The 140,587-nt window shown below is 41.0% G+C and overlaps 2 protein-coding genes across 4 annotated transcripts; one reads left to right on the top strand and one right to left on the bottom strand.

Annotated features, from left to right (window-relative positions):
* Positions 1-21,081: 21,081 nt before the first annotated feature.
* On the top strand, positions 21,082-103,745 carry gli2a (GLI family zinc finger 2a). Of its 2 annotated transcripts, XM_026144175.1 has the most exons (14): positions 21,082-21,568; positions 38,465-38,604; positions 67,380-67,485; positions 74,884-75,089; positions 78,775-78,972; positions 89,026-89,227; positions 89,933-90,128; positions 92,375-92,485; positions 92,792-92,932; positions 95,310-95,459; positions 96,861-97,025; positions 97,121-97,402; positions 98,194-98,560; positions 99,168-103,745. In XM_026144175.1, exons 2-14 carry the CDS (start codon positions 38,490-38,492, stop codon positions 101,480-101,482), a joined length of 4,554 nt encoding a protein of 1,517 aa, XP_025999960.1. In that variant the 5' UTR covers positions 21,082-21,568; positions 38,465-38,489; the 3' UTR covers positions 101,483-103,745. The 2 variants fall into 2 exon arrangements, with proteins under 2 accessions (XP_025999960.1, XP_025999961.1); XM_026144176.1 differs by lacking the exon at positions 95,310-95,459.
* Positions 103,746-121,926: 18,181 nt separating this feature from the next.
* On the bottom strand, positions 121,927-130,228 carry LOC113008255 (sterile alpha motif domain-containing protein 9-like). 2 transcript variants are annotated; one of them, XM_026145554.1, is made up of 4 exons: positions 129,567-130,228; positions 127,771-127,828; positions 127,619-127,683; positions 121,927-127,439 (listed from the first exon to the last, which is right to left on the bottom strand). In XM_026145554.1, the coding sequence occupies exons 3-4, from the start codon at positions 127,640-127,642 to the stop codon at positions 122,967-122,969; spliced, it is 4,497 nt and encodes a 1,498-aa protein (XP_026001339.1). In that variant the 5' UTR covers positions 127,643-127,683; positions 127,771-127,828; positions 129,567-130,228; the 3' UTR covers positions 121,927-122,966. The 2 variants fall into 2 exon arrangements, with proteins under 2 accessions (XP_026001339.1, XP_026001338.1); XM_026145553.1 differs by having other exon boundaries at positions 129,581-130,228.
* Positions 130,229-140,587: the final 10,359 nt, after the last annotated feature.

Below are 140,587 nucleotides of genomic sequence, written 5' to 3'. Positions count from 1 at the left end.
TAAGCTGAGTTCCATTTCACAGCAAGGACCTCTCTGGCCTCTCACACGATTGGAACAAAGAGACAGAATGTATTAAATGAAAAGCACTGTACTCCAAAAAAGGCTGAAAAAATAAGGCCTACATTCATGTTGGATGACATACGTATTTTATTTTTATCAGAGGTGTCACTGACTGTGGAAAGATTAAGAAATTACTGTATAATCTGTAACTACAACAAGTGAGTTTTTCCATGACACCACTGATACCGGGAGGGCCCCCACTCTAATTTTCAACTAAACATCCCAAGGTCCAACACAGTGAAACCAGCCCCAGGCAAAAATGACTGTAGGAGAAACTATTTTCTGTTGCCCTGGTATCACCAGCACAGAGCTAATAGATAGCAGGTGAAGGATGAGAATGAGCAATGTCAACACTGCAATCGGAGCTCCCCTTTGGCATGCCTCCAGACCTGCTTAGCTCTTTAAATCAAGTGGTACTTTAGGGCTCAGCAATGCCAACATGTGCACGTGGGGAGGGACCACTGCAAGATATCCAACTCCATCATTTAGTTTTCATTTAAGCCTCCTCATGTGGAACAGATTGTCGTGTGTACGCGGAATATCTAGAGAAACTCCCTGCAAAGATACTGTACACCAAACTCAGCTCAGCAAAGATTGAAGAGTGCGGACCATACTGGATTAGCTGGATGCTGGGACGCTGCTGGAGGTTAAACAGCAGAAACAGAGCACAAGTGATTATGAGAGAATTTATGCATTAGTGAATGTTACACTGCAGGCATGCTTGAAAATGACCCATGTCTTTTCCTAATCACTTTTTCCCTATCTCAGTTGAAAACAAAGTGAAGAAAAAGTAGGAAGGAGAATCGGACTTCATTTCATTCAGCTATTTAATGACGCAGGAGCAGATGTATTTGACGTGAGTCTGTCGTGACTAAATTACAATGCTCCAAAGACTGACTACATTTGGGCTAATGCATGAAGAGTCTAGCTCCATGTTTGAAGAGTCTTTCAGATACATACAAAGGCAAGCCAGTGATAAAGTCACTGGGAGCATGGTGAATGGTAACATTAATTACCACACTGTATGTCCTAGAGTATTTAAAAATAGAATAGGAGGGAGAGCCTTCAGTTTTCAGGCCCCTCTTCTGTGGAACCAGCTTCCAGTTTGGATTCGGGAGACAGACACTATCTCTACTTTTAAGATTAGGCTTAAAACTTTCCTTTTTAGTTAGGGCTGGATCAGGTGACTCTGAATCCTCACTTAGTTATGCTGCAATAGACGTAGGCTGCCGGGGGATTCCCATGATGCATTGAGTTTTTCCTTTGCAGTCACCTTCCTCACTCACTATGTGTTAATAGACCTCTCTGCATTGAATCGTACCTGTTATTAACTTCTGTCTGTCTTCCACAGCATGTCTTTGTCCTGTTTTCCTTCTCTCACCCCAACCGGTTGCAGCAGATGGCCCCACCCCTCCCTGAGCCTGGTTCTGCCGGAGGTTTCTTACTGTCAAAAGGGAGTTTTTCCTTCCCACTGTCGCCAAAGTGCTTGCTCATAGAGGGTCATATGATTGTTGGGTTTTTCTCTGTATCTATTATTATAGGATATACGGTACAATATAAAGCGCCTTGAGGCGACTGTTGTTGTGATTTGGCGCTATATAAATAAAATTGAATTCAAGTCAATTCAATTGAAATTGAATATCTACATTTGGACAACTGGCCTTTATAAACAAAACACACCATGACATGAAATCTAATTATTTGCAGATATTAAATATTTCACAGTTAAGTAGCTAAGGTGCTGCTTCATGCTGCCTGAAGGCTATTTACATGTGGAAACATAGCCTGCTGCAGAGTCTGCACTTAGTAAAAAAAAAAAAACATTCCACTTCATTATCAGTGCTGGAATAAAAAAAACAATACAGCAGTTATGCTCCAACCTTCACTTAACTTTGGTGATTTTATTATAGGTTATTATCTTTTTTGTAGTATTTCTGAATCCAAGTTAAAAGCATATATAAGGTATAAAAGACAGTCATTTTTTCATGATCTGAGAAGTGAAGGCGACGTGGAAGTGCCCAAAGCTTGTATTCTTTTTAACAGCCACCAGGGGGTGACTCCAGGCGTACAGAAGTCCAGGGTTACTTGTACAGAAGTCTATTTTGTAAACTATCCTCAAGCTCACTTGCTCTGTGACCACACTCAATACTTTACTGATGAATTTACAGCCTCAGCTGCTAGTTTCAGTTCATAATGATTAAAAGATGAAGTTGATTTTCTAAATTATTATCCAGAAGATGCACATGAGCATGCACATTGTGGTGGTTTTTGTGGAGCCATTTCCCACTGTGCTGCGTTTTGCAGATTTGAATTTTGTGAAGGAGACACTCTCATGACTCATCAATTGACGCCAATGACTAGTCAACTGAAACATTTTCGGATCGACTCAGATCGCTTGAAACCCCGGTCAAGTAGGTCTTATAAAAGTACCTGGAATCAGGTCCTCCCACCTACTGGCAAACCCTAAAAACTGAGTCGAGCCAAGCCAAACCAAACCAAGTAGATACTAAAGGAAAAGGGCTAAAAGATGGTCTCCATGCTCACACTGAAGTTTCATAACAGGACTTCAATAATTCATTAGCCAATGGGTGATGTCACAGTGGCCACATCCACCCCCTACTCTGTCAGCAGCAAAAAAAAAAAAGTAGTTATGAGAAGAAAGTGTTACAAAGTAATGCTTGTGAACTTTACAAACTATTTAACATTCAGATCAGGATGTTCTAGTGCAGCGGTCCCCAACCTTTTTTGCACCACGGACCGGTTTATGCCCGACAATATTTTCATGGACCGGCCTTTAAGGTGTCGCGGATAAATACAACAAAATAAAACTAGTACCGGTACCGAAAAAAAGAAAATTTATTCATAACACATGTGAAAAGACCCAGGAAAACCGAGTAAACGATACAAACGATAACAAAATAACGCTGAAAAACAATAAAAACCCTGAAATCTATACATTTCACACCTGAGCCTCAACTCTCGCGGCCCGGTACCAAACGACTCACGGACCGGTACCGGTCCAAGGCCCGGGGGTTGGGGACCGCTGTTCTAGTGTATCCCAGATTTAAGGAGTTAATAAGGGCACCACTGAAGCACTTTCATGTAGTGTAACAGATTTCAACCAGCTCCAGCTATGGCTGCAGATACCTATGGGTCACTCCATTCAGTTTTCAGTCAACTGTAACCCTAGTGTTTGTTAAAGGACTTTCAAAAATACAAAGGATGCCAAGAAGTATCATCATGCGGCATTCAGGGAAACATTCAAAAGATCTTGGCATATGACACGAATCCAAATAGTTTAGACTTTAAAAAGCTCTCAAATTTCTTAGAGTTGAAGCTAGTGTAATCTGAAAACATGCCAAGGAGACTAGAATGAATAAGAATCACTAAGGAAAGATTTTATATAATAAAAGGCCCTCTAGCAGAGGCATAAATATTCATGCTGGCTCAAACAGATGATTTAGAGGAACAAAAAGCCTCTTCTGCAGAAGGCTCATGACTGACCTTTAACATCCAGCTTTAGCAAAAAGCAGCTTTGTAGAAAGACTGCAGTTATGACAAGGTGTTTGTTCTGAGTAATATATCACTGTAGCGTGTGATATAAGCTGGATCTTCTCCAATATGTCAAAACTGATAACTGATACTTCAGTTTGAATTTCATTTTAGGGAAAAAAGAAGGGAAGCACAGGCAGCCCAGTGTGGAGGGTTGAACAGGTGATGAACAACAAACGTGCTTGTGTGTTCTGTAAACTACTAATTAATAATTAATATTCATATAATATCCAGTATTCACTAATTAGAGGTATGTCTTGTGGATTTTTTTTTAAATAGTAGCAGCTACACAGATTGTCTTGCAAAGTTTTTGCAAAGATGCAAGTTTGGTCTTGTTTATTTGAATTAAGGTGCAGAGATGACAATGTTTCAGTTAAGCAGCAATTTGTTTTATCCAATAACTGAAGAAAGACAAAGCAACAGACACGAACTCCTGGAATTAGTCATAAGGTGATATAAGAAACAAAACAAAACATCCATTTAATTATACTTAATTGGTAGTGTGAGCTTGTTGTTAGTCCAGTGTTTCTGGTACAGCTGGCATGATGAACATGACAGGATCGCCAGTGGCGACAAGCAGACAAAGAGAGAGACACACACGTTAAGACTAAGCAAGCTTGCATGTAGAAAGAAACGTAGAAGTGAAACTGAGACGTGAGTTTATTTTGGATGATGAGTGATTGGGTTTTTTTCGTTTTTTTTAATATAACATCAGAAGTGATAGCAGTCAGGAGATCACCTGATCAAATTTCATGGAGCCGGGCCACACTGTGCAGGCAGGCTCATGTGTTTCCTACATCTTCCATTCATTTCTGTCCAAGACCTCCCTCATAATAAGCGGTCCATAATCACCGGGCATAAAGTCACACTGTGAGACAATAAGACTGTGCTATACGTGCTTGCTACACTACACTACACTGCTGCCTGTATTTAGCAAGGGATTATTAATTTTCTTTAAATTCCTCAAGCTTCAGACTGCTCTAAGTGCTGGGTTGGGGGGTTTTTTTTGTTTGTTTGTTTGTTTTACTCTGGCTTAACATGATGTCAAAGAGATGGGATGACCCAAGTTTGGTGATCTCAGGCACAGAAACTCCACCCACTGCTTTGACAATGAAGGGCAGCTAGCCAGGAGAAAGTTGCCTAAAAGTGGAAGGAGGTTCCTTCAAACAGGATGAACAGGATAATAGATGGCATCAAGATCTAAAATAAATTATCATTATTTTTGAGCTGTGAATCATACAAAGTTAGAGTTCTAGAATAAAAATATGGAAAGAATAGTGAGCAGTAAAAGTCTGTTTCAAATGTTGTGTTTAACAGTGTCCACTAAGCTTATCTTAGATTTGTTCCAGATGAACACCTGATGAATTTCACTCACCAAATTAAAATACAGATTTCAATAAAAAATTGTAATCTTCAAAAATAGAAACTGGCTGCTACATTTAGCTAGAATCACAAACCTTGGTGTTCTTTTCCATCCACTATCAGGGCTTCACATCTAAATTTTCATTTCCATCTTAAAATATGGCTGCTGCACTGCCATTCCTCTCTCTGAGCACAGTTAGACCCAAGTATGTGATACACTGAACATTCCAAGATGAAACAATTTGCTTTAGTGCGTTACATGATGCATATTAAGGACTGGAATAGTTAACACTTGTTTCTCATGGAGTTTCGAATGTGGGAGAGGTGGTTTAAAGACCTGAACTACCTGAAGCAAAACCCGGCAAACAAGACTGCTGACTCAGAGCCTTTCTGATCTGGACTGGTGCAGCATCTGCAGTGATGTGGGTGCTGTACTGATCTGTGGAAGCTGTGGATTATGGTCCATCTATTGCCCTGCTGTATGTCTTTTCCTATGACCACGAGCTAGTGGCTGAAAGAATACATTTGTGTATCTAAGTAGTTGAAATCAGCTTCTCCGGATCCAGACAAGAGGCAAAAAAATTGATGGATGTGTGGATAACTGGAATGGTTAAATCTGAATGGGAGTGTGACTAGGCCAAAGTGTTTGCCGGATGCATTTTTTGACCTTATGACATCACCTGAATTACTATGGATTAGGGATCAACACAGACATTCAATCTGCAGTATTACAGCAGCATTATAAAAGAGTAGCTGAGTCCTGAAATGGACTTAGTCAGATCACATATTTGAACTTCCTTCTGAGGACATTCAACACTCATCATCGTCAGGGTGGTGATGCCCTCAATATAAGAACAGCATCACCGTCATCATCATCATCATCATTAGTGAAAACAGAAGGCCGTGTTCATGAGGACAGTTAACTTCAGCTCGGCGGAGGAAATCCAAAACAACATTTCCATCTGCCTGTGCTCGGGTTACAATGTGTCCTTGTGCTCTCTAATCCACGTGTTTGTCTGGAACATGTCCCGCCTCATAAATCAGACTGTTCAGGCACAATCATTCTACTTTGCTGAAAAAAACAGAAAGCAAAGTGAGAGAAGATGGAAGGTGAAAAGCTGAAGAAAGAAAACAGAGTTGGCAAAATGAAGGCAAAGCATGATCACAGACAAAAGTATAATACAGCTTAGTGCGATGGATTCCCCTCATTCAGCTCAATATTTTTAGAAAGACTGTAAATCCTCTGTCCCTTCTGAATGATATCAGGCAGGGTTACTCTGCAGTTTGATTTAGGTGGATTACTGGACTGGGAGTTGGCGGTGGGTGTGCTGATGGAGGGCCGTCTGTTTGGAAGTGTGTGAGAGATGGTACAGTATTCACTGATGCCATTATGACTGCAGAGTTTAGGACACTGCAGAGATCATGCTGTCTAGACTGGTAGTGCTATAATGGGATTCAGGCAGATTACTGTGATTACACTTGTAGTTGTAAAGCAGGGCAGCTTTCTGGGTAGCCAGAAGGTTCCAGTTTCATTCACTGATGAGCCAGGTTGAATTCCTCAATGGCGAAGGCACATGCTACAAGGAGGACTTCCCTTAAACAATGAAAAAGGTGTTTCTTCAGATAATCAGACTTGTTAGAAAACATTTGATGCATCTTGGCATCTGGTGCCAATGTTTACAGCCTGCTACATAAAACTGTTGTAGCCCCTATAGCTAATCTGCCCCTTCATAATAATTGTACAGTGGGAGAGTATTTTTATTACTCACCTGTATAAACTGTGTTAACACTTAAAGTTTGCATTATTAGGGCTGTAACCTCTTTGAATGGTTCATGGCTGTAGCTGCTAGCTATCTGTTAGGCTTCACCTCAGATAATTAGGACCATGTTTATGCTGTTGGAGCCTTTTGGTGGTGGTTAATTGTTCTAACAGGCCATCAGAATTCTGAGTTCCAGTTTTGCTTAATGAAATTCAAAGATTTTATTTGTATGTTACTTACCAAGTATCTTTGTCTACATGATGCTCTCATACAGTGAATGGATGCACCTTGAAAAATTCATCCAGTTTGCAATTCTAAAATTGTCTATCTTTGATATCATTTATGGTTGCTCCACTTGTGAAAAAATATCAGAATGTCTTCGAAATTGAACTTCTTTAAGCTTCAAATTGTGCTTGTTAAACTTTAATCTTTTTCCTGCATCCTCTATTAGCTGCACATGAATTTTAAGTTCCATGATTGGATCCATAACCACGCCTCCAATATGTTTGAATGTAGATGTTCATTTTTAATACTGCGGTGACCCCTCCCACTCTGTCTACCTTTAATCTTACACCACTGTTTGTTTTCCAGGCACTAGAACTTGAGTTGGAGCTGTGAGGGTCCTCTGCTCACACATCTGAGCAGGGTTCCATAAAGGCATGAAGGACTAAATCTCTGTCTCTGTCTCTCTCAGCCAGGCCTCCTGGATTCCCCTCATTTTATTTTCCATGGTTTGGTTTCCTGCCACAGTCAACGAGCAGCTTGAGGTGGCTCGTGTTTAGATGAATATTCCTACGCAACTAATATTAAGTCAATGTGTTGACATTTTGACTTGCCTCTACGTGTTCTACTGTAACACAATATTCAGTTCCAGCCGGAAAACACAGTGGAAAATATGAGCTCTGGTGAAATATGCTAAGTGTCAATCCAGTCTTCTAAAGCTGTAGGGAAAAAAGTGTCATATAGTTACTTAGGAAACATTTAACAAAGCAATGCAAAAACTTCTTCAGATTATCCACAAAACTTGCTATCAATACCCATTTCATTTGAAATTGTTTCAAAGAGCACCACAGAGGTCCAGTTCCTCAGCGACCCTGAGTCGTTGAGAGGAAGCCTAGCAAACAGCTAGACGCTATAGCTGCCTCTGCCATCATCCAGCTGTTAGCTAAACTTTAAGCTTTAGCAATATCCACAAATAAACTGAGCTGTTATGTCCATAAGCACTAGGTCACTTCTGGACACTGGAGTAATGTCACTGAATTTTCCAGCCCTGGAGGTTGCTGCTTGGATACCATAAGAGGTAAGTGAAATACCCTCTGACCCTTTAAGGCTAAAGTAAACGCAACAGCTAAAGCTAGCGTGAAGCCACTTTCTCACAAACACACACAGACACATGACACTCAGGTGAGCGACTTACAGTGACTCTTGCCAAGCAACGGTCTTAAGATTCCTAAATGAGGTCGTCCAGCTTCCCGTGGCCCTCGTGCATGCTGATTGGACAGCCTGTCGGCAACTACGGCGATGAGGTAAATAGGGTTAGGACAGTGGAAACGGTTAAGTCAGAAATTACATGAAGTTCCAGACGATGCCCCAGACAATGCTCCTGGTCTTAAAGATGTCTGCGGCCCACATGTCAAGTTGTTTGAGGATTTCAAAACTGCCCCTTCACTCTGGCTTCTTGCTTTAAGGGGAATAACTTGCTTGCTTCAAAGCAACTAATTTCTCACTATAAAAGATCTTTTGTTAAAAGAAATACCTGGTAACACACAAAATGCCACATGTAGGTAATGTGATCAGGGGCTTGTGTTTGCTTTGTGTATTCGTATCAGACACCAATACCGCGTGCTTAAGTCACTGCAGGCTGATCTCTCTGCCATCACTCAAAATAATCCCTCAAGATATTTTTTCACCTACATACTTCAAATGGAAATGTTCCCCAAACATCATTAGTTGAATGGCTGTCTGCACAGGTGTACATAAGACTCAAAGCATGGTCATTTGGGCTTTGACTCAGGAGGTTTTAAGTGCGCTCTTGAAGCAAATCCCATTTGTTACTCCATCAGATGCTAAAGGGTGTTTTTACAGTAGACCTGCAACTGTTGACAATACAAGGCCTGTTGTCTGTCATCATCACTCGCCCGTCTGAGAATGATACCAGTCACCCAATACTCTGTCACTTTTAAGCTCATCTAATGGTACTTCAAAGCACCTTTACTTAATCACCAAACCTAAAGCGAGAGCCCACAACAAAAGCAGGAAACAGTGGGGAAACTCCCCAACCTCTGACCTTTTCCCTTATGAGACTCCATATGAGGAATTAAAGCTCTCAGATGTGGCACACATGAACCCCTTATTTCTGTCCCCATCCCCCAAACCCAAGCCTGTGAGCTTTGCTTGAATTTAACTGTAACCTCCCTATATGACAAGGGCTGCAGATGGAACCAAGGAGGGGGCAGTCATGGCAACTGGATCATATCTGAGAGAGAACAAGTGGACCTCTGGAGACCACAAGGCACAGATTTCAGAGAGAAGTCAAAGGCATTAAGTCCAAGTCCAATTTCCTTGTCTGTCTGGACACTCGAGGTTCCCAGACGGTTTGGTCATATGGAAAAAACACACGGGTCTTTGATTTGAGAGGAAGCACCAAGCTAGCTACTCATAGAGGTTTACTATGTAATATATCACAAGCTGGTTATAATAAAGGGGGAAAGACATGTCAAAAAGAATAGCCTTGATCATACGTCTGCAGAGTGTTTAGGTACCGCCATTCGGACAGGTGTCTGAGAGCTCTTGCATGAAGTTCAGATTGGAAAAGTAGAAAACTAACAGCACAACTACAGTTTAATGTCAAAGGCTAGCAGTCCCTGTAACAGGAAGATTTTTCTGTAATATGCACAACTCACAAAACAAATTGAAAATATTATCATGAATGTTGTGTAAAGATACTGTTTAACATTTTCTAATATAAATATAATTGATTACAGAGGCCTTTCCAGCAGTGTGTGATGCTTCTATTGCATCAGAAGTGGCTAGTGTCACAGAGATACAGACAAGGTGTGTGTAGGTATCAGTGCTTCGAAATACTGGGCACAATAATTTTCAGTGCCTAGGTCCTGCCTAGGTTCCACTAGAAGTTGCCTAATTCAACAGACATATGGACATGAATCACCACAGTACTCTCACTTATGGTGAACCTTTGTTATAACAGATTATAACAGATTCTTCACCATTTAAGGACGCCAAGAGCAATTTGAAGTGCTTGGCATCTCCTCAGCCAACAGAATGAATTGGATGACTAAAAAAACAATCTATTTTTAAGTAGTCAAAATATGAAATATCTGGGACAAATCATAAAGATGGGCAGAAGAAGAAAAGTCACGAGGCAACCAGAGAACTGAAAGAGTTACAAAAAGGAAGTCAAAAAGCGGCCGATATGGGAGAGCGATGTAGAGATGAGGGAGAGTTTATTCCTCTCCCCTCCTCTGCTGTCCTTTTATTCTCTGATGCTCAGACCACAGATGTGTATCTGGATCTGATCTGCATCTTTTTGGACTGATCCCTCGCCGGAGTTCCTCAAACCAACCCTCTGTGTTTGGGCAAGCTTGAAAGAGCGCTGATAGTATTCAAAGTGTCATGACAAGAGAGTGACGCACACAGCCACAGAGCGTTATCTCGTCATCGGCAGCTGCAAGTGGAGTCCCAACGCATGCCCGCCGTCTCACATTTCTTCAGCAGCGATCCCAAATGCAAGACAGACCATGAAAGGCCCTTCATAGGTCAATGGCTAGGTGATTTATGAGACAGTGAAGTACTGCACAATGACAACACAGTGTGCCATGTCAGCTGAACAGATGCCTTAGAGGTCCTGAAATATTATCAGTTGCATCTCAGTCATACCCCTGAGCCATGGATACATAGAGAGATAAAATCCCCAAGTCTTGCAGAAAGCCTTAAGAAGCAACCAGCTGATAAATTCATTATGCTAATGTGCCCGTGTGGTTGGTCTAATTTCAAGCAGACTGCTCTAGTCGGAGAACAACAGGATGCAAGTTTAGACCAACCAGGACGTTTTCCTGCTTTATTGTTAGCACAACTATCACCACACAGAATGGAAAAACTCAGCGGATATCTCTGAAAAAAAGGCCTCTGGTAAAGATGTGCCTCACTCATATCAGCACCACAGATCAGTAAGAACTGCGGGGAGGTCTTTCACATACAAGGCAGATGATTGTTCCTTTTACTGCAGTTTTTCTAAGCAGTGTTTGCGCTGGTTAGATACGCACAGAAGTGATTCAGCAATATTATCATTTATTTTGTAATGTTCTATATGTTACTTCTACTTGTTTCTACTTGTATTCTTGGTCATTGTGTATTTTTTAATTCGTTTTGATTCCCTTTTTAATCATTTTTAATTTATCACATTTTAATCACTTTGAATCACTTGGACACTGTTTGTTTTTGGCTTTTTTTGTTTGGTTGGGGTTTTTTTGTTATTTCATGTATTTTTAGTCACTCGATGTGATCATTTTCCATCTCTGCACTTGTTTATTGTCTCTTTGAGCTTATTTTCATCCCCTTTGGGCTGAAAGTGAAGCTGAGCGATCATGTAAGCATTTAGAAATCCATCCATATTAACTTGGGTGCACTCAAAACTAACTTGTTCATACATGTGTAGTCTGACCGTCCCTTAAGGGGGTCAGTGCTGATACCTGTTATGAACAGATGAACAGCCACACTTGACCTCTGTGAGATCAAAGCCATCATTGGTAATAGCTCTTACCCAAACCTAACACTGAAAAAAGACAAGGATCTTTTTGGAAAAACTGTAAAAAGTCATTCAGGGATGTCAGTTACAATTATCATTATGATTAATGCAATCTATCCATCTTTTTTGGCTTATCCAATTCCAGCTGTCCTAAGTCAAGAGGCAGGGTGCATCCTGGACAGGTCACCAGTCAGATGAAGAGAGACATGCTATCCTTCACTGTCATATTCACACCTATACCCACTTTAAACCTAACATGCATGTCTTTAGACTGTGGGAGGAAGTTCAAGTGCCTGCGGAGAACCTACACAGGCACAGGGAGAACATACAAACTCCACAAAGAAAGACCCCAGGGGACACTTGGACTCAAACCCAAGATCTTCTTGTTGTGAGGCACCAATATTATTATATTTTTTTGTCCCTGGGATAGCATGTCTTAGGGGAACAATTTCTAAAGATGAAAAAATACATATTTTTTTATTTAGACAATTTTTATTTTCATTTTTTATAGCTAATTTATTATTTTTGTAATTTTAATACATTTGTCTGACACAGATTTCTCTTGTAAACTAGACATTGAGTCTCAATGGGAGTAGCTGTATAAGTAAAAGTTAAATAAATAAAAAAATATTCTGTATAACACAGGGTTAGGGTTAGATCTCACAGAGGTAAAATCAACCAGGTTATTGATGCCCATCTGAGTTAGGGTTGGGTTTAGTTTTAGCTATCTAATGAATGGGCCAATTTTTCAAAACTAGGACATTTTAAATGAAATCTAATAAAGTTTGGCATTACAGTTATGCTGATAAAAGCTTTTTAATTTACAAAGTATGGAAAAATTCTATAAAAAGGGGGAAAAGTTCAAACTACAGAGGCATGCTGGTCTGGTTGTGGATCTTGGAGAGTTGCAGCAGTGCGTCTCAAACTTTCCATGTACGCCCCACTTCAGAACCTAAAAGATGTCAACCGCCCACACCTCATTAATAACAAAAAAGGAGCAAATACCTTCCAAAAATAAAAATTTTTACTTCATATTTCTCTCCCGATTGTCTACAGCCAAAATTTTGGCAATGACTGAGAATAAAAACACTTATGTGTGTGCATAGAGCAGCAACACAGTTCCAAGATTGGAAAAACAGAAAGTTTTCACACATTCAGAGATGGTGTATAAAAATACTTTTTTAGTAGTTTTATAATTATCTGTTAAAAACCAATAGCATGTTTTTTATGGCCTACAACCATCAAAACATAAAAATCAACTGGCAGATAATTTTCTGAATCAGTGACTGAAACAGCTATTGCAAAAACTGATCACCGATGCCTCCTTGTGTTGACCGCTCATAGTGCAGCTCACACTTGAACACAACCCTTAAGTGAGAACCTAAACCAAGCTACAGCAGTAAAATGACGTTTATTACTTCTATAAAAAACTCTGGCTCCAGCTGTAAACCCTCCTCTAATGTGTGATTTTCCTCTTTACCGTAACAGCAGTGGGACTTTTTACTGGATCATTTGGCGACATCACAGAACTCCCTCACCGATTCCTCCCATGAGAGTGACTGTTCATGTGTGATTAGTGGTCAGCGTGTATGTTGGTGCTCTTTCACAGGCTCTGCACTGCACGCTACCGTGACTCGGGTGGCCAGACCGGGTCGTGATTCACAGAATTAGCTCCACTTACAGTTACAGCTACTGTATCAGCGGCAATCTGTGGTTACCGGTCTGGACCTCAAGTGGCCAGAACTACTTTCTCATGGTGCTCAAAGGGGATGTGAAGGAAAGTCCCAGACAGAGTCATATCCGAAAGTGATTGTTCCTGTGGCAGCTCGCTTAGCATTTGAAGTCTTAAAACATAAAGATGACTTGTCTCCACCTGCTGAACTTGCATGGCCTCAAACAATGACATCTTCTTCACCACTTCTCCCAGTTGAGCCAACAAAATGCCTGGGCCGGATGTTAGAGACCGGGTCCTTTGAGGTTGACCGTGACTCACTGAAATGGGGCAACACCCTCCCTCCCCCGTCTCTCGCTCCCCTCCCACAGCTTTGAAGTGGTGGCAGATTGTGCACAAACAACATAAACCTCCCTGCGACAAACCCTGCGATTTACCACCCAAGGCAAGGAAATGGCCACTAAGACAGATCCATTCAGTTTATAGGGTTGTTTTGTAGCTTTCGTACCTCCGGACGGACTCTCCTTTGTCACAGCCACTTTGAGATCTGTGGTAATGAGGATTCCCAAAGAGGGACTGCGAGAAATGACCTCTCCAGGTGCCTCAATGTAGCTTTGGGACAGTTTTGTCACAGATAAATACACACACTCTCACTGCTGTGCTTGACACCTCCAAAATACTGCAGTTAACTGCTGCTTCTTCAGGTTCAAGGTTCACCCACATGTGAAATCCAGAGCTGATTTACTAACAGTCCCGATAAAGGCTGCAAAGAACTAGATATATTTTCACACCACAATTTTCACTTAAAATTGAGTCAGAAGTATAAACAATTGTGTACCTCTATCAGAAGTATAAGGTGTACTTTGTACTCCACAACAGTTAGTTAACTAACTAAACACTATGGAGTACACCCAAAATAACAAGGACAACATAAACGCTCTAAACTTTACTTCAGCGAAGGAACTGAGTACAGGTAGCGCGTTCCGTCGATCATGCTGTGGCACTGGAAGATTACCAGGTCCGATCCAGCTGTACCTGCGGGTGGGCAATCATTAAGCTCCTGTCTATGCATTCAGGTTTGTGCTTATTGGTTTTTTAAAACAAAAGGAAGAAACACTGACTCGCAAAACTGAAAACATCAGATTTACTTCAAATTTTACAGTGATGATGTATCTCCTGTGCTGGATGACGCACTTGTCTCTTCAGTGTGTTACAGTTCTTTGTTTCTTGTATCTTGCCATGATTCTCAGACCCACTTTTTAACTGCTCTGTTCATGTGCAGCAAGTCTTCAAGCTCAGGTTTTAGAAACCCTCAGTTTAACTACAGCCCATGGGCTCACAAAATATATCAACAATTAGGAAAAGACTATTTTCAGTCTGAATCAGTTGAGACATAGGTTTTGTTTCCAATCTGATGTCAGATTCTACTGATTTTTAACCGAAAACATTGCAACACTTTGGAGGACCACTAGAGGGAAGCACTTTCCTAATTATTCAAGGCACAGTTTCCCTACATATATTGTGACTCACTGAATGCATTACACATTGTGTGTGTGTGTGTGTGTGTGTGTGTGTGTGTGTGTGTGTGTGTGTGTGTGATACTGGCCAGCTCTTTTTGCTTCTAAAAACCCATCATCAAATGTTCCAGTAAAAGAAAGAAAACTAAACATCCACATTAAGGGCTGAATATTTAAACATAGGTCAAAAGGTCAAGGTCATGTGATACTGTGTTATATGGTTTTAAAACAGTATTATTTTAATTTAGTCCTACTAATCTAATCTAATTTCTTCTATCATAAGCAAAATGATCAGAGTAAGAAACTATTTTAAAATACATGTTAAATATGTGTTATTTTTAATTTCTTTTTCTCAGCTTATTTGCATCATTAGTGTGTTTATAATAACCTGAATCTTCCGACTGTGCACAGATGACGCTGGAGGAGGTCCAGTGACTGAAGGAGGAGCTCAGCGATGGCAGATAAGAGGACAAAGCAGCCCCTGTACTCCAGCAGAGGGCTGCCTCACTTAAAGCCAGTACCTCATGAAGTCCACCTTGTTTTATGGAGCTGGGAGGATTGAACATGTCACATGTTGCACAGATTTTAATGCCCTCTCTGTTAGTGAAGGCAATAAACTGATTTTAAATGCAACATTAAACTCTGTTCAAAGCAAACCTTTCTATTTGCTTTCATTTTCGTGAACTATGCTGAATATTCTGTACAGATGTGTCTGTTGAAAATGGGCTTCAGTGATAGCAGAAAAGAGAGGAGACCACACTTTAAATATCTGAACAATTACACTTTTTCTGTTCTTCAGATTGCATGTAACACACTTAGTTTGGATGAGACAAATAAGAGACACTTTTGTTATCCCGAAATTTGATAAATTCATTGTTAAAGGAGACAAAACCCCATGTGAAACAGGATAAAGTAGAAGAGTTAAATAAATTAAAACACAATATGACAAAACAAAAGAGCTCATTAACGTAAAATGACTCATTTTATTCTAAAATAAAAGGTGAACAACAAATAAATGCAATAAAATGATTCAGAATAATGTAATATAAAACAATATAGTCTAGCCCTATAGGGATTAGATTTTTTAGTGTTTTGCCCATGAACTAAAACCAGTTTAGCTCATTGGTTCAGCTACCAGTTTTATCAACTATCAATAAGAAGAGACAACACGTATGATGTTATGTAAAGGTAAGATTTGTGCATTTGGGCTGAATTCAGCCCACAAAACAAGAAACAGACATAAAAAGTGAGTCTATTTGTTCATGTTCAGTGACACAAATTGTCCGTGGACAGATACTTTCTAACTGATGCATTTCAACAACGTATAATGTGCTGTCCAGAGAAAGCACCATGGTTCACGTAACCACGGTAGCCAAGAAAACAGACCTTTAAAAGGAGTGGCAACTGTGATGAATCTCTAAACCTAACCACATTGTTACAGCGCGTAATCCGAACCAAGTAATTTTTAAAGGCTACACCAAGCAACATATGTTTACCATTAAAAAAGTTATTCATCTTTCAAAATTAATAACATATTAAAAAAAAATAATAATAAAGGATGAATGAAAATCGGTCAAATGTGTGACTCAACCCCCTACGAACTTTTGGCCATTAAAAAGTGAAAAATATTTTGGGCACATAAACACAAAATAGTTCATATGTGACTGAATAGATGAGAAGTCATGTTCAGGGAGATGAAAAAATGTATGTTCAGAGATACAAATCAATAGATTTAACTATAACTATTTGAAAACTGCTGTGAGACTGCGCTGGTTTGTTGTGTTGCAGAGATGTACTCCCTGTGTCATGCCACTTGGAACCACAGGGTGGTGCAGTGAGTCATGGCAGTGTTAGTCAAGCATCCTTTAACTCAGCACTGGGACAGAATTTATGCTGCTTTAATACTGAGCTGACGGGTAACCATTAGAAACCTTTTTTCAAATAATAATTTTAAAACAATTATTATTATTCTTTATTAATGAAATTTTAACTTTGATACGACATAGATTTCTAAATATTTGTATATTTATCAGACAATGTGTTTTAGCCACAACCTTTACTGTGTATTTAAAAAACATTAACTTGACTTGTTTCACAGATCTTAGGCTTATTACTTCATTATGTAAAACAATGCAGAAAAGTTGACGTAATGATGAATAATCTTAAATATATAATGCTGCAAAACATCTCGGAGTGATTTTTTTCTAACAGTGAAATCAAAATAGCAGCATGATTGAGCAATGGATCACCGACCTGCCAAGTTATCAGTAAGAAGTATGCTATAAAGACAAACGCTGAGTTTCTATTACGCAGACACTGACCGTCAGATCAAACTGAAATCCACCAGATTGGCCAACAATTTCATTTAAAGCAACATGTGACCTATAAACACGGGCAAATAATAAGCTGCACCATCACGGGCTGCAGGGGTCATCACTAAAGAATGCATGAGCTAATACGATCAAACTATGATCTTGTGGTCAGACTTTGAATCCTTTGCATGTCTTCACCTCACCTCCTTCCTTTTATACTTGTTCCCTCTTTGATTCTCTGTCCAAAAGCTTTGGTGTTCGATCTCTGCCGTTACATTCTTCTGCTGTAATCAGGGGAAAAAAACACTCATTAAAATTCCTGCCTGTGAGAGTGTAGTAGCACAGGAGAGAGGCCTGACACTGGCATTCACCCTCTTTTGAGGACACATACAGGCACAGAGGACGCTCATGTGCACAGGCTGGTTTTCACAGTGGCCACTCAGGCATGATGCAGGCGCAAAGAGAGAATGCCACAAAAGGTGGCACCTTGAGCCCCAAAACTAGCTAGGCCTGACAGCCCTCCTGTGACTCCGTCTCTCCTGGTTCTCTTTGCTCTGGAGCTGAACATGTGCGGCCAGGGTTACCTGGGATGTCCCACACATGAATGGCAGGGCAGGATCACGAAAACATGCTAAAAGGCCTCTTTTATGGACTGTGTGTGTGTGTGTGTGTGTGTGTGTGTGTGTGTGTGTGTGTGTGTGTGTGTGTGAGGGGGCTCTGTGATTGACAGGTCCTCAAAAAACAAGAAATCCTCGCAGGGATGAAAAGCCGATGAAGAATGAATGCATCTGTGAGTCGGTGTCTAACATCACCAGTCATTCAGCTTTGAGTCTCTGTTTACTCAACTGCTATATAGTTATAAAACTGAGTTTGTGGCTTATTGTTGGGCAGCACTGCAAGTTTCAGTCATTATGCAGCTGTACTGTTTATAAGGCTGCAGAAACCTGCAGTCAGCTCACAGTCAAGAAGTCACCACGATGAGTGATTGCATCCTGGTATTTAGTTGTTTTTTAATACACAGCAATGGCGGCTCAAAAATCTTGCAATGGCTCCCAGAAGTTAGCACCATATGCAACCCATGCCATAGAGATAGTGACACAGAAGTTTAAAATGCACTTTTAAAAAATGTTTAATGTTAATGTTTAATTAATGAAATCAAATTCACTTGTAGATTTTGGGCATGATAGTTGATGCCAGATTAGGTTAGCAAACATAATAATAACCAGGAGCATATAATTAATTGTGAATTAATTTATGTTAATATTATTTCATCTAACATTTTGGAATCAGTAAAAAAAAAGCTTCAAAATCTGACCTTGTTTTGTTGACCAAGTTAAATATTCGCTTGTAGACACACTTATCATCATGTTAGTTATCACGGGATTACTTAAACCACCATGAAAAAAACTGGCAGGTAGGTAATAAATCATTTTTAAATATTTATTCTGTTATATTAATGAAAGCAGCCGGATTTCTCACTGTAATGATCAGCTCAACTATGTCAAAACTGCAGTTAAAGGTTTGTTAACACTTGCAGTTAATGTTAGAGCTTTAATATTTTATTAATTTATATACAGAGATCTAACTACATGCACTTCATTTTGGCATTACCAACTATTGTATTGCAATGTTTTTATTCACGACTAATTCCTGAAAGAAGAGCTCTGCCTCCCTATATTCACATATTCCAAATCCCTGCACAGCACTTCCGGGAACTATCTGAAATCTATATGAACCACATGACAATCCCGCATTCTGGACCCCACTGAAGCAACTCTTCTCATTTGAGGGTCTCTGTGTGGAACCATTTTGACAGAAAACAGAATAAAAGATAGTCAACAGTGAGATAAAATCGCTTTAGATTTTCTTCGAGAAAACTAGACAACCATTCCTGAAGACCACTTACAGAAATTGCAAGAAAGCTACCTAAGAGAGTTCAGGCTGTGTTGTAAAGGCGGTCATACTAAATATTGACTTTCAGGCTCATTAGGATTGTACACACTCTGTTTTTGCCTCGTATGCTGTGTTTGCACACGTTTCAAAGTGGAAACATATACAAACATATAAGCATGCGATAAACTGCTGGACTTATTTTCCATTTTCTGAGTGAAATATGAAGAAATGAGTGACAGCTCAAGACATTTGTGCAGTGTTGTATGTGACTGTGTCATGAGTGGGGACAGCTCATTGGTAAACTGGTATTTATGTAACACTTTTCTACTCTTACTATCCACTCAGACTTCACACACGCGCTGCACTTCAAGTACTTTTTAACTGCCACTCACATTCTGACGCAAAGCATGCATCAGGAGCTTTGGGGTTCAGTATCTTGCTTGGGGACATTTCCAAATGCAGACTGGTGGAGACAGGGAACAACTCACTTGATGGTCTGCACAGACTGCAGAGAGGACATGAAAACTCAGTTATTATTATATTTTATTTGAAAGGGGAAACTGATGAGTTTATATATATAATTTCTGTTTTCTGTTTTCACACATTCACTGCAACACCCAGCTTTTTAAAAACAGGACTTTTAGTAATGTTGACAAGGCCGATGCTGATGGATCGAGTGTTCTTCAGACTTTAACCTGCAAGATACCTGGTATAAAGTCTGTGCACTGATGTGTGAATAAAGCAGCTAATAACCTGTTTCATTAAGCGCTCCATCAGGCAGGTTCACCTAAACCACACAGGCACTTACTGTAGTAAGACTATGTCCTGCCTGTGAAAAAGGACTACTGATTCTCCTGAAATTTTCCATGCTCCATGTGTGAAAGAGTCAGAATGCACAGAGCTCTGCAGCTTCTGGTAAGCCTGTGTTAAACGCAAATTCACTTAAGACCGGAAGGTGAGGAGGCGAGCTGGAGCACGGTTCTCATTTTCTTTTGCATTATGTTGATGGTCAGGTGCTGCATGGTGTGAACTTGGGGAAAGGATGCCAACGTGGCATCCTTTCCCCAAGTTCCCACTGGGAAGTTCCACTGGGAAGCACTAGGTCCTGCATTCATGTTTCTGTAAATCTAAAATTTTTAGAGACCTTGTGACACCTGCATGGGAGCCATGTTCCTCTTTTTTTAACAAATAAGATGCTGCCTTGGCATTTTGTGGCTGATAAAGTCAGTAAATCAGCTTCACCATGAGGCACTTCAGCATTAAAGTGGTGCTCACATGGAAAAACATCTGCTGGGGTATATATTCTAAGATTGAGGCCTTCAACTTTGGTTACTATGGGTATTTTTTATTTATTTATTTTATCATGAATCTGTACTTAAGCAGGATTTAGAGTTCAGTCTTTTTACTCTTCAGCTAAATTCAGATTTGATTAAAAGTAAACTTCGCGCACTTGTGCAGAGTGGACCTGGCTTCCCTCAGTTTCTGTCTCCTCTTTCCACATCGTCACTTTCCTTAAAAAAGAACATCTAATATTTTGAAAAAAGAACCACAAAATGAGCCTTTGAACGCTCTGCCACTGCCTGGGTTATGTGAGGTGAAATCTACTGTACATGCATCACATCATAAATGCCGTTTGTCCGCACCGTGCTGCCCCCGCTGCACCGCTCAATAAAAGGTTCCAACCAAGATGAAAAAGCCTACATGGAAGTAAACAAAGCATGAATTATGAAGATTGCCTGTTGTCTACTTTTTAAATCAACAAGCTGTGACTGGAACTACAGGCTGTGGATGTATCTGTTGCTGAATGCGCGTTTGGTTTGTTCATGATAAAAGAGCGCTTTGATAATGTGTCCACCCACTCAAAGAAATCACTGCTCCCAAAAGGGAAAATTACCAGGCGCTTATTTCTTTTCCAACATCAGCGCTTCAGCTGATGCAGATTTGCGCATTTTAAGCGTGAAGTCTAAACCCGGCTCAGATAGACACGCTTAAAGATGAAGCCTGTGAAAAACCGGGCAATAACTGAAACTTAAGCTAACTTTTTCCCCCTGCTTTCTGCAACTGCTGGATTGAGTTAGCCCGGCCCATCTGGTGCAGCAAATGGCCCAACTCACCAGGGAGCACGGGGAGTGAGAGGAGGGATGGTGAGGGGGGGAAGAGAGACAGAGAGAGAGAGAAGGAGGGGGGTCGGATTGAAAACAGATCAGCAGTCTGAAGATCTCAACAGCACCGCATGTCTCTGCAACAACTGCCGTGAGACGCACACAAACCGCGTTTGCTTCCAAACTTTTACGCGCATCAAGGAAGAAACTTAAGCATGAGGTTAGTTAGCTGAGAGCGCGCACAGCACAGCACGCACGCACAAGCGCACCTCTTCAGGAAGATGGATTGTAAGAAAAAGTTAGACACTGCGCTCTGAATCGGGAGACGAAAGAGAGAGAGCGATCGAGAGAGAGAGAGGAGTGTAATGTCGCGCAAACTTTGCGGCTTTCCAAACTTTTCTTAACTCGGTTCATGGAGTTTTGCGTCCAGCCTGGAGAGCGTCGCTCAGTGCTGGTGCCAGCTCGGTTCTAGTTTACGGGAATCTCGACTCCTGGCACAGTCCTCAACCCCCCACCCCCGGCAAAAACACGGAGCTGGAAGAGCTTCGAGGAGAAAAAGAGACGTCAGTGAAGGTAGGAGAAGTTCGTGCAGATGCTAACTGGAGTCGCTTTAATGTTGCTGGGTTTTTTTTTCCCTCTCTTGTGTTAGAAAGTGTTTCACTGCTGTTCCTCCTCCTCCTCCTCTTCTTCCTCTGTTTCGGCTGCCTTGCGTGTCAGCGGCAGATGAAGCTTTTAGGGCAGCTTCACATCTCATTTGCACTTTGAACTTATCTGACACAGGAATCCAAAAAATTTTTGCTCCTGCAACTTGATCCATATGGGAAGAGATGTGATCAGAATACCCGGCGCCAATCCTCCTGCTTCACTTTTCACAGTTTAGCACTAACGTACCCAAAGTCGACTGTATTTTTATCTTCTTTTCATTTGTTTCATTTCAAGCAAAAATAACCTTTGATATATATTTTTTTCCTGCTTCATTGTAGTTATTCTGATGTCAGCCACACGCTCCACTTTTTTAATCCTGTAATGGTACAAAGGAGCAAAAATCAAACAGTGAGCTGAGGAATGGTGGACACATCAGTGCCTTGGACTGTGGGAGATGTGTACTTATTGTTGAAAGATTCAAAGTTTACTGTTTGCTCTGCAGCCTGAGCAGTCAACAAACACTTCACGCCTTTGTGGGGCCCTTTAGCAGCTATATTTGCTGTTGGCTTTCCCTCCTATCTAACAGGCGCTGCTAATGATCTCCAAAGTCATGGGTGGACTTTTATGAGTCCCCCTTTTTTCTTACTTGCTTTGGCCTAAATGTTAGTGGGAAAGAAGCCCCGTCTTTGGTGGGAATTTTTCTAAGTCACATTTGAAAATCTGCTTTATTATTATTATTTATTTATTTGTATGTTAATGAGACACAGATTTAGGAAAATTGGGATTTTTTTTTGGACTTTAAGGCCAAAATGAAGCTTTTTCTAAAGAATTTTTTGATTTTTTTAAAGGTTCAGATGATGGCAGCATTTGTGATCCTTTTTTAAAAACTGAGAAGGTTCATGTGTGTTTTTTTGCTGCACATGATGACACTGGCGGTCAGGGCTGAGGTGATTTGCATGAGAAGAAAAAAGAAAAAGTTTTAGTGCGTTTGGCCATTGTGAGGAATGAAGAGTTCCAACAGTTCAGGCCTATGGAGAGTGAAAGGAGGGAAGAATGGATGAGCCTATTCAGCTCATTCAGCCTCAGTTTGGGGGCTCCGCTCTGTGCCGTTCATAGACCCTATAGTGGCCATGTCACTTTCATCTCTGCAGCCCCCGTGTGCTGCTGAAGCCCCCCATTTCACACAGGCCCTATTTTATTGATCTGCTTCTTGTTTTTTGTTTTGTTTTGTTTTGTTTGTGTGTGTGTGTGTGTGTGTGTGTGTGTGTGTGATATCTCCCCCACAGCACATCTATCTAAACACGTGTGTGTGTGTGTGTGTGTGTGTGTGTGTCTTTTTTGGAAGTCTGCAGAAAATTTAATGAACCACATACTGGTAAAGGAGTCAATGTGTGTGTGTGTGTGTGTGCGTAGGTGTGTGTGTTGGAAGCAGAAGAAGAGGAGGAGGGGGTACTTTTCTTTTTTCTTTTTTCTTTTTTTTAAAGCAAATACCGATGAAGTCTAGCGTACAGGGGCAGAAAGGAGGGTTTGGAGGGTGAAGTGACTCTGAGGAGGGGGAGGAGCACCCCTATACCACCACCACCCTCCTCCTCCTCCTTCTCCAACACCACAACCGCTCACTCCTGCTGAGTAAACTCAAAAGTTGAAAGACAGAGAGAGAATGCCTCTCACAGTCTGCACTGTACCAATGAAGCCATTCAGCGGCCTGTCACCTCGTGATGGCATAAAGTGCAGCCAGCGTCGGGATGCAGTAGCTGTGGGGGGGGTGTGTGTGTGTGTGGGGCTTCTGAGGCCTCTGTGGTTGAGCGGAAAAATGTTTGCACTGGAATTTAGCTGCTGTGGATGAAGGATAGCTGCTGCTTGCTCCCTTAAGTGCCGTGTAAACCCCTGAACTGCTGCAGGGAGCGTCAGACAACACTTTGCAGACATACTGATGAGCACTTGGCCATCAAATCTTTGAATATGTGCCTTCAATCACTTCAGTTAGTTGATTGTAATCCAGATTATAATCCAGAAAGTGTACAGAACCTCCAGAAGATGAATGCGTGGATGCTTGGCTGTTGGTGGTAGATCGGCAGAAGAAAAATAAATAATGAAAAAGCAATTTAGGCTGACAATCTGACTCCATTTAGGCTACAATTTTTAGAATAGCCATGGGAATTGGGACATGGAAAAAAAAATAGGTGTCCAATTCATCTTTATGTTTATTATGCCTTTTGTCCCCCCCGATCTGCACTGAAAAAAAACAAGTGCAGGGAGTTCCAGGGAAAGGCTGTATTGTGAGTGTTAATAAATCAATACTTCAATACATGTCACATTTTCTAAAATGACAATATTTCAAAAATGTTGTTTTTCGCTGTTACAGCATATGATATGTAATAACAGTATGCTGATCAAACAGGCACTAGACACCTCTTTTGGAAAGTTATGTGGATTAGAAAACTCAATTCCAAGGCTGTGGAGGCACCAATAAAAAGAGTCAAGAGGAATCTGGCGATATTAGCTAATCGACACAAAACAATTACTTGATTTTATTTTATTTTTAAAAGCAGATGAAAATACAAAAGTGAGCTAAATGATTATATTAAAGGATTATGAAAAATAGTTGAGAACGACACCCATATATTCAGAGTGTGTGTGTGTTTTTGCTCCTGTTTTCACTGAGCTGGCCTCAGACTGTCATTTCAGTCTGTAACTGCATCTTTGGGCCTTTTTCATCTTCTTCTTCTTCTTTCCTCTCTCTCCTCCTCCTCCCTTCATTTTCTTTTGAAAAACTTAAACATTACTGGCAGAGGAGCAGAAGCATGTGCACGCCTGAGCGTCGTGGACATGGTAGTGAGAGAGTCTGTGTGCGAGAGCGGGAGTCGATCTTGATGAGTCGGTCGTGAAAGGCCTGTTAACTCCTGCCTGCCTGTTGCTTTATTACCGTTCGAGTTTGTAGTGAGCCAAAATGCGCCTCGGGCTACCGGGAAATGTCCTCCAGGCTCCTGACAGGCAGTCCGTCACCAGCTGCAGCTCTTTTCCCTGACTGATGAACTAAATGTAAATAGAAAACCGTGAGTCATGTTGTCCCTGCTCAGCTTTGCAAAGTTGTTTTTCAGACATTAATTTTGGACCGAGTCAGGGTGAGATAGTTTCAGTTCAAGTTCAAATTTTTAAATTGAACTTTAGGCCCAAGAACCTAAAATTTAAGAGCTGAAGCTAAAACCTAATCTGCTGCAGACAACATCCTTCCTTCTAAAACTTTTATTTCTTGTTGATCTCATTGACCAAAGGGTGTTTTAAACCATCTTGGCTTGAGCTGAACTAAACAGTGATTAGATTTAAGCTTTTAGGGAGAGGTGAAAGCACACTACTGTAGGTGCGCTAAGGTGCACAAAAAAGATTGAATCTTTAAAGAGAAAATTGATTTGATTGATTGATTTTCATTATGATTGGAAGACAAATCTAAGTGAAATTTTAATATTTGAATAATCGACCAGTCTGAGCGTAAAGCAGGAAATACTCAGCTTCAGATGCATTCACACTCCATGTGCTTTAGGTGAGTGATCTGCCTGAACAGAGCGTGGAGGAGGCAGCACGCATGATGCTCTGTAAGGTTCTGGAGAAGCTCGGTTTGAAACCAGCTTTTAGTTATCCTGCTAAAATCTTCTCTGAGCACGCCTTAAAACCTGAAGCGACCGTCTCTGTGAGAGTCCCATAACTGACAACTTAAGATTACTTTCTGTTTTAATTTGTTTTCACTTCAGGCTGTGGTGTCTCAGGATTTTTGTCCATTCTGAGTCTTTAATGGGTTTTTTTTATGCCATTTCTACTTATATATTTTCTTTGAGTTCTTCTGCTTATCATATCGACGTGGCTGTTATGGTTTTATTTCTCCCTCTTTTTCACGCTGTGTGGTGTGCTTTTTAAAAAAAGGGTTTTGACTTGAAATTTGAGGGGTCAAAAAGATCAGGAAACTCACAATTCTGTCTTCACGTCTGTCACGGCCATTGTGCTTTTTTAAAAATATAGAAAACGTGATATCATCAGTTTCATTATCAGTTTCTCTTTCTCTTTTAAAAGACAAAAAAACATAATTGTTAAATATTCACATTATTGAGGGAATGATAAGTGCGATCACACACCCCTTACAGAGCAAGATGTGTGTTTGTGTGTTAGTATAGGTTTGTATGCAGGGATTAAATATATAACGACTGATTTTCACCATCACAAAAAAATGCTGTAAAATAATTAATTTGGTTTGTTTTATTTCAATTTGCTGAACCCGAAGTTAATGATTATGATTTAGAAAATAAAACATAATGAAATGTGTAGCTCAAAGCTGACATGTGGACCAAGTGAGAAATATCTGATATTGTATTAATGAAATCTGTTAGACACTCTGATTTGGTGATGATGAGACTCACTGTGAGACCCGCAGCACACAGACAGACGGGGTGGGGAGGTGTGCTGAGGACTAAAATGTGCAGGGATGAATTGATGAGACTTTAATGGGCGTTTAGAGCGGCAGTAAAAGGCGGCGTGCAACCGCCATCTTTCACAGTCAGCCTGCACTTCAGACGGAGGGGAAAGTGTGCGAGCGAAAGAGAGAGATGGCCGCTTACATTCATGTGTAGAGCCCTTCACTCAATCCCGTCTCCTTTGCTTCTGGCATGGCGGGCGGCGCAGGACAATCCCCGCTTGTTTTAACACTTGTTGTTTCTCTCCCCTCGAGGCGTCCCGTTCAATTCTGACTCAAGTGCGTGAGGTTAAAGAGGCTCACATCATATCCGGGCTGGGCTTCGTCCTCTTTACACTAGAGCGGGTACGAGTGGCCACTCGAATCCCGGCACAGAAACAGAGGTCACGCCACATTCAAAAGGAGCACACATGGCCTGTGAGAACACATGTGAAAATGCAGGATAATGTAGTTTTAACAAGCCGTTTTAAGGGCTGTGCAGTAAAATAACTGACAAGCTCATTACAGGCCGATTGACCTCGTCAATCACTGCAGCCTTTCTCCTTCATCTTCAACACGATTGCGGCGGAAATAAGTTGTTTCAGGGAAACTGAGCCAAACTGAGGGTCTAACGATCGCCTTCCTCTGTCATGTAATTCTACCTCAGCCAGCTCGAGACTCTCCAAAGAGGGAGGAAAACTTAAACACATCCACTCTTGTATACACTGTACTTGGTGTGATGCACGATGTGTCATCAGCAGCAGCGGTGGACAAACACACAGCCCGGTCAAACTCTTCACAGACGCTTCTCCACTGACTCATCTCAAGCCTGGTTTCCCAAAAGTGTTTCAGGTCTAACATCATCATTGTCTATCAGCTTACAAAGGAACAATGGTGGTCACAGAGCGGGGGTCTTGCGGGGAAACCCTACCCAGGTCACCACAGGTCAGTTCATTTGCAGGAAGGGAGGGAGGGGGGGTGGGGTGGTGAAACTTATTCTATTATCTCACCGCAAGATAAACTCTGTGGACAAAGGAAAGTGACAGGTTGGATGTTTTTTTTAAGCCGAACACTGAATATTTTTAATTTAGTCCTGTGACTAAGTGATGAAGTGTTTGTCTCTGGCTTGGACCGTTAGAAAAATGGTAGATTACCAGACATTATTAGCCTGTATCAGCTACAAGCAATAACCTCAAGAGCTGAAAAATAAAACCAACATGGAAACAGCAACAGGTGCAGTTCCTTTAACATCCACTTGAGGCTCCAGCAGTCTGTTAGTGCCCATAGACGTCCATGTGATGTCCAACTTCACATGAGAGCAACAAATTATTTTCCGTCTCTATAGCTAATTTTCCCCTTCGCAACAGCTTTAATTGTGTGATATTTTTAACTCACCTGTTTAAATTGTTTTGCATATTTTGCATCATTAGGGGGCGTGGTCTCTTTGACTGACAGATGGCTGTAGTTGATAGCTGTCTGCTAGGCTTCACCTCGTCCCTGACCTGGACCTCTGGATTGTGTTTATGCTGCCTGAGCCTTTTGACGCATTTTTAATGAAATTATCGGACCAATAATATGGCTGCTGTGCGGTTATTTGTACTAACTGATATCAAAGAAGTCCAAGCTCCAGTGAAATTCTAGAATTTTATTAAACTGTGTCTGTATGCTCCCATACAGTCTACAGAGGCAGACTGCAAAGCATTTCAGCGATGATCAGGTGAAAACTTACCACTTCATTCAGATATGGTCACTTCCTGTTGTAGCTAGCATTTATAGATGTAAACAGAAAGTTGGCACCTAAACTGCACTGCACTCTTCTGCACATGTAGCCCTTACAGAGAATCAGCTTCAGATATTGTCCACAGTTGCTTTTTATTAAATGTAGCACACAGCACAGAGAAATAGTCGACCTTTGACCTGTTCACACTTTAGGAAATAGTTTTTTTTACACGGGCACAATCAAATGTTGTCAAGGTGTTTAATATCCAGACTAAAATTGGACATTTGCATTCTCATATTGTGCGTATTGTAAATAAAAAAAGGTTAAAGATTGAACTTCACATCTTTAGACTAAGTCGAACTGTCTTCCCAAAATATTTGAGTCTGTAGAAAGTGATGATGGTGTCCTGTTTATTGTGAACAAATGGAAACCACATGGGAAGGCAGAGTAATGTTTCCAAGCTCATGCATGCTTTCTTCAGTCCATGTTGCCCCCCTGACTGGCTGTGGAATCAGCTGTTAGTGCCATTGATGAGGAGGATTTCTGATTTCCCTTCACTGTATCATTGTCACTTCCTCATTAAACACCCAGCAGGCTTTTTTCTGTGTGGTGGAGAGCTGTGAGATAGACTGACACAGGCTAACAGACAATGCAGTATTGTCTGTGTTGTTTGCCGTTGGCCCTAATCTGATGCAGAGGCAGAGATCGGGGTTTGCGCAGAGGCCACTCGCAGCAAAATGCAGCCATCGTGCTCAAAGAGAGAGAGGAGGGGGATCTGTTTGTGCTCCTAACTCTGGGGTTTGTGTTGGGAAGGGGAGAGGGCAGGGAGTTTGTAAGTTGTGATTTACACCAGGCCCTCCCATAGCTACAAAGTCAACGCAGCCTTAAGGGCAGGGCAGCTGGGCTCCTTTTCTTACATTTCCATATGATGGGAAATATTAGATTCCACATCACGCTGACTCAGTGCCAGGCCACAGTCTCCTCTCAGATAGAAGCCGGAGACAAGAGTCGGAGCTCAGAGTTGAGCTAGGATATAGAGACATGTGGTTGTCTTCAGCAAGTTCCTCCAAACCTTCCCCCTCCTCCCTCATGGCGTTTCTGTTGCTGCCATCCTCTCCTCTCTCTCTGTGGCTTGGGTCCAAAAAGAGGTCTGCTTGTGTTTTGTAATCAGCTCATTAGAGAGAAAGTAGGATGAAAACCTCGCCGTGTTATCTTCAGGGCCCATTTTTGTTCTAATTTGTTTCACATGCAAAACTTCTGTAATGTCAGGCTGCTCTGAGCGTGAACTCGGTAATGCCAAAACATGGTCGCAGGGCAGCAGTGGATTCCAGGGTGAAAAAATTCAGGTGAAGACGGCAGAAAAAGGTTGTTTAACAGCAAAGCGCATGTTACCTTTCATATGGGCCTGACATAAGAAGGTCACGCTCTAGGTTAAAGAATGCAGCTTCATTAAAGTGGTTTTTCTAACACTAAATCTAATCCTTGCATTTAGAGGACAGTGCCATTTGGCTCACCTTGAGCTACACATTTAGTACTTTTAGAGTTTGTAGCAGCCACATAAAAGCACACGGGAAAAGGGACGGTCTACCATTTCTACACATAAGGATCAATCGAGAACCACAGCTCAGCTTCTCAGCTTCTTGGAAAGTTTTGAGGCTCTTTCTGGAGCAGAAGAGATGTCTGAGTAACTAACTGAAAGTCTGCAATACAAACTGGGAGTGTGGAAATTAGCAGCTAATGGTGTAATTATTAGTTTTAGTGAAAAATTAAAAAAAAAAAATTAAAATGCACTTTAGGTCCTGATAACTGTTACTGGTCAACTAGGATCTCATCTGAAGATGCGCTTTGACAGCTGCTTTGGATGCCTGCATAAACACACATGCACAGCAAACTTCAATGGGAGTCCCTCTGCTGTGACTAAAGCTTTGACTGTGAATTGGCAGCAGCTGGCATGAGTGGCCGATGCAGACACATGCAGACTGTCAGCTATCAGACACTTCTACTAAACTCACCACAACGACGTGGAAGCTGCACCACAGTGAAACCTGAGTGTAGCAAATGCCAACATTGGCTCGTTGGAGCGTCCGAACACAGACGTGCAGAGTGGCAGTTTAGCTGATGTCGTGGTCGAGGTCAGTGACAGCTGGAGTGGTCGAGAGTGAGTGCTAACAGCACGTTTAGGATGAATGGCCCCCGGCCAAATGCTTCAGAGAGGGAGGCACGACTCAGCAGTGTGCATGGTGGCACCAGTGACAGCTGGGACTTAAAACACACATTACATGGATACAGACTCAGCTCAGCTTCATTCAGCTGAGATATGCAAGCAATGAGAACTTTCTAACTCGTCAGCTTATCAGTTAATGGTTTGATTAATGATTTGCATGCTTGTTGTAGACCAGCGTGGTGGGGCCACACTGGCTAAAATAACTTGAAAATGTTAAAAAAAAAAAAACTTGCTGTGAAGTTTGGCGCGGGCATAGTTGTTCCGTGAATTGTGATAAATTCGGCAGTCCTGTGACATTTCTTCTTGCAAAAAAGTGAATACTTGCAAAAATAAAAGCATTCCCACTTTGCAGCTAAGGTGTAAGGTTACACAGCAGAAGAATGCGTGGCAAATATTTTTTTGTCCCTTTTTCATGTAATCATTCAATAGAGATCAAAACAATTCAATTCAGTTTTTTAATATAGCGCCAAATCACAACAGCAGTCACCTCAAGGTGTTTTACATACTATATATTTTATAAAATAATATGGTGAAAACCCCAGCGATCAAAGGCTGACTTTGAGAATGCATTTGGTGACAGTGGGAAAGAAAAACTCTCTTTTAACAGGAAGAAAATGTAAGAATGTGAGTGACACCTAAATTTGCGCCAAACTCTTTTTTTTTTTTTTTTGTGCCTTTGACAGTGTTAGGACCATTACAAAAAAAAATAATAATAATAATCACATTCATATATCTTCCCCTCCAGCTGGTGACCGTGTACTATATAGGCCACGAGCTCCACATCTGTTTTCTGTTGGTTGAGAGAGACAAAGAGATCAACCACAGGATATTGCCTTTACTAGAAGGAAAGGTCAGGTTCAGGGGTGGAGCAAGAACTCATCCACAGGGCTTTTTTCTCTCTGCTGTTTTAGATGCCTTTTATATTACATCAGTTGTTAGCTTCTCATTACTCTGTATGATCTGCAATCCACTGGATACTTGGTCTTTGGTGAGGGATTTGGTTCCCCCAGTGTGTTGTGCACATTGTAAACATTTGGAATGGATAGTAGATTCATACAAACATGGAATGCAATGGAGAAAATAGTTCAGTAATCCCCGATTTACATGCCTGTGATTGAAAACAGGGCTCACACATATGAGCCATAGTGGTTTTAATTGATATAAGAAATTATTTGCAGGCTTCCTTTGATTCACTGCACGTTAAATTGCTCTTAAAGCAAAGATCTTAAAGTAGCTCAGCCAAGCTAAGTGCTTAACCCTTAAAACAACCTTCACCCTGGCAATGAGAAAGCATATTGTGGCAATCGTCTCCTTTCTGCTTGGCTGACCTGAAGCTATACATGTGAGGCAGCCTGTGGTAATTTCGACCTCTGAATCAAACTAATGGATAACGTGCTACTGTCAGGCCTCTCACGTCTCAACTGCTTTCATGATCCTTCAGACCTGAGCTTCAAATCCTCAAAGGGAGACATTTCTCCGCACAGAAGTGATTCACCCATGGAGAATGTGTCCTGTCCTAGTCTAAACTTGTCTTTTCCCAAAGGTCTTTGTAGTCGCCGTCCATTTTGGCATATCATCTGTCAACAAAAACATTCCTAGTCTGATACAGACTGTTTTGCACTGATGGGGTACAGATTTTGCCACAACAACATCAACCACATTAAGTAGTTTTATGGTGTTATGAAAGGAGTTGAGGGTTTGTTTAAAGGTGCCAAGGTCACATCTTCCGTTTTACAAGACATCTGCATTTTGCATGATGTCAAATATTTGTAATATTGTATCCTAAGAGGTTTTTTTTTTTCATTTGTAGCAGATTTGTAGCTACATAGGGGAAGAATAAAGAAAAAAAACAACTCTGACATGTTTTCATATTTTTAATTTTATATGGTGGACTACAGTTGAGCCACGTTACCATTCAGTGGTCATCCCAAAGTTCAGTCTTATCCTGTTTACCTTTGATCTTCGGTCTCCACCAACTTTTAAGGGAAATGTTGGATTTTTAGTTCTTAAATGATGAACTGTTGTTGGGTTTTTAGAGATTTATCACTGAAAACAGCATGCTGCCATGGCTGCAAACCCAGCCAAAACTATAAATTCAAGTGAAATAAACTCTTGGGAGAAAGAGGGCCAACGCAGTTGAGTGACCCGTTTTATTGGTATTGGTTATTATGACTATAAAGGTATAATACCTGGTCAAAAAACTCTAAGTTTTCCACATAATCTCAAGATTTAGTACCTAACAAGAGTATCTACGGTGGGTCATTACCCCATGACTTTACTTTCACATGACCATGACCTATGTTCTTTACTCTGGCACCGAAAACAACATGCAGAAATCAAAAAGTTAAAACAATTAAGTAATGGACATTTGCCTGAATACAGTCTCAAATGTGGTGAACCAAAGGTGAAAGTTTTAGAGTGTGGTTTAAAAAGTACTGCCATTTTACTGTTAGGTAGTGTTGCAGCCAAGACCAAAAATGAGCTGAATAGTCTCAGGAAGGAAGCATTTGGTAAGTGAAAAATGCTCTCATGGAGAGAACATCTGGGAAGTTAAATTAAAGGTTACTTATGAAACTGTCACAGAGTCAAGGAGAAAGTCCAGCCAAGGTGGTTAGAGCTGGCCATGAGAGGGGGAAACCATATGTTTTTATGTCCACATTTTGCCGTGAGCTCTCTGAATACGCAGGGGATGCAACAAAAGCACAGTAAAAAAAAAAGAAACTTGCGGTGAACCTGTCACCAGCACTTCCCCTCCGTGCACCGTACACCTGTCTACCTGTAAATTAGATCTGACAGCTGAAGAATTCCTACGTAACCTAAAAATAACATGAAACTTATTCTGTTCCTACGGAGAGTAAATAAGTAAAAATATAAATTATACAATTATCAAGGCATCAGTTAGATGGTTTAGTGGTCATTGTGTGTCACTGCATTTTAAAAGATTGTGAGTTCGATCCAAGCTAGCCAGCCTTATTGAAGCATGCTAGCATACGGTGTGTGTGGTGATCAGATTCCAACAAACCAAATGTGGGTGGGACAATGTGAAACACCCTAATATGGTAAGAGGTTATATGTAATGTAATTAACAAACTATGCAGAATATAGATTGGTCAAAAAGGTAATAACTAAAAAACAAATGGATTCTTTTTTTTCCCCCCAGATTGACTATTAAGTAAATACAGTAAGCATACGTGAAAGATTCTTATAAAATAGCCTTCCTTCACCCATGTTTTCCCATTTTGTGTCTCAGTAGTTGTTCAGCCGTTATTTGAGCTGCTGTTCTGTCTGGTAACCATCTTTAGGTTTCAATAGGAATGCATCTGTACATCTGCAGGTCTCTTTTTGAGCGGCATGTTTCTTGTTAGAGCCAAGTATTCTGACTTCTATAAAGTAGAGCAAATACAAATGTGGGACACCGTCCCTGTAACAAGAAATAAAAGTGTTATCCACCGCTGGTCACGCTATAGAGCTGACTTTTAGTTAAGCAAACTTAATGGTTTAGCAGTTTTTTCAGCTTATGTGAATTATCCCTGTCATAGGACAACTTTAATCTAATAGGCTTAGTCACCTAAATGTAACCAAATCTGAACCAAAAAGATGGCAGATCAGGAGGTACTCATAAGGGTTAAAGATGTTAAAGGTGACAAATAAGAAAATATGAAGAGTAGTATACAATCCAAAGTCTACAATACCTCAAAAAAAAGATCAAAAGTCTTTCATCTTAATCATGGCTCCAAAACAAAATGTGTGATGAAGATCCAAAAATATGTAAAACAAAACCATATTTTGGCTCATTTTAGTTGTTTTGTTAACCTGCATGAGTGTCACCGTCAGAAACCCGAGCAGAGAGGTCTGCAGGTGGCATAGGGGCTGGAGACCTCACTTATCCGTCTGTCCCTTGTTTGCCAAGTGAGCAGAGTGTGGGACAGCAGTTGGTGTGAGAAACTGACTGTGTGTGTGTGCGCGCTGCCAGGAAAGAGAGCCTACCAGCATACGGATCGCATTCACTGAAAGATAGGAAGGAAGAAAGTAAGAAGAGCAAAGCCTGGAAATCTTCAGAATGAGAGGGCCTCTTTTGATGTGTGTTTGCATTCCTTTCAGTGTTGGTGAAAGGGGAGCTGTTGAACGGTAGTGGAGGAGAGGAACACTTGAAACTGAACGAGGCGCTAAGAAAAACACACACCGGGTCTCATAACAAAAGTCCTGCACGTCTGAGACGAAGGGGGCAGAAGGTAAATTAACAGAGAGCGGAAGAGGAGTTCAGACAAAAGCAGGCGAGACCAGGGGAAAATCAATCCTGACGTGAAGAGCAAATTCATTAAGCAGGCGATTTTTCTCACTACTGCTTTCATCGTTGCTCCCACAACAAATGATTTTGCTCAGAAATAAATGGAATGATATGGCTCTCCTATGATCTTAGGTCACTGGCAGCTCATCTAGGGCTTGGTTTGGTTTTAGCCACATGCTGAATAGCCTTTTTTTTAAAAATATATAAAGTAGAAGATGATACATTTCAAATGAGGTGTTAGACATTTTGGGGTTAGTTTTTTTGTGTTAAAGTTTTCCATTTGATCTTACAAACTGGCAAAACGTCAATGAAAATGGGGGGACATCAACTGAACACTAATCCTAGGTGACCTGATGGATCTTAAGAGGTTAAGCCTCGAAGCAGAAAACATATCAGTGACAACTCCCCATTACCTCAGTCTTTTTCCGGTGCCTTGTGCGGTTACTGGCACGCCTGGACCGTCCATCGTAGCAAAGTCCTGGGGAAGGAAAATCAAGATGTGCAATCTCTCCTATAAACTACTCCTTTTCTATGAATCATCAAATACAATAATTTATTATAAATCTAGAATATGTTCAGCAGACTGCATGTGACAGGAAAGGAAGGATTTGGGTAATTAAATAAATATAAGATGTTTCTTTGTGTCTGTGCTCACTTCTAAATAGCAGTTTTGAATGTTTGCAAGATAATTCACTAAAGTGGGGAAAATCATCCAGTTTTTTGTGGCAGGAAGGAGCAAGAACAAAGATGAAAGTGAAGCTTAAGGTTTCGGATATGGTTAGTCTGGCCTTAACCACAGGCAAAGAAAAGCAGCTTTGCATTCAGATGAACAAAATAAATCATTTAGAACTGCAATCTGCGTAAGTCTTGTTTTGGGATTTTGTTGTTAGACTGACATTGCTGTGGTGTTTTTAGCTCTGCACTTCCAGGAAATCATTCGATCATCAGAATTTTGAGGCCGTCTGTAGAGCATCGCCTCCAGTGACCGTCCTGTAAGAGACCAGATAAATTTAAAAGCCTGGGTTCTGCTCAGGTGTAACATAAAAAAAGAAGACTCAATCAGATGCCTGCTCTGCCCTCTGAAGTCTCTGAGCCTGTGGTCACATGACACCAGAGGGTGGATGGGGGGGGGGGGACGCTGCTTGTCCTGCGACAGGCTGCCCAGCCAACCAGAAGATGAGTAAAGAAGTGCACCCTTGTTGTTTGTTCGCCTTTGGCCCCTGCCATCTGTCCGCTTAGTTCCTGACACCTGTACCAGCCCATCAGAACTGGGCTCCCCTGTCATTGGGGGCAACAGGGTCTTGCCTGTAGGGAGAGATTGGTTAAGGGGGGTGGAGGGTGTAATGTAACAGCTCCAAGGTATTAAGGAAGGATGAGTGAGGGTGAAGTTGGGGCCACTTTTTCAAAAATGTGCTCAAATTTTCCAGTTATTGACAGTTTTTGCACCTGTTTTTTTATTTATTCGTTTCTTGCTAAACGACCTTTAAAGGTGTTTGCACCCCCAAACCCCTCTTAATCTAAGTATTGGCTCGAGGTTCAGAGGCAACTGGAAACCAAATAGTTGGCTTGCTGTAAAAGCATGGAAACGGCCATTAATGCGATGCCAGATGTTCATCAGGCAGCAATGTTAAGGGGAGGATTCTCAGTCAGGCTGCTTGAAAGGCGAACACGGTTGCTCCGAGCTCTGGTCTGTTCATGGGCACATCTTATCCGAGCCAACAGGGATCACCACCAAAAACTAGTCGGCTTTTTGGCCAACTCTAAATACGATAAAGGCCCATGAAAGAGCAAATTAGATTCTATCACTAAGGTGATGTCAGAGTGACGGACTTCTCAGAGACGAGATGGCTCGCTGGCGAGCTCAGCGACATTTTTGGCAGCAGAAAAAAAGAAACAGATGTAGCCTAAACCTGTTAGTCGCCCACCTCTAATCGGCTTACATTGGCTCACTGACAGGCGACTGGCACCTCCGAAGGGTAACAGACATGGCTGCTAGTACGCACACCTCACAATAAAGCATGACATGTTGGAAATCCACATGAAACCGAAAACAACGCTTCACACGTTTGCCTGGTAGGAACCAGATCACTGAGCTATTAGGTTTCCATTTGAATGACAGTATCATTCTCCACATTCCTAATTGTGTATTTACCTGGTGTCACACCATCCCGTGTTTTAATATGTTACAACATAGGCTCCACTAATGTAATTTATTATCATCAGGCTGCTCTGAAAGCTCCCTGAAAAGCCTTCAGTCGATCCAAAATACACAATGAGACAACTAACTGGGACTAGAAAGAGAGATCTGTGTTCTTCTATATTAACGTCTCTTTTTTGGCGCAATTTAAAATCCAGAATTGAATTTTAAAATACTTCTCCTCTTGATTAGGCCCCATCTTATCTTGAAGACCTCACAGTATCATATAATCCCAACAGAGCACTGGCTTAGTTGTGGTTCCTTGAGATTCTAAAAGTAGAATGGGAGTTAGAGACTTCAGCTATCAGGCCTCTCTTCTGTTGAACCAGCTCCCAGTTTGGATTCAGGAGACAGACACCCTCTCTGCTTTTAAGATTAGACTTCAAACTTTAAGATATAAGCTTTCTAAAAAAGCTTATAGTTTGGGATGGATCAGGTGACCCTCCCTAACACAAAGTGAGCCGGGTGTTGTTGTGGATAGGTGCTGTATAACTGAATTATTTTGTGGTTTCTTTGCAGCCAAAAATCACATTTGTTTCTCGTATATAAGCAACAATTAATATCCTCTGGATGTTGTTTGTGTTCTTTGGGCACATATTAGGTCATAAACACATTTGGTTTATAAGATCTGAGGTTGTTTTAATCAGCTAGCTGCAAACAGGTGTGAGGAGAGGACAGAAACCTGCAGACCCAACACCCCCCTGTGATTACATGCAGTTGTTCATTCTCTTGTCTTTCCAGCATTGTGACAAACGTTTTCTCACCAGTGTCTGAAAGCATGTGGAAGAGCAACGACCACAAGCTAGCCAGAATGACTTTTCCCTTCTAGGCCAGCCCGGTGGTGGGGGGCTGGTGGGGGAGGTGGATGGAGAGACTGGGTCTTATTTGCTCTCAGCAGAGGATGATCTTGTAGGTCCCACCAAGTCAAACAAGTGGCAGGTTGCCAAGTCATCGAGCCTTTCACACAGACATGAGGAGGTATTGACACAGTGCGTGAGGCTAAAACCTCAGCGCTGAGGGCCACTCACATTTACAATTGGAACAGAAGGGGCTCCATGAACTCATTACATCAAACTGAGAAACCTGAGGGTGTGTGTGTGTGTTCAAGGCTTTTCGGTTACACTGGCCCAATAAACACATATGCACACCTATGGAGATTTGCTACAAACACACTATAGCAAGACAGTTTTTGTTAGTTCAGTATGAAAAAAAATTCACCTCTCTTGCTTCCTGTGCCGTCTGTTATGTCAGCAGTAATTGCTGAGAGTAATTTACTTATTTAATGTTTGGCTTCCTGAAAGCCCAACTGTGCAATTCTACAATCTCCAGATTTTAATGTTGGGTCTTTTTCCAACTTAAATTCTATTTTGTAGCTTAAAGATTGTTGAAATTTGTTTGGCTTGTGAATGGAAACATTTGTGCTCTGTTAAACTTAGCTCTGTTTTTGTTAGTCTAGTGGTTCTCAAACTGTGGGGTGGGACCCTCTGTTGGGGTATTTGACCCACTGTAAGGGGTCAGTTTTTTGTTCTTTGCTTTTATTTTTTTGTTACTATTCATGTTAATAATTGAAGATAAATGTGGACTGTAAAGTGGGAATTAGTCTGAGTTTCTGAAGAGGGGCATGCAAGAAAAAGTTTGAGAACTGGTGTGCTAGATGTGAGAATGATGAGTATCTTTTTCGCTCGTTAGAAGAAAAGGACAATGTTTAAATATTTTTCAATGCAAGAAAAAAAATGTTTTGAGTTGATTTCCCAGAATGACAGAACACTAATACATTACTACAATACATTAATACAACTGTCTGACTTTTCTGTATTATTATTATTATTATTATTATTACGCTGTTTTTGCTTCTGCAGGACTTTGAGTTCAGCACAGTACTTCCTTCACCACATGATGTTTTCCTTGATCAGTTTTTTGACCTTATGTTCTTATGTGTGTCTTGCCTCTGCAGCTTGTGACAGAAATTGAAGAGCAGCATGGAAACTTCAGCTCCAACAGCAACTGACAAGAAGGAGTGTAAGAGTTCTGGTCTGGATGGAAGCAGCTTCTCAGAACTCCCGAAGAAACCCTCGCCCACCACTCTGACCAGAGGTACATCCGTATCCGTTTGCTCTTTCCTCATTGTAAGGTGGAAGTACAGCAGAAGAGATGACAGATTAGAGCTTTGACATAATACTTGTCAAAGTAATTTGTTAAAAAAAAAAAAAAAATCAGCTTCTCTTTGGCGCCTTCAAACACCAGAATCTGGACCTTTGTCTTTAGGTTTCTGCACTCTGCACTGCAGTGAACTGCTGCTCACTAAGTAGTTGGGTGGCACATGAAAATGCTCAAAGATGGGGGCTGCGTGTTTCAGAGATGTCAGAGAATGAGTGATGAAAAAATGTTATAATGAGGTCGAAAGACCTTGTTCTCACCTCCCGAGTGTAAATTTCATGAATTACTAAAAAAGGCTGGCACAGCAGTGGACGACATGGTGTATCAGAGGCCGTGGATAAAGAGGAGGGAGGAGGGAAGCACCTTTGAAATGCTAACAAGATGTCGTATGACATTGTGGCGTTAGCGCTATTTCTGCTTAATGATGGGCTTGGTGGCCTGCCACGAGAGGAGCCATGAGCATTAATTGTTTAGGGATGCGTGGTGAGAAACTAGGGCGTTTCAGTGCGTCCTCTCTGGCACCTCCACAAAGGGTCCAAAAGTTTTTCAAACCAGCGATAAGAAAATATTGCACTTGCCATAACATGAATTATTCAGTCGTTTACACAGTTGTGACCACTGTGGGGGTTGAATTTTCATAACCTTGCCCCATTGAAAAGCAGCAGGCTGCAACCATCAGGGGTTATTTGTGCTTGTGAGGTAACAGTGAGGGTGCTGGGTGTCCAAGACTTCGTCTCATAATTAAAAGATGAGAGCTCATGTTTTCATTAGTGAGTGTGTGATGAAAACTCATCATAACGAGGTTGGAGGACCTTGTTGGGGCCTCTGAGGTACAAGTGTTATAAATTACTAACGCCGGCTGGTGGACACTGAACCCCCTCAGAAAGATGCTCTGGCATCAAGTGAGAGGCCACTGCAGCGAATTCAAGTTGTTTTACTGTTTAATGAAGTGCCTGATGCCCTGGCATCACAAAGCTCACTTTGTCACACAGGGGAACCTTTAAAGTAGGACATTAGTATGTCATTAGATAGTTTTAAGGCTTTTGCTTTCAATTTGGATTATGCCTCCTTTTCGTTTCTTATATTAGTATGCAGATTCAAACAAAAAATATAGGACGATTGTGAATACATCAAGTAGTTTTGTACTGGTAAACTTTTAGGGCCTTGTTTGTTCTGCTTAGTCGTATTTGAAATGGAATTTTTAAGTACTCAAACTACATTTAAAAGTACCCGCGTCCTACTCCTAACCCTAACCCCAGATGGATTTCCGTTGACCAAGTGGGTGTAAGGTTTAGGTTTAGGTTCAGATCCACTCTTCTTAAAGAATTTCTTCCTCTTAGGAAGACCAAAATGGAAATGCTTTTTAAAGAAAAATTACCGATGTGGTCTCATTACAGGACATAAAATGCTGCCAGTCTTCCACAATACCATGATAGCACATGGTGTGTTTTAGAGTGAGTAGCTTCACTCACTGCCTGTGACGCTATTGGATGCACAAGGATAATAGTTCAATTTTAAAAGAGCTATAGGTTTCTTGTTGTGATAAGTCGCAGGTTTATCAGCCTTCAGACTGTTTAGGAGCCTTGTTTCACTTTAAAACCAATTATCAGAATTGGTTACCTTGGGAGAGTTTAAGTCTGACTTAAAGGAACGAGAGAATAACTCTTTTACTCAGTGTGATTGTTTTAATGTACTTTTAATTTGATCTGTTATTGTATATTTTACACATGTTGGTATGGGATATTGTATTTGTTTTAAATGTTATATACTTATGTGGTATGCGTATTTTGACTTTTGTTGCCATGATGCCAGGTCTCTCTTGAAAATGAGATTTTTAATCTCAATGAGATATTTTACCTGGATAAAGGACTAATAAAAAAATAAAAAAAACAGTATCCCTGCAAGTTGAAAAAGGATGACTACTCTGAGCTTTAACGGTGACACCAAATGGTCCCCTGTATAGTCCATATGCAGTGAGGTTATTTTTGAAAATATAACTCCACAATGGAATAGTGTAACTCAAGGAGAAACAACCCGTGAACATCTTGTTCTCCATAATCCCTTCTGTCAGCTGGTCACGAATCTCATCACTTTGCTTGTGTTTCATGGAGACTTGCATTGCCTTGTTGAACTTGTCTGTGTCTCTGAGTGTGGAAACATAATGGAAGTTTGTGTCTGGTTTCTAATAGAGTGTGTTAGGATCCAAGGGGAAAGAAGAAGTAGGATGAGGATAAAGGGAAAGGGGAATGCTGGCACAAACGCCCAGATCAGATTGAGTCCATCTGATAAGAATCAGACTTGTTTCTCAGGGTCTTGTTAATGGTTTTAAATGGGCACCCACATTCTGTGTGACAGCCTGCATCTGTCTCGGTGCAGGGCGTGCTTCCACAGGCTCGCCTCCCGCAACCTGATTCCCAGGCCCAGGGATTTACGAGTGATTCAGCATGTCAGAATAACATGTGTTCAGATTAGGTGCCCACTTCCAGGACTGTAAAACATCTCACAATTTCAAAGGGAAACCTGTGATTGATACAACCCCCTCCCCACTTTGCACCAAAGTGTACATGCGCTCAGATGTGCTACTCTCCTCTGACCTCGACTGACGAAGAGTGACGGTTTCAAACACAGACCTGCCAGAGTTCTTTTACGACTCCCGTTATATTCAGAAAAAGTTTGCCAGAGAGAATTTTTCCATCATCGCTCATTTTTGTGTTGACTGTACGAGGCCAGTGGAGCAGACAAGCTGGGTAATGCTGATTATTTCTGCCTAACCACAGTGTTGTCTTCATCTTTCTTAGAATTTGCCAGAGGCTTGTTCAGCCTTTGCAAAGATCGATGATCCTCAGCATATAAAACGTAATGTCCACAGATAGTTATTCGTAGCACTGATGTATCTAAGGAGAGTGCCAATAGAAGAAAAATGACTCACTTTCGAGAGACTCACTTTCGAGAGCCCTTACTGCAAAAGCATTAAATCACTTCTTCCAGTCTTTCCTCATGAAAATAGATCAGAAATAAGTCTTACTACTCTAACTCGAAATATCTCTGAAACAGAAATCCAAAAAACGTCTGTTTCTGTTCCTACGGGTATTTGAATGTAACTCCTTGGAGCCTTTTATTAGGGTAACTATGAGTAACTTTCTGAAGGCTAAAAATGGATCATATATTACAATAAGCAGAAAACAAATTGCATCTGCAACTTTTCTTCTAGATTTAAAATGCTGGAATCATCTGATTACTAAGTTTGAGTCCATTTTATTGGACTAAGAAAATTTTATTCTGAATCAGGTACCTGTCAGCAGGTGAATCTCTTGCTTTTTAGCCCTATGCTGAACACAGTTTCAGAAACTAGAAGATACAAAGATCTTTAATGTCAAGATCTTAGATCTTGACATTAAAGTCCAAAATTGTCACCAAAGGTTCAAGACTGGTTTCTGGTCTCCACAAGGGTACAGCTGTAGTACCATAGAGGTTACCACCCATGAGATAAGCTGTTTTACACGTAAAGGTACCGAAAGCGTAGCATAGATGGATGAAGACATGGTGTGTAGTATAATTGGTCTTTCTGGGAGTGGAGGGTGGATTTGCGATAAGGAACTGGGTGTTAATTATGGTTATCATTGGGTAAGTCTCAGAACTTGAGTCTGAGGGTCTCTGCTGAGGTCTCTGCCTTATGCACGGGGCCTTTCTCTGGATGGTGCTCTGGAGTGGGTCACGGCCCTCCCTGGCAGAGAAAAATGTGCCAGAGAAAAATAGACCTCCCCCCATCCCTCCCCGTCCACAGGGCTACTCCAAAGGGACAGCCACTAATCTTCCTGAGAAAGAGATTTCTGCTTTTCTTTCTGTGCTCCTAAATGAGGCTCTTACACTGTTGTGGTTCCACCGAACAGTTCAGAGGTGGAGGAGGGGGTGGGGGCACTCACTGGCCAGAGTTATGCAGGGATGACTCCATTCATGTTATACCCCTGTGCCCCCCTTGGGGTTCAACTCCTTGGCCCTCCACCTTGGTTGAAAGAATCACAGAATTCATCTTGTGATGCCTGAAGAACTCAACTAAAAAAAGAAAAATGCAGTTCCTCACAATTCTTCCTGAATTATTCTTTGAAGGAGGCAAGTTAAGTTGGCAGTAAAAATTCAACCTTATGTTATGTGTCCTGTTTAAAGAGGTGCTGTAGATTGAATTACATGGCTACACACAAAAAAAAACCCCACCTCCCCTGGGTCTGAAAGCCACCAAACATGTCACGGGTTTCATTTTTAACAGTATATATCCCCACTGAGGAGAAGGAATCGACTCTTATCAGTTGTCATTTACAGTAACATTTTGTAACATATCAATAATGCCTTCCCTGATACTTGAGAAGACTTGCAAGCAACAAGCTTACAGGAAGGCCTATTGACCAAGTCCCAGTGTTTATTTTCCTGTCAGGGTCTATAGCAGCACACTATCAGGAACTCACTGCTGTCCTCCAAGGATGACTTCAAGAGATGCCGATATTGTTTCTGTCCCGGAAAAACTTTCAATTTACAGCTTTTATTTCCAGATTTATAGCTTTGTTGTCTGCAGGATCGGCTTATACCTGTTTAGATTTCATACCTGATAGCTCCAGTATGTGTTTCAACCAAGTGACTACAGGCAGAAACAAGTTAAATTCAAGACTTCTGATGCTACTTTACCAAAAGTGCAATGGAAATAGATGAAATTTTAAAAATGTACATTTTTCAAGTAAACAGACTGATGTCAGTTCAACATCAAAACAAGTGATCTGATTGTCTGGAGAGGTCAAAAACACTAGCACTGTGTGCTTTACGTGAAATGACATAAAGCATTTAAACTGAATTTAACATCACTTAGAATCTTTCAAGGCACATTAGAAAGTGTGTATTAAAGAAATATTAGGTTAAGAACCTGTCTTAAGTCTGCGCAAGCTCAAGCTGGAAACATTGAATTTGTCTTTTTACACATGGACATGAACAGCATCTTCAGAAAGAAGCAAGTCAAAATCTATTTTGCCAATTTCCAGTTCAAGTCATTGATAATATGATATGATCTCATGGTAAACACATTAGAGCGTTACCTAGGCAATGAAGATGTTGGAATGGCCAGAAGCTCCTAGGTGTAAGCTTCAAAGCAATGTGTGACAAGTGGATTGCAACATTTTGAGCCATGAATTCATCCCCTAAGTTGAGACTGTTAGCAGAGCTTTACACTATGTTGTTTCTAAAAAAAAAAATTTTGCAGAGGTCATAAAATGACTTCTGTGAAGTGATCTAAACATAGCAGCCACACTGAAAAGGGTCCAGAGGTCGGTGTGAAGATGATCTTGAGCTGGTGATCAGCCAAATTTAAATTTGGTTTATCTTTTGATTTTTAGCAACTTTTTTCAGTAGCTTCTTTGATCGCATCTCATATTCACATCTTCCCACCAGCTAGCATTCTTACAATACTTGAACGGTTGACTGGCTTTCTGGGCGCTTAAGTTAATTCATGTGGCTCTTATGAACAGTTAAGTAATCCTGATGTCTATGTCTGCCTCTCTGTCTTATCTAGTGTTTCACTTTAGGCCTCTGGCTGGCTAAGACAGAATTCAAAGATTAGATATGCTAAGTGAAAGCAGAAGGAGGACATCTTGTTTTGTTTTTTGGCCTTGCTGATTGCTGTGCTGTAGCCAAAAACACTCATTTCTGATCCCTGAGCTTTTGCTGAAGCCTTTATCATTAGTTATTGTAGGCAGTTCTCATCACAAAGTGGCTGGCCTACAAAATAAGTACAAGAGGAGGCAATAAGAAGCAATGGTGTGGCTGTCCTCCAGAGACTGGGATCAATTGGCTACAAGGGTTTCCAGTCTAATTTATGGTATATAATCAAACATTTGGGTATTTTATGTAAAACTGAATTATGAATACATTCCCAGTATTCTTTTTTATGTTTATAGCAAAGAAACCCCAACTTGAGTCCAACCAAGGAGTTCAGAGGAATTCCTAACGAGCTCCAAGCACCACAGAGACATTTCTTTCTACTTTTGAAAAAGAATATCACAAGACAAATGTTTATTTTACAGATTGCTTAGAAGACAGCCGGAGAGAAAAATATTAAACAGCCCAATGTTAACACTGTATTTTCTGAATCTATTGTATGCCAACTCAATGGAGGGCTAACAGCCTTTGGCAGCTCTCTAATGTGGTTAGGAAACATAAATCAGGCTCAAATGAGAGGACAATTCTGATACTGGTTGTTTCTTTGGAGCTCCGCCTCTGCTTCAAAGCCTCCAGAATTAAAAAAGCAATGTGGTATGCTTTGGGCAATGTCTGTGGATATAAATCTCTCTGTACCAGAGGTGTCTACACGCACAAGAACCAAAGACAACATGCTACATTCCTCGCAGTTTACAAGTAGAGAGAGAGGAGGTGGAGGCAATATATGGATGCTTTAGGGGATTAGCCAACACCCCGTCAACCAGCTTTCTCTCCCTATCCTTCAAGTCCCTTCCTTGCACTTCCCTTTTTCTTTTTGTGCTTCATCCTCTCTTAAGCAGAAAGCCCTTTCCCAGCATGCAGAGTGTAATCCATGCCCCCACCTCTCAGACACTTCCTGCCTGTTTTGTTTGTGGACTCATGGAAATCTGCCCAAGAAGGTGCCTATAACTCTTCTCTAAGGTGTCGGCTCAAGCAACTGCTTTTTTTTTTTTTTGCCATGGGAAGATGCGCCATGTTATCAAAGAACTTGTTGAAAGTCAGCGACTGCGCTTTTCGACCTCTCCGACCCAGCGTAATCCTCAGTATCCTTCAGACTAGAGTTCCCAGTCTGCCAGCCTCGGCTACTTTCATCCGCTAATGTAGCCCTAACACTCACAGTTCAAGTGAAGCCAAATAAACGTCCGAGGAGTTTAGACGTGGTAAAACAAAAATGTGTGCTAGCTGTAAACACAGGCGGGAGGTGCTTATATAAACAGGCCCAGTTCATATGGCTGAGTTGTTCTCGGGGCGGACAGTTTGTGGTCAGGCTCTTCCGGTTCTTATCCCCTAACCTCCCCCTTGACTGCAGGCACAGCTGTGGTCCGCCCTCGTAGAAACACTGCTGGAGGAAAAGGATTAAGGGGGAAGAAAGCCCACTGACCCATGATGAGACAAGCATGTCTGTGGTTAAGAGAATATAGGACCTCAGAACGTCTGCATCCACATAACAGCTCTCTGGGGATAATGTTCTCAAATGTTTCACACAAGACCCCCTCGACTCCGGCCGCCCAACAGATAAGGTATGTGCCAGCCACAGTAAGCCGCTGGACAAAAGGTGTCTTTAAAATTAATGCCTGGTGTAATTGTGTTGTAGCTGAAAGCAAGAGGAGGAAATTGATTTTTGCCATCAGTGAAATTCCTCCTGGGGGACACACTGGTTCTTTTAATTACAGCTATAAGGTTTCAACACCTCAGTCTCTTGCCTCTGGTAGCGTTTAGCAATTAGCCTAATCACCCACAGCTCTGGGGAACAGTCACACTTGTTCATACACATCACCTGCCAGCCTTTGGTTCAAACTTTTAAATAAAACGGTCATGGATGGAAACAATCTCAGACCATCCTGCCCTGTCAGCAGCAGCTGGGTTTGCAGCGGAGGCGGAGGAATTCCATAAACATTTATGAAAAAATAAACTTTTACAATATTTTTCGTAGTCACATCCCCAGGAGGGAGAAATCTTCCTCCAGACGGAGCGTCCAGCCATGAGTCCGGCCGCCCCCAGTGGCCTCGTTTGGGCAACCTTCAAAATAAGTAGATATCTGAGTCAAGAGTGGATACAATTTTCATAAAATATTTATTTTCACTGATGAATATTCACTGTGTGTGGGATTCAAAGTTCAGAATAAAGACAAGTTTCTAAAGCTATATACCATATAAACAATTTCTTACTTCTGGGCCTGGAAGTAGTAGTCCCATTTTATTTTCTTTTATTTTTACCATAGTGCTTTTAACTGTTAACGCTTTGTAAGCTTCTATTACTTTACCAGCAGGAAAAACTTGTGCACTAAACCTTAAACACTCAAGAGAATTATTGGCAGAATTAGTTTTTAATTGATGAAGTTTTCAACTCTAGTGAGAAGTGGATGGGGATTGTCTTTACACTGTATATTACTACCAAACAGACAGCTGTTGAGGTACACATGCACATTTTTGGGGAGGTGTCTGTGAGGCCACAGCATAGATTTAACACAGTGTTATAAATTTAATGACTTTCATATTTTTCTAATTACATAAAAAACAGAGTATCTTGTAATTACATTACATCCAAAGGATACAAGTAATGCCCAAGTCATGAAACCAGCCCATTAGCTTTCAAGTGGAAGTTGTGCCTTACAGCTGAAACCAACATGTCTCAAAAGGCACAACTTTTTCTCTCAAGCCAAAGGATCTCCATTTTTGGTTTGAGCCACTCTCCTCACAGCTTGTTGTTTGGCAAATAGTTGTTGAGAGTTTTCATCCAGTCGGCATCTTACGTACAAACTACAGGGGACTGGTGCAGTGCTCTATTCCTCTTTGCAAACAGTTTCATCTAGTAACAGCAAGAAATGTCCAGCATTCACCAACCAGTCGAGGAGTAAATCTTTTTCCATATTTTTCCATCCAAGCTAGGATACACTTAAAAATCTATCCCCAGTTCCTCACTACCTTCTGTTTTTAAGCTAAGCTAAGCTAAGTTAAGCAAAACAAGTCTCAACTTGAGCCATGAGCTACATCTTTTCATCCCACACAGGGGAAAAAAGCAAAAGTTTCCCAATTGCCCACCTACTTCTGTAAGATCACTCCACTGATATATCACCGTATATCAAATGGAATCATATATAGCCACCTGCTATCATAACATTTGAGTTGTCTTGTCATATGAAACAAAAAAGGCAATAAGCTGAATCTCATACAATTTTTTCATATATAGAATAGAAGATAAATTCCAGTTGGGGACTGGTTTTCCTGTACAGTTCTTTATGTCGCCTTCTTTACTCCAGGATTTAAAAAAAACACAACAACAACAACAACAAAAAAAACAAAAAACGCTATAATTTGGAAATATATTCTACCAGCTATAAGTATCCATTTGCTACATCCTCTTATTCTTTGTGAGAAAATTCTTCAGGACTTTGTTTCTATTAGTTGCACTGCTCTGTAATCACAGCTAAGCCTGTCATGAGGCCCCTGGATGGTTGTCATGGCCCTTCGAAAAGAAAAAAAGCAAACAAAATGCTGCCATATGGAAAACTAATTTGTAATGTCATTCATCATCCAGCTGCAAGAAAAATGCAGGAATAAAGTCAGTCGTTCTAACAGCTGGGTAGCAACACATGATTGAGTGGTATTCCTGGCTAAAAGCATCCACCCTGTTTCTAGAAACAGGATGTCTGAGATCTGAATCGTAAATTCTCCTCATTTTGACTCATCCTAACACGACACATGTCCCTGCTTTTGGTCTGTTAACCTATCACTTTACGCTTGAATTGCCTTAGTGTTCATATGTATAGCAAACAGATCTTAGCTAAGCTGCCATTGTATTGTTTATTGGGTTTCTGAATACACTACACACCAGCGAGGCAGCTGTGCAGATTAGGAATGCAACCTGAGACTCACAAGATATTAAATCTCATTTGGCAAACTCAGAGAACCTAAAGAAATGACCACTATTAAGTTGCACATGAACTTAAAATTGATGGAAAAAGTAGAAAAGTATCTTCCCAAGGCAACACAAGCAGCAAGGACTAAGCAGTACATAGATATTTTAAAATACACTCATATATTTTCAAAAGTGGTTAGAAATTATCCTTCATAATGTTTCTCCTTTCAGTGTTTTGTCAGTAAAGTCGTGCTGGTGGTTTCATTTAATGTTTTGCATTTTATGTGAAGAGCGTGGAGGGGGACACAGTGCTAATACATCACTGAATAACACGCGGCTCATAATACCTTAATGTTAAAATTTAGATTTGTCAATGAAATTTGCTCATTTGGGGGAAATAACGCCCTCTTTGTAAAGCCTTTAGACTTTGCTGACAAAAAAAAAAGTAGCTTTTCTACTTTGTGAGCATTGGTGTTTACTGGGTCCATTTGGGTCTGAACTGAAACACTTAAGACACAAAACTAACCATCATTCATGTTCTGTGAGGCAGAATTGCCACTTTTGTCAGTGGAGTCTGGTGGAGTGTAATGGCAGAGGTGCTAGTTGGAGAAAGTAAAGTGAACAGTTCCCCAGTATCTTCAAGCTAAGCTAAGCTAAACAAGTCTCGACTTGAGCCATGAGCTCAATCTGTGTATCCTGCACAGGGCAAGAAAGCAAATATGCTTCTCAGTGTGTCCACCGAGATATCTCCTCTCATATATAGCCAGCTGTTATCATAAAAGCTAACATGTCTTGTTACATAAAGTGCAATGAAGTGTAAATATAATGGCTTCACTTCCTGTCTGACATCAGGTAAAAACTGTGATATATGTCTAGAGTCTCTGTCCAAGCAGTCCATGGCTTTAGTTTGTGTTTCTGCTTTTTATTACACGTAACATACTGAAAGAAACTCGATCCTCAACCGAGTGAAATTAATCACTGCTGTGACTTCTCACTTGTTGCTTTAGTAGAAAGTACAGAGATAAATGCATCATGTAAATCATCCTAAAAATATTACGATAGAATTTCTTTCTATACCGTCCAGCCCTATAAGCTGCTTGGGATGCTTTGGTACATGTACAACACATGAATGGTGTTCAAATTCAGGTTTTACATTCTTAGAAAATACCAAGCATATTCCCAGACTTACCTCTGCCAAGTAAAGATAATGTTTTCTTATGCAAAGCTATAATTACACTTGTACAGTGAAGTTTCCCACTTTTTTCCCCCCTACATCTAATCAATAGTCTGCAAATGAGCGTTTATTTAGCTGAAGGCTGTGTGTGTTAGGCATTTGTGTTAGTATAGTATGTAAGCTTGTTGTGTTTTGCTTGCCAGGTGATTTCCCCTGATGGTGTCAGCTAAGCCTGAGAATTCCTGGTTTGGGCTTCAAAGGATACTGGGGTCATCCCCTGACAGCAACAAATACAGACATGTTCAGGGCAGACACAGATCTGAAAAATATCCCGTCTGTCTGTTTGACCGCTTTCATCGCACTTTGCACGGGCCTGAAGATTTGTATAAACTATTTCACAAAGAAACTGCAATGCTTCAACTGAAAACCAGTCACGAGTCCAGTGCTGCCTCACAAACACAGACTCAGATATTTGCCAAGACCATTTGTTTACACTGGATAATTTTATTCTTTCCTCCTGCTTTAACTTTAGAAATTCATTACTCTTTGAAATCAAACAAACAAGAGAGAGAGGGCTTTTTTTGAAGAGGTCATTCAGTAAATATAGCACATCCACTCTAAACCGGTCTAAACTTTAGCAACACTGCAGAATTACAAAGTAGCACTTTTTGTTTCCATGATCCAGACATCCAGACTTTTATTGTCAAAATCAGAAAATTCATACAGTCAAAGAATTGGGCTTGGTATGTGATGCTTAACTGTTAGCAAAAGAGAAAAACAAAGACATTTAAGAAAGTATAAAGAAGTGTAAACATGAATGGAAAACATTATGTAAAATGTAAAAATGGTATATAAGGTAGTGTTTGGAAGTGGTCATAGTGGTAAGTATTTAGTATATGTTCTGGGGTTTTTGCAGGAATTATAAGAAAGAATTTAATATTCCTGCAGAACAACAGCACATATACTGGCTGCTCAGCTCTGCAACATGTGCTGCACACAGTACTGACACGATTAAACAGAGGAGTTGGAACTGCACTGCTGGGCAAGCTGTGTAATTATAAAATTAAATTGCCTCAGTCATCTTTTCCTTTGTATTATGTTCTGTAAAAGACAAGTTTCCATAACTGGACAGTTATCAGTCGTTGATATCCCACATCATTTTTATGTTCTAGTATTAACTCATCTTTGGTAGCTTCTTTGTTCTTGGGTACAAGCTGTCTTGCTGAAAGGCAAGTGTGTGTGATATTGTTGTGCAGACTGAGGCACTTTCTTTCCAGGTGCACAGCAGAAAATACGCACTGCTTTTTGAATGCATACATGATTTAAACTGTTAATTTTGGAATCATGACTATCTTCCTGTCTTTATTAGAAGTGAAAAAGAAGTTTTGGAGAAGATCTAGTTAACCTCAGATAGTTTAAACTGTGTCTATGCTCTTTGCATGAGTGCTGTGCACATTCTTTAAGTGTTAGCTTTGGCGAAACAGGTTTGAGATGCTTAAGCGATAAAGGTACTGTAAATCCTCTTTATTCAACAGAGTTGTAGTCTTAGGGAGAATCTGGCCCATCTGAAATTCCCACGGAACAAAGAAGGAGGGAAGGGGGGAAGGGGTGAGGGGGGCGACTGAGGGGAAGAGAGAAAGAGAGAGGGAGAGGGTACTCAGCTGAAGAGGGGGTATTGTTTACATATCAAGACACTTCCTCTAACGCCGAGGAAAAGCTGTAATTTGCCTTGCAAGGTTTTACACTTTAATTTCTCCATTGTGCAGGGGGATAACCCCTTATTATAGAGAAGGAAGTAGCCGTAAGCCTCGGACAGAGGCTGAGGGCTCACAGAGAGCCTCAGTGAGTTTTTGACCCCCTCTTCTTCCCTTGCTCTCAATCTGGATTTTTTACTTTTTCATTTCTGTGGCCATTTTGGCTGTTCATTAGCACTCAACGTCGTCTGGGCACTTTCCAATTAACGCTCCGCTCCAGGTAATATTTCCTTCCTGTGAGGCCAGGCGAGCTACATTGGTGCAGACTCATAGGCGTCGTGGCCCAAAGAATGGAGGGGGGGATGGTTCAGGTTGCCAAAACCATGGGGTCCCTTACCATTTACAGACTGGAAATCACTTAATAAAATCATCCCAACTTTTGGAAAATTGAATGCAAAAGCCATTACATGACAAGCAAGCCAATTAACATCCAGACTGGGTGCTTGAACCTTAAGCTGTAATGACAGACGTGAGCAAATATTGACCTAACCTATAAATGTTCCAAGAAGGGTAAAATATATGGATACTGCAGAGCTATCCATCAACACGTCATTAAGTTGTGTATTTAGTCTAAAAAAATCTGCACATGGTTTATGTTTTCATATATTTTCAGTGCTGTTTAAGTTGAAGTGACAAGTGTCCAAACTTTTTATGGAAGCTGATTAATCTCAACACATTTTCACACAAGTTCCAAAGTCCCTGAAAGACAGCAGGGATCACAGTACCTCAACAGACTGGAGCTGAAATAATTAGAACATGACTTAATCAATTGTGTACATCAGTTGAAGTTGGAGTTTCAGGATGGGTTGATTTTAAACTATTAGTTGTGAAGGCTAGCTAGCTGAAAAGTGCACTTATAGGCTAGCTCATCCCCTGCTTTAGCGTTTTAATTTATGTTTATTTCAACACGACTTCAAAAGATATCATAAACTCGTCAGAAAAGAAATCACTGACATTATGAAGAAATCAGATTTCAGGCTTTTTCCATCCCTCTCATATAAACTGAGGTTTTGATCGCTGAAACCAAATGAAGCTCCCTCCATGACTAAAACCCGCAGCTGATGCAGACCCTAGTTTTTCCAGTACATCATTCATATTCATGTTTGGGAAAAGGGTTTCAATAATTAACACTGGCTTTCTTTTGATTAACATCAGCTAACATTTTCCTACTGTTAAGATATATACGACTTTCTAGATGTCAAACATAGCACCAAGCTGGCATACTTAGCTAGCCTCCTCACTAGCAAAATCAATTATGAATCCACATTGTTATTTTAGTCCTGACATGTAGTTTAGTCTAGTGTTTGTGATCTGGTTGTTACTGCTACTGATTAGTGGATGAGATTTTTAAGCTACTAGCTAGTGCTGCTAATCAGGCCATGTTAAACCCATTTGTAAAAGCTTTTCTTAGTATATTTCAAGGTAAATTATGACTTTGTTAGGATACGCTGACTAGCTCATTCACCAGCAGCGAAGCTGTTTGTGCAGGTGTGCATTAATGTACCAGGCTGTTGCTGATTCTGTTCAATGGGTCTTGTGGAAAATTGTGTGTGTGTGTGTGTGTGTGTGTGTGTGTGTGTGTGTGTGTGTGTGTGTGTGTGTGTGTGTGTGTGTGTGTTGTCCTGACTGGTTAAAGTTTAGCTTTGGCAGTTTGTCACAGTAATCGAGATGGTGTAATTGCCCCTGAACTTCTCCACGGGGCAGATGGAGAAAAAAACAATAATACACAGCTTTTATTTTGGGTGACTCTCACGCTCATATAAGGACAGGATATCAGAGCAGCTCACCATACTAACCTGAATATTTATGAATTCTTTTCTGTAATTTTAAAAAATTTGTGAGAGAGTATGGAGCACATTAGCTCAACTCTTCACACTAGAAATTTCATACCTATTACATACAGTGGTTTTTGTTGGCCTCGCTGGGTGTTTTTGTAGTCTCATGTTCACCAAAAATGCTCTGAAAAATATTTTCCTTCAAAAAGATACAGATAAAAGTAACAACTCAAACCACGCTGAACATCCTCAATGACATGTCAAACACTGACATTTAAGATATTCTTGATGTTCAAAATCTTATTAATATCAAAACTTCTAAACACATGCAGGCTTTATTTCTTTAAGCACCACTAAACTCTGTTTTTTATGAAGACCAACATCTGCATGCACATTAACCTTCATCCTTCTCGTCCACTGTCTAACTAACTTTCTCTCTTTCACTCGGCTGCCACATAGTGACTAGCACTATTAGCCTGTCATAACACGGCACATATAACCGGAGGTGATCCGAGGTCTCACTGAACCAAGTGTCCCTGGGGGCCTAGAGCTGTAGCAGTTGAACCCGATCACTACCTCGTGGTCTGGGGTGATGGGTACCACATGTAAGCAGAGGCAACCGCTAGCCCTAATAGTAGCTGACAAGTGGCGGTCTGATGGGGGGGGGGGGAGATCGCTATAGAAACATAACCCTGTTTCAATAAGACCTGCGGTGGCGGGCTTGCTTAAAATAAAGTCTTTGTATGGTAGAAAAACTGAGCTTATGGATTGCTTGGTCTCCCCAGGTTTGGCAGACAGTGTAAATAAAATGTGTTCCACGACCTGTTGGGTCAGTCAAAATCAAAGTTTATTTGTTCCACTAGTTATCAAAACTATGAGCCCAGTCTCACTGCCAAAGTAGCACATATAGGTGCTTGCTGAGGCTCTATCATATTTTAATTGGTACTCTTTAGCATCCTTAGACTAGATAGAATAAATATAGTGAACGTATATTCTAACCTCTTAAAGTCCACCAAGTCGTCAGGTGCATTCAGGTTATTAGCAGGGTTTGAGTTCAGATAACATACCCAGAGACTTGTGCTTTTTTTTGCAGGACATTACCTTGAAGCACAGTCTGGCTTTCTTACCAGGCTGTGTTGTGTACTGAAATGCTAACTCTAGTAAATGTTCCTCCTTGTCTGCTGTGTGACTCACAACACCGCACAAGAAGAAGAGCTATCACCAATTCATGGGGGAATATACAAAATTCACAGCTCTGCTGGAGTGTCAAATGGTACTAATGCTAGATGGACAGAAATAGGACAGTGGTGTTTTTCGTGACACGGTACGTCTCAGGAATGAATGCATGCCTCAGCGCCACTGGTGTGCGGGCTCAAACTGAAAAAAGCAGAATGGATTTTAGATATAATGAATACTGTATGCCCCGCAAAGCTGTGAGTGTTTGCTGTAAGACTAACCCTTTAGCTACCAGTCTGGGAGAAGATGACAGAGAAAAACCTAACTAGCTACCTGAGACATACATACAAGTCTAGAAACATTAATGGGTTTAGAGAGAACATGGACAGGAGACAGATTTTTGCTACTTATACCACTGAGAAGAGTTGTACGGTCAAGATATGCCCCCAAAATTCTCTGTTACACAAATCCAGCAACACAGCTGGCATTTGGCCCATATGAGGTGGATGTATGGCTGAGTTGAAACAGTGAGTCTCTGACTTAGCAGTAAAAACCAAATGTGGTCCAAAAAACTGCAAATATAGGCAACATTTGGGCCAAACACAATCCGGGGTGTGAACTAGTAGGCACTGGAAAGAAAAACACTGGATATTAGTGGAGCTGCCAAATTCACCATCGTCTTTATGGTTTTTTGCCGCAGTCATGATTCATTCCCCAGCACCCAAACCTCAGCATATGGCGTCACTTCTCACAGTGTTTGTTGTGAACTTTAATGTGGAGCCTATAAAAGTAGATTAAGAATAATACAGTGGCAGCATGTGGCACCCTTTTCTCAACAGAAAGAGCATGGGTTGGTTGTTGAACATCACAACTGTGCCACATGTGGATCATTACGAGAGCCAGGCAGGGATTGTTAAAACTTCAATGTGCTTTTAAATTAGTGCTTTGAAGCAGAGCAAAGGAAAAATACTTTCTAATCAAGGGCCCGGAAGAACAAATGCCACAGTGATCAAACTGTAGAAAGACCCATCTCCAGCTCAAGACGCCAGTCATGTTTACTGAAGGAAAACCCAAACTAAATAGTAAAAGATTGATAAAATAGGTCCATCTGTATTTACTATTTGTTTTGTTCAGTAACTCGTTCTGGAAAATTCTTTAAGAAGGCATCAAATAACACTTTCTCATTACGATAAATGGAATTCATATCTGGAAACAGACGGTAAATACAATTTAGCAGGCCCTCCCTTTTTGGATCGAGTCAAGATAAGCATACAAGAGTTTGCCCTGCATTATTTCTGGAGTTTGGCATGAGTCCACACTGTAATTGTTTCACTATGTTGCTAGTCAGTTGCACAATCACTAAGACATTAGGGCGTCTTATTTTAGCCCTCCAAAACATCAAGGTCTGATGAAATGCCACTGTTATCACCACGTTGTGCTCTCAGTAAAAACATTTGACTGCCAGACTCTTAAATTTGTTCTCCAAATGTTTCATTTTCTATGTTGATGGAAGCTCTCCAGCACTGATTCAGTCTACATGTGGGCTCAATGACAGAGTGCGCATACAGTCCAGTCAAGTATGGCTAACCCAATGTTTGTATGCAAAAACATTTGGTTTGCAATTTAACAATGCAGTAGAGATTTTAAATTACAGTATAAAAATGACAGAGTTTTACGATATGATGACACAACTTCAAACATCTGTGTCACAAATAATGATGTCAGGCTTCAACATGGTACACCCAGAATGAAGTATTCCTTCTCAAGAAAAAACACAACAAAAAGTGTCAAAAATTCATGAAGCGGAGGCCAAGTTGTCCTGACTTTGAATCACCAATAGTAATAGGGTGTCTACCATTAAAAGACTGACGATCTTAGTAAGTGTAAAAGTATCACCTAGGAAAACTATTAACTATTAATAAAGCAAAAAGATGGAGCATGGTTTGCAGCCTCCAAGTGAATACACAGTTGGAGATATGATCAGGTCTGCAGTAGCACTGATGATAAAACTAGCAATGTGCACCCAGCTTAGTGGCATAAGATAGCTTGTTAGCTTGAAAAAATACATGAATGGAGACTTCTGCATTTTGTTGTATGGCACTCAACATTCAGCGCAAAATGCCAGGTTTCCACGGCACGACATGCCCAAATCATACTGCTGAGAATCCCTGGAAATTTGTGTGTACAGCTGTTAACTTGGACACTCCACTTCATGGCATTATTAACTTTATAAGTTACCAGCTCGTTGATGAACAAGTAAAGTTTGGGTATTTTTCTGAGGAGCTTGTGGTGGAGACAGTCTTAGAGCTTAAACAAGATCTAAAAACGTTGTATTTTAAATATGTCAGTATTGTGAAGTGCTTGTTTATGAGGTTCATTCCACCAAATTAGCAACGTTAAAAAATGCACACACAGAAAATGAAAATTAGCCAAAAGACATCATATTCTTCCAAATGCCCATCCTCAAACTCTTATATGGGCAAGAGTCCTAAAAGAATACATAAAAGTGTACTTTATAGCCGTCCTGATCGCATGCTCTGTGCACAAATTCTGATGAGTATGACATCGGGGATTAATGTCATAATGAAGTCATTATGCTAACACTGGATGACGAGTTCTTACCACAACCATGAGCTGAAAGAAATGACAAATATGTTATAGACATGGGATCCTTTAAGAGAAAAAATAGTTCAAAACAGAATTTTAAATTAAATGCAGCTCTTTAATTTGGTCCTTTATCCTCAGAATGTAAGGTCTGTCACTCTGAGATGAATTTCCGATACGAGACAAATTTCTGCAATCACTGCTCTGCTGCCTGGATCTCTTGTAGTTTCAAGTTACACACATCAGGGCTTTAGAAAGTTCAGAACACACATGCTTTTTCTTCATTGTCAACTAGCTGATTGTATGGCTGTCGTCACCAGCTCTCCACCAAAGCAGCCTTGAAGTTTCCACTCACTGTGAAAATGCTTATTTTATTTTGACATTTGCATGTTTTGACATATTCACTGAAACACTGTAAGGCTACATATGTCGAGTGTAGAGTCAATGAAACCACAATGGAGTCCAGATGCTGGGTGAAGAATGCCAATAGGAATCTGGTGGATCAATTTAGAAGTCAATTCCTTTTTCCTAGATGGTGCAAACTAGATATCCTCCTTTAAATCCACTTTCCCTTTAAGCCATTTGTGTTCTGAAAGTAATCTGAAGGCTTGAACAGCAAATCAGTGGTATTCTTAGCCTGAGATGACCATATTAAGAAGTTCCTCTCTTGATGACATCATATAGAGTCAAAAATAGGACATTTTATGACATTTTATATATACAGATCTATATAGTATTTTATGATACAGTCTGTGTCATATTAAAGTTCTGTCAAGTTATAAGTTCAGGTGGTGCAAAAGTGTTTCAGACCCATGCGTGATGTTTGTCCAGCCTGCCTTGAATCAATATTTCTCTTTGCCACCATGGCGTTGTGTTTAAAGGAGGTGAGCTGAAGACACGTGTACAGCCCGCTTTGACCCCCTGACATGTTTACTATGCTGTTAAGATTGCTTTGAGGAGTGTGTGAGCAGAATTTAGCGATGGAGTCACAGTTGGCTGTGCTCCAAAAATAGCGCGCAAAGGCCTCGGTGTGCAGTCCTATTGGCAGTTGCAGCTGGGCTTCGGGTGTGGCCGTTGCTTTTCTTATGACGTATTTTTTGTAGAAATACAAATTAACAGGATTATCCCCTATTTTCATATTTGAGTTCTGGGAAAATCTGTTGCAAAGTAAGTCCTCATTCAGCAGCTGGTACTGAAGTGGGTTTGAGCAAGGCATCAGCTGAAGGCTGGTCGCTCGGGTCAGGCGGCTCAGTGGAGGTCTGTGGTTAAACTGGGCAGATTCTCAGTGTTAATATAAACAAGGAAGTGTGAAAAACATTTTTTACACATGCAAAAAAATCTTTAAACGGCACAAAATAAGTGGTCAATTTATCTTCCTGTTTGCTACATTTCATCATTTATTATCATTATCATTATCATTATTATTATTGTTCCATCAAAATAATTTAGACTGAAATAGAATTGATACTTCCCATTCCAAAGGAAAGCTCCTAGTATGTAAAAGTTACAAAACTCTAGAGCCACTTCCTCATGATTGAGAGCCCTTCCTGTCTGTATCCATAAAGGTGTTTGTCAGATAAAGGAGATTCCCCTGCAGGCTCACCCCGCCGTGACTCAACTCTCAGAGTGTCACACAAGGGAAGTATCGTGTTAGCTAATTTTATCACACAATGCACGCTGCTGTCATTGCAGCTCCGGTGACAAATGACGCCTTATCTTGAGGGCTGTTGTTTGTTGTTGCTGAGTAATGTCCTAGCCACTCGCTCCCGTCTCTGGAGCTTTCATCTGCTCGCCTGTCAATTGTCACAAACCGCAGTCACGTGCGCGCACACACACAAACAGCGACACAATCGAAAATGCTCAAGCAGCGCTCTGCAGAAACAACGCAAACTTTCTTTGATATGTACACAAACTCAAGTGTCATTTCCCCCATGGGAGGGTTGCTTTCTATGTTCGCTTTTTCCTCTCTGATTTAAGCTTTCCACCGCTCGGCTTCATGCCCTTCACATTTGCCCGTGTATAATCTACTGAAGACAGACTTGTAGTGTAACACGCATCAACCTCCTCCTCTTTCCTTTGTAAATGGTTCGACCCCGTTGGCAGCGAGGCCCTGATGAAAGGGACATGTGTTACTCATAGGGATTCTTGTTTATTTGGCTTCCATACTTGCATTAAGGCCAAGTAAACTGGCCTTTAGGCTGAAGAACAACTGGAGAGACGTCAAGCACTGTTACGCTGTTTGATCACTTTCACTATGGGGAGGAGATCTGAACCACTGATTGATACAGTATCTAACACTGATAGCATAATGCCTCTTGTGCACTTCTAAAATCCAAAAGTGTTTGCACATGGAGAATGGTTTGCACAAAGAAATGCTTAAGGAAACAAAACACACACACACACATCAGATCTCTAACAGTGCCTAAGGAATGAGGAGGCACCTGCAGGCCCCTTGTCATACAAAGGCAGGTAACCAGTGGCTCATTCTGGGGATGGGGTTGGGTTTTGTTGTAGCCACATGTTACCTGGGCAAATATTCAGAAAGTAGAAGATGTCTAATATTTTAGCATTTCAATTTTCCTTGTAACAGCTTTTTAATTTAGAGGTTCCCAATAGGCATAAACCCCTAACCCTAGCAGGGTTCACTGCTGACCTGATGATTGTTCATTTGATTCTGAGTGTTTATGCTTCGCTGATAAGCCTATCCGGTTACACTTTTTGAGAAATACAATGAATAATCTGCTAAACCATGTCTGCTACATTTTTATGTAAGACTGAAACAAGAGCCGCATCACAAAAAGAGGATGAGAAGGGCAGCATTATCAGACTGTGGATCACCTGCGAGCCGATCCGTTTAGTTGGAGGCCCTCTGACCTCCTTCACAGCTGTTTCTTGTTAGTGCTTTAAAACCAATTCACAGAGTTTCCACGCTGAATCCTGCCCCGAAGAAAGAGGCCAGACAAGAGAGGGGTTTGTGAGATCCGGCTTGTCTGTGTGTATATAAACAGCGCAGTCTTAATGTTTTATCTTATCAGGATAGCTGACCTGAGAGTGCAGGGGCTAGCACTTAAGATGCTCATCCCTGTGTTATGAACCACCAGCAGTCAGCTGTTGCTTTTGAGCTCTTCAAAATCTTTTTGTTTAAACCCTTTAGCATCCACCAGCAACTCATCTAAGGTTAGGTACTGAGGGTTTAAGTTAACATCCTGCCTCTTTGGAACATCTGTGAGACTTCATTTGAAGGAAAACGCCTTACGGCTTCATGAAATTTGTCTATTTAAACATGTGACTAAAACAAAACTTAACCCTAACAAATAAGTACAGTACAGTGAATTCTTTATACTGTGTAGCTTTCTAATGCAAACATGCATTTAAGCAAAGTGGAAGGATGTTGGCTGTGTCCTGCAGTCGAGGCTGAAATGGCCCACCTGCTTTTAGAGTTGTTGTAAACTTTGCTGCTATTAATGTCTCAATGAAACTAATGGACATCAGTCGTTTATTTAATATAACTTCCACGCTGATGGATATAAACATTTTCAGCAGTGTAAATTATTCTAAACATAAATTATTTTTCCTCTGAAACAATTTACCTCTGGCCTTTCTAAGCCTATGTCTTCAGTAAGGGGAAGTGTGTATCCTTCTGGAAGACCAAAGACAGGCAATCTGATGGAGACCAGGTCCGTCCAAGAGATACTCCCCAGCCTCCTCCCGGGACCTGGGGAGCAGCTTACCCATGGGGGACACCTCACCTCGGGGTGAACCCCAGCTGGGACAGCTTTAGATTGATGTCCGCTGCCTCCTTCTCCCACACATTGTATGCCATTTTGGGCACTTCCTCTGTCTTTCCCCTTCTTTCCTTTAAAGAAAAAAGCCCAGTTTGTAATTCAGGGGGGTCGGATGGCTGCTTTTGGGTAAAGGATGCTGTCATAGAACCGCTGAGGATGCTCTTTGTGTGAACTGGCAGCCTCTTCATCAGCTGTGTATGAGAGGTTAAAGGGCTCATGGGAGACAGACAAAGCTTTCCTGCCAGCTCTTGCCATTTGAGGTTACTTGGCTTGATTGGTGCTTGCTAACACTGTTTGGACCGGACAGAGGTCGTGCATAAACCCAGTTTTTGATAAGTAGGAAAAGCAGAAAATGTGGTCGCGACACCTCATTATGTCAAGTATCACTCCATTGGATGTTAAACACATTTACAGGGGGCCTTCCGGTTTTTCCTTACATCCTCCTGACCTACAGAACGGTGACAAACCCAGTGTGTTAATTACCTGATCTGCCTCACACCTGTGCTCTAAAGTGACCAGGCAATAAATCAGAAGTCTGTACAGGAAGCTGATTATCCCGACACCCCATCAGTCTTCAGAGAGAGGCCTGCTGTAGGCTACCTGAATGTTAGCACAGGATACACCAAATCCTGCTAAATCTCACGATTCAGGCTTAGTGGTGCATATCATATTTGTGTTTTTAGTCCATTATAAGTCTCAGTGGGTGGAGAGCCAAAAATGTAGCCAGTGTTCTTTAGAAAAAGAGCTAAAAATGGAAATTTGGAAAAAATCTGGAGGTAAAACTGACAAAATTGCTCCTGTTTCCCCTCAGCACCTCTTTTACACCAAAGAGAGATATTAGCTCAGTAGTTAATGGCAACCCAGGTGAGGTAAGGTCTTGGTAGAGCTCAGTCTTTAGAACAATTAGGGGAGGCGGTGCAGCACCTTGTAGCCCAGGTGATGGATCATACTGGTGGTGGGTTCGTGGGGTTAAAGCTAAGACTGAGGAGTGATTGGCCGAAGCAGACGTGCTGAACTGACAGAGACTAATCACAGCAGAGAGGAGCCAGCTGGGCCTGAGAGGGATCTGTAAACACGCCGGGACAGGATCGGAGGCAGCAGAGGTCTGGGCGAGTAGATTCAGCATATGTGGGGGTGGGGGTGTCATGGCAATGAGACATAAACACAGGATCAGCAACAGACTTGTTAAGATTTTAATCACTCACTGACATGCACACAGTACATCATAAAAAAAATAATATCAATAGATGTCAGCCTATTTACAGAAATTTTAATATAAACAATTATCCAACTGTCTATTGTTTATCTTGGTTTGGGTCATGGGGGCAACAGTATCAACACCGTACCTACACCTCTCTCTCCTCAGACCCTTCCTCCAGTTCTTCTTCTGGTGGGATGGACACTGAGGTATTACCAAGGCAGCTGAGAGACATAATCGCCCAGTATGCTTCAGGCCTCCTCCCAGTACCATTGAAATTCCTGGGAGCCATCTAGGAATCATCCTGCTCAGATGCTGCACCACCTCAGTTGGCTCCGTTTGTAGCAGCTCTTCGCTGAGCCTCACCAGCTTTTTCTTGTATCACTATCCTGATCAGCAAAGTTTAGGACCCAGCTCAACCGTTTTTGTCAAGTCTACCTAAGGATCCTTCAGCTTCAACTTTAGAGATTTCTGATAGATGCGCATGATTCATATGTAGAGCAGTTCTGGTCAGTACTGCAGTTCCCCTGATTCGGTTCAGTTTCAGTTCAACAAACAGGAACCTATTATAAAAGCCTTGCTATATTTTTAGGACTTGGAGACCCAAACAGAGCTGAAAGCTGATAATGTAATTTGACCAACCTATTATTACATCCCTCCTCTTTTTTTTCTAACCAGCTTTAGGGATTACAAACAAACCATACGATTAGCAGAATTTTTAAATGCTGCATATTATCTGATCCCAAGAATCAAAACTGACTAAATTGTCCAACCAAAAAAACTTTAGTCTACAGTACAGAAGTATTAGGATCCAGCAACAAATCTAACCTGTACTGGACATTATTTCGTTTGAAATATCCAATATCCTGATGTTCCATAACATAGTTACACTGATGATTCAAAACCTCTGGAAAACAATTGTGTCAGTGCTTCCAGGCTGCGAGCGTTTTGGTGTGTACACCATAACATCTACAGACTTAGCAGGAGTTCACAGGGACTAATGAATTTCCGCTCAAACCATCTTGTGTCATTACGGAGACCACTGGCCTAATCCACTTACCTTCTGCCCAGAATCCCCCTATCAATAAAAAAGGTATCATTTTACCTTCCCTGAGGGTAGTTAAAAGTAAAGAGCCACCCTGTTAAGACTTCCTTTTAAACATGGCAGTGGTTTTCGTGCTCTACTGTAAGCCTCTAATCCTTCTGTCGCCATCACTCGCCCATGTACTGCCCTAGAGGAAGCGAAGTCTTGCAAATTAAACCTGCAGGTTTCATGTTGTGTGTGTACTGCAGGATTCCCGGATTAGGCTAAACACACACTTTTTTATTAACCTTGAGCATAGCACTTGCTGCAGTGTGTGTGTTTGAAAAGGGCAGTTCTGTTGAAGCTCCGAGCGGCACGTTTGTCTCAGTCACTTTCTGGACGTCTGCTTACGGAGACCGAACTGCAGAACAAATCAGTGTCTGTGTGTGTAATTGTGAATGTGAGTGTGTATGCAAGCACATGAGCGTTTGTGTATAGCCGTTGGCACGGTGCTGTGTAGTTAGGACTCGGGCCAACTTTTTCTAGTGGAATTTCCTGTCTGAATCGCGCACCCCCACCGCTCCTACTCCTCTGCTTTCTCCCCCCCATCTTTCTCCCCGCCTCTTTCTATCAAAGCACAACAGAAGCCTTTTTCCTGAAAATTATTCCTGGCCTGCTCTGGCCTTTCAGGGTATTATTATTATTATTATTATCATTGAGTACTTCCTCAAAGATATGAACCCACTCCGCTCTCCACTTCAGCGTAGTCCTGATCTGGGACTTCATAATGCAAAAGTGCTTTTCCTTCTTCCTCCCCTGAGTCATGAGACTCGAAGTAGCCTTTGTTGATATCGAACACCTGCCATTGTCTTTAGTGAGAGATCAAACCGAGGATTCAAGATGCAAACTAAAAAGAAGGGATGGATGTGGGGCTCTTCCTGCTGCTTGGCAGGATGTTTAGCATGTCTGGAGCCTTCTTATGGGGGTCATGGGGGAGCAAAGATTTGTTCAGTTTTAAAACAAACATGTTACCAGAGTTCAGAGCAGATGTGAAGACTGAAAACGACTCCAGGTCAAAAGTCCCTGTGGCCGGGTTTGATTCATGAGATAAGACAGCCGGGTCTCACGGCATGAAAATGGATGTTTGTTCACGATAGTTTGTAACTTTAGTATTTTAATAGGAAGTTTGTTTAGTGTTTGTTTGTGAGGGGTACAGTGGGACATGTAAATCCTGGCAAACAACTCTAAACTGGCAACGATTGCATTTTAACACATATGATCTTTTTGAAACTCAATCATACAATTCTATTAATAAATCATGTGGTCACTCGTGTTACTGTTATATCCTTAACAGTGGAAAACTGTTAAACGGTGAATAAGTAGATATGAGACCGATCTGATAAAAGATCATATTCAGGTGAGTAAAAATAAAAAGGAGAACACAACTTAATATTCCAAATGTCCTAACTATTTTCCAGTCTCCAGTGGGACTGTGTTGCATAAGACTGTGCCAAAACAAAAGTCCCTCAGTGCTCTGTGCACGACACGCTTATTGCATATTGAGAATGATAATGAATGCTATAATAAAAATAGTTGACTCACAATCCTACGGCTATTCCATGGTATGTGCTTTTATATATAATGTTAGATGCTGAGTTCTAAACTGTTTGCAATGACACAGCAGAAGCAAAACACTTGTGATGTCAGAGATCCACTAAATGTGTGTTTGTGCAAACACTCAGAAACCACAATGCAGTTAAAATACACAAAGGCTTCTATCTGAATAAATAAATGTGAATAAATCACATTTTAAGCAGTAAATCCATGGTACAATCTTGCTGTGTAAGCAAATCTAAAGTTGTCACTGTGATTATTTTATCCTCCATGTCTCTGGCACACTGATTGCTTTTGGGACACTGTGCTAATGCCATCCACACAGTTTTGGCTATATGAAGCCCAGGGTGGAGTAACCCCACATGCCAGCACGCCCAAAGGGGACAGACGGACGGTAAATCAAGAAGCTGAGGCGTGTGAATCGTCCCAGCCGTGTACCTGTCGGTAGTTGTCCCTGCAGCCCAGCAAACAATGCAGCTGTCTGGGTGATGGAAGGTCCTGCTCAGCCCTTATAACCCCCACATCCAGCAGCACCATCCTGGGAGGGGGTGGGGAGAGGCTTCATGCAGCCTCTGGAGCTTCTGCTTGGTGCTGGTTCTTTTAGTGTTTGTGCATGTATTTTCTCTAATGTCCTGGGCATTAGTCCTTACAGAAGAAACACCAAGACTTCTTCCTGTAGAATGTGATACATTATCCAAAAAGACTTAATCACTGTACATTAGCTTTGCAGAACCGCACAAAATATAATAAGTAAAGAAAAAGTAAGCTTCATCATCCTCTTCACCAGAGATGTGCCAGGAAGCACAAGCAGGGGGCACCCCTCACACAAATCACCAACTTCTGGCTCCACTTGTGAAACAAAGCTCAAACTTCTTTTCCCCAGCTCTACGTTTCTCTCTCTTACTGGGTGCCTGTTTTGGCTTGTTCACCAGAAGCTGACTTGGATTTGTCTGACCGTCTTGCTCAAAAATAAATAAATAAATAAAATGAAGGCGGGTCAGTGGCTGAGAACCAGCAACTTAGGTCTCAATAGAAACAACAAGCCCTTGGCCTTTACAGTTCAAGGAGGAGAAGAGGCACCAGACAGAGTTTTACAACTCAATTTGTCTTCTAGATCAGGTCTCACTGTTCTGGGCACATTCAGTGATTAATAAAACCTACAGGGGTTTTTTTCACTGCTCTCTGAACTAATAATTTTTATTATTTGCTAATTTTTTACAAATGAAAATCTTGTAGCACAGTATAGAACATGTGTATATGTGTGGCTGCTTTATTTTGACTACATTATTACAATGGCATAGACATCAGGACATTAAAATGTCAGTTGGAACCAGAGGGTAAAGTCTCGTTAGCTTTACTGACTGCCACCATGTTGGTTTCTGGGAGCCAGACTAACTATATTTGGATGACAGATGAGATGAGTTCTGTGTTATCATCTGCTAGCTAGCCTGGATATTAAGCCATATCCATAGACCGTATGGGAGAGATACATATACATGCTAATTGGTGCAAAGTAAGAGCCTAATAAAATCCAAGAATTTAATTCACCAAAAATTGAGCATTTTTTAAAACAATTTCTGAGCCGTAAAATTTGAGATATGGGTGTGCTGCACTGCAGTTAAAAATCTATTTAAATTGTTTTGTACAATTCTTCTCTTAATTTCATGTTTTCAACAGCGTCACTAGGGCAACGCCTCAGTAAAACCGGGCCTGTCTAAAGTCTGTTTTCAAAGGGTAAAATAATCGCTGAGCGTTAATGCGTGGTCTTAAAAAAATTCCACTCCTGTCAAATGTTATACAGTTCAGAGCTGCCTTCAGGGAACCAATCCAAATTAACCAAGAACAAGATGGTGCAACATCACAATGATTGCCTCAGTCACACTAACAAAAGGCTCTATTAGGGTTAATGTCTGTCTTTGTAACTGCTGTCACCTAAAAACAACATCCAGTATTTAGCCATAGCCTGCAGGCACAGAGTCCTGTTACACACCTTGTTTTCACAGTGATGGCTAAAGTGAATTAGCACACCTGAGGCACATCTCATAGAGAAAGGTGTTGTTAACAATGCAAACACTGAATGAAATGATATTATATTTATACAATATACACACAACTGTTGCTCTTTTTCTTAAAAATACAAAAAAACAAAACCCATAAATACTAATTATTCCCAGCTGCTGTCACGGCAAGTTTAAAAAAAACATTTTTCACTAACAGGTGAAACTGCAGAACAAAAAATAAAAAGTTTAGTAAGTTTAAGAAGTGAAACAAAGTGAGGAAGACGTTCTTGCACTGGTTAAATTTGGGCTGAACATGTGTGAATATTGCTTTGCATCCCATTGGTGCTACACCAGTTTCCTCCTGACACTTGATGCCAGTGTTTTTCTTAGGCTGAGATAATGATCTGCTTTGACCTTTAACCCTTCTGGTCTTGGGCTTACTTGTCCTTGTGAGGACAGAACTCTGCTGCACAGCTCTTTGTCTTTTTCCTCTTATAGTGAACAAACAACTGGATTTGCCAGTCAGATTCACAAAAAGTCCCGCTGAGATACGGCATATTTTTCTCCATCAAAGATCTGAGATGTAAACATTTTAAAGTGGAGAGAATTAGCCAGCCTTTATGTGTGATTAGACCTCTCCTCCTCCTTAAATCATGACGGTAAAGTTTCCTATGATCTGCTGCTCTAATGACAGTAATTAATGAAAAACAGCTGTTCTAATGAGACTTCCCTTGAGCCATCAGAGCATTTATGGCAGGAAATGGCAGATTCGTGCATTTTTGGTCTGACACATAAAGCAGCATTCATTGTTGTGTAAAACTTGCTTTGGTCTTATTGGGCGGAGAGGGAGCAGTTAATGAAGGTTCTTCAGGCACATATGGGTCGGTTTTAATTACTCCTGCATTATGGGAACTGTAAAATGGAGCGGCCACTAATCAGTAACTGTATTCCAGTTTTTCGGCGAGCGTTAAGAAATGCTGTTCTCTAACATTTTTCTGTCTTTTGTGTTTGCAGGGGCGCACCACCTTTTCCCCACTTTTCACACACCTATCCCGATTGACATGCGGCACCACGAGGGGCGGTACCATTATGAGCCACACCCACTCCATTCAATGCACGGGTAGGTATCTATTGATGTCCTCTGAAACACTTTATTTCCAGCCAACTATGGGGGTTGGGAGAAATTTAATGTTTAATTCAATGTCTAATAGCCAACACATTCTGTGTGGCATTAGTAGCGGAGTCTTAGTAAGTGAATATCAGCTAAACAGGTAAAATGGGGTAAAGTCATAACATTTTTCTGGCTCTTAATGGTTCACAGTTACAGCTTATGTCCCTGGGCTTGTCATAAAGTTTGGGAATCATGCTGTGTAACAAACCCAAATTAAAAGGACTTGTATTCTATTTATATTCTTTTAAAAAAAGAGAAAAATACAAGACATACATACTATTAAGGAGGGCTGAAAATAAGCAGAGAACAAAAAGAAACAAACACAAACGCTTGCTCATAACAAGGCTCGTTATCTTAGATCACATGAATCATCAAGCCGTAATAACTCTTTACACAGTGCAACTACATTAGCTCAGTAAGTCATCACCTGTGGATGGAGTTCAACATGGAAAACTCACATTCAGAGTTTTCCATGTTGTAAAAGGCTACCAGTCTAAACAAACGACTAGTGTGATTTAGTTGGAGGACTTGGTGATATGTAAAGTTGTCTCAGTGTGACATGTCAGTTGGTTTATCTCACCACCACTCCATCCAGCAGTCTAGCTGTGGCAGTAAAAAATATACCGTAGGTATCTTGGTGTTATTTATGCGTAACACGTGAGACGTCACGAGCAATTTGAAAGTAAAGCCAGCTGCCACTGCAGACACGGTCAAGAAAATCACCCCATCAAAGAATCTAATCCAGTCTACTAGATGGCTTTTAAAATTGTGAATGTGTCATTCTGTATCTGCCCTCGTGGACCATGGTTTAGGACTTAGCTCTACCAAGAAAGTGGTCCAAACATTGAAAGAAAGTGTTTCTGCAACACAGCAACATCTTTGTTGTATCCTTTAAATGAAAATAAGAGCACTGACTGATTGAATGGTTTGTTATAACAGGGTGGAAGTTTTTTTCCCCTCACTTTTACCACATGTATTCTAACCTGACCTAAAAACAAAGATTCATTTATTTTGTGACTTATGAGTGTAGCGTACCATAAAACTCTGGCCTGCTTAACATTACCACGCCTTCATCCTTATCTAAAATATTCGAACCCTAGAAGGGAACCCAGGAATAAGATCAATAGAGGTTTTGTGGGAATTGTGCTGTTACATTTAAATTCAGCCAGATCAGGTGATACACAGTGCAGGCAGAGCTATTCATCACTAGCAAAGCGAGAGAAAGGAGGGGGGCAAGAGTGTGGCTCTGCACCGGGTTTGTTGTGATTAATGTGATGTGACTCTGTCAGATTGCTCCCACTAATTCATCAAGGCCTTGATCTAGCTGTCTTTGCCCGGCCCGCACCAAATTCACCTAATTACCGCGTGTCGTACTGGAGAAATGGAGCAGGCCGTCGGCACAGGGCACCTGGTGGTGGAACTTCGTCGGTCACGATGGTTCCCGAGTGTCAGCGTTGCGCATCCTTTTTGATGGATCCTTCATTACTGTTTGCATATAACATAATGAGGTCTGAAGGCCTTTCTATAAAAGCTGCCATCCTGCAGTACTTCTTCCATCCTGTGATTCTGTAGGTATCGCAGGGCTGAACACATTACACTGCCTGCTCCTTGCTGCAGTCACTTAGGATATTTGTGCAAGCTGGTATTGTGATCTACATTGGCTACATTGGAATCACACAAGTGATCCTTTGCTCGAATCTCCGGAGAACAAAAGACTGTTATAAAACAGTGTCTAGGCCAAGTATGTATCAACTTTCTATTAATTATGCAGGCTTTCAATGTCATGTGCATTTTTCAGCAAATTTCTAAAGGCTTGGTCCAAAAATTTAAAAGTAGCAACCGTCACACTGTGGTCTCCGTGCCATATCCGAGCTGGCTCTGAAACACATTAGGAAGAGCTTCTGGTGGGCGGACAGTAGAACTTGGACTTTGATACAGTACTTGTGTGCTGTTTGCTGCATATGTGCATCTTCTGTGCAAACCCACAAGCCAGGAGAGCCAGCCACCGTGCCAGTACGTTTGACCGAGTAATTAGCATCTGAAATCCAGCCTTCCGTTCCCAGAACCTCAATGACAACGCCGTGGATGAGAAAAACAGATCCCCCGCTCATTCCACAGCCTGTATTTATGCTTTTTGGGAAGCAGTTGGGGGCAAATTGCAGCACTGAAAAGTTGAAATATGCCCAAGGTTTTTGTGTGGCAGAGCTGTGGCCTACACCGCCCCTGTACACAAACAGATGTGGTGCTGCTCACCAGGCAATCAGCCTGCTGACGGCCCGCAGCCCCACAGCTCGGAATGTGTTGATTAAATACAGTTTACGCATGAGCCATTTGGGCTGCTGTTGTTTTGTTTTTTTTGCCCTTCATTGTTTTGGTTTGGGTAACATGGGGCGAGGCGGGGTAGGGTGGACTTTGGATTTTCGACTCCGTCGATTAGTTTTTGGTGGTTTTGACAGACATGTTGGTATCTTGTGTTGTTTCTTGTTGGCTCCAGGACCTACTCATTGTCACGGCTCATGTTTGAATTCGGAGGCTCCCCTGAGTTGCAGCCAGGAATGTGCGGCTGAAAAGACAAGAGAGCCATCAATCAAAAGAGCGGGATGCTGCGAATCAATAGGCTGAAATTTGCACGGTTTATCGCATGGTTTCAGTGTAATTTTCTTACACTCAGAAAAGACTAAATGGTATGTGACAGTAGCGGAGCCGAATAATGGATAATTACCCACTGTAAAATCCCATCTCGTTTTAGTTTATTATCCAATCGTCTGACATAGTTCCACAAGGCCTCTCCTTTGTGTGCACAGTGCATGCTTCTCAGGGAGTGCAGTATCACATCAGCTCCAAATCCTCAGCATCCTGATCAGGGCCCCAAAAACATCCAAGGCAGGATCTCACCACATCCCCTGTGGGGCAGCATGGTGATTTATCTTGATCGCCTTGGCTGCCCAGAAGTACAGAAGGGAGTGTGGTGCATCATAATTCATCCCACCCTGAGCCAGTAGGGAAAATGCCAGAGAGGCAAACACTAACTTGTTGGGCAGCTAAAAGGGCAGGGAGTCAGAAGGGGAGCTGACTCTATGTGACCTTCCCGGGAACACAGAAAGCATCCTTTGGTAAAGAAAACTGATCATTTTCAGAATCTTTATTTGCTCAGACAGTCCAGATGGAGACATTCATTCTTGTTCGAGATTTATCAGATTGGTTGAATGGCTCTTTTTGAGTTCTGGGTCCTCTTAATTAAACAGGGTTTCCCTCAAATCCTTTAACAGTCAGAACAAGTATATTTCTGTTCAGTTTAATCTTTTCACTTTTTACCTCCGCACACTTGACCAATCAGCGCCTGTTGGGTTGTTGGTTTGTGAAAGTCTGACATAATAAATTCATCTGACCCCACAGTCTTAATAAAAACTATAAATTTTTCACATTTGTGTTTAAAGGCTGAAATTGAAGGGAGACCAAAGCAAAAAGAGCATGTTTGCTTAACTTATTGTTTCTGTATGATATTGGACTGGAACTGTTCTGGCCCGTAAAAACGATCCACTTTTCTTTACTTCATAACTAATCGTAGTGAAATCTGCCACCACCAGCGCTGTAATGTACATGCTCTGTGGTATGCACTTACTCATATGCTCAACAAGCCGTACCTTGTCCAAATCACTTTTTCTCACAGCAGCGTTTTAACAATGGAACAACAGAGAGCATGTAATCACACAGTACAGAACACAGAGACAAATAGCAATTACCTGCTTGAAAGCATGTCATCTACCGGCTCACACTGGCTTCCTATCCCTCTGTCTCTTTTTCTCCTCAAGTATCATCATCACCAGGACAAATGACAAGACATCTATATTAGGTCTGTTTTCCATTTCTTAGTCTATTTCCACTGGGTAGCCACCCATAGTGTTCAGGTATGATGGAAATCTCTTTAAGTGGCAGCTCCTGATTAAGACGCAGGGCTCCTCCAGAGCTCAGAGCTCCTCGGAGAGCTTGCTATTAAGCCTCTGTGATTGGAGCCTCGGGAAAACACACAGACTTCAAGTAACATCTTGTCAGAAAAAGGGTGGACTGACAAGGCTTCAATAATGGTACCTGCCAAGCAAGACTATTATTTGCAACCACCTGACAGGCAGGGGCAGTAAATTTCACCTTATTATCATGGCCTCATACACACTCTTTGGCTGTTTGAGTGATTTACTGCAGTTCGAGTATTGTGTGTCAGCACGCGGGTTTGCTGTCAGCCAAGAAACAAATAACTTTGCTGATGGATAAAGGTTTAAAGTAAAATGTGGGAAAATAGGTGAGAATAAAGAGTTTGGCATTTTTATTATAACCGGAATTAAATACATTTATTTTCAAATCAAGTTTGAACTGGATAAGTGGAAGAGGATGGGTTGAAGTTCACACTTGAAACTTTGATTTTGCATTCAGTGAACAACAGTGAAAACACACTGTGGTTACAATTAAAGGCAGCTCATTTGACCTTATGTCTATAAACATAAAGACACACCTACAAATGACTGTGCAGCATCAGTGGCTGAGATATTTAGTACTAAAAAGCTTTGTGCTTTAACTTTATTCGTGTTCTGATCATGTTTGCATTCTTTGGTTGCAGGTAAGTAGGTAAAACAAGTGCTTGAAACCATCAGTTATCATCTTTATGTAGTTTTTAATTTAATGCATTTGTATCCATAAACAAAAACTGTCAGATATCTGCAGATTTTGGCTTGGATATCTGCCCTCTATTGCAGATAGAATATAAACTATTATATTTTAAGATTTAATGAGACCTAAATGAAATTGACTATGTTTCATTATGGACTCAGCTTCGATCCAGGATGGAGGTACAGATGCAACATGCTCAGCAGAGTCCTGTGTTGCATTGAGGCAGGTATTTTTACTGTTCTGTCCATTCAGGACACATTGGATTGCCTTTTTATTTAGCTAAAGGCTGGGATTCCCAGTTACTATGATGGACTTTGAGTCCGCTCTGAGACAGCACCAGTGCCAGCTTACCCAGGTAGTCCTTCAGTGAAGCACCCAGGCACTAATCTGAGGAGGCAGTGCCAGCCTCTCTGTATGCTGTTTACAGGCAGATCGGGCAAAGCGTGTTTTTGTGTATGGAGCGTCTGTTTCTTCTCACTTCTCCCCTCCCGTCCAGAACAGAGGGCTCTTTATGGTTGTTTGTAGGGGACGGCAGAAAGTTGGCCCTCATACAAGGCCGGCAGTCTGCAGGCGCTTACTGGAAATGGAGCGAGGGCCTGGGCAGGGCTGGGCCCGGGTGCAGGTTGGCGGCTGCACAGATACACTGAAAGAAAGACTGAGCAGGGAAATTCTGAAGGGAGGATGGGGTGAGGGGGACGTCTCAGCCTTACCAGGTCCCTGGCCCACCTTTCATAGCCACAGAAAGGAGTTTCAAACAGGAGCAGTCACATTCATTTCATCAAATCCTGCCTGATTTTTGATTTTTTCCTCATTAACTTTGATTTATGCCATAAACTTTTGATAAATTAGGTTATACCTCTATAAAAGATTAACCATTCCTAACACACACACACACACGATGTGTACCCAGCCTGCAGTCAATGCTGCCAAAAGTCAAAACCACACATATAAACACTCACTTGTTCACACAACAGCCATGGAGATGCTGAAGTGTCAGAGTTTGCTTGCCGTCACTCGTAAAGAGAGCATTTCTGTTATTTTTATTACTTCGAATTGTTCTAGTGAGTGCTGCTGACAGATGCATTTAACTGAAAACGAGAAGATTATGTGAACGAGAGAGCTAACTCGAGGCATTTAGCGTGTAATGTTTGACAGATTTGAACAAGGCCAGCATAAAATCACTTCAATCACACACTTGAACATGTAAAGTAAGGCCTAATATGGGAACAAAATGACCAAATGGGAACATTTCAACATTCAGTTTGAACCTCTTAACATCCAACAGGTCATTGGCAACTCATCTGGGGTTAGTGTTCAGTTACACACCACTCCTTTTTATACACTTGCTTAATCGGACCACCCAAATGGAAAATCTTATATAACATTGTATAGTTTATAGCCAACAAAATTTGCTTATTTAGTATGTGGCTAAAACAACAGCAACAAAAAAGCCCAACTCTAACCACAGATAGGTTGCTGAAGACCTGCGGGATGTTAGAAGGTTAAAAGCAGCCTTATGGTGGCCAAAACTTTAATCATTTCTTGCTCCGACTCATTGTGCAAGGCCCTCCTCAAACTCGCTGACAGTTTTAGTGAGTCATTAGTCTGGTCATTTCTAAGAAAGGGAGGACCCCGCTGTCTTCAGGGCTGTCTTACAGTTATTACCCACAGCTTCCTCCCAGTGCCTGTTTCTGTCCTGACTGTAGTATGAATGACTGATGACCTATGGCTGCGATGCTCCCACGTGATCACAGAGAATGAAACTTTTCCAATGCCTTCTTCGGCGTTCACGAAAACAAGTGGATACAGGGTCTCACTTTGATTTCTGCAACATACTGATGGACAATTTACTAGCTAGTAACATAACCACCCTCTTTTATTTAGCATTTTAGTAATCATTGCTTAGGCTTAAGTGTGTTTCTGAGGGCTGGATCTGTGCCAGGTTTTCGTACCACACACTCAGGGGAAAAACAAGCCACTTGTCATGCCTAAAGCAAACTTGGCCGACATAAATACTAGTGCCCCTTCAAAGGGCTGTGTCGTACTGCCAGCGGCTATCAGACAGTTTTATCTAGCTCAGGATTACAACACCTAGGTGTCTGCGTTCTTGCTAGCACAGCTGCCAATTACCTGCCACAGGTAACAAATTTACTGTATAGGCCAATTTGACCGGAAGGCTGACGGAGAACTTCAGACAAACTTCGAGCCGAATGTGGAATGTGGCTACAGGGAACCACTTAAGGTTTTAAGCATCTGCTTGTGTCCTCTTATCACACTCCTTGTAATACTTGATTTGAGACACCCAGCAGTTTTGCCCACCCGAACAGATACAACACACTTCATCGTAGCGTTGCAGTTGAAGTCCTGGTCTCAACTTGTCTGTAGCTTTAGGGCTTAATGGGAGAAGGTGAACAAATGGAGATTATTATGTATTAGCTGTGTGACTGGGGAGGGGAAAGGGTGTAAATGGATTTGGACTGAAGACACAAAAGTTAAGGCATGTCTATGAACATACCACTGGAGATCATTCAGGAGATAACAACAATGCTAATATTCAAATGAACGCACTCTATTTTCTCTCCCTTGATCTCTCGCAGTCTGTCTTGCGCCTTCCCTTAATCCACTCTGCCTCTAAATCTTTCTACCGCTATTTATATTTGTCCAATTTTTACTTCCTTTCCACAGGCCTCCTGGACTGACGGGCAGTCCAGTCATCTCAGATATTTCGCTGATTCGCCTGTCTCCTCACGCGGCAGCCGGGACCGGCGAGTCACCATTCAGCCCTCCACATCCGTATGTCAGCCCTCACATGGAGCACTACCTACGCTCAGTACACAGCAGTCCCACCCTCTCTATGATCTCAGCGGCCCGAGGACTGAGCCCTGCTGACGGTAAGATTTTCCCCCCTCAGTGGATCTGATGCACCACCACAAAAATGTCAGTGAGCAGTGGAGCTTAAGCTTGTTGGTATATTTGAATAGAACTTGTGCTTTAAAGTTTATCAGAGTGCATTTTTCTCAGCATTACCTTGTGAAGCTGTGTGTCAGGATGCAAATGTGTAATTCTGTAGACTAAGAAGTTAAATGGGATTCCGACAAAGTCTGTGTGATACTTTTTATAACTTGAAGAATATGTGCGAGTAATCAGCCTGCAGACTCAAAGTGGTGTGCTCGTCCCGTGCCCTCCATCACAATCTAACCAGAGTTCTTATAATAGTCAGATTTTTGCTGCTGTGTTTGTAAGAAAGGACACGTTGGACATTGTTTAGAGTTTGTGTCTGAAAATGGCTCAGGTTTCACTGATTGTCCTTCTTGCATTCTGGTACAATTCAGAATTAAGTTTATGGTCCATTTAGAATAAACTTGCATGAGGTGTTTGCTCACCAAGTCAAAAATCTAAAGCACTTATAGTTGTTTCAAGCCATAAAAATCATCATCTTGTAGTTTTCTGCACAATTAGACAGTATGTGTGGTAGGAGAGGGAAAGGATGAGAGCACGTGTGCATCCAAGTGTGTGTGAACACGAAAGGAGGCACGTACACACTTTCTCAAATTAAGATTTGTAACAATAAATATCACCACAATAATAACTTCATTATCCCATGGATGAACTGCACCTCCACTATCTTGCACTGCATCTTGTTGACTTTGTTTTGATCTGCAGCCTTAGCGAGCTACAAGGGGAGCAGCGTCAGCCACCTTGTGCAGGTTCTGGTTAAAGTGGACCTCCAACTTTTAGAGTCTCCAGAGCAGAAAAAGGACTACTCGTACAAGAGATTTGTTTGAAAGTCTCCAGTCACTCTTCTATGTAAATTCAGCGTCTAAGAATGCAAGCTATAATTCTGGCAACTTAAATCAGAAGCTTATAACAATTTCTTTGCACCTTTATTACATTTATATCTAAAATCTGCTCAAGTAAAATAAGATGAGACTACCTTCTGTTGGATTACAGTCACCACCATGCATCTGCAAGATTTAAACACTCAGTCTTCTTTGCTGTACGTAATGACCACAGACTGAAGAGTAAACTGGAAACTCGGCTTTAAGGAGGTGAGACAAGAGTTGAGCGGGTTTAGAATTTATGTATCCTGTGAACTATAAACCAAGTGTTTCTGCTCGGCTGCAGTTTACACAGCTGATTATTTCACCAGCAGTGATAATTAGTCTTACACCTTATACACTCCCCTACATAAGTCCTGACCCACACCTTTCATCAAGCATGCTCTGGTGTTTCTGCATGTGTGCGCATGCTGGTAATTTGTGGTTGTATCAGGCACATGCTTTGCGGTGCCCGCTCGTTTGTATGTGTGTTTGGAAAGGGGGGGACCGTGGAAAATTAGCACAGACACAAACGCTCCGTGCGCCTGAACTATTGAGTTCACACAGTGACAGAGCCATCCTCCACAACCGATCGGAGAGGAGAGGAGCCCAAGGCCTGCAACGAGCTCCAATAAATCACAGAGCACACGCTGCTGGCAAAGCAAAGCCTCCCCACCTTTCAGGAGAAGCAATGCGGAAGAGATGCTGTCACTGATAAACAGGCGGGGAAGTATGGCACCAAATGGAGGGCACTCTGCAGCTCAGCAGAACATAAATAAAGCCTTTGGAAGCATGGAGCTCAGTGGAGCATGTGTAAACTCCAGATACAGTTACCTAGGTGTAATGCATGTGTTAAAGACTGTTTGTAAAACTGCTTTTGGTGTGATACAAAGTCTGTGCTCATAATGCCAAACGCAAATGTAATTAGTAGCTGGTAGTTGCACTGATATGTATCTCTGACATTTCTACAGTATGTGTGGAGAGGTAAAAGGAAGGACGTCCTAACGTCTGACTGCATGTAAAATAGCCTCAGCCGTGTTAGCAGCATTCCTCTAGTATTGGTTGGTCTCCAGAGAATAAAGTAAACTGCCTGTAGACATCCATGGATGTTTGCTCAGCACTGAACTGGAAGACTTTTGCTTTTCACCAGAATATTTCTGAATGTCTGTTGGATATATAGATGGGAAACATGGCAGCTATGTGACAATGACTCGCTGAGCTTTGGAGCGGTTTCCAAAATGACTTTCTACCTTTGACACCTTCTTGAAGTCTGGTTTATTGTAGGGTTTTTACTTGACAATATTGGATTGAACTGGTTATGTGCAGGAAATGTATGATGCCTTTAAAAGTTACCAGAATAAATGATTAATTTGTTTATTTCAGCTGATAATAGTTTGAGTGGTAGCTTTAGTTTTTTTCTGTAGTATTATTATAATTTTCTGTATTATTTGTCAAAAGAAATATATGCGTTTGCAATTTATTCATATAGCACTTTCAGAAAGCTTTCTTAGCACTTTCAACAACAACACAAACAGGTGACTCACACTCATGTAGACACTCAAAATCCTCTCACGCTGATCTGTTGACAAAGACTAAAACAGCAGAATTACAGTTCTTTGTTTTCTACTTTTTCACTTAACTGAAGCTGGAGAAAGCCTGGGTGTGCACGGGTAGAAGCTGAGTTTGGAAAACATTTCAACTTTTGACCAGTGTAACTTTCTGTCTGCTTTCTCTGGGGCTGTGGAGCGTAGCCGCTACCCCTCATCCCTCTGTGTTCATATGTGAGGTCACACACATACACCCAGACACAAAATGCTTCTGTGCGGCGGTGGTAACGTGATCTGGCAGCCGTGGAGAAACCAGGAGTATGCTTGCAGCAGCACAAACGTGCTGCCTGTGCGCTGTTACCACAGCTATGGCCTAATAGTTTCTGATGGACCCACAGTTTTGCTTTATGCGTCTGTGCGTGCAGAGGGTACAACCCCAGCTTCCCCCGTGTTTCCATTAGGGTGCGTATTAATCCATTTTCAGCCCACACCCCTGTCTCCTCCAAATACCCACACCCACTGGAGGAATAGGGAAAAAGTAAAAGCAATCTGTCCCTCACTCTTATAGTTTATGACATTTTTAAACATTGCTTTACTGGATGCAGGTGTTAACACTTTTTACGTCAATATTACTTTTGTTCATGCAGCGTTTAAGGCTTCCTCAGCATTGCACGGGTCCGTGAGCACCTGCACTCTGTGTATGACTTCAGCCTGTCAGACACAAGAGGTGCAGGAATGTGGTCCCCCCCCCCCCTTCCCCCATTTGCCCTGCTCCCCTTCTTCTTCTGCTTCCCTTTAGTCCCCAGAGATTCTTCCCCAAACCCTTCAAGCCTCAAAGACATCAGACTTGTTTCATCAAAAAAAAAAAAAAAAGCAAGCCTCACGAACATGCAGGAACGAATCTTGAGTCTGTGAAGCAGGGCACTCGATTCCTTCGCTGTTCTCCTGTTTGTTTTTGTCATTCTGTCGAGGGATATGTCAAACACTGTCTGTGAACATATCACTTCATTACAGGAAATCCATTTTGCTCAGCCCTTCTGACTTGTCAGAATTACTTTAGCATCACTTCACAGGTTTACAACGACCTCTGCACTGGGGGATGAGCGGGAATTCTAACAATTTCTCTTACTGATTGCGAGTATTTGCTTTGATCTTTATTTCCAGAAAGAGAAGCTGATCTATTCTCCATTTGTCTCTGTTCTCTGCCGCAGTAACCCACGAACACTTGAAGGACCGCGCCCTATTCAGTCTCCCGCCACCGCCTCCGGGAGCGAACCCTGCAGAGTACTACCTGATGGCCAGTGCCAGCCAGAGAAGCCCCTACGGTGACCTGCTGATGCAAAGTGGTGCGGCGGCGGCAGCTGCGGCGGCCGCAGCTCACCTTCCCGATTACATCAGCCCTGTGGATGGTGAGGAGAGAAATGCTGAGTGTACTGACACATTTACTGTACCCATCAATGTATGCATTAATAGTTTAGCTGAGAAAGAATACTTTGAGTTTAAGACAGGGTCATTTTAAGGAAGCTAAATGGTATGTTCAAAAAAATACAATATTTTATTTCAAGTTTCCATAGTGGAAAAAAGTCTAAAAAGGAAAAATGGGGTAAAAAAGAAACCAAACTGTGTAAACCAGTAGACTCAACAGAGACAGGAAGCCACATGAGGAAATAACCTTCAAAATAAAACAGGAAGAAAACTGAAAAGAAAAGACACTGACACATGATCAGAGCCTATTGTCATATATGTACCACTTTAAGGTCATTGTCTAGCATCCAGGGCTGTCATAAATGGACATGATGAGGAAATGAAAGGATGCATGCAAGAATAGGTATACCTGTAACTCAGGAGATGTTGGAGAAGCTTATTATAGATGGTACTAGACTTTTAACAAATTTTACATAAAGGTGTATTTTATATCAACCCAGGGTTTCTTCTAATTGTAACTAGAGATGGCACGATACCACTTTTTTATGTCCGATACCAATATCATAAATTTGGATATCTGCCGATACCGATATGAAGCCGATATAGTGTTTTTTAATCAATAAAACAGTTTTTTTAAATATCTTGCTGCATTTTGTATAAGTTCATACTCAAGTTTAAAACAACAACTACACTAAAACTATTCTGTTATACCTGTATGCAAAAAAAAATATTTCATAGTTCAGCAATACTGATCAATCTAATAAACTTAAACCTACACCATCCTCCCTATTCTGGTATTTTAAAGAGTACTTAGCGTAAATATTAAGCAACCTAACTAATAGGGTTCCAACTCCCAGCAACAACAAAAATAAATAAATAAAAAATAGGGAACCACCCCTCACGCTCCACCTCGTGATGCTTAATCGACGTAATCAACCTTAATTTGATGCAGTGTGAAAAAAAATGCACAGAAATCAATTATTTTTCAAGAAATATTAAATAGATTCAACATCTTTCTTCAACAAAATTGCAGACTGCACAGATGGTACCTTCCCAAAGGAAAAAGTACTATAGCTTACTAGGGTATATATATATTAGACTTAATAGTCACTATATACAGTAATGGACTTCTATTCATTTTACATCAAATTAAAGCTTTGGGTGTCAGATAATTATTTATTAAAAGCTAGACATTTTAAATGAGAATAAGAAAGAAAAGTGTGTTTTTGTGCCCCCTTTTCCTTGTTAATGCCCTATCGGCCCCCCTGGCTAAACTTTGCTAAATCCGCCCCTGCACAGTTACCAGCGTCAGCTACGTAGAAAAAGATCCTGGTGTAGAAAGTAATATTAAATAAATTCTAACAACAGCTGATCAAGCTTAAACGTGCTGCTGTTGTTTATACACTGGTTTCCTCTTTCTGGTGCAAAGTGGGCCAAAAACAAACAAGAGAGACGGAGTCGCGACAGAAAAGCCGATCAGCTGATCATTAAGCAGTTTCATGATTGAAGTAGCAGCAAGAAGAGGCAGTCGCTCCATATATCGCTTGTTAAGCTTAACGCAGGAATGCTTTACAAACATTCAGAGATGGACTTACACACTTGCTTTACTTCTCTCGGGGATAACTTTGTCGGAGATGAAATGCCGGGTTGCTAGCGAAGCTCCACATCCTCAACCAGACCACCGACAGGTCCCGCATGCCACAGCCGCTCCATCACGTGATGCATACTGCTCCGACGTGCTAACGTTCTGAGGCGAGTTACGGCGTGTTGCAAGTTTTGTGAGGTGCTTTCGTCCAGTAATTTAGGTCAGTATCGGACGGATACCGATACGTAATATCGGATCGGTCCATCTCTAATTGTAACTAAGTCATTTTAGTGCCTAAACTGCTTAATTTAGTGTGTTGACCTAATCAGACATCAATGAAAAAAGGCAAAGACATGTTCAGGACTGGACTTTTGGAGCTCTGTGTGAGCCTCACATTGAAAAGTGACACCATGGGGGTAGCATGGAGAGAAGAAAAAAACCATGATTCCCACTGTGAGGTCAAATTTCAACAGCAATTCGTCAAATTATTGTCCAGATTTTATCTAACAGAATGTTTGGGTTCACTGGGAGATTCTGACATGAAAATCAGTCACTGGAGAAGATAGATCATTCTGTTTGGTTCAGCTGAAAATCAGCCTGCAGACTTTTATTTCATAATTAGGCATTTTTGAAAACCTCAAACCAAATCAAAACCAGAACCTGTGGAAGCTCTCGGCGCTTCCAGCATGATATGTCAAAATATTATCAACCATCTTGATACGGAAACCCAAGCTTGTCTTTTATCACCACTTTAACACTAAGAGGCAAATTTAACAGCCACGTTGTCCTTTGTTCTCAGCACCAGACATGTTGATACGGTCCTCTTGTTCTTCCTCTTGAGGCTTTTTCATGGCAGTGCTTTCAACATCAAAGCTAGTGGTTTTTAGACTTACACGTATGGGGGCCGAGGCTAGTTGAGGGTGTGTAAACACTGAAAGCCCAGAGGCCAGGATCTCATAAAACCACATTACCTTAAAGTCTCTAATTCTGATTGTGTTTCAGGTGTGTTTGTGATGTCGTTATGAGTAACAGCCGACAAAAAAGAAAAACGTCCGGGGTAGCCAATAAAGAGGCAGCATGGAAGTATACCTTCATCTCTGCTCTGTATCAGGCAGGGCTCAATCCTGCATATACTGCTATGTAATAGCAGGGAGGTTATTGCTGACACACACACTCACACTCAGTGGCAGGCAGAAATTTAACCGCCAGGCTAATGCTCACAAACTCGTACACGTGTTTGCACACAAACTCACAGAGGCCAGCCTGTTCTTTGATGCCAGCCAGAACCTCGGCCCTCTATCAAAGTGACAGTCAGGCACCAGAACAGACGTTTGACTTCAGCAAGGAAACGCTTCCAAGAAACCTTCAGCCCTCATGAATGAGAAAGAGAAAGCTCACAGAGAGGAAAGTCGGCCTTTTCGATGCCTGATAATCAAACACCCTGCTTGGCACTGACCCCCTTCAGGAGCCCTCATTCTTCCTTTCATTCCATCCAACCACCCACCCAGAAAAAAAGAAAAAAAACCTGCTGCACTGTCACGCTTCCAGAAGACACTAAAGCTGCCATCCTCACACACAGGTAGGAAAACTCAGCAGAGAGGAGAAAATCAGGTACAGGATGGCTTGAACATTAATCTTTTAAATTACCTCAATCACTTAGTCAAACAGAGCTGAGCTGAGCTGCAGGCTGAGGCGGGGTTTCAGAAACTGTAGACCACCGCCTTCTCCCGCCCTCCTCCTTCCTCTTCCTTCTCCCACCACTTCAGTGACCGCCGCTGTGCTGCCATGCCCACACTTGTTTGGGTGGTTGTTTACTTGTGTAGCCACAACCCCCACCCCAACACCCCCACCGCCTGCTTCACTGCAACGTCCACACTAGCTACCAGCTTTTATTTAGTGTTCTACCATCCTCGGAGTGATGTGGTCAGGTTTGGGTCACTCTGCCAGTCTCGAGGCACAGGGACCACATTGACCGAGGCGGCCAACTAATGGTCATTGCGGGCAGCCTCAGCCTGAATCAATAGCCTTATTTACTGCTAGAACATGGGAGAAGGAGGAGGAGGAGGACGTGGCAAATATGTGCTTCACCCCTGCCGTTAGTTTTGGAAGGCAGCACAGATAAAATCCATATTAAAAATCAATTTATGCACTAATATTCAGCAGACCCACCGCAAGAACTGGGAGCACTCAGTGACCCTATAGTATGGCTCGTCCAGCCCATGTTTTCCCTCTGGATGAGTGAACAGCAAGGCTCAGAGTAGAGCCCCAAACACTGGGTGCTGCTGTGAGAAGGGTGCTGCTGGAAAAGTTGTGAGCACACGGGATTTCTGGCAGGTCTGCAGGTCTTGCTGGTCCACTTAAGAATTTTTAGGATTTGCTGTCGGGTATACCTCAGACGAGAAACTTAAACACACCAATTTCTCCCCGATGAGGATGACAGCATTTGAAAGACACTGCTGTGGCGCTGACTGAAGTGGCACAGACTGTTAAAAACACAAACCTAACCAGCAAAATGATTGCTTTTTTTCCACTGTTAAGACTTTCCCTTCCCTCAGGACTGCCATATGACAGGGTGATGGACAGGTCTCCTAAGCAAACAGTGTTAGCAGTGGCCGTGAAGGCCTCGCTGCAATGCTTAACTGCTTCTGTAAGTTAGTATCTGTGTTTGCGGTATGTTTTTCACGCATCAATCACTGTCGTTATCTGGTGAGAAATCGACTGGGCTGAAATAACAAAAGTACATTCAAGTCCAAAGACACATTCATGAAAAATGTGCATGTTTGGCAGCTTGTTTAATTTAGCATTGTTTCCTAGAGTTTCTTTAATTAAAATAGCTCGGCTGGTTTAGAGTTAAAGAAAAGTTCCTTCAGTTGCTTCTTTAAGTGACAGCTAATCCCACGACTAACCTACTTTCAGTAGATTTTTACACCAGCTCATAAGCCAAAAAGGAAAAAAATGAATAAATCAGAAAACATTTTTGTTGTTACGCTGACCTACACCTGCCAACCTAAAGATGTGTGCAGCTAATTGTCACATCCCATCAGCAGTATGACCTATGTGAGTCAACATAACTGGAAAACTCAGGTACTCAGGTAATCATGGTGCTTCTCCTTTCTCGTTCTTTCTTGTTATATTCAGTGTAATATTTGTAAGGAAGCTATTTTATTGCATAATAGTAATATACAGTTTTATCAGCTTCCACAAGAACTATTTTCCTTCTCCCGTCTCTTTGTGCTCCACTCTGTGTGTGTGTGGAGGTCCACTTGCAGTGAGGCTGAGACCTGGGAAAGAAGAAACTAATATGAATATGAAGTAATGTGTAACAGTAGGGAAGTAAAGGAGACCAGGGGGACATTAAAATAAAAATAGTAGTACATTTAGCATTTTTTAATCTGTACAGATCTGTACAGATGCATCTAGTTGTGTTTGAGGCCTAAGCTTGAATGAGGTTTAAGTGATACTGGGTATATGAATATTATTTTAAATGCCCTTTGCGTATTTTAAGGGTTTGATAATGGTAAAAAAAAATAACAATAATAATAATAATAATAACAACAACTTAGATCTGTATAACACCTTTCAATAAACCTAAAGACAGTTACAAATAAATATACCAAAAAATAAATACTAATAAATAGGGCAGGACAATATGGACAAAAATATTTATCATGATATATATTTGCAAATTTGCGATAACAATAGAACTGATTACATAATTGATGCGAGACAAAATACTTTACAACTCCACAACTTTATCAGTGCAAAAAAACCCATCAATTTATTTTCACTTAAACAAGCAGCTGTTGCTGAATTCTCTCGCAGCTGCTCTGTTCCCATGTTCTACTGTGTGACTGATAGCCTTGAGTTTAAAATCCGCTTCATACGCATGTCTCTTAACAGGTGTCATTTTGGGCTCCTTATACACACACAATACGGTAATATTATGTTGAAGCGCAGTACGTATTACTCTGCGAGGCTCCTGACTACGGTAGCTGTAATGCTCCGACAATCCATCAAGCGGTGCGGATTCATAGATTACCAAAGTCAAACTAGACACTTTTTTGCAGATTTTCGAGCACCGTGTACCACATAAAATCGGTTCGAGGTCAGTAAGCGCAACCAGAATTCATACATAAGGCACACTGGATTATAAGGTGTGCTGTCAATTTTTGAGAAAATTAAAGGCTTTTAAGAGCGCCTTAGCGTCCGAAAAATACAGTAATAACGACGGCCCGCTTGCATGTTCTACAAAAAACTGTGCTTTGGTGCCTATCTGACGGACAAAAACCAAACCAGTTTCACGTCACTGAAGTTGCACCATTTTTACCAACCAATTCTGGTTCATCTGTTTCATTCAACGATCTGCTTATGCCCTTCTCATTCGCCGCCATGTCCGTATGAAAACAAAGGCACTGCGCATGCACATTTTACCCATATTCTATCGCGATATTTGATTTTCTTATCATTGCCTAACATTGTACCGGTATTACTGTGAATGGTATAATATGGCCCAGCCCTACTAATAAATAAATAAATATACAAAATAATAAATATATTAAAATTACAAAAGATAAACTAGGGCCCATAAAACCAGTTGCCCGAGCTGGTCTTAGCCTCTTAATCCCAGTAGAATTAAGACTAAGGAAAGTAAAGTTAGTTAGTGAATAGACTTTAAAGTGTTATTAGCATTGGTACACCGCCACTGCTATGGATGCAAATAAAGTCACATTATGGTATCACATTGGGAGGCTTTCAGAAGGCTGTTTGTATATGAATGCACAGGTATGTGAGGGGTGGGTGGGCAGAGAAATATCAGAGTAGTTTGCTGGAAAACCTTGAAGCTCCCATGACAAAAGCAGCAGCCAAAGTAAATGTCTGCCATCCTGAGGAAAAAGATTTCAGTGTTGATGTAGCGGGGTGGGGGGTGGGGGCCATAGATTTGTGTACCGATGTGGTGGTGAGGGGAGAAGGAGTTGATGGGGTGGGGGAGAGGGGGGGGGGGGGGTTCCCCTCAGACTGCTTACACAAACACTTAACTATATGTTAGTTCATGAGCACATGGGTTGGAAGTGTGTGCATAAACACGATGGCAAACACAACGCTGGCTTTGGGCTGGACACCGGGGGCTCGTAGAGGATACAGTGCGAACCCTCTCGCTAATAAAATTCACAGTGTTCGTATTAGTGCGATTTAACAGGAAAAATAAACAGTCCCCGTCTCAGGCTTGACTGGGGGGTGGATGGAGATGAGGAGGCCGACTGGCAAAACCTTAGCTTTGGTGTAATGGTGGTGTGGGTGGTGTGGTTATATCTCTATTCAAGGTCAAGGTGGGTAAGCTCAAGATTATCTGCTCATTTAAAAGCGCTTGTCAAAGCACAGAAATATTATTAGAAACTCTTATTTGGAAAAACTAGCATGCTTTGGTTCGCAGATTTGTGTTACTTTTGTATCTAGATGTTACTGTTTATACACATTAAATATTGAAAAGTTAAGCCACTCTGCACTGAATGTATTTTATTTTACCAATAACCATTAAAATCCAAGTTTTTACATTGATCTATTTCCCCTAGAAACATAAATATTTACTTGATATTTTCCCCTTGTGTATGTGAATAGATCTTTGCTCTACTTCCATATTCATATGATGGTGCTCACTGTCCAAAGCTGAATATCTGCAGAATACTATGCAAACTAAAATCCCTTAAGAATTGTTTAGAGAACATAAATGTTAGTTCTTAATGAAAACCTTTGACCCACAAAGTTAGTTGCAGTAAAACACAGTGAAGTATGCATGTTCTTGGCTTAGCTTTGCTGTCCTGTACTCAAAACAGATGCTAACCCTTTTTTTCGAAAGCAGAGACAGTTTGTTCACACGTTCAAGGATGTTAGAAGGTTTGCATTTCTTACTACGTGTTTGAGGATTTATTGGCACTGAGCTGAATTTCTTGGCAGTCTTTGTGGGTCCAACTCAGCTGCAATCCTCACCACTCCTCGTTCTGCTGTTGGCTAACTCTGCATTAGCTTAACTGTCTCCATGAACTTATCAAGAGGCCAGTGGATTCTCAGAGAACTGTTTTCACTCACATATTGGCCATAAATACAAATATTTTTCAAACACTGCTGTTTTGTTATCAGTGTTACACAAGGAAAAGCTGCAGACCTATTCTTTGCAGGGCTGCAAAGTGACCCTCCATTGGCTCCGGCTGCAGCGACACCGAGTGCTAGCAACTTCTGGAGATCAGCACAACCCTCCAATTAGAGCATTTTCATTTTCCACAAAACTATTTCGGCAGAAGCAAATGCTTAAAATAATCACGCACACTCCTCACTCGGGTTCTTTTTTAATATTCCTTTTCTTTACTGTATCAGTGTGTGCCTGTAATTATGCCTCTATATAAATCCAGATCCCACAATTACAACCAGCCCGGGATTCAGGCCCACAAAGCACCGATGCACATGCAGACACTCGCATATATGTACGCACAAACACACTCACACACGTTACCACACACTGCTGCGTCGCCACGGCCTGCGCAACATCTGTTTTCTCACTCCCTGCCGGAACCTGTTCACCCTTTCAGTCATAACCACCACCTATAAAACGCTCCTTTACCAAGTGGTGAGAGTTTCAGAGTGAATGAAAGTTGTTCCAGGTAAAATTAGGAAAGATTACTGGGCTAAACAAGAGCTTGCTGACCAAACATTGTTGAAAATTTGTTGCTGGAGGCACTGAGAATTCTTTTGAGCTGAATTAGATGTACAGATTGAAGGCGGCAGTTTAAAGATGGGGGTAGAGGGCGGCACTGTGGGCGCCGTGCCCAGAAGGGTGAGGCTGGCGCCAGCCTACCAGGGCACCAGGCTGTGAGGCCTGTTTCCTGCTTTATAAAGGGGAATATTAATACCTGTATCTCCCATTAAATCTGTTGGCAAGGGTGCAAGTTCACCTTTAAAAAAAAAAAGTCCCCATTCATGATCCCAGTTTTGCTTCAATCCTCCCGCCTCCCTCCTTTACTCCACTCCCACCCCTCTGTGTGGCTGGGAGATGATGACATATTTATTTATTAACCCTACGGAGTCCCATTCCTGAGCAGCGTTTGTTGTTTTTGCCAACTCTTTGATACATGTCTATATCATCTCCACCAGCCTTTTTTCTCCTTTTCCAGGCCCCCAACTTCTGTTGTCTGCCATCTGAAGCTCCTGGGAGCCTTTTAACTGAGTGCATATGCCTCTGCTTTACGACTTGCCACCTCCAAACATAATAGCTTTGGAAGTAAGCCCCTTCTTTATGGCTGCAGGTCTGGTGCGGTGATTATGGCGGTGCCTGGATTAATTTGGCTAGAGGGGTTGTGAGTTGTACCAGCAAAGAGTCGCGATTGGCAACATATTGGCAGCAGCGTAGCTGACATGCAGGAAATGTGTGTGTGTGTTAGGTCACTATGCACGTGCTTAGGTGAGCTGTGATGGGGCTATTATGAGTATCCTGCCTCTCACACCTCTGATGATGCCTGTTGTAAGTTGTAATTGAACGCACTCAACTCAGCTCTGTCCCCTCACACTGGGACCAGCACCTGTTGGTCCCCACCAGTGATTTGTCTCCGTCTTATGTGGGAGTGAGAGTTGCATGCCTTTAAAAGAAATAAATACACATCAGTATGTGTGGAAAAACAAATTGCCTTCTTTAAGTTCATGGGAAAGTAGTGAACCCCGTCATTTTCTTGTGCTCTTTTTGAAAAGAATGAGAAAACAGTACAAGAAGCAGGTCTAACAGGAGGCCATTAACTCTACCTTTGTGAGTCAGCCTTGTTTTTTTTTAAATGGGATTCTGAAATCAATTTGTTCAAATTGCCTCTATTTAACTTCCCCAAGTACAGCGGCTGAAAGAGATTCCTATCAAAGTAATTACGGAGAATGATTAGGCCCAGATTCATTATGCATAAGAGGATGCAAATGTTAAATAGGGGAGCTGTGTGTGAGAGAGATGCAGGAGATAGGGTTTAGCTTAGCATGGCTGTGACCTCCACTAGAATGCCCGCGGCTCAGCATTTCCTCGAACATGGTCCAGGATAACTGCTGGTTTCTATTGAGGCCATGCAGTTTTTACACAAGGAATTTGCACATTAAAGGCATTCAACGTGAAATCCAAAAAAACATATTGGGACAATATGTGTGGAGTGTTAGATACTGTTAGCTAGCTTGGGTGTATTCAGTGCTCTGGCTTTGCAGCATTTATTTTTGCTGCAAAGCCAGAAATTTTAACATTGGCGTGTATGTGGATCCGGTCACTTTAGGAACCAGTATATATTAGGGGAATGGCGGTTTTGTCATTTCCTCACAGTCTGCATTTTGCTGTCCATTTTTCAAGCAGTTAATTTATTGGTGGCAAAAAACTCAAATATCAAAAGGCAAAATTGGTGACATTTCTGCATTTGTGTCTCTTGTTGTCTGTCCCCAGTATCCCGTTTTTCCAGCCCAAGGTTGACACCCCGGCTCAGCAGAAAAAGGGCGCTGTCCATCTCGCCACTGTCAGATGCTAGCATTGACCTGCAGACCATGATTCGTACCTCACCCAACTCCCTGGTGGCCTACATCAACAATTCACGCTCCAGTTCAGCCGCTAGCAGCTCCTATGGGCACCTTTCAGTCGGCGGAATCAGGTATAATTGCGGTTCATACAAGAATACTGTATGAACATTGACAGGCATATTTATAGTTTCCAGCAACTGTAGTCTGCAGGCGTCTGTTGATTCAGATCTACCACAGTTATTAATTAGTCACACTTTTAAAAATCACCATTTTTCTTGAAATATCCATTATAATCAAGTTCCTTTTTTGGGTGGCTAGTAAATGTATATATTTTCTATTCACAGCTATTAAAAACAAATGGAGCGAATTTATTGTATTCATACTGTTACAACAAACCAGTAGACATGCAGGGTGGCTTCAAGTTAAGCAAGATTGCTTTGAAGAAAAGATGACACATTCTTCTCCAAAAACTATTAAAAATACATCAGTGAGCATTTTACAACTATCACTTAAAGTGTAAGGTTGCACTGGAAGTAAAGGTGCAGTGTAAGTGGGGGCTTGTCCGGGATTTGGACTGAAACCACACAAAAAAACAATTCTGTAGTCGTTGACTTGGTCTTTATGAGGCATTTTAGATTCAGAGTAAAATCGACTTTCCTGCAGTGCCAGGTTACACTACATGGTCCTTGCTTCAAAGGAGAATGCTAGCTTATCTATTTTCACTTGGTAGTGAGGGACAATGCGACCATGATTCCAGTTGCTTTAATGTTAGTAGACAAAAGTCTCCAGCCATGTTAGCCTTAAAATATCTTTTTTCCTCTCACCCCCTCACTCAGCCCGACATTCAGCTTCCCCCATCACATCAACCCCGTTGCCTACCAGCAGCTGTTGTCCCAGCAAAGGAGTCTCAACGCCTTTGGCCACACGCCTCCTCTCATTCAACAGTCGCCATCTTCGTTCTCTGCTCGTCAACACCCCCTCACTGCATCACCTATGTCCTCCCACAATAGCACCAACTCCGAAGCAAACCAGGTAACATTCATGTCTTTATATTTTAAAGTTATACCTCAGATTGCATTATACGGATATGTAAGCTTGGGATGAATACAGATTTTCTCTGATTACCAAATTTTCACTTTTTATGTCATGATTCTAATGTTTTGTGATCACTAGGTCACATAAACATTAATAGAATAAACAAAGTTTAAGTCTTGTGGTTCTCCAACAAGCAAAACCTTTATAACATTCACCGGACACTATCCCCTAGACAGTTGCCAGTCTTCCCAGGGAAGGGAACTTCACCCTGAGCTCAGAATGTGCAATGCTCTGCAGCTACACCTCAGATTCTGCAGGCCTCAGTTGTTATGCTAATGTTCATGACAGTACAATTAGAAAAAGACTGAACAAATATGACTTGTTTGGAATTTCTGGGCTGTACTTAGTTTTTACGCTGTTACTAATGCCACGGTCTCATTTTTCACATGTTGTTGTTCATCTAATGTTTTGTCTTTAAATAAATTTAAGACCTAATAAGGAGCAAATGATTCTTTTTATTTTGTCCTGATACATAAAACATTGCAAAGAGTTTAAGTGTCTCTTGAACTTGACCGTAGATAAAGGTAAGAGAAATTGTAAAATAATACTTTGAAAAGAATTCTTCAAATGTAATAGCATACACATTTTAATTACAGATGAAAATAAAATGTAAAAAACAAACAAACATAGCAACCATAACAAGTAAAATAAACCAAACACAAGTTGATATCTCTGCAACACGATACGCAGACATCTTGGACAAAATGTCCAAACTGCTGTTTCTCCACATTCTTTTGATATTTTTAGATAATTTTAGAAGCTATAAAACTCCAACAAATAGTCGTAAAAAGAAGATAGTGAACCGAGACATAGATTTGAGGTGCTGGAACAAAGCCTAATTGCATGAGTTATCATGAAGTATTTTTACAAATGATGTCTCAGGTCAGAAAAATGTTTGAGGCTCCTTCCCAGTTCCATCTGTCTTACTTCCCACTGTCTCCTCTGCTCCACTTTATCAGCCCACTGTCAACACCGCAGCCCCTCGTAATGTAAACTTCCCACTTGGTGAATCACTCCATCTCACACTACACGCCACTGCCTCCAGCTCTGTTTCAGCACTGTGTCTGCTGAATCCAAGTGTGCTGGAGTGTACTGTATATTTGCACCTTTCTGCACACACTCACACACACAGCTTTATTTCTGTAGTGATCAGAACCATATTTCCCTCTTGGTTTCCAGCCAACTGAATGAATCATCGAGGCCCCTAGAACTGCACTGTAGTGTTCTGGGTGGGATTAGAAGACCCCCCTCTCCATTGTTGGACTTCCTCCAACGAACCTCAATAAACACACACACACTCATATCCATCCTTTCTTTTCTTCTCCATTAGAGCTTTAACAGGCCTTCGTAGTCTTTGTCTTTTCAGAATCAGTCGGCAGATCAAAGCCCTCTCGTCGCCCCCACATACACTCACATACTCCTCTAGCCCCGACCCTGCCTCCTCTCCCAATCTGTAGCGAGGGTAATAACTCCTCTTCTTTCATATTTCCTTGCGGCTTTGGCGATCATAAAGCAGTCTAAACTGTTTAGTCTCGGCGGCGGGTCCTAGTCTGACTTATGAACCGTGGTGCCTGGTGCAACCAGGACTTGTCACATCTCTTTGCAGCGGCACAGCGTAACTTTGTGACTCCCCTCTGCTCCCTGTGGTGTGGAAAGCAGTAGAGTCTGGTGCTCAGTCGTTGGTTTAATTAAAAGGTGAGGGAGTGGGAAGATTAATAGTTCACAAATGAATGAATGGTTAGGGATGGTTTGTATTACGAGTAATGGAATGGTTGGCTGATAAATTATGAATGAGATATTTCCAGTGTCAAGGGATGGCTGAATATTTAAAGAGACAAACTCAAAATTTTAAAATCAAAACCTGTAAAAATAAGGATTTGGGATTTGTGTTTTTTGTTTTGTTTTGTATTTTGTATTGTAAGCACCAAAAAGTAATCTCCATTATATTCAAGGGAAGGCAAACATCAAAACACCAAAAGCTTGATGTAAACTGGGCATTAGGATTGACAAGCAAAACTAGTGGCCCAAGGATAAACGTGTAAATAAATAAATATATATATATATTTCTAGGTGTACTGTCCCTTTAAGAACGATAATTCTAACTAATTTTCCTTCAATAAAAAGAAATGTAGGTAATGACAACCAGTTAAAAACACATTCCTCTGTTCCTTCATGTCTTTCAGAACGCCAGTGGAGATCCAGCAGTCAGCAGCACTGTCAACCCACTGATCACGAAGAGGTCAAAGGTGAAGACCGAAGCAGAGGGTCCACTGCCCATTTCACCATCGTCTCAGGTGAGAAAATAATAAGCTCCTTAAAGTGGGAGAGTGGTGCACCTTAAAGTTAGGTTGCTAATTAGTCTCTAATTGATTATAAGTAATGGATACAAATGCAGCTTTAATATGTGACAAGAGGTGTGTTTTTTTACAACTCTTCCTCTGTAATAAAGAGGTTGATAAGATAAGAGAAATGCAAAATAGTGCGGAATGCTTCTTAATGACTTGTGAAAGGTTAAGTCTTGTTTTTTGTTTTGTTTTTTTAACTCATTTAAATTGGATGCACGTATTTGATATCTGAAGTATCATACACTTTGTCTCCAGGACCACGGTGGGGGGATCCTGGACCTGAGTGAAGATCTGGATAAAGATGAGTGTAAACAGGAGCCAGAGGCCATCTATGAAACCAACTGCCACTGGGATGGCTGCTCCAAAGAGTACGATACCCAGGACCAACTCGTTCATGTGAGTTTTTGAGTACTCAGTTGGATTTTTTTGTTTGTTTGTTTTTTAATGACAGCCAGCCAGCAGACAGAGGACATAAATCCAGCGATTCCCACAGGATTAGATTATATTGCAGTGGTGAACGGGGACGTGCAAGCTTTCTTAATTAGATTAATAAGTAATATAGACTTCAGGAACCGGCCCTGCAGCCTCAGTCAGTTTAAACCAGTTGCACCTGCTGCAGGTTCTGGACTGCTCATCCAGAAACAGATTTTAAAAGCAGAACAGGAACTCCAAAGATGGATTTAGAGTCTGTCCCAATACGAGACATCACAGACCACAACAAGAACGACCTTGTTAGCATGTCTTAATGCATCCTCAATCATCAAGGAAAGGAAATCCTAAAAAGCTGATTCTGTTCTCACACTGAAAACACTGTCTAGATGGACAGAATCAACTTTTGGGGACCTTGTTAGCAGTAACCAACTTTTTCAAAATAAGAGCATTGTCTATGAATTTAAAATATATTCTAAAATGGTTGAGAGTTGCAAAAAAAATACTCAGTTAACGTTGGGAAACACCAAAACTGCTAAATTAGAAATTCCTTTAAAGAAATACATACTACCCTCCTTAATCCCTGGTGGTTGTTAGGGTTCTATGTTGTGTTGCTCATTATGTTGTCAGTATCTGCTGTTTTGTTTGCAATGACAGTGGATAGACTACTGTTGTTGTGTAAAAACTCAAAAGTTCAGATTCCTCTTCTGCTCCTAATTAAATCCATGCTGATTGGGTCCACTCAGAAAGCTGAGTAGTGACCGGTCTCTTTCTGTTGGGTCGACACGCGTAATGTTAATGAGCCTGCTGGCTCTTGCCAAATTCAAGCCCAAGCCCTGCAGCTGTGCCCACCCCTCCACAAGCCCAGAGACCCCTAACCCCTAACCTCTTACTCCCAGCAACACCCCCAACCCCCAAAGCCCAAAGGGCCGGCCATAAATCCATCGTCATGCCAGCAACTTTGGGGTTATGCACCCTTGCTTTTTCCAGGCCAACTTCTCTTCTCTACACTTTCTGACTGGCAGTGAGTCACCTCCGAGTAGCAGTAGGAGAGTCATATGTCAGGTCCATAGACCTACAGACCAATGGGAGGAGGTGGACAGGTCGCTATAAGCTGCTACACACAGGACCAGAGTTACCTTTAACAACTTTGCAAACTCTGTGGACCAGTAGAGGACTGTGCTGATAAACAGTGCCAACAGTGCGTTTATGTTCCTGTTTTCTATAAAGTATAAATTACATGGGTGTGACCTCTAACACCACCTCTCTGAGCACATCTGGGGTTTCACATGAGGTTCAAACATCATCAGCGAAAAGAGACCAAAACAAACACACATACACACCACACACACACACCTGTGGGTTTCTTGTGGTTTCTGTTTGACCAGAGTAATCCTGTTTCAAGAGCCTCCAAATTACGGATTCACAGTAGTGTGTAACCTGAAAATAGAGACCTCTGCGTGGGCCACACACTTTTTTCCATTCCTCCTCCTCTTCCTCCTTCCTCCCAGAATAGCCCTCAGTAGAATTGCTAACCACAGACCTTTTCTGCTGGTGAAGAAGTGGCCACATAAGTGGAGCATTGTAGGCTTGGATGTCCTCAGGAAATGAGGTGGTTCCTCTGGGTGTGTGGATATTTGAATGCGGTGGACGGGACAAGTGTTTTGAAATGTGTCTGTTCAGAGAAATCATGTTTGACTGCAGCAGAAGTCATGTGACTAAATATGCTGTAGCTGAGGACATTTTGCCTTGAAGTGCTTTAGGCTGTATGTACGTTGGACTCCAGCATGCCATTCTTTTTACTCTTCACGCCTTTGATAATTGAGTACTGTCTAATTTCTCTGAAGACTTTCTGCATATTTAAAGTGCAAGTTAAAAAGTCACATAGAAACTGTTTCGATTGACCTCATGATCCATGGAAATGAAGGAAATGAAGGAATGCAGTCGGAAATCCTCTTCTTGATCACTTTTTACAAGGATCCGCTGTAGTTCCTTTTCCAAGAGAAATGTGAACACAAACACAGCCTGAAAAAACACACACACACACACACACACACACACACACACACACACACACACACACACACACACACACACACACACACACAGCCTTTGTAGCTTTTGTCTACTATTGACAAAGGCATAATAACTGTCAGCTATAATGGATTGCAGAGTGATGTCAGTGAGTCAAGCATGCATGGACACATGAGGCGGGAGCCTATTCTGGTGGGAAAAAGACAAGAATTTGCTGACTCTTCTTTAGCATTTTGTTACGTTATTTTCATCTTTAGGGAAAAGTATCATAGAACTGTGACAATTTACTGGAATCAATCTGTATGTACAGCATATCAACAATGACCACATCCACGGTGAGAAGAAAGAGTTTGTGTGTCGCTGGGAGGAGTGTTCACGGGAGCAAAAGCCCTTCAAGGCACAGTACATGCTGGTGGTCCATATGAGGCGACACACGGGGGAGAAGCCCCATAAGTGCACGGTAAGCGCCTCGTATTCTTGGTAATTTGCTGACTGGTATCACAAGCCATCATCTCCCATAATGCAGCCAGCACCATTTTCCAGCTCGGATTGCAATGCAAGCTATTTGGCATAGTTGGTGACATCCAGAGAAATACAGACATACAGAGAAAACCTAACGATCCACTATAAGCAGCAAAAGGCAACAGGGGGGGAGAAGAATTCCTTTCATAACATATATGGCATAGGTTATGGCACCCACCTGTTAAGCAATGATGTATTAACTTTGTTTCCAAAACCATAAACCTAGGTGTGATCTGCAAAAATGCTTTTTAACAATGTGTGTGTGCATAACAATGAGAAGGCAGACACAAAATCTCCTCTCAGATTCACTAAAGTTCCTGCAGAGCCACAGCAGACATGATACAACTAGTTATACACACTGACTTTAATTCTCACAGTTGGTTCATTGATCTGTGTAAAAACACTGGAGAGGCCCTTTAACCTTCTTGTTAACATGTTAACCAACTAGTTGAAGTTGGAATTTATTCCGCCGCTTTAGCAGTCAAAGAATGTCAGCCCTTTAGTGCGTCAGTTTCGCCTGTGGAAAAAACTCCCTTACAAAAAAACTTGATATGATTTTCTTTGTGCGTACCACCACTATATTTCCCGTGTTTGATAAATCATGGGCTTTCATTGAAGCCTTCATTTGCTGTGTGAAGATCAAATTGAGGGGCCTGTTTGCTTGGCTTCAAAGCTCACTCTGGGCCTCTCATGAATGTATTAAAACAGATGACTTGTGAAGGATAAAGTTAAGAAAGCTGATTGACAGTGTGGGTGTGTAATTAAAATTTGCAGACAAGCAGGGGGCCATGGGTCCTTATTAAGACCAAGCTGTATATTCTGCACACAAATCCCACATGCATCTTCTCCTAACTCCCCTTTAGTCTTTTCTTTTTAAGGATGAGTCTTCGGACTTTTTCATCCCCTTTCTGGGCTGCTCTAATTTGATTCTCTTTTAATTTCAGAGCCAATTACACTCACAATGACTGCTCAGAAGGAATACCAAATTATAGCTTGTACAGTATAAGTGAATACAAAGGCTAAACACAGACTTCTCTTTGTCTCAACAAAGTGCACCAGACAAAGAGCTCTACCACACCTCACACTTAGTTTGGATTTTTTGTGTAATAGCCCTTTTTTTACCAAAAGTGTAGCAGAGCTTTGCTTTTGTGTGGCACACCACAGTAGGTGGGCAAGAGTCCAAGAGTAAATGACATTTAAAAACTGGAACAAAAAGAGCTTTTTCGTGTTGTTTTTGTTGTTGTGTTCCGGCTCTTTTCTCTGGCCAGCTGCAGACAAAACAACAGCACTCAAGCATCAATCTCATTGTCCGTCTGTCCCATTGTCTGTCTCTCTGCAGTTTGAGGGCTGTTCTAAAGCTTACTCCCGCCTGGAGAATCTCAAGACCCATCTCAGGTCCCACACTGGGGAGAAACCCTATGTATGTGAGCACGAAGGCTGCAACAAGGCTTTCTCAAATGCCTCAGACCGAGCGAAGCACCAGAACCGCACACACTCCAATGAGGTAAGTTCACACATGGATCTCATCTGAGCAGCCGGAAAGGTCAGCTAAGATTTAGATTTGCCACAGTAAAAATCATGTTGAATCCATCTTGGCAGAAACCATATGTGTGTAAAATCCCGGGCTGTACCAAGCGCTACACGGACCCAAGCTCTCTCAGGAAGCACGTCAAGACGGTCCATGGACCCGAAGCTCACGTGACCAAGAAACAACGAAGTGACGCTCCCCCAAGGCTACAGCCACCCAAAGGCAATGGGGAGAACGAGGCAAACTCCAAGCACAGCGCAAGAGCCGTAGATGGCAAGGTGGAGGCCAACAGCACCTCTAGGGGAGGGGAAGATTGCCTACAAGTCAAGTCTATTAAGACAGAGAACTCTATGGTGAGTCCTGTTTATCGGTTACACGAGACAGTGGCTCTGGGTGAGCTTTAAAACAGGGGAACAACAGTTATCTTACATTTTTACTAACATTGTTAGTGAGAGGTTCCCTGCTGGACCTGCATGCGTCCTTTCAAACTCACTCTCTGTTTGTTGTCTGAACCTGCTTCTCTCTTTCCTTTGAAACCCTGCTAATGGACAGACTTCACTGAGGTGAGCACGCAGCCTGTTTCAATGTCTTTTTTTTTTTTCAAATTCCTGTATGGTGGAAATGTATGGTGCATGATAATCCATGTTCATATATTTTCTTGCTCCTTTGCATGTAAGACAGTCTTACGCTGCCATTACACTGGATTTTTATATCTATGAGCTCAATATTCAACCAACGATAAAAGTCATTGTCACATTAATACTGAAAGGCAGGGACTTGTGTAGCATGTGTGCTGCTCACAGAACTTTTCTATTATCCACTTGTTTTCTTAAATAAATAAACCTCCTTTATAATTCACAAGAGTATGAAGCTATAGGGCTACATTAGTTATTACAAAACACCATCACAATCAGAATTTTTTAACTGTGGTAATTATTTAATACTGAAGAATATCTAATAGGTTTTTTTTTTAGCTTGGCACAAGGCTGTGTTTTAGTTTTCTTTCATTTATATTCATTTTTAAATTTCACTTTTTAATCATTTTCTTTTCTTTTTCATTTACTCAAACAGCAAAGTGAATATTTCTATGATCTACTAACCTCTTGGATTTTGATTCATGACACTTTCGTCTGTCCTCCTCCAGACGTATCAGTCCAGTCCTGGTGGCCACTCGTCATGTAGCAGCGAGCCATCGCCTCTCAGCAGCGCCAACAACAACGACAGTGGGGTAGAGATGGCCGTGCACAGCGGGGGCAGCTTCGGGGACCTCAGCGCACAGGACGAGTGCCCCATGGTTGACTCCACTGTTCCCACTGGGGGCCAGCAGGCTGGGATGGGGCTTCAGTTGAGGAAAGCCACGGGTCACGGTGGTGCAGTCACCATCAAGCTGGAAAACATCAAGAAGGAAAGGCTGAAGACGGTGAGGGACCCCTGCCCCTGGGTTAACTCTGCGCCACAGCCGCTGCAGGGCCAACGCATTAGCATGAAGCTGCCTCCCATACCTGCAGTTGGTAAGGACTACATGTTGAAGAAACACCTCATATTGGGCTGTACTGTCATAGACTGTGAAGTTGGAGATGGAGATGGAATGAACCATTTATACCCATCTTGAAGCCTAAGCTTTAGTTATATGTGCTGCTTAGTTTTTTCTTAAATGAGTGATCATATTTCAATTAAAGGTCGGAGCAGTAAGCTAATGCTAGCACTAATAAGGAACATCCAAAACTTGTCTGTCATACAGAAACCTGCTAATAAATGCTCAGTACATTCCAGTAAAATCCCAGAATTTTACTACCCAAACTGGAGCACAGACTTCTTGGACAGTCTGTCAGTACAGTTAACTACACAACAGCCGTATTATTTGTTCCAAAAGTGATGGTGAGTTTAATCAGGTGAGGTTAAGCCTTGCAGACAGCTAGGAGCTACAGCTCCCTGTACATGTAACAAAGCGGACAGTGCTCTAGCTTTCAGTCCCTGTACAGTTGTTATGAAGGTGGACACTAGCTATAAAGACCAAAAACAGCGATGCTGAGAAATGCTTCCTCTGTAATTATAAACTCATGTGCATATATAATGTTATAATATAATAATATTTATTCTAATCTTTTTATCTGCCAGGGTCCCTGCTGGAGAACTCCAACATGAGTAACTTAAGTGGTTCGTACCCTGGCCAACGCATGGATGACCTGTTGTCATGTGAAGTGACGCTATTGAACCAGCTGAACGAGCGCCGTGACAGCACCACCAGCACCATCAGCTCTGCTTACACCCTAAGCCGGCGCTCCTCTGGTATATCCCCGTGCTATTCCAGCCGTCGCTCCAGTGGGACATCCCAGTTTGGCGCTAATCGCCACAACAATATCAGTTCAGCTGACTCCTATGACCCAATCTCTACTGACCTGTCTCGTCGATCCAGTGAGGCCAGCCACTGCGGAGGTGGCGGTGTCAGCGGAGGAGGTGGAGCAGGCCTTCCAAGCCTTCTCAGTCTTACACCAGCACAACATTATCGGCTAAAGGCAAAGTATGCTGCTGCCATTGGTGGAGCACCACCTACTCCTCTTCCCAACATGGAACGAATGAGCCTAAGGACTCGCATGGCACTCTACAGCGACTCCCAAGAAGGCTCATCGCATCCCTTCCATCAACCACCCTCTGGAACTGTACCAAGACGGTGCAGTGATATTGGATATGGCACGCAGAGCATGATGCCCCACGAAGTACCCACCAATCTGCCACGCCGTGCAAGTGATCCAGTGCGTCGTACGACACTGGACCCTCTCTCCCTTCCAAGGGTCCAGCGCTACAACAGCATGAGCAGCATGAACCCCATGAATGCTCCACCAGCTGCAGAACGTCACCAGACACTGGCTACACAGGGCTATACTCGCTCTGATGGAAGCCTGCAACGCTACCCATTTGCCCCCAGACCACCAAGCATTTCTGAGAATGTAGCCATGGAGAACATGGCGGTAGATGGAATGATGGTTGGGGGTGAGCAGGGTGGAGAGGATGATATGGTGCTTCCAGACGATGTGGTACAGTACCTCAGGTCACAGAATTCTGGCCCCTCTACTCACAACTTGGGACAAACCGACTATAATTCCCACGGTCAGACTCAGGGCTACCAGACAGGCGTGGCTCCACCAGCATCATTTTTTGCGCAGAGGAGGATGGCCATGGTGGATACCATGATGGCTCAGTCCAATCAGGATGTGCAGTCCTGCCAGATGGTTCCGGGAGGTGCTCAGCAGCCTTTTGCAGCACCATCAGAAAACATGAACAAGAATAACATGCCAGTGCAGTGGAATGAGGTGAGTTCAGGAACAGTGGACACCACAGCCAAGCTTCCCAAACAGCAGCAGCATCCTCTCAGGGGGAATCTAGCTGTTGTACAGCAGAGGCAGAACTTTGGGTCCTTCCAGACGCAAGGTCAGGGCTTGAGCAACAACCAGCAAGTTGTGCCTATGAGTCAGAATATATCTATGCAGGGGTATGCAAACCACAGCAACCAGAGGCTGATGAACATCTCTCTACAGCAGCATCCACAACAGAGACAATGCAACAGTGTGAACTTTAGTAACCAAATGAGTCCTCAGCAAGGGTTTGGCCAAGAAGCAATCCCAAGTTCTATATCTGGAAGCACTAGCATGAGACCTACGCGCAACAGTATGGCAGATCAAGAGGTCCAAAGTTACAGATCAAGGACACAGACTGATGTCTATTCTTATGTCAGCCAAGTGGATCCTCAGCAAAATTACGTTATCTCCCAACAGCAGCAAAATGTCCAAAATGGAGGCAGAGGAATGTTACAACCCAGGCCTCCCACAGAGCCCAGGTCTACTGCCAGACCACACGGAGGGTCTAGCATGACACAACCGAGCCGATTGCTCAAGTCATCGGATGTTTGCCCCGGTCAAGGTAATGATACCTCTGAGGCAAGCCCAAAGAGGCCCAGTGGGTCAGTAGCCCATGACAGCAACTCAGAAAATCCAAACTCCGCTGTGTTCTACACAGGTCAGATTCACGTGTTTGAGCCACCTTCTGTCAGCTTTGATGCTCCCATGTCCCCATGTGCCAGTCAGGCTCCTTCCAGCAACAACACTTCTGCAGCCAACATGGCTTCACCAGGCGTCAACCAGGTCTCCAGCAGCACAGTGGATTCTTCCACCAGTGGATCTGGGGCCACAGAGCACGCCCAGATCGACTTTGATACCATGCTTGATGACGGAGACCACTCAAGCCTAATGTCGGGCACCCTGAGTCCAGGCCTTCTGCAGAGCCTCTCTCAGAGTTCCTCACGTCTCACCACCCCCCGCAACTCTGTCACCCTCGCTTCTGTACCGGCAGGGATTGGCAACATGGCCATCGGTGACATGAACTCTATGCTCACAGCTCTGGCTGAGGAAAGCAAGTTCCTCAACATGATTAGCTGAGAGCAATCAAACACCTCATCATCCATCCATTCTTACCATGAATATCAGGAATATAAAGACTATACAAGAAAGCACTGATTGTACAATGCAAAACTGCTCATTACATAAACTTTTTCTACACTGTTCATAGTAATATGCTTATCCTGTAATATTTGTTTCAGATTATATGTTACATTAAAAGGTTAATAGTAAATATAGATACGGTTAAGGACCATTTTCTACCATTTGTTAAAAAGCCATACTTTTTAGCTACAAGTCTATGATAGCCCAGGGTATATAAACAGATCAAGAACAATTGCCATTCAGTATTTGCCAGCGTAATAGGCCTTTAAAAAGTGGTGCACTGATAGCAGTTCACATAGTGCCTTGATGAGGTCATCAAGTGTGAGAATCTGAATATGACACAAAAACCGAATTATCAGGAAATGGACACAATATGTGGATAGACTGTTATGTTTGTAGATGATACTGTATGGTACCTGGTCTAAGATATGTTACACACTTGCTGTTTAAGCTAGAGCTGTCAAACAGTTTATAAATGATAAATTCATTTTGTATTGACTTAACTAAACGATAATAGGCAGTTGCAAAAACTGATTATGGAAGCGTGGAGCAGTTTCTTCAGCCCATGTTATGGTTCTTTACTACAACTAACTGGCAAACCTCACACAGGGTGATCTGATTAAGTAGCTCTACCTTCTACATTTTCAACACATCTGCAAGTTGCTTTTAACCCACCCCAGTCCCAGCTCCTTGCTTTTAATACTTTGTCTGACTTCATCAGTGTCATGCTCAGTGCCTCTTCCTGTTGCTGACATCCATGAATGCGCATAGATGGGAGGGCATGTTGAGCTACCATAGCACCAAATAGGCGGGGCAGGGTCTAGCCTGCAGTACTACTTTGACACAGTGACCAAATAAATTTTTAAAAAAGCCTGAGGCCAAATTATACACCAGGGATGGTCATGATTTTCAATAGTCATTCAATTATTTTTTCTTCTATCATTTTCTTTTCTTTTTTTTAATCAGTTGGTTATGCTAAACTATATTTTCCTTTGGCTTTACCAGAATCTGGGTGGATATATAACACACTAATACTCCCAGAGGTCATAGTAATGTAGCCACAGTAGAAACTGTTTGCTGACAACCATTAAACAACGGAAACAGGTTAAATAAGTTATGAAAAATAACTGGATAACAGAAGCATGTGTAGTACAGCAAGGTTAGACGCTGCTGTACAAACAGGAGAAACATGCCAAGCCAAAGACAACCACAGAAATCCCAAAATTTAAACAAAATAAAAAATAAAAATGAGGTTCGGTGCAGATGTTGTCAGGTAAAGCTAGCATGTTACTACATGTGCGTGCACTCATTCGAGTATTTGAGTCTGGGAGTCGAATAAGTTCCAGTAAATATCAGCGTATCTCTGCTCCCTAATAAATGCCAGTATTGGAAAAAAAATAAACTGCCGTTGTAGTTCATATATGCACTTAACCATCCTGCAGCAGAGGAAATAAAAGCTGTGTTTGCTGGAGCATGTCGTTATGTAATAAATGTTTACCATCTGAAATGTTTTGAAATGTGTTACCAACATGTGTGTGTGTCATAAAATTTCACTGAATGCAGTTTACAAAGTGAACATATTTGACAGCCCTAGTTTAAACACATGGTTGTTAGGCATTGTGATCCACAGAACTGAAGTGCTTTCTGGTCATAATCTGAGATTGTGAGGATGTGAAATGTGATTTCCTTCTTTGCCCTCTGGATCAGAGACGTTCATTCTCCATGGTCCCATCTCACAAGGGTAAATGATTGAAAAGGACAAGGATATGCATCAGTGTTAGTCCATCAGGGCACATGAACCCCTGCGCATCTGATGAGGAGCACTCTCTGAAAGAATATACAAGTACCTCTGTGTGTTCTCAGTAGAGATCCAACTCTAATTAACACATTCATACCCCCGTCAGTGCACCCTGTCTCTCCCCTGGGTTCTCAATGAACTGCAGAGTCCAGGAAAGGACTCAGACTTTGATAATGAAATCCTGTTTTCGGACAGGATGGGCAAACTAGGTCTGCAAATTCCTCTGTTTTATTATGTTTGCTGAAATTGCTGAAAGTAGCCTTTTAAATGTTTGTGTGTATGCTACCATCCACTTTTACTATGCTTGGTATGTGTGTGTGTGTGTGTGTGTGTGCGTGCGTGTGCATGTGTATATAGCTTTTGTACATTTCAAATAAACTATCTCCTCTTTTTCTGTCTAAATCTGCTTGCTGTGTCTTCTTTGATCTGTGTTCCCTGGAGACAGACCATGAAAGTGAGGCTACACTGCATTCGAAATCTCATTTAATGTGTATTTTCTCAGACTGTTCTTGAGAAAAACTGAAACCAAACACTATCACATATTCATCCATACAAGTTACTGAAAACAGATATATCTTAAATTGGGGGGGGGGGGGGGGGGGGGGGGTAAATAAGTCACCTGTATAACTCATACCAAGATTGAATTATTAGGGGTTGCAGCTTATTTCAAAAACAGGAAGACACTAATAAAGGAAAGAGGAGTGAAGCTTGCTAGCAATTTCAACTCATCTCCTGAAACATGAATAAGTACTGGACCTGAATCTGCCTACAAATCACCCCCAGTGCCATACTTACCCTCAGTGCAAAAAGTAACACACATTAGACTCTAATGTGTCTATTTTCTGCGTCTAATACAGCAACGTCTGGCTCTAGAAACCAAAGTGGCAGCTATAAAGATGAATTCGATGCTTCAAACACATGCCGATGGGTGACCTCACCATGGCTGCATCTATCTTTTATATACAGACTATATGAGAGCATTTTAATAAATGCCTCACATGGTTATTGGGTTTAAGCTATTTTCATAAATACGTCATTTGATGTTTGACATCTGTAAATACTAATTAAGAAGAGAAATGGACCTGTAGCTTTACTTTTTAACACACTTCACATAGTCTGTTGAATTTGTGCTAAAAATGATTCATCATCAGTGATTTAATTGTTGGTTTTAAAGGATATCAGTTTTTTGCAGGTGGTGTTTTCATCACCAACCTGGAAGTCCAGCATATAATCCAGCAAGAATTTTAACGGGCAGGATCAAATTTGGTGTGCTCTCTTTTTTATTCTACCTTCAGTAAAATAAACAAATTCAATAAATTTTACTAAATACAATGTTAAATTATTGTCCATGATGTTACGCAAAATGCCAAACAGACCAGATTGATTTTTTTTTTTATAAGCAGTCATGATGGTTTTTCACTAAAGGGCCCAAATCAAGACACAGGATCAAGCGAGCAACAGGAACAATCAGTGACTTTAACCCAAAACTTACTTCATGATACAAAACGGAAGCAGTTGAACAACCACAAGGAGGTTGAAGAATTAAGAATACAGAGTGACCGAGAAACAATCAGAGAACTGATTGGGCGCAGGTAAAACTAATGAAGACGGGGCACACAATCACAAAGAAAGAAAAACACAGGCAAAGAAAAGAGGAAAAAATGCCCAAAGAAAGTCACTACCAAAAAACAGGAAGCAAATTTAAACAGTCTAACTCTGAAGTTAACTTCTCCTCAGATGGTCACAATCCAGGACCTGGGACGTAGTTGCTTTTAATTCTTACTGGAAACAAAACAGCATTTAAACCATGTTGATAACTATCTCCATCATGTAATTCCTTTAACCTGACTGGTTTTCAGGGTTACTTACAGTCTACTTCACTATTTGCACACGTCAACTATTTTCTCAGTTGCAAACCAGCAACTAGGTTTTCATTCAGTTTCTTTGCTTTCAGAAATCTTCATCGGTTAAATGCACCAAACCCACAACCCATAGAGTCCAACTTTACAGCAAAACTAAACATGTTTATATGAGAAACCAAAGAATGGAGGAGAATATTCTTTAATTCACCTGTTTAAAGTTTGTTAATTAGGGGCACGGCCACTTTGACTGTTTTTTTATTAATCCTTTTTATTTATTTTATTTTGTAGTATTATTTTCAGCCTGTAATTGTATTAATTTTTCATCAATTTGTCATCCTGTGTTTGTTTTACTTACTGTGCAGTGTTTTTATGTCTTATATGTTTAAATGCTATATAAATAAACTGATTTGAATCGACTGAGCAGTAATCAGCAGGTATCTCTGTCTAATAAAGCCAGCTGGTAAGTTAGCACTCCATTCTCTCATCCAAAATGGTCACTTTTAGAAATAAAGAAACAACTTGGTCGAGCCAAAACTTTGTGAATGTGGAGTCCAAGATCGATGGGTAACATCACAGTGGCTATATGTACTTAAAGGTATATATTTTACATAGTTTATGCTTGCAACTCAGTTTTCCAATTATTCAACATCACACAAATGCACAACGACACAGACAAACAGGAGATACAGATGCAGCATAAAGGGAAAAACACTAAGAACATGAGAATGAAGCAGCCCAAGGACAGTCTACATCTACAGTTGTATTAAACTCAAGGTTTCTGCGTACTCCATCCATAAATTTTCTCTGGGCTTTGTTAAGAACTTTCACCAAGTAAAGAAAATGCTTGTGCAAATGTTCCTGCTTTCAGTCTTCGAAATTATTCTTCTTATGTTTCAGTTTAGATTTCACACTCTGTGTCAGGTTAAAAAAACTCCTGAGGTTCTACAGCATAAATATAACATCACAGTTAATGTGGTGTCAAATTAAACCAATTTTCCTTCACACTTGTTTCCTTTGCCTTTAAGTAAGGTGTCTTTAGACTGCTGTGTGATAGCTTCAGTGCATATGCTTCAATAATAAAGGAGCAGCATTTGTTTTGCTTTGAAGCCCTGTCTTTCCTCTGCATACATCACTGTCTGTGTGCCCCTCTGCTAATGAAAAGATAATGGATTATTTTAGTAGTTGCACTTTTACACACAATCCTCCAGCCTTCCTTAGAACAAAAGAAAGAGGGGGGGAAAATCCCATCTGAAAAGTCAGGTGAAAAAGGATACTCCATACAGCAAAATGCATACAGCGCAGTTTCTAAAGTTAGATGGTACACTGGCCAAAATTAACAGTGGCAGGCCGGCCCTGAAGAAACAGGTCTGAGGGGCAACATAAAGCAGGAAAGAGGAGGCGGGAGAAAAGGTGGCACAAGAAAAGGAACATCAGAGAAGAAGAGGGGGCTCTTGCAGAGAAGAAAGCAAAGCCAGTGAGAGGTGTAGAGCAGAAAAGAGATGCCACATGAGGGGCCGGGGGTAGAAGAAAAGATGCAGAAAAGAGAGCGAAGAAATCACTTTTAATCTGACAGTGAATTCAGCTGGGGACTGCTTCGAAGTGGAGCCCACTGATTGCTTTTGCCACTGGAATTCCTTATTCTCTTAGAGAGAGGATGGGAGAAAAATAGCCCCGGGGTAAGGAGCCTCAGCAGAGAGGAGAACAAGAGGTTAGTGAGGCAGAAACGGATGATCAGACAAAGCACACAGCTGGGGAGAAATGGTGTGTTCTGAAGCACACGACTTCACATCATAAACAGGCTCCAGGACACACACATACGCACACATACTGCCTGTTTCATTCACACAAAATTTGCGTTTTACAGTAAAGACTCAGTTTCCCTCTCGTACAAACTTGTTGGACGGGCTGTAAATAATAATGCTCCAAAAGGCAGCGAGCGTAGCATCAAGTATCAATCAACGTTATCGTTTCACCAGCTGTTCATATAAAATTATTAGCCAGTGATACTTTAAAGTGCACCTGTTGTGCTTTCTGCTGTTCCATTGCAGGATGTTCGCATGAAACCTGCAGTAATCCACGTGAGCCAAAAGCTCAGCTCTTAAATCTCATCTTTTTTAATACTTAGTTTTTTTCTACGTAATATCTCAAACAAATATGTCCCATCCACCTGCTGGTCAAACCTCTTGTTTGTGAGGGGCAGCTAATCAGTAGAAAATTGGTTTAAAGAGGGGGAAACTAAAGCTGTTTGTTTCAGACAGTTGATGAACTGAAGGGCTGCAGCAAGACCCAGAATGAGAGAAAGAAGGATTATTTATGACTCTATAAATGAGCAGAAAGTGTTCTTTTGAGGAAATAAGTAGCTTTCTGGGAAGTTACACTCCCAAACACAATGATTTTTAATAAAAAAAAATAATTTAATTTGATGAAAAGACTGAGGGGGGTTTGGTTGTTGCTGCCAGGTTTGTCAACAAGTTCTTAGAGGAAAAAGAGGGACTGAAAGCAAAGAGTTGCTAAACATTATTTTTGTTTGGCTCAGCTGTTCTGAGGGTGGACAACATCTCTTTGCTCTAAGATACAACTGCTTATGAGGTCGAATGCAATTAGGAATCAGCTGTTGGTCGGTAGTATTCACACCCTGCACCGTGGCCGCTACCAGACAAAACAACTTCCATCACAGGGGCAGAGGGTCAAGTGGATGAAAGACGGATCCCCTCAGTTGACCCACATGGAACAAATGGAACTATAAAGCCTTAAAATAACTTCTCAGAGCTGCAAACATAAAAAGCAGTAAATTATAGGGACTGTATGGGCCAAACAATGCCCTGTAAAGGTTAATGACAAATAAGTGAAATATAATATATCCTTAAAGAAATGAAGAGGAATTGTTTTTAAAGGACTTGACAGTTTTATAAAAGCTTGTCCTTCTCTTTTAGCAACACAACTGTTGAGGCTTGAGGGAACCAGATCAGCCTGTGACTGCATACCTCCATGAAGGCAGAAAATTCCCTCCACTCCATGCATGAATTGAGTCCATGGATCCAGAAGGATATCTGGACCAGGATTACTTTGCAGGGATTTTCCTGCATAAAAAACTCCCACTCAAAAAACCCCCAGAAAAAACAACACATTAGGCACCCCCAAAAAGGTTTTAGACTCAAAAGAAAATCACCAGGACTGTAATAACTCTGCAATGTAATACACACACACATCAGATACTGTGGATGCCATTTCTTTACATGCAGCTTATCTTTAGGTAATTTTATTATTCATGAATCATTTTACAATTTATACAACTGGTTTTAAAAAATTACCTTTAGGTAAAACAGATTCGTTGCTTTAACTATATGTGGCGCAATCCTCCATCAGTGCATCATCACCTGTAGATGCCCATTTAGAACTAGAAAAAAACCCCTTTATTTATGGAGGAAGATCAAGATAGTGTGCCATGATTTTTATTATTTGAGATTTGACATAAAATTTCTATTTTTGCCCCTGGGGGGTAAAAAAAACAATGGGGCCAAACTCAGAATAATGTGGGAATGTTGGATCATCCCCAACTTTGAGCCAAATATCCCAACAACTAGGGACTGACATGAAAACCTTCAGATATTCCTGGATGCTGACCCCCTGATTTTTCCATCAGTGGTTTTAATGTTGGTTTTTAATGTCTTATCACCAGCGCCCTGACCCACTGGTGTCAAGACAACCATCTCACCCTCAACGTCGCAAAGACAAAGGAGTTGATAGTGGACTTCCGGAGGTGCAGAGAAGTACACACCCCCATCACCATCAACGGCGCTGCTGTGGAGAGAGTGAGCAGCTTCCGGTTCCTTGGAGTACATCTGGCTGAGGATCTTACGTGGTCAGTACACACAAACAAAACAGTGAAGAAGGCGCAGCAGGGCCTCTTCTTTCTCAGGAGACTGAAAAGATTCGGCATGAGCCCCCGCATCCTCAGGACCTTCTATCACTGTGCCATTGAGAGCATCCTCACTGGATGCATCACCACCTGGTATGGCAACAGCACCGCTTACAACTGCAAAGCTCTCCAGCGAGTAGTGCGGTGCTCTGAACGGATAATTGGAGGTGAGCTTCCCTCCCTCCAAGACATCTACAGGAAGCGCTGCCTGAGGAAAGCGGGGAGGATCATCAAGGACTCCAGTCACCCCAGCCATAAACTGTTCAGACTACTTCCATCAGGAAGGAGGTTCTGCAGCATCCGGTCCTGTACCAGCAGACTGAGAGACAGCTTTTTCCATCAGGCCATCAGACTGCTGAACACGTCATAGACACCTCAGCTTCACTACTGGAACTTCAACATTATGCACTCCACACTGTATATAAATGCCACTTGTTTTGCACATATTCAACTCTGTATATTTTATATATTATATTATTATTATTATTATTCTTTTTTTTTTCTTTTTTTTTTTTACTATTTAATTTGTAAAAATGTGTATACACACACACACACACACACACACACACACACACACACACACACACGTAGGAAAATATTTAGTATACACATCCAGAAATGCATACACTATTATATATTGTACATATATTTATTAGTTTCAGGTTGGCCATTCTTGTATTTTGCTCGTTTGTGTTGTTGTGTTTGCACATCTCTGTTGCTTGTGGGGCTCGCACACAAGAATTTCACTCGCATGTGCTGTACCAATGTACCTGCACATGTGATGTGACAATAAAAGTGATTTGATTTGATTTGATTTGATTTGATTTTGTAGCGGATCAGTGTATATAGTGTGTTTCTGGCTTATAAATGTGTTTCTCCATCTGGTTAATTTAATTATCAGGGCAGTGAGATGAACATATGTAATGTTTATAAAAAATAATTTAATAAAATACAATAAAAATAACAGACATGTCACCAAGTGTTACTAAGGTCACTAAACAAACTGCAAAATAATATATCCATCATTTCAAACTCTTTATACTACGATGGCGCTCCTGTAAATAAATCTAAGCCCAAAACTGTCGTAACATGTGTCCACAATGAATCCACAATATATTCCAAACACATCTGAGCCCTTCTGAAGCTGTATCGGAGTGTGTCACATTTTGCTCTTTGACCTCTGAGGCCAGGTCATCATAATAAAGCGATTCATTGGCTTGAGCTGCTGTGCCTTTCTCTGGGGGCTTTGCTCAGTTTCTCATCAAAGGTTTCCTGCTCTGAGCTCTATGCCTACTGAGATCAGAGGGAAATGACCCGAGTCAGGGTTACCTACTGCTCCGACAGAGCTTTGGCCCATCCCGCCGCTGCTGGCCCAAGGGCAGGCGTACCCTGCTAAACTCTGGAAGTACAAGAATTATGATCAACTGGCAGAGAGCCCAGAGAATGTCTGTGAAGAAGGGCAGCATTGTGGACCTTCCTCCGGGGTTTGAGAGCCCAGAGTCAGTCTTTAACCCAGATCATGACCTCTCCTTAGTTATTCTCTATTAGCAGCCAAACTGGAGGTCAGATGGTCTGAGAACCTCGTCATGAGTAGGCCGTTGAGGAATGCCATAGTTTGATTGAAGTTAGGAGGATTCGTCTGATTAAAGGCTTACATGAATGAGAGAGCAGGCATGTGTATGACCTTGTGTTAGTTATTGCTCAGAAGCATTTTGATTGCTTCTCTTTTATGTTTTCTATACTTTTCCTCTTCCTGTCATAACCAGCACAAAGAATGCGCCCACTCATCTCCCTCACTCACTGCATCCTTTAAAATGAATGCTGTGTCATTCGGATTACAGGGGCATGATTGTACACTTGTCTGCTAAGTTGAAATGAAGCCTTTCCTAATATTCTTGTGTACATTGAAATGATAGATCTGTTATTCTGGCAAAGAGAAATGTACTGGGTAAACACCACAGGGAGAATGGGCAAGTCAGTTCCTACCAACGTTCCTTTGGTTAGGCTAACTTGCATTTTTGTGTAGGCCACACTGACCTAAGCATCTTTCCTTTCTTTTTTCAGAGAAATAAGCATGATTTTAACTGGTTTCAGCAGATGGCATCACATCACTTCAGCCCTGGCTCCTCTCCACTGACTTCCTGTACATAATAGAACTAACTTTAAGATTTAAAGTATGCCTGCGTCTGGCTTCCAAGGTTCATTTCGACTCTGTGTGAGAAATTTTGACCCCATGAGTCAGTTCACTTTAAATCCTTTTTGGGGCTCTTAATGATGGTTCAAAGTCGGGGCTTTATGCAACTTCTTCTCTAATCTTTTAAGGACTTATCTGATTGTCTTGGTTTCCTCAAGCAGCCAGTGGAGGATTTATATTTGAAGACCTTGGCTTTCAAAGGACACTTAAGCTAACTGTTGAATAACAGTACAGACATGACATGAGTTCCACATGAGGATTTCATCTACCCAAGCCTGTCTAACCAAACAGCATTCGACTATCAGTGAAAACCAGAGATGGGCAGTAACACGTTACTTGTAATGCGTTACTGTAATCCGATTACTTTTTTGAGTAAAGTAAGGGATTACTATTGCAAAAACGGTAATTAGATTACTGTTACTTTCCCGTAGGAACGCTGCGTTACTGCGTTACTAAAACCGTGATTTTCTTGCGAGAGTGTCTCATGACAATGACGTAAACGAGTGCAACGTTGGTGGCAACAGCTGTGTGCAGATCAACAATGGATAATATATCGAGTGCAGGAGCGAGTATGAGCGTGCAGCGTTTAAAGCGTGGAAGTACTGACCTTACTTTGAGTTTGATTCCATAAAAAGTGACAAAAACATTTGCGTCTGCTGATCGCTGCATGGGAAGAAAACTTCTTTTTACAGCGAAAAAAACTCCTTAACTTCTGAGCAAGCACCGAGTGCGCAACAAGGTAATGATTCTTCAACTGACCGCTGCGGCACACCTGCACCAGGGTAAACCTACGCCTACGCCACTCCTGCTTTACAGGTGAAAATAGAGCCAAAGGACCGCTAGTCTTTGATTTTATTTATTTTATGCTGTGTTTTACTTGCATTTATTTGAAAGACTGAATGTAAACACAAAAAAATATTTTATTTTATGTGCTGGAATGTGCAGAAGATAGGTTTAAATGTTAAACAAATTTCTTCCAGTCAGAGAATGTTGCATATAATTAAATTTTTGCTTGATGCATAAAGCTAAAAGATCAAAACTAATAAAACAAGTTTTAAAAAGAGACTTTTCCATTTGATTACATTTTGTATGATGGATTATGCAGAAAAAGTAGAATTGGGCTGAAAGATCTATCGCTTTATTACCTATTCAGGTTATAAATCGTGTTTTTAAAAAGTAACTAAGTAATTAATTACTTTTGAAAATAAGTAATCAGTAAAGTAACGGGATTACTCTTTTGGGCAAATAATCAGTAATTAGTTACTGATTACTTTTTTCAAGTAACTTGACCAACACTGGTGAAAACTACAGTCAGCGCCAGTCCAGTAGGATGGTTTATTCATGGTAGATGTTCCACAGATCTCCTTTAAGTCTGACACCTAGTTTTTGCTTGCCATTTTCACCCTCATGATGCAACATGTGCACAAAGTGACATCACAACTGATGGTGCACTCCACTTCTTGTGTACCAATTTTGTAACTTGGCTGGGTGTTACATGTGTTATTATGTTGGCCTTTCAGTCATTGGTCAGCACAGAGGCTCAGAGAGTCTTCAGAGAGAGAGGCTGACTTGACTTTGTAAATTGTGAATTAAAAGATCTACAAAAATAAAGTTTACACAAAATATTCCAAAGGCTGTTTCTCCACCCTGAAACTGAACTCTTAACCCTTTGGAGTTGTAGTTGATGAGTTAGTATTTTCAGATCCCACAACACTGTAATTATGTAGTGGAAATGCCATCTACAAATACAGTCTGAAAGTCTGAGCACAGCTACAGTGGAATGATTGGCCTTCAAAATGAGTTCTCTGCAGTAGAACTTGCCCTTAAAACCTTGCAAATAGATATTTCAACATGTTTGTTTTTCCTTAATCATACAGTCCTGGAAGCACTTAAAAGAGCAGAGCACCGAGATAATCTTCATCCCATCATAAATCAGTGGAGCAAGGAGGAGACTGGTGCCATACGTTATTTTAGAGAAACCAGCCAGCCACGCAAAGCTGTGGGGTCAGGTTTCTTTGAGTTTCACCTAGTGACATAAGAACAAGGCCTGAGCATCTCACAGATATCATATATTCGTTATTCTGTCCCTTCAGGCAAGGAAGGAGGTCTGCGAACATAAACCTGCTTAGACAAAACACAAATTGTTTCCTTCCATTCAATGCACAATGCCACATAAAGTTTGCTCACACTGCAGGTTTGTGTAGGACAATAAAACCAAGCAGTGCTGTTAGAAGGAAGGAAAAAGTGTTGTGATGTTTTGGGATCTAATTCTTTCATTCACCATCAGCTTCTTGCATCAGTTTAAACCACTTGAATTTGACTGCGCGTCATCCAAAAATACACTGAAAGCTGCTCATCACTGTCCACGTCGAGTGAATTTTGGTTTACTAGGTAACCATCAAAGGTTCCCGCTTATTAAAAATGGACAAGTGTCAAATGCCTCTTCAACTGCAAATTTTAATTAAGCCGATTTACAAAAGGAATTCAGACATTGAGTCATTATCACTGTGCTGATGCAAATTCCCTAAATATCCCACACAGCCAGTATGGCCATCAAGTAGTGAATGAAAAGTGAGTTATGTTTATGTAAAGTCTTTATATTAATTTAAATACAGAAATAGATCAAAGATAATGATAAATGATAAAAACCCAGTATATTATTCCTAACACTGTCACTGGGCCATGTAGCTGATCACTTGGTAATGAAGGAAAATGAATTCTGTGTGAAAATATATTTAAAATATCATCTTCATGTCAGGGTGGTTGATGACACTGTGATAAAGACAGAAGGAAGACAGTACTTTTAGCCATATGGGGTAATCAAGGAAGTGGAGACAGCTGGGTCAAACTGGACACAGGTAGGACAATCAAGACAACAAGACAGGGAAGGATGAAAACTGAACCTAAACAGGAGGCAACAAACTACCAAAATATAATAGGAAGTAACTCAAAGGTTAACTACTACACAGAAACAAACTACACTGTACAAAAGGGCCACTGAGGAAACTCAGGCTCTATAAACAGTGACTAGGAGTCAAATACATGAACTAAGGGATCAGAATTCTAGTGTATAAATCAAAATCTCAAGTTATGAACAAGAACAATGAAACCAAACAAAATATCTAAAGTTCACCAAAATACAAAACCCAGAGAACACACACTAAACATGATATCAAAGGGCGCAGAGAGGTTAGAGTAACAAACACAAGGAACCACATTTAAATAACACAACAGTGAGCTGATTTCTAAAGTTACAAGAACAACACCTAAAATACTGAAACAATATCAGGTAAACAACAGGAAATCAAAACTTTAACCTAACATTAATCAGAAACTATGAATAAACCAAACTGAAAACACCAAAAAAGAAACAAAAAGACTAGAAACAGACTTGCTAAGCTAATTCTAGCTACATTGTTAGCAAGTTCCATCAAAGTTTCACAAATGCAAATCCCTACTAATTAGTGTTAAATAACCTTGTAACAACACACTTTATTTTTCAGGCAAATCCATCATTAATGATCTAAAAGTAACCAGCGGCACTTCAGTGACTTAAATCAGTAACAGTTGATCCCCGAGACAGCTAGTAGTTCTAAACCTGTTATCCAAAGCAGCACATTCCCAAGTCCTTCCTGTATCCAAATGGAGTTTGGGGTTCTAAAAAACACATCCCGTGAAAGGTTTTGTGAACATTTCTGTTGTAACAACCACAGGACTATAAAACAAGTACTGCATGAAGTCTTTTACCCTTTTTTTTAAACTTTAGAAGCCAGCTTCAAGCAAACATCAGAAGTGCTGCAGGTTTCTGGTTTATTTTTTAGCCTGGAGGTTGCCCATTTCTGTTCAAATACAAGCAAATGAAGATGAACATCTCTGAAAGTACTGAGAGCAAAAGAAAAGCATGCAGTTGAGTGATAATTCCCAGTGTGTCTGTCACTGAAACTGAACCCTTTGAAGGTCAGCAGAGTTCATGTAAAAGTGACATAAGCAAGTAAACTATTTAATACTTGTTTTAAACAATCTTAAGTAAATAAAATTGTTTCCATAAGTATGCAGCCATAAATTTGTCACATATGTTCTTTTTTATAGTTCAGGGCTGACTAAGAATATTTTCTGTGGTGTTGTAACAAGGTTTATACACATTTTCTACAGGCACTTATTACATGTATGTGTGCACAGTTAATAGTAGCAACCTGTGGTATCTTTAACTGAAAAAATAGTCATCTAATAAATCATAAACAAATCAGCATGGGGTTGAATCCTCCAAAAATATGTATAGAAAAAAATATTTTCTCTTAGTCTTGTCAAAAAATCCTGAAGAAAAATCCAGGACGGGCTTTTAGTGTAACTCAGGTACTGCACAGAAGGCCTCACTGATATGTCGGCTTTTAGCACTCCAAAGTGTCAAAATGTCCCATTTTAGGTGACAAAGCATTATCACACATCTAATATCCAGCTACATGGGTGGGGGTGACTAAGAGCATCTTTTTGACTCGCAACGGGACACCCCTGCTACACACTTAAATATCCAGCACAGCCTCTACAGCTGCACAGCTATTCTGAGCTAAACCTGAGAACAATTCTCAGCAATGTCACGCGTTTAATTATTATTCCTTCAATAATGCATAATATCTACATATCCAGTGAATATTACTGAGCGTAAATTGTATATAGCTTCAATGGTGTGTTTAGCTGCAGGAAAATCACAAGTAAAAGATTTATTCCCATATTTTTGCCAGCCAGAAAGATTTTTTTTTAATTTTCCTGACAAAAAACTTCAGTTCCTAAAAATATTTCTATTTTTCTGTTTCTACAAAAACTTTACAGGAGAAGTAAACATATTAACGGACTTCTATAAATTTTAGTTTTAAACTTTAGCGAATTTTACCTTTCATAACAACTTTACAGTGGTGAAAATGTTTATGACTCACCTGTTTAAAGGTTGCATTATCAGGTTATCATGGTCTTGTTGAATGACAGATGGATGGTGACACAGTTGGCTGTATGTGGTAGGTATCTGCTAAGTTTCACCTTAGCTAAATAGAGTTCATGAACTGGACCGTTGGACTGTGTCTGTACTGTTGGAGCCTTTTGGAGCCTTTTTAATTCAATTAACTGACCAGTAACGTGACTTCTTTTGCACTTAATTGTACAAACAGGCCAATCCAAGAAGTCTGAGTTTCAGTATTGGTGAGTGAAATTCTAGGATTTTTTTATGGTTGTTATCTGATGCTCCCATACAGTCTATTGATGAAGTCAAGCTAGCTAGCCTTAGTTGATAATCATATTTAGATGATTAGGTTGGATGTTATTTTTAGTGCTAAAAGCCCAACATGGCAGAAGTCAAAACAATATCGAGAGTCCAAAACCAACATGTGACGAATGTTTCAACAAAGTGTCAAAGGAGGGAAGAACTTTTGGTTCTAGCCACATATGAACAGCATTGATTGATGTTCTTAGTCCCTAAAGGGTACAAGAATAAGACAGTGATGCACCCACAGCACACATTGTCATTTGGGAAGTGTAATTTCAGGATCAAATAGAATTATTCTGCATCGTAGGGCAGATGAATGAGATACCTACAGTGGCTAAAAAAATTTATATATTTTTTGTCTTAACAAGAAAGTAAAGCAAATGTTCATAACCATCATAGCAAGTGCACTTTCTTCGATCAGATTAGCCATGTTTACACAACATGCTGTCACTAAGGTATAAAAGCCACAGAGTGATGGTCCTGATGCAGACGTCATTGTGAGCTGGCAGCGGTTCAGGGCCCCTGAGTGTAAAAGCTGCTCCCTGTTCAGAGTGAAAAACCTGCTTTGTACTGAATCAAAAACCCCTGGCTGGTTCTGCTTTTCTCCTCTGGCTGCATATCTCAGTGACAGCGGTTCCAGGAGCCAGACCCTCACCACCAACCCTGAAACCCTCCCTCTCACTTCCCCCTGCTCATTTCTGTCCATTAGCAGTCCAGAGGGGGAGGTTTAGCTGAAAACAAACAACAACAAACAAAAGACCAAAGTGGGGCGAGGAGTGCAGCGGGGGGGTTGCAAAGGGAGAACTTCAGTGTGAAATAATTGCGAGGAACAATTTCAAACAGATGTCTGTTTGGACTTGGCCCTGGGCTCGTGTCCCCGTTAAATATAGTGATTTGATTGGAAAACAAGCAGTATGAGATGGGCTGGTGGCCAGCCGCACCATTCGGGGGCTCTCTAATGACCCCCGGGGGTCGAGGGGTCGTTGGAGTAAAAGCAGATCAGAGAGGATGTGGGGCCAGCGGCCAAGACAGGGCCCATAAATCGAGCCCATTCTCAGAGGAAGCTATCTTTTTTCACTTGGCCATCAGAATTAAAATACAATCACAATCGTCACATTGTGCTGCCTCCAGTGAGCAAAGGTTATAATTCAAAGGCAGCAGACAGAGTTGGGGGGCTGGGATGGGTGGTGGTGGACTTCTGGGAGAAAGGTCAACAGGGTGGTGTATTTTAGGCTGGATGAGAACCGTGGCTCAGGGGGCTGTGGGAAACTTCTTTATCCATATTTTAAAATCTGCGATTACTGACTTTGCTGAAAAAGCATGACATTACTCATAAAAGCAAGTGTGACAGTGCAGCCTGTAGCTCGCTCTTCCAAAGTTCACAAAAATGTTTATTCCAATCCTCTAAATCTGCTTTATGATCTCTGCAGTAAAGTATCGTGAATGGGATGTATTATTGCAGCATTTGTAAGGGGCAAAATCTCCGATAGCACATCCGACCTAGAGTTTTTCTTCCGATTTTCAGCCGGCTCAGCTTTTCACAGATGTGCTAATGTTGGGTGGACAGCTGTGCTTTATGGCAGAATGGCGCAAGATGATCGGGATCATTTTCACCCCCGCTGACCGCTGAAGGAACACACGTGCTTTTCAGTTCATCAGAAATGTTAAAAAAAATCATCAGGCTGCCAGAGAAAAGAGAGTGAGAGCGAGGGTGAACAGATTTCTTTCTCCTGCAACAAAGGCCTTAGTCAGTAGGGCCTGTGAGCTCAGATTAGTGTTACACAGCTCTAACACGCTCCCTGCAGGAGGAAGTCATTCATCAAAATCACTCTGACACAGGGCAAATATTGTGCAGCGTGCATGTTCGGTTTATATCGTGACTCAGTATTCTTCATGCCTCTTGCTACTTGTTCTAAATTCCTGTGTTTAGTTAAAGATCTTTAAAAAAAAACAAAAACAAAAACCTACGCCTAAAGAGTTTGAAACCTTCTAAATGAACTGAAACGTTCGGTTCCTGGGTGAGCAACTAGACTCATGCTGCCACCTTCTGGTGAAAGTTTTCACTGATGGTTTTTCTTTGCAGCAGAATTGAAAAAAAAAAACAACCACAATGACTTTATGTATTTGTACTGACCTCTGTGATATCAGCTGAAGGTGAACTAGGACCAGTTGTGTTTGTGTAATACCAATATGGACTACAACATGGTGCAGGAACTAAATCGACACAGCATTATCATTGCAATAACAATGGGCAGCACGGTTGCACGGTGGTTAGCACTATTGCCTCACAGCAAGAAGGTCCTTAGTTCAATTCCACCATCAGGCCGGCGTCTTTCTGTGTGGAGTTTGAATGTTCTCCCTGTCTTTGTGGGGGTTTTCCACGGGTCCTATGGCTTCCTCCCACAGTCCAAAGGTTAATTGGAAACTAAATTGCCCATAGGTGTGAGTGCGAATGGTTGTCTGTGTATAGGTGTTAGCCCCACGACTGGCGACCTGTCCAGGGCGTACCCTGCCTCTCGCCTTAAGACAGCTGGGATAGGCAACCCTGAAAAAGGACATCAAGTGGAAGCTGATGGATGGAACATAGGTATGGCTAGAGAGAATTATCAAAGGTTTAAAGAACAGCAGAACAGGTTTGGCAACATTTCAACTCACACGCTTGTAAAACACTGCCTCCAGTGATGATAATTAGTCTTAAAATTTACAGAGGGTAATTGTAAATAGTACCGTTTAAATGTAAATCCTGTGTACATGACCATTTATAATAATGACTTTTTTTAATGAATAAAACATGGTAGTGTATCGTTTTCTGATAGTCATAAGATGAACCTTTTAATGCATTTTATAAATGGTATGATATCACTGGTTGGTGAGGTTGTGTCAGCGTTGCAGGTGCCGCATTGGCTTCGTTTTGCCTTTGACTGTACTGTGATGATATAAGGAAAGTGTTTCACAATTTCACTCATCAAACTCTGCTGCAGGTCTTAGGAATTACTAGTTTTGGATGATACAGGCAATATTTGGATAGTGGATTATGTGTACTAGCAACCATAATATTACAGTGTTATGTAGTATTATGATATTATTATGATATGAGCGTCTGGCTAAATTAACTTCAAAGTATTTTAAAATGTGTTCTTCACTTTTAGTTCTCTAATTCACATTGTGTGAAGCAGCAGAAACTCCTTTCTCTGGCAGGAGCATCGGGTTTCACTCACATGGCCACTTTGACCTTTTCACCTCCCGTATGCCTAAAGTTTCACTTTGGTATGAATGTCAACGAATTACAGTGACATGACTCATCTAAATGTAACATCTCAGGTTGCCAAGCTACGTCCAAGTGAAGCTGCTAAAAGATTTACAGCATGTGTTCTTCTGAATCTACGTCTATAGATAGCTCACACATCTAACTTGCTCCATAATATGTTAGAGAAAGGCTATACTTATCGCCAGAATGATGACCTTCTGACCCCCAGAAGTGACCTTCTAAAGATTGCTTTCAGCCATGTGGTGCAGGGGTACTTATACTTGGAGATATCGTCTGACTCATGTCAGAAAAACAGAAGAAATCAGGAAGAATAAGCCATCTGTGCATAAAGAAACAGTGGGTACTCTGTCTAAAGTATTAATATAATGCATTGGCGTTATGGTGAAGTTCATTTATAAATTCTACTTGAATTGTATTAAAATTTAAGTTAAAAAAACAAACGATAAAGGTCGAACTACAAACACGTTTACTAGCGCGACAGCCTAATTTTTGTTTTTGTTTATGTTTTTGTATATTTAACTAGTTTATATACCTCTAGGGTGCGAGCAGATCGACTGTTCAAATCAGTTTCGAACCTTGCTTAATTTGAGCTTTAACTTTAGCAGTTGCAGAGACACCAATCAAATCTTAAGCCAGATCCAAGATATTAAACTATTTTTTCTGTTCAGTTGTATTTTAGTTTTGTGGGGTTTTTTAAGTCCATTTCTGAGCTTATGTTGCAGCTCTGTGCTGAGTGGAGGGACAAACTAACAGTGAGTGGGCGAAGGAGAGGGTTTTTTTTACTCAAACAAATTCACACCAAATTCACAGTTTTCACTCAAAAGCCATCAATCACCCATCAGAATATAGAAAAAAATGGTAGCAATTATCCTCTTTAAGCCAGCATTCTCACACTCTTTGCTCTGGAGCCATCCAAGTGACAGGTATCCCACCTAGCTGCTGCATAGAGATCTATTATATTTACACTGATTGTCCAGTAAAGGCAGGGCAGCCCCCTTTTTTGAAATTTTCTTACCATGACGATATTTTTGAAACCATTAACGTGTAAAGCAAGTCCTTGGGATTCTTATGGTTCAAAAACCATTTAAAAATGAGTTACGGGCTCAGATTTAGAAACAGTTTATCAAGAGGTGCGCCGGGGCAAATTTAACAGGGATATAGAGTGACAGTGAGTGATGAGAGATGATATCACCGTGGCAACTGACAGCTGATTCAAATGTGGGCAATTATTTTCAGGCCGTGATTTTAAATCAGTTCAACTGGATCATTTGGATTAGCAGATTACATCTCAGGCCTGTTTCTGATTGGTGGATTTAATTTGAACAGGCATCTTATTAGAGTATGGACAATTAATATCAGGATTTTAATTAAATCACCTAAGGGCTCAGACAATTTGATCAACTGGACTTTTTTAAAACCACTTTAATGTGTTTTTACTGTCAGCATACAGTATGGAGGGGGACAGCCACAGAGATGTTCAACTAAAACCCAAAATACCATTATAAAAGCTACAAAATGATTTCAGCTGCAGACACTGTTCAGCTTGTAATTCAGAATTACTTCTCTCTCACACTGTTGGCTTTTCCTAATAAAACAAATGAGTTGCTGCCCCCTGGTGGTACGTTTTAGTTAAATTCTGCAAAAGCTCTACCTCTCTATATTAGTGTACTTAACTACTTAAGTAGTTTGTAGACAAACATACACTGAATGTTAGCGTACTAACATTGTACCTATTAATATTAAAATGCCCTTTTAGCAAATTAAACTGTTTTCCATTGCAGGTTAATATCATCCAAAATCGAAGATGCATTAAAGGCCTTCACAGAAGAAATGCAGTGGTGATGTTCACTATCTTGTGTCAGATTTAGAAATGTAATCTCTTATTGATGTGTGTCACATGGTGAGCCACCTGCTGCTTAGCCATGAGTGTGAGAGAGACTAGATGTGTCTCTGGGGGCCATGAACTTATACTCACAAAGCCCAGAAAGTAGCACCCACATTCAGCGAGACTCCATACTTTACCTATCATCCTGACCCACAGGTATAATGATAGGTAACACCATGTGGAGCCCGTGTGTTCACAAGCCTGTGCAGGGCAGGGGGGAAGTAGATGGGAAGATAAAAGAGGGCAGCACTGCCCTGTTAACCATTCACTTTTTAACATATTAGCTGCCTAAATATATGCATTTTATTGTTTGCATGACAATAAACTGTAGTTATCCATTTTTAACTATATATCCTGCATTGTTTAATGTTTCATAAATACTATTTCTTCCTTTTTGGTCTGTCATCCAAAAAAAGCATAAAGCACCTCACACTTTAGGCTGTATGAGGAGCAGTCACAGGGTTATATAATGCAAATGCTTCTTAGAGCTTTTGCATATGACCTAAACTGATCCATTCAATTTCATTCCCCCCTAATTTGAACATAGTTATGCACTTCTTCATTTCTGGAGTCTACATATAACTATTAGAGTGCATGTGCAGTGCATTTTAAAGTAACCCTTACATAGTAATGTTGCAGTACATCTTTATTAGGTAGAAAAGGTATTGCAAAATTCAGTGCTAGATTTTACATGGAAACCAAAAAACAAATCATGTTGCAAAAACTGCAAAAGTAATATAAGACAATATGATAAAACGTCAAGTGTTGGAATTTTAAACGTTAGACAACTTCATATACAACTTAGTTGTATTAATCAAATAATCATTATGCAAAAAATTAGTAGTACAAAAGTACACAAATCAAATATAAATGTACTATAAAAATGATTTAACTATACTATTAAATCCATCATATATCACTTTCAGTCATATAACCTAAAACGCGCCAACCAGTAACAGTTACATTCATTTTCAAATATCACATATCAGTTATTAAAAAAGACTAACATTTGCAGTGACTTGTGAGTTACAGTGTAAATGTTGTTAAGACATTGCTCAAAGGTTTTGTATGACAAATGCCCCCACCCCTTGCAACAATAACAAAAATACAAACATCATTTATGTAAAGTACACAGGAAAACATAATCACATATAAGCCAAAGACGACAATTATGCAGATGTCCAGTGCAAACTCTGCCAGAAAAAGCTAGCGTGTCTCATCTCTGTCATGACCATGCATAATCATTTTTGTCCAATGTCAAATGCAACAGGTCCTCTCATGGAGAAACCTATGAAGAATGACACTTTTGACCCCTCTGCATGCCCACTAATCTGGCTCCGATACATTGGGGTGACTGGAAGACCAGTATCTGCCATTATGCAATCACTATGCACCTCCCCTGTGACCCTATAAAGGAGCTCCTCCACCTTCTTCTCCTTCCATATTGTGCCACTTCCCCACATGGAGGCAAACTGCTGTTGCCCATCCACGATGCACTTTTTGATCTCTCCAATGTGGACCAGTCGTTCATAACCAGGCTTCTTTCCCAGGAGGAAATGAATAACGGGACTCTTGCCATTGTACACTTCCTTCATCTCTGCATGATAAGAGGTTTTCATCTGTGAGATGTACCTTCCAAGTTCTCTGTATACCGGACGGTTTGGCTCTGGCCATAACAGCAGAACTGCAATGAAGTAGAGCGGCAAACTCTCACTCAGTGGGATTTGCCCACAAAGAACTTGGGGGAGAAGATTTACCATGGTTTCATATGGCTGTAACAGATGTGATCCCAGTTTAAGACGACTCAACACAACATTGACATAGATAAAGTTCACTTTCTCCTTTGGAGTTGGGTTACACTGCCAAATAAAGAGATACTGTCTAGCAATCTTTTCCAACTTTGCAGTTGAGGTTTCATTTGAGAGACAGCTCAGAATCCCAGAATAGGTGTCAGCCTTTTCCTCTTCCAGGAACTGTCTCGTCTGGTGTAGTTCCAACTTAGTGTACAAGGTTTTATTCTTCAAAAGAGATGCAGAATCTGTCTTACAGAAAACCTTTGCATAATTTCTGAAACATCTGAAAAGCTCATTTTGGGACATTTGCTCACGGCTATCTTTCATTCCAAATCTGGAGCCCAGATTTACATAAAAATTGTCAAGGAAGTCTATGTTCTTCTTCATCCTGTATTTGAGGTTGTAAAGTACATCCTCAAACTGTTTCAGAATGACATAGTAGGGTTTGTTTTTGGTGTGCCAACGATCCTTACTTTCTAGGTCGTAAAGTTTAAGATCTCCAGAAAGAACCTGGCTCATTATGTCATGACGAAGACCATCAGAAGAGAACACAGGGGTCTTTGCCAGCACATCAGTGACAAGCACACCAACCTGAATTTCTCCCAGGCAGCCAGAGGTGTTGAAAGTACAGTTGTCTGTTTTGATTTGTAATCGTTGGAGTGACTCCTTCTTTGCAAGGTTCTGTGTTTCCTGGAATGCTTCCAATGCTGACTGAGCCAGTTTCAGAAGTGTTTTCAGTTTCTCTGGACGGATGGGTTCTTCCTTGCAGTCTGCAATGGCATTCTTGAGCTCATGCTTGATCACTTGTGCTGATGTATCTGCAATATAGGAGTTGTCTTTGTAAAGATCTTTTGCTTTTTTTGCCCAAAATTTTGCCTCTACAAAATCTTTCTTTCTTAGGTAATAGTACCGGGCGAGTAACTGGGAGACAATGGGATCTTTCTCATATCTCTTTGAGGCATTTTTTAACACCATCTCTTCCAGTCCAGGTGTTTCATGTGCAATGTCCTGAATGAGTGGAGAGAACTGTGATTCCTCTAATTCATGATATCGCTTGACCAAAATGTGGTGAACATCTTGCAGGAGCTTGCTTTTGCCTTGTGTGCTTTCATAAAACGTGTCTGTGTTCAGCAGAAGGTCAGCAATTTCAACTTTTTTCACATTGTGTGTTGCTTTAAGTTCCAACAAACACTGCTTTGCAATTCTTGAGTGAATCATTTTCACAGCTCTGAAGACTACCTTACCCTGAACTGAACAGCTGGTTATAAAAGTAGAAAATTTTCCAAAACCACATTCAACTTTGTTGGATCCACAAAACGGTTTTGGTTGAAGGTCAAGGAATTCCTCACACAGAGAGACTGATAGAGAGGCCCCGTGGCAGTAAACATCCAACAGAACTAAAACTGCAAGAAGCTGGGCATTTTTCTGATTCATATTGAAGCTCTTCAGTGTGTTGCGGACCACACTCTCAATGTATTCTGACTTAAAGTTCTTCTTCATGATCATGAAACCATAGAATGTTTCAGTGTTTTTGTAAGTTTTCTCTATTTCGACTAGTTTTTCCTCAAACTGTTTCTGTTCCCTCTCAGAGAGATTATTTCCAATGAATACAGTATCTGCAGTTTGCCCAGTCGTTTCAGAAGACTCTGATCTCATGCAGTTCAAGACAACCACCTGCGCAGACTTAGACTGAATTTTTTTCTCTTCGCATTCTTTTTCAATGAGCTGCTGCAAGTCAAATACTTTTTCCATATCATCAAAGTCATCTATCATCAGCAAAACAGGGACACTTGGCAGCTGCTCCTGATATTTATACATGAGAAGTTTGGTCACCTGACTGGCTACTTCAGCAAAGTCAGCATTGTTGTTCCTGAGGACAGCACAACGAAATGTGTTCCGGAGAGACCACAATATGTGCATGGCCAAAGTTGTCCCACCACATCCAGGTACATGCATGAGGTTAAACAACACACAGGCTTTTCTCAGAGAGGATAAATCAGGTATGATTGTATCCTTGATGTAGTCAAAGTGGTCTCGTTTGATAAACGGTGTGGATCCGGGCTGCTCCGAGAAATAAAAATTCCACCACGTCACCTTTCCACCCTTGTAGAAGTTCTCCTCTATCACATTTTTTTCCTCATTTCCTCCTTCACATTGGTTCACACAAAGGACATCTAAGGTACTCAGACTTCGCTCCACTTTCTTCTCAAATAGCACTTTGCTTCCCCCACCACACGGTAGGAAACGACTGGATCTGCGATTCTCTGACCAAAGGCTAAGGATAGTGCCATTGACTTCTGCAAAGCTGAGATCATGTATGCATCTACCTGAGATGTTGATTCCACATCGAGCCTCAATTAAGTCTCTCCAGGAGTTGAATGCTTTGTCATTGTCACATATGCAAAGGATCTGATCTGTGCCTCTGAGTTCCTGCCAGAATGTACTGAAAGTCTCCACAAGGGGGTCCATCTTCTCACTTACTCTTGACAAAATTAAAAAAATGACGAGGAACCTCTTGTTTGGAAGGACATCTTTGCGACACAAGAAGGAAATCACATCTCTGATGGAGGCTCCCTTGTCCATTAACCACTGGTCAATGTCTGAGGGCAACTCATGCTCAATGCCTCCATTGCAGAACACCCAGCTGGTGTTTTGCGTTAATTTCAACTTGTTCGCAATGTCTTCAACTCCTTCTGTGATTTTATATCGTGCCGGTGAATGAATATTTACTGGGCTCTGCTGGTCAAAATATTGCTCTAATCCCTCTTTAGCTGATTCTGGATCAAAGTCCAACACCGCTGTTGGGTTCAGATCTACAAGAAATTTTAGATAATCTAACTGGCTTGGGTATGATTTGTTAGTTATTATCACATACTGCTCAACATTTGATTTATCTAAAGACAGAGAGCCACCAGTGATCATGTGACTGAGTCTAGAGCCCTGAGTGCTGTTTTTTATCACACTGAGGTGCTTCTCTTCTGCCTTTTTCCGGAGTTCTAATTGCTGAGCCATACTTTCTAGAAACTGCTCGTACTCTCGCTTGTTTGGTTGCACAAGAAGATCTCTGCTGCTACCACCATCACGGATAAAGAAACATTTTGATGGTTCTGATTCAGTTTCTTTCATTTTGCCTTTTTTCTTGCCCTTTTTTATGGTGTTTGTGTGGTAGCCGTTTTCTTTACAGATCGTAGTCTCTGGAACAACGTCGACTTCTATGACACATTTGTCAGATAATGTCGTGTTCTTGTTGAGAACTTCAACAAATCGTGGAGGTTTGATGCATGTCTGAGCAGCTTGTTTATGTTTATGTTCAAAACACCCATTAATGGCAGATTTTAGTTCATTTGCAAAAGCCTCTCTGTCCTCAACAACCACTCCCAACACTTGACCGTGGGTGAACTCCGGTTTGTCTCCTATTCCAAAATGTATGGTGCCGTTGGTGCGGCTGTTCATGCAGGCAGCTGCAAAGCGAATGACCTCAGATGTGAACTTCTTCATTTTAGTTTCTTCTGTTGTGCTGGTGAAAGCTTTGTACTCATGGCAGGGTTCAATCAAATCTGAGGCACCTGATTCTGTAACATCAAGAATGCTGCTTTCCGTGTATCTGAATGTATCGTGGTATCTACAAAATGGATACGGCTTGCACGGTTTCCCAGGCTGGTTTCTAGAACCTACTGGCTCTTCTTTTTTAAATTTCACAACTTCATCTCTGGCACGAATGAGAAGTTTAGCCGGTCCAAAAGTCACACCAATTTTGGTTAAGTCAGTTGTATCTAAAAGCAGAAGACTTTCACCATTGATGTCTTCATTAAACAATATTTCAGCAACTTTGTCATCCACGCGATCCAATTGGAGAACCCATTGCCTCACTTGATGTTTACTCCAATCTTGTATGTCTGATGACAGATCATCTTCCTGGCACTGAAATATAAAGTCCAGTTAACATTCCTAATTTCTAAATTAATTATTAGACACTTCAATATTTAGTGAATATGTCTAGTATTATGTGGAACAGTTTAAAACATGAACCTATGTTTTAATTTATAAAAGCTCACTTCTTAATATTTGTTTTATTGAAGCATTTTTCAATTTTTACTTACCTTCATTTCACCTTGATCTGCCATGACAGTACTGCTTCCTCTTTCACAAATATAGATTAGTGATGCTACAAAATAATTTAAATAGAAATATTAGCAATAGAGGAAAAGTAACTGTATTGATTGTAACTCAAATTAAGCAAGTTCAGCCTCACCTTAATTTTTCCTGATCATCAATGATGGCTGGTCAACTTTTCACACATATTGGTAATGCTGCAAAAAAGTAGAAGTATTATAAACACATGGCTGAGGCAGTTTAGGAGTAACAAGGGAGGGATTTAAGAACCAACGAGACTAATTTATTTAGTTTCAGGGGGAATATGTATGACATTGTTAATCTCAATAATCGTTAAGATGTGCTTTGCTATACAGGATTTCAGTATATATACAGTTTTTGGTCTCCTTTATTTCTGTGGTCTCGATAGGTGCCAAGTATTGATTACAGGGTGGGCTGTTTAGCAATTGGTTACCCAGCAACCACACAATTGGAATTCATGTAGTATATGACTTAGCATTGTCTTCATGAAATAAGTAAGAACTTGAAAAAGATGTAATCTGGATGGCAGCATATATTGCTGAAAACCTATAAGTTACCATAAGTTGGCACCTGTGAAACTAAAAACTGGAAAAACAGTATAGTGCTAAACAAATATTTTGAATAAAATTTGTATAATTTGACTGTCTTTTGAAAGAACATCCCAGAGAAGGTGAGCGTTTTTAAAGTAAATATGGGGAATTCATCATTCTATGAAACTGGGCAATTATTTCAACAATTTAATAAATGAAAGATTCAGAGACTCTAGAGAGGTTTCTGCACACAGGAGCCAGGACGCAGAGCTTAGATCTTGATAGGGTTCAGGCCTGTACTGCATTAGAAACAGACCTGTGTTGGAGATCACTGCATGACCTTACAAACACTTCTGAAAAGTGTCGGCAGTTAACACAGCTCTTTGTTGCATTCACACATGCAAGGAACAAACACAGAAGCAAGATACAGAAACACTGCTTCCTTCCTTAAAACCAGGAAGCAGCCTGTGGTCTCACCACTTATCCTCAGTTCAGTTCAGTTCTTTTTTTATTTCAAAGAGGATGTTTAGTTACATCGAGACAGCAGCCTCGATAATACGTATAATAATACAGGTCAGCTGTGGTCAAGGCATTTAAATTACTGTAAGCAGGAGAGCTAACACAAATCAAACATCACAGTTCTACAGTCATGAGAGCTCTGAAACAGAAGTAGTGCTCCCACTTCTTTATCCATTACAAGGAAGAGGGGAAAAGTCACAAACTTATCACACCACACATCACGAGGCTCGTTGTTTTGTGCCCTTGGCGTTATTAGCACCTGCAGAGGGAGTTGTCTTCTCCAACTACTGAGGCTGAAATAAGTTAATATAGTTTTAGAAACTTACACTGAACAGTCTATTACAGTGTTAAAACTAGGCATATGCATAAGCCACTTAAACACTTTAAATGAGAATAATAGAAATTTTCCATTACAATTCCAAATGACTCCCCACATTTTTTAATGGTTCTAATCCTCTTCCGTACTTCTGATTCAGAAGCACACCAGTGGTTTCAGTGGTGTGCTCTACAATGCCAGCTAGAGGTTAGACTAAAACCAGGAAGTGGCTTTAGTGTTTAATGTTTTTGTTCAACCCACAAATCCAAAAGACTTAAGGCAACAGAACCAACAGAATCATTCAAAAAACTGGTTAAGGACCCGAGCCGACTGACTTTTTTCTTTTTAGATGTGATACAGTAGGTATTAAGTGGAGACAGGAAGATATGTAATGTAAGGTAATATAAGTAAGCGAAGTGTCATCATAGAAAGGCAAACCCTGTAAAGTAAAACGAAGAACCACAAAAAATAACTGGTTGCATCCTTACTACGCATTTACTATTTTTCCATTTATCTTTATAACAATGAAGGCTCAAAACAAATACTGACCAAAACTCACTCACATTTCATTCAGTCCGCTCTTCAGTCCTCTCGGTTTAAAGCTGAGCTCCGTAGCCAGGTTAATGTAGCGGTTTTGGAGAGCAATAAAACAAAGAGGCTTCTCCTCCTTGTTTGCGGAGGATACAGATGAGAGAAGACTGAGGAAGAAGACTTCAGCTGGGCGGGTCATTCTCAGGAATTGAAACCTAACCAAAACTGTCCGTGTGTTTCGATTATTCTTTCCGAAACGATACTTGTTGCGAGATGGGTGACTTCCTCCGTGATTTGTCAGCATTGTATCATGTTCTTTTCGTCGTCTTGATTAATTGTGAAACGATATTGTAAATCCTTTGATCCCGGAAACCCTCCCAAATGAGTCAGTGCGTCAGTCCATGAGGTCCTTGAAATGTTCCACTGGGAGTGGAAAAGTGGAAAGATTCAGTTCCAGGGTTGAAAGAGCGCCCTCCTTCTCAACTGAATAGTTAAACTGAATTTTAAAACACATGTATAATATCTAAGAGCTGAAATTTAACTGAGCTGGGAAAAAATTTGTGAAAAATTAAAAACTGAGGGATTAAAAGCATCCTCCTACTGCGCATCACTGCATCGATCTCCGCCGTGGCTCCCAGCAGCGGGTGCCACAGCTGAACGTGAAGCAACAGCGAGGTACTAAAAGTTGCGGTTCCACTTATGTCCCCTTGAGGCTCCAAAGTCCCCATAGATGTCCACGTTGAGACTTTGGACCTATTTTCTACCGTCATTGCTTTGGAGTAGCGAAACACACCCCACCTATCATTTGCTGGATGTTAAGAGATCTGAATTTAAAAACGACTGTTAAATCGCAGTTGTTTTTTTTAACTGGAAGGACTCAATGGGGTATGGCCCTTATTCATATAAAATATATAGTGCTAATGCAACAGCACTTTTCTGTTCATCTTTGACTAACACATGTACATTTGTAGTATAAAATCACCCTGTGTGTTCTCAACAGTGGAAACAAAATCAAAGTATATAACCGAGTAAGTAGAATAACACTTCACGTTTTCTTCAGTTAAATGATCACAGCTGGGCCAAGTGCAATCACCCTGATCACTGATGACTTTTAAATGACTTCTTATGAGACAATCTACAAAAGAAAGCAATCTGTCCCTTCCATTCAGTCAGTGTTTCCACTGCAAACCATTTCCATAAGAAGGGTTTTTTGTTTGTATCTTTTTGTTTATTAAGCTGCTTAACACCAAACTATGAAGCATTCAAGCATAGCAACATGAATCTGTGTTTCTCCACTTTGATGGAAGATTGCAAACGCAGCTCTCGCCCAAATTATATGAGGACCTAATGGCCTGGAATATTGAACCCAAAAGGACATAATCCATAATCCTGGATGGTCCATCACCCATTGTCAAACAAGGGTGAAGATCTGGTTTACTGTTTTGTGGCCAATTCACATTACTCCTGAATCCAGGGATCAGCAGGGTGCCAGAGCCTTCTCGCCACCACAGTGGAATATATTTTCCTGGTGAACGTCTGCAAGGGAAATGATTATGGTGGGGCAAGTTCACCACATATAGCACTGTGGGGAACCAGTGGTTCAAACATTTCATTAATGAGAAAAAATTGATGTGTATTATTAAGGCCAAAAGCAGTAGGTATAGTATTTCACTAAATGCAAAATGTACAGATTATTTACCACCGACATCGACTGAAATAGCAGGAATTAAAACATGAAAGTTACTCAATAATACAATAACGTCTAGTGACCTCCTATATTGATTAATGTAGGTAAAGAAGGTAATGATAAATACTACAGAGAGCACGGAGGTGAAATGACAGTAAATATTCAGACTGCAGAAGAAACATTAACAGCAGTTGTAGAGCGTACACCATGCTCGAAGAAGAGTTGTTATACGGAAGCAGGAGAATTGCGTATTTGGACAGTTGGAAAAGCACCACTTCATAGAAATGTTGATTTATTGATCAAATGCAGTAGCTTGGAAAACTGTAAGATCCATACTGCACATATTAGAAACAATTTTTCACAGATATAGGTAGGGAAAATCATCTGGACCTTCAAATATCAGGGGCTTAGCCCAGACATGAAGTCTTCTGAATTTCTACTCCATAACAGCACTTTTCCAAAGTTATTTACTAGGGCTGGGTCATATTATACCGTTCACGGTAATACCGGTATAATGTTGGGCAACGATAGGAAAATGAAATATCGCGATAGAATATGAGTAAAACGCGCATGCGCAGTGCCTTTGTTTTCATACGCACATGGCCGATTGTTGAGTGAATCAGATGAACTAGAATTGGTTTGTAAAATGGTGCAACTTCAGTGATGTGGAACTGGTTTGGTGTTTGTCCGTCAGATACACGACAAAGCACATTTTTTTGCAGAACATGTAAGCGGCCGTTGTTATTGTCGTATTTGTCGGACTAAGAGGCTCTTAAATCTGGGAGTAATCTGGGTCCTAAACTCTGTATGCTTCAGGTCAAACAACACTGCAGCATCACTGAGAGTTAAAAACTGTCTAAATTCTTTCATCTTTAATTAAACGATCAGCATTGCTGCTTTACCAGGTGTAACTATGAAGTTTAACTTCCAGACATCCATGAAAACAAAATTTATTACATTTAACGGAGTTAGAAGTTAGCAGGGAGCTAGCGGAAGTTAGCTCGCTAGTTTCGCTAGTTACCTAAGCATGATATAGCATGTTCTGACAGAGATTTCTGAAAAAAATCAAACGTACAGCTCTGCTATCACTTCCAACATAAATGAAGACAGGAAACTAAACAGCAGTGATGTTTGTAGGGTTACTGAAGTTGGGCTAGCTGCTATATAATGATGTGCTACGTGATCGCTAGCGACACAGCTACGTTAGCATAACATAAACACAGTGAAGCTGGAGGACGAACACTAACACTTTTCCACTTATAAAAGTTAACGTTAAAGTCCCTGATAGTTAGAGACAAATGCAATCGCATGGCAGGATGCTGTAAACGGACCAAACTTCAGTCAGGAGAACAACTGAGATAATCCATCCACAATACGAGGTTAGTCATTAATATACTGCAACAACATGCAGCTGCCAGAGAATTCAACATTAATGAATCAATGGTACAGAAGTGAAGGAAGCAAGAAGAATGAGTTTAATAAAGTTTGATTTATCTGACTGCTTTGTTTCGCTTAATGTGCCTTATAATCCCGTGCACCTTATGGTCAGAAAAATACGTAATGCACACTGCAGTTTAATGTTGCAAAGCACCTCTTTTTAACTTCAGTGGATATTATACATGGTTATGCTCAGGATATGTCAGCCCATTTCTACTGGAAATGCCTTTTGGTTAAACTTTAAGCAAGGAATTTGCATTTGCACTGTTAAATTTTTATAAAGCTTTAATGTACATAAAAACCAGCTTCTTGTTTAAGTGAAAATAAATGGAAGGTTGTCTTTTTGCGCTAGTAATGTTGTGGAGTTGTATTTTGTCTCGCATCAATTATATCGTCGGTTATATCGTTATCGCAAATTTTCAAATATATATCGTGATAAATATTTTTGGCCATATCACCCTGCTCTATTATTTACTATATTTCGTAATTCAATCTAAACACCATTTTCATACTGGGTTCCAGCTGTGGCAGGAAAATATAGCTGTTATGTAGTTGGGTTTTTTTTTATGAGAATGAAAAGAAGAATTTGGCAGTTGAAAAGGGGAAGATATTTACAGGTGTTGGCCTTAATCTCTCATGTATGTAGAAGTAGTAGCAAACTATAAATGTGTTTTATTCAATAGATGTCTGTTATGTGCTTAGTCTAATGAGGGTTGAGTGTCCTGTGTTAATAAAGTGCATAGTAAAAAGACAAAGACATACAAATGCAGCTTGTGCTGTTTTCATGTGCTTAAAATTAAGACCAATTTTATTGCATCTGTATTTTTATATTCTTACACTGTAGAGAAAACCAAGCACAGAAAGACGATCTATTCCTGACAATCTATTCCCTGAAACACCAACCTACCTCAAGACTTACACACAGTGTGCACTCTGCTTTTCTAAAGGTTGAGAAAGACAAGGAGTATCTCTCAATCAGGGAATCGAACCTTGGTCTTGTGCAAAAGAGGCAGGGACACTCAATACTGTAACCGTGGGAAAAAGAGAAAAGTGCAGTAACCATGTTAACCAGGAGACAAAATGAAACACTTTCTCTGTTTCATCTTTTGGATACTTCAAGATTTACATACAAGCTTCTGTGTGTAAAATTTGACTGGGAACACTGCCACATTGTGGCCAGATAGGGTGTTACATATGTACTGAAAAGAATTACCACTGGTAACTGCAAAAATCAGAAGGAAAAAATGATCCTCCTCCAGTGAAGTTAAACTTATGTTTACATACTTTTTCAGCATACAGAGACATAGTGAGTCACATCCTTTTAAGGTTGTTTAGCAGGAGTGCTGGCAGCGCAAAACTCACTTTATGGATTTTGGGTCGGGTGTCCAAGGTAAAGGTAAAACAGGTAAAACTTCTAGGTTTAATATGCTCTATAGTGCAACAGTCCTGTGAATGTTATGTCATCATCTGAATCAAAATGACCAAAAAGAAAAGTCTGATCAAACACCTGTTTGTTACACGGTGCAGAGCTACATGGAGAAGCAGTTTCCAGATAAGGTAAAATTATTTACAGGTTCTTTATGGTTCAAAGGATTCAGGGTCTGTCTGTGGGCTTTATCCCCAAGCTTGAAGTAACTATTAAAAAGAAAACATAATTTATCACCGAATCCAGCAGATCTTGTGGCCACAGTATTAGGTCCACAATTAGTGGAAGAAAACATGTTTTTTAGGGTATAACTTATAGCAGCTCCTGTATTCACAACTGAGCCTCCAGTTAGCATCAGCTGAGGCAGTTTGTCTATAACTTTTTGTCTGGTGTGGTAGGTGTTCAAGTAAAATTCTACTTTTGGATGGTCAGCAAACTGCACGAGACACGTCCATGCAGGTGGTTGATAACACTGATCATGAATTCTCTCACGCAGGGCAAGTTACTACTGCCAATACTGTTTGAGCAATCCACCAGCAAGACAATGTCTCTGAGCACTATTCTTGGCTGCGCTGTGGTTACCTCCAACACCAAGGAAAAGCACAAGAACTCATTAATTGCTTTCTGCAATTATAATCATAAACTCCAAAGTGCCTACAAATGAAACCTTTTAAAAACATCTCTCGCATCACCAGCACAACCTGGTGTTTAGTGTTCATTTCAACTTCATGTTTCATTTGGTGCGAGAACAGGATTTTAGTGGTTTTCATTAATTTAGAAGCGTCTGAATGAGATGTATTTCCACCCATTTATTCATGCTTTTCTTTATGTACTGCATGAATTAAACATCACTGTGATGTGAAGTTTAAGTTATGTGTATCGAATATAAGAGACAAAGAGCAGTTCCTGGCATTATGGGGCTAAATAAGACAGAGCATGAAGAATTTTCGGTGGTTTTCTAAGTAGTAGTCGGAAGTCCTTCGTCATGAACACAATGCATCAACACAAAAACCCACAGACTCAAAAACAGTTTCTTCCCCAAAGCGATAACCACCCTGAACTCACACATGCACAGATAACACAACCCCCCCCACTTCCCACTTCCTCTATGGACCACCACTGTGCAATACCAATTCTATGTGCAATAACTCAACTGTATATACATAACACTATTTATTACATATTACTTACGTCTTGTATATTGTACATTTTACGTCTTGTATATTGTACATTTTATATATATATATATATATGTTTTTTCCCTTTGTTAATACTGTCCATATGTACATAGTGCTGCAGAATTGTACCCCCCACCCCCAGCATGTTTACACTTAGTAGGAGATGCTCTGTATCTCATTGTACAACTGTATAGTGACAATAAAGGCATTCTATTCTATTCTATTCTATTCAATACTGTCTGGAAAAGCAATCTGCTTGAGCCTGTTTGTCAGCAGCCTTAGAGCCAGCAGCTTGAATCAACACACCCATTAGCTGTTGCAGATTCTTCCACATGGTCATTGCATATTTCAGCAACAGTACAAGCTGGGGTACTCCCTGCTGAATATGGCTGCCCCTCTCAGGCAGTACAACATATTTTCCTGCACAAAGTTTAGTACTGCTCCAATGTTGACTATCTGTCGTGGTTTTGATTGGAAATTACCCAAAGCAGAAATGATTGTGTCTCTGTTACCGTGGGTGTTGAGAGTTATCCGGAGTCTCGGGAAAGCACTAAACTGGGTGATACCCACTTAAACTGCAACTGGACTGATTGACGTGCTTTCCACAAACCTCCTGATCAATTTACAGGCACTTTTGATGGCTGCTGTTTCCATTGCACTATTGAGCAGGAAAATTATGTCTCATTTTTCAATTTCTGCAGCTAAAAGAGTTAAAAAAAAATTATGTCAGTCAAACAATATCTATCAATAGTTATGGCTATCAAAGGTGTCATTCTAATATCAGCACACCAGTTCAGCTTGGTGCTGAACTCCTCTACCAGGTAAAAAAAGGCAAAAATGCCACAAAAAATCTTTTAAAAAAGATATTCAAATATCAGATTTATGCAGTATTTTATTTTTATATTAAATTATGTGGTAAAGGGTTAGGTATTTTGGATAGAAGAACATAGAGTTACAGCTTCTGATTTTTAGCAATGTGATGCTTTCAGATATATATATATATATATATATATATATATATATATATATATATATATATATATATATATATATATTTTTTTTTTTTTTATTGATTAGCATTCAAATATCTCAGCGAAAACAGAACAAAGATCTACCACAAAGCAAGAAAGCATGAGACAAGGCTAATCAAAAGGTATTGGCTGAAGCATTTGCTTATTACGCCAACCCTTTTCACAAAATATCTTTTTGCATGTGTAACACTGGTGGTGCAATACTAGACCTGTTAGTGCTACTTCTTGCCTTCTTTGCATGTAGTGCGGGCAGTATAGTTACCTTTAACCACAGTACGCGGACAGAAGGGAAATATGGACCAGATCAGACAGGTTCTAGATTCGTAGGAGCCAAGGGTGTATGACAACAGAGGACTTGTACACAGTAGGTGTAGAAAACACAATTGCATTTATTAGCAATTATTAAAGTTGTGCACATTTAACAAAAGTAGAGCGCGCTTCTTGAAAACAAAATAAAATAAACCCCACAAATGGTCGACCTAAGGATATATTGTCTTTTGTGTCTTTTTTTAAAGTCAATTTCAGTCTTTCAATGTCCAATAGTCACTCAGTGTGTTTGTAACCAGTCGGGTTACAATCTACCAGTTCATCCGGCTCTTTGGGCTGGGCTCGCCATCCAGTACTGGAAAAGGGATCCTCGATTCTTCTCAGGTCCTCAAAACCAATCCAATCCAAATAAGCAAAGGAAAAAACCTGACCATGCAAAGCAACAAATGCTACACGGGGCTTCACAGTGCTCACGTTGGCTCACGGCCTCTGGAATACAGTATCACTCTTATTATTCTCGCAGAAAAAAAGGACTTTCACTATCCAGCTAGCTTCTTCGCCGCACGGGTAAACTGATCTTTCACCGTCTGTGTCTCTGGCGTATCTGACTGGCACACGAAGGCACACACAGATGTCTCAGCAGCGCACAGACTGGGGGAGGGTCAGACCGGCCAATGATTGGTCGCTCAGTGGATCTGACAAACACACTCTAAAGGACTAAGTCCTGCCCCCACACCATCTATATACCACATATACATATGTACATATTAAACTTATGTTTACATGCTTTTTATCAGTATTTATTATAATTAATTTTGTTTTTATCAATATTTATTCCCATCGTGAGAGTATGAATATTTATACTTTTAATCCCGTTTTTAACACTGGGTTACACATGCAGCTCCTGTACACAGGGCTTGAAGCAAATAATAAAACAAAGCAAAAACCAAACAAACAACAAAAACTTTCCACCTTAGTTAAGTAACTACATCAAATCAAAAGAATCAAGAGGGGTTTTTTTTCTTTTGCTATTTCATTCTTGATTTATATATTTTTCTAATACTCTATTTTTAAACATGTTTTTAAACAAGGAAAATGAACTACACCTTTTTAAATCACTGTCATAACTATTCCACAGGTTAACTCCTCTAACAGAAACACATCTCTGCTTTATATTTGTCCTTATCTTGTTTTTTTTTAAAGAAATCTGTTCCCCTTAAGTCATATTGACTCTCTCTGACTTTGAACAGCTTCTGAGTACTGGGGCAAAGCAAGTTATTTTGTGCTTTATACATTATCTGTGTCATTTTATATTCAACTAAATCATAAAATTTCAGGGTATTCAGATTAATAAACAAAATGTTAGTTGGTTCTATATAGTTTGATTGGTTTATAATTCTTATAGCTCTTTTTTGTAACTTGAAAATAGGAAGAGTGTTCGTTTTATATGCATTACCCCATATCTCCAGACAGTAAGTCATATATGGAAGTAACAGAGTACAATAAAGTGTGTATAATGATTTTTTGTTCAGGACATGCTTTGTTTTATAGAGAATAGCGATGGTTTTTGACATTTTTGTTTTCACATGGTTTATATGAGACTTCCAACTCAGCTTATCATCAATTATCACTCCAAGAAATTTATTTTTGTACACTCTTTCAATTTCAATTCCATTAACCCTTATTTTAGATAGATTTTTCATTTGTCTAGTGCCAAAAATAATCAATTTTGTTTTCTTTATATTTAATGATAACTTATTTACATCAAACCAGTTTTTTAATATATTTAACTCATTTTCCGCTGTAGTCAGAAGCTGTTCTAGGTTTTTACCTGAGCAGTACAGAGTGGTATCATCAGCAAACAATACACATTTTAACAGTTTGGAAATGCTACATATGTCATTTATATATAATATAAATAATTTAGGGCCCAGCACATATATAGCTCTTAAGATACAATATATATAATAAAAACTACAGCCAAACAAAAACTGGGTCCCAGTTATGGTGTGATGTCTCAAGTGGGCATTAGAGTATGTCCCTTAGACATATTTTATACAGTACAGTACAGTATAAACATACAGTTTCATATATTCTGATGTGTCTATTTTAAAGATTTTGCCCAATATTGAGAAGAACTTTTTGAATTCAGGTCCAAAACATAACTGCAATAATAAAAATAACCAGTCCAGCAGGTGTAAATAGAGACTAAATATTTTAGACAATAAAAATCCCACTGAGTGCTGATGAAAACTTAACATCTGTAAAATGACTTCTGCCGCTTCTTTAATGAGATTGACTTGACTGAACTTACCTTCCTGAGCACTGAGCTTAGGAAGAAGTCCTGCAAACACGACACCCAGAAGGGTACACAACGGTAACAACTGATGCTTTTTCATCTTCAGGAAAAACTTTCTTTTCTTTTTTTTTGTTTTTTTTTAATGAAAGAAAGAGAGGGAGAGAAAGAAAACCAAAGGGGAGAAGAGACAGTGAGAAGGGGGGGAAGAAAGGAAAAAAAAAACAAACAAACAAAAAAACAAAACTCCTGGGTCACCTGTATGGAGAAAAAAAAACAGAAGAGAAAGCAAACAACAAAGAGCAACATAATAAAAAAAAAAAGCACCATCACAATAAACTAGCTAGCAGTAGATATCAGTAGATACTAAATAATAAACGATATTGTGCAGCACGCAAGATAGACAGCGCACAATGTGCTTTGAGGCAGCAGCCAAGAAAGCTGTAGTCCTTGTCTGTGAATACCCATGTGTACACCTGTGTGCATACCTGTGTGGATCAGCATGCTTGCATTCCAAAGGTTTCTCCATGTAATGATCTGCTAGGGAGTGTGGGGAGCCACAGCCCCGTACTCCAGGGTATGAAGCAGGTATGGAGGAGATCAAAACTCCTGACATCCAGAGGCCCCCAGAACACAAGAGACCAAGGAAGACCAACAGAGGGGCAGCCGCGCCACTGTCCCAGTAAGAGCTAAGGAGAGTCCTAGAAAAAACTTAAAAGACACCTGTGGAAAAAAAAAAAGTCAACTTTGTTTTCATAGTAAAAGCAGGCTGAAAAGCAGTTACGCAAGATTAGGGGTGTGGCCTCTTTGATTGATAGCTAGCATTTTGCTAGGCTTCAACTCAGCTAACTGGCCTGTTTGTGCTGTTATTTGAGCATTTGTTATGCAATTATCTGACCAATAATGTGTCTGCTTTGCGGCGAATTATACAAGACTGTGCTATTCAAGAAGACTGTGCTACAGTTTTGGTGATTGTATTTTCCAACAGTTATTAGTTTGTTAGCTAGAACTAATTGCCAGATAGTTCCCGTGAGCTATCCCGTTTCTTCCACTATCTCAGCAGCCGCTTTGCGGCTAGATTTCTAACCCACCGTTGGATTTGCTCCGTCGGCCTTCAAACCTACTCTGCTCGTCCAGTGGCTTACCACTCTGCCCGATTTTGGATAACACCGCCTGGCCGCGGTGTTCAACATAACAATCTTTGCTCCTTGCGACGGGCTACTACTAAGGTCCTGGCCCCCCGGATTCGGTTGGCCTTATTTAATGTTAGGTCTCTTTCAAATAAGGCCTTCCTCCTAAATGACTTTTTTCTCACCTCGGGACTGGATGTCCTATTCCTAACGGAGACCTGGACTTCTCCGGGTGAGTTCATCCCCTTCTCTGAACTTCTACCTCCTGACTGTGCCTTCTTTAGCTCACCTAGGCTAACTGGTAGAGGTGGTGGCTTAGCCTCGGTTTTCAAAAATAAACATGATGCACGGCTGCTATCCTCTCCAACCTATTCCAGCTTTGAAGTTCAGCTATTGGAACTGACTGGCTCTCGGACCACTTTGTGTGTCGTGGTTTATCGTCCGCCTAAATATCATAAGATGTTTATCTCTGAATTTGCTGATTTTTTGGGATCCGTTCTTTTTAAATATGATTCTGTTATTATTTCTGGAGACTTTAACATTCATGTCTGCTGTTTGGATAACCAATTGGCTAAAGATTTTCTTGT

This window comes from Astatotilapia calliptera, chromosome 16 (genome assembly GCF_900246225.1).
Source record: "Astatotilapia calliptera chromosome 16, fAstCal1.2, whole genome shotgun sequence".
Lineage (NCBI taxonomy): Eukaryota > Metazoa > Chordata > Actinopteri > Cichliformes > Cichlidae > Astatotilapia > Astatotilapia calliptera.
The sequence above is the reverse complement of the archived record's forward strand: the minus strand, read 5'-3'. Positions and strand labels throughout refer to the sequence as shown.

What these genes read in the sequence shown, in the direction of transcription:
- LOC113008255 (XM_026145554.1), bottom strand. Translation starts at nt 127,642, where the DNA reads ATGGCAGATCAAGGTGAAATGAAG. An exon ending in CAGATCAAGGTGAAATGAAG is followed by an intron (nt 127,440 to 127,618) that starts GTAAGTAAAAAT and finishes TTTATATTTCAG; the next exon opens with TGCCAGGAAGATGATCTGTC.
- gli2a (XM_026144175.1), top strand. Translation starts at nt 38,490, where the DNA reads ATGGAAACTTCAGCTCCAACAGCAACTGACAAGAAGGAGTGTAAGAGT. An exon ending in TTACATCAGCCCTGTGGATG is followed by an intron (nt 78,973 to 89,025) that starts GTGAGGAGAGAA and finishes GTCTGTCCCCAG; the next exon opens with TATCCCGTTTTTCCAGCCCA. An exon ending in ACCGCACACACTCCAATGAG is followed by an intron (nt 97,026 to 97,120) that starts GTAAGTTCACAC and finishes CCATCTTGGCAG; the next exon opens with AAACCATATGTGTGTAAAAT.